Here is a 144,179-nt window from a genome sequence, read left to right as displayed (position 1 = left end):
GAGGTTGATTGGCACAGGATACTCTGCCATGGCTTTTGTTTTCTCTGAGTCCACCTCAACTCCCACAGCTGAAACCATATGCCCCATGAACTTGAGGGAGGTCTAGAAAAAATGACATTTAGTCATGTTCGTCGTGAGTTTTGCTTCTCTTAATTTATTCAGGACTGCCTGGATATCCCGGAAATGATCCTCCCATGATGAGGAATAGATGATGATGTCATCAAGATAGACAAAACAGATGTGTCCTCGTATTTCCCCCAGGGTCACTTCCATAAGCCGCTGAAAAGTGGCTGGTGCATTCTTAAGGCCGAAAGGCATGACCTTAAACTGGAAAACGCAGTTTTGTCCCTGCTTTCTGGGTCCATCTGACATTGCTAGTATCCGCTGTTCAGATCAATGCTTGAAAAAACCACTGATCCGGCAAGGGATTCCAGGATCTCCTGGACTGTGGGCAATGGGTAGGCATCGGTGTAGGTGATTGCATTCAGTTTTATGTAGTGGGAAACTGAGGAGTGTAAACACAGCAAAGCAAAGTGTACTGCTTGCTGTGTGATCTCCTTAAGAGTGCATCTGCCGAGCTGAGGATCCCTCTGAGCGGCAGGAAGCCTCCCTCAGCGTCGGTGCGACGATGACCAAGCTGGTTGCCAAGTGGCCCTGTGAATACTGTACATACGAGAACTGGCCGTCAGCCATCAAGTGCACCATGTGCCGCGCTCAGAGGCCCAGCGGGGGTGCTATCATCACTGAGGAGCCCTTCAAGAGCAGCCCCCCTCTGGATGCCAGACTGCACCAGTGGGACCCTGCAGGCCTCAGCAACAGCCTAACCCTCAAACTATTTTAGGAGAGTGCATTTACGTAGACACGTTGTGCCTCTCTTCCTCTGTTTCGTACTTCTCTCTTCCTACCCCTGTCTCTCAGACCTATCCTAAGGGAGCAGACACGTTCTGCCTCTCTATGTCCGAGGGTCAAAGATTCATATGGCCAGGGATTCCTTTGAGCGATATGTGCCGGCCCGTGCCTTAAGCCTTGGACTTCTACACAACTGCTCGGGTCTTGATAGATTGAGTGGAGAAGTTCAGGAGAACAACAAGGATTGGGCGGTGGTGGCGAAGTCCATAGGGACTTGGCTTGGCAACTTGGTCTTGGTCACCAGTTCAAGTCCCGGAAAGACCAAGTGCTACAGAGGTGTCCCTGAGCAAGGCACCGTTCCCTACACTGCTCCCCTGGCGCCGTACATAATGGCAGCCCACTGCTCCTAAAGCCCCTGACACACCAACCCGATTTTGGGAGTCAGAGGCCGTCAGAGGCAGTCGGGCATTCGCGGCGCCCTACTCAGGTTGGTGTGTCCCGCACCGTCGTCTCTTTACGGCACATTTTCACACCTCCCGCGGCCAAAGAAAGTCGGGACAAAGAAATCACTCTGATTGGCTGTTCAGCTTAGCGAGTCAGTGCATGAGAAGCAAAGCGGAAGTGAGGGACCAAAACAAACGATTAAGAAGGCACACACAGACGGTTAATCTTTTTCATTTTCATCTCACCCGGACGCAAGAGTTTCTTTTTTATGTTTACATGTTTTCGATCGACGAGAGAGAGTGAAAATGGAACCCAGACACTATTTGTTGTTTGTTTATATCACGCAGCCTGTTCTTCTTCTCTCGGTGTATAGTCTGTCTTCCGGTTGTTGCCTCTTTTGAATGACGAATACACACTACCGCTGCCTGCTGGTAAGGACAGTTATTGCCACTCGTCAACTGAAGTCTTTGCGGTGTGTTCGTAGGCGGGCGGCGTAGGCGGGCGGCGTAGGCGGGCGGCGTAGCCAACGCAGGCGACGTAGCAGACGTAAAAGTCGGGAAGCCTTCGGTACGCGTTCTTTGGTCTCAGGTTGGTGTGTAGCGGCCTTAACACTAGGATGGGTCAAATGCAGAGAAACCGTTTCGTTACATAGTACCTGTACTACGTAATGACAATAAATTGAATCTTAATCTTAATCCAGCCTATTTATTTGCCCAGACTCCAGTGCCCGCCCCCACGTTCGCATTGCTGATGTACCTGAGACCAGTAGCAAGTGGTCATGCCACATGTGCACCTACTTGAACATCCGCTGCACCCAGTGCCTGTGCCAGAGGCAACACGCTGAACACCAAAAGCATGGGCAACACACAGCCCATCAGGGACATATCACCCAGCACCCTCACATTGGGTGCCACTTTTTATGTAGCGGTTCGACTATATTTGCTGGGTGCCAGTCAGGTCAAGCCTGACAATTTAGAGTTAAGATTTCATTTCATTTCATTTCAAACCTTTATTTATCCAGGTGTATCCCATTGAGATCATTGATCTCTTTTTCAAGGGAGACCTGCTCAAGTAGGTTCCACATGAAACATTAAAACATAAACAGAACAACAAAAAGGACATCATACAGCATCATTACAGGGATTACAATTTACATAACTATCCACATGAACAGATCAAGTCAAACCCTACAAAGAGTACATGTTACAGACAGGAAAAACATACAGCACATGCCCCTCTTAACCAGTAAATATTTCTATATTTTCAGTATAGTAAATTAATACCTTTGAACAAAAACACACAACACATCTCTTTAACTGCAGACAAATAATATAATCAATAGTTCAAAAACAATGAGTCCCATGTGAGTGAAAAAAGTGTAATCAATATAGTTCATGAAAAATAGTCGGTTCAGATTTAGGTGAGAAGCAACACATTTCTAGAGGAGTTTGCATCTCTTACATTGTATTTGTTTCCCAGTAGATCTTGACATATGGCGGAAGACAGGCGACATACAGCAACGGCCAATAAGAGATCTACGTTTTGTAAATCTATATTGGTGACATTTAGCCTGAGTGGTAGAAGAAATAACGCCATGATCTTGAGCAGTCATATAAAGCCATCTGTTTCTTCATCATAATGAAGTGCTTTGAGCGGTTAGTCAAATCATTCATCACCTCCTCCCTCCCTGACTCTCTGGACCCCCTGCAGTTTGCCTACAGAGCAAACAGGTCCACAGACGACGCCATAGCCCTCACCCTCCACACTGCCCTCTCACACCTGGACCCGAAGAACAGGAACACATATGTGAGAATGCTGTTCATTGACTACAGTTCAGCTTTCAACACCAGAGAGTGGCGAAGTCCGGGGGACCTTCATGGAACCTTATTTCGGGAAAAATTATGTATTGAAGTCAATGGGGAGAGATCCTATTAATATCTAATAATAAAATTATAAAATGCAATAACGTGCTTTAACCAGTAGGTGTCCCTTTCTATCAGCTGTGCACCGTTATGGCGTAAATACAGCCTATCTACCAATTGGATCAAATATAAAAGTCAGCCGAATTAGTGTTGATACTGCAAGGAGACGTATTGTGTGAAAAGAAATGTAAGATGTTGTTTAATTGCTTATATATTTAAGATCCACGTCAAGTTTTCAGTTTTGGCGGCAGGTCCTGTTTGTCTAGAAGTCTTGTCATCAGGGCTCTATACATAGAGTTACTGTAACTACGGCAGATATGTAATATTTAATGCAGCCGAAACGTGTATTACAATGCCGTTATGTGATGACTTTCAAAGAGAAAAGCAAGCACACTCGGAATAATGTATTATTTAATTTTTTATACAGTCTATGGTTGCTACAGAGGATTGTGGGTAATATCCGTCAAACTTCCGGGTTCCTCCATGGGATCTTATTTCGGAAAAAGTATGCATTGAAGTCAATGGAGAGAGAAAGATTATCTTTCGATCCCGTTTGAATTGTGCCACGAATTACACATATGATGTTTGTCAATCTTAAATAATAATTTCCATGTCAAAAAAGTCACAGTTTGTCGTAAAACTGTTGAAATATAAGACTATGAAATGTGTGTGTATGTACAGCTCTCAACATGCCCAGACTTGTAGTGATTTTCACCTCTTTTAATACCACATTACGTCACACGTTTGATGCGCGCCCGTGATTGAACATCTCTTTATTTAAAAAATACGGGGAATACGGATCTCGGGGTCTCCCCTGGGTCTCCCTCCATGCTCCCTGTGCGACGCATGTTTGGCGTGCCTGGATTGAAAATGCTTTATTTAAAACAAAACAAGAACAATAACAAAGCAGTCTTCACAACGGCCGGACAAAATACTTTGAGCCGCCCTATAGCCAAAGACACTGTTTAAAGCATAATAAAGACAATATATAGAGAGCATAATGTTTTTAATGCAATGCAGCAACGTATGCTTCAGCAGAGAATGGCCCGCGGCGGGAAGCATTCGCTCGCGATCTCAAGAAGCCTATGGACATCCCGGAAAGTTGAAAATGTACGCTAAAGGCCGCCCCCCTTGCGTTGGAAAAAGACCACAGGGGACCTTGACATAACGTCAACATACGCCGACCTGGGAGTTAGAGATGGCAAATCCGGATCCTTTTACGGACTCAGGGTCTTCTGAGTCAGTCATTGAAGAGATCCGGATCATACGAGTCATTTGAGTCATATGAGTCAGTATCACCAAGACCGTAGAAATCCTATCGGTGAAACCGAAAAGTTGTTGCATTTCACGAGCATATTAAACTGACGTTATATTAACCTCCGCTACACAGTGTATTTTGCTTTAATAAAAAATGTTGATCACAAAAAAAAGGGTTATTTTGCGATTTGGCAAATCTGAGTCTGCTGTTGACTCGTGCATGAGGACGAGTCTGCTGGATCTCTGGATCTGCTGCTATATGGTTACGGCTCTGAGTCCGCACGAGTCTGCTGTGTGTTGCAGAACAGTGAGTCAGGATTTGCGAATCTGAGTCTGTGAAGTTCCGCTGACTAACTCGTAGGCTACTGGTCTCTCTCGATCATTGACCTGGATTCACGGATCCCGCGATTTTGATTAAGTCCATTATGTTTCTGGCTCTAAATGAAGTTTCAGTGTAGACTTCTAACAAAATGGTCATGTTGTGCAACAGTCTCCTGCGTGTAATAGCTGCATTTCCAATAAGGATCTTACTTGGCAAAACGTTTATTTTGAACATAGCACACAAAAAGAAACAAACAATGACAAATGATAGAAAATTGCAAAACAGTTAGAATATATAAAATGTCTTAATTATACAATTATTATTATTAAACATATAATTATATCTAATCATATGCCCCCCATATGTTCTCATGGACTGCGTAATCATTGCAATACTGGTGTTTGTATGTGTTAAATGTGTGTAAAGTGGTGTCTTTTGCTTTAATAAAACATATTGATCACAAAAAAAAGGTCATTTTGCGATTTAGCGAATCTGAGTCTGCTGTTGAATCGTGCATGATGACGAGTCTGCTGGATCTCTGGATCTGCTGCTATACGGTTACGGCTCTGAGTCCGCACGAGTCTGCTATGTGTTGCACAGTGAGTCAGGATTTGCGAATCTCTGAGTCTGCTGTTGACTCGTGCATAATATAGCCGCGGGAGCCGGGTGCTGGAGGAGGGGCTATGCTCGTGCACATGACGAGTATGGATGGCTGGATCTGCTATGCTATTACGGTTAGGAGCCGTCGGCTCCTCTGAGTCCCCACGAGTCTGCAGGAAGTTTCACTGATCCGCGTCCCCTCCCCTGAGCCAAACGATCACTTCTGGCAGCTATCCTACTTGCTAAAGGGTAGGTAGATGGACTTGGGGTACGTTGTAATGTGATTTTACATGTTATAAAGAGAGTAGCGAGTGACGCAATTTATAGTTTTAATTTGTACGTCACACCAAGTGTGGGACTCAAGGACTCGGGTTAATGGAGAGGGGAGACTCGTCACGACCAGCTCATTTCTAGGATCCGGGTTAATGATCCGGATGAATCAGGACTCGCTCATCTCTACTGGGAGTGAGGATGTGTTGGCCTGGTACGGCAGCTGCACCGACCTCGATCGTAAGGCTTTACAGAGGGTGGTGAAAACTGCACAGCACATCACCAGGACGGAGCTGCCATCCATGGAGGACCTTTACTCCCAGCGGCTCAGGAAGAAATCACTACGGATTATCAAAGACCCCATCACCCCAGCCACAAACTGTTCTTTCTGTTGCCGTCTGGCAGACGTTACCGCAGCATCCTGGCAAGGACAAGAAGATTCGGAGACAGTTTCTTCCCGCGGGCAGTGAGACTGTTAAACAATTGAACTGCTGAAACAATTTCAGAACATTCAACTGCTACTTAGTAATATATATCTACTATCTAATATATATCATTCCAATAACTTGTATATAGACTCGTACTGCACTATTCCTCTTTTTTTTCTCTCTCACTTTATTTTAGAACTATTTTTCTTTTTGTATTACTTTTACTATCTGTATTATTATGTTGCATTGTTGGAGAAGCCTGTGACATAAGATTTTCAACGACATAATTACTCTGTAGCTATGTTAGTTTGACAATAAAGAACCTTGAACCTTGAACCTTGATGTGACTGTATCGCTTGTGCAAATCCACGTTATCTTCCTACATAACTTTAGCTAATGTTACATTGTATGCACCCATTATCTGCGCTACAGCTGTATACATAACAACAATACAATGATGATAAAGTGTAGGTAAGAGCTGGTGGTTAGGGATGTCCCGATCACCTTTTTTTGCTCCCGATCCGATTCCGATCATTTGATTTTGACAATCTGCCGATACCGATTTTTCCCGATCCGATCTTTATGCAATGCATTAAGAGGAAAAAAAAGGTAACAGATAACGGCTGGTCATCCAACGCGATGAATTCAGCTATCTTGGCTGTTCTGGGGTAGTTTCTCTTTCCTTTTAAAATTCTCTGAAAGTGTCGGTTGTTTCAGTGCCGTTACCTGAGTGGCCGCTGTGTACTCGTCGTGTTGTTGTTGGTGGTGTTTGTATTAGATTGGTCATGTTGAACGTAGCTCTGTTCTTTCCACCACGCGGAACCTCCGCCTTGCAAACATTGCATCTGGCTGTTACACTGCCTTCGCTTTCAATTTTATAATACTTCCAAACTCCTGACATTTTCTCTGTCCCGACTCCCGAGTCACCAGCTGAACGTAGCCTCTTGTTAGCTTACTGCTACTATTAGACACTGCGCCCACTCTGTTGCCAGATTTGAGAGAAATAAGCAACCAGGTCTATGAAAACAAGCCCAAAAGAAGCAACACATACATGATGTTGTGTAATTTTAACCCAAAACTAAGGCCTCAGGATGACTTTAAGACGTGAACATGGTCATTTTTGTTTTGTAACATTAAATAAAATGTATAAAAATATTTTATAAAAAAAAGAAAAAAAAAAAAAAAAAATTCCGATCCCCGATTTTTTTCTCCCGATCCCCGATCACGTGAAAATCACGTGATCGGCTCCGATCCCCGATCACGTGATCGGATCGGGACATCCCTACTGGTGGTATTATCTTAAAGGTCTCCTATCATGCAAAATGCACTTTTTAATGTCCTTTATACATAAATATGTGTCCCCAGTGTGTCAGGGAACTCACAAAGTGTCAGAAAATAAAACCCTCTCTTTTCCTCCGTACCCAAATCTCTAAAAACCGTACAACGGAGCTGATCCAGATTTGCGTCCGATATGACGTAATATCGGAAATGTGGGCTGGCTTTACACCCACGGCCCTATCAGAAACAATGCACAACGTGTTTTGGACGTAATATGGTATTTGCTTACATTACACTGCAAAAAATGAATTTTAAGAAAGTTAAAAAAAACTTGTTTCTGGGAAACAATTCTTATTTTTCGTCTAAAAAGTCAAATTATCTTGTTAAGAATGTTTTGCTTGAGAAAAGTATTCTTACTTTGAAAAAACTATCTTATATTGAGTTAGAATTAACCAGTAACAAGTTACAGCATTGGTTCGCATAAATTCCCAGCATGGAACAGATTTATTTTTTCTTAATTTAAGAAATAAACCATCAAACAACTTCTCAATTTAAAAATCTGATTAAATGCCACCAATTTTACATTTCATATATATTTATTCATTGTCGAGAGCTGTCTATTCACTTTTCAAATTGCCATTGAAACAACTGTGGTGTGGTATACACAACACACACACACACACACACCAAAAATACAAGTAGAAGTATTGCACGGCACTCATTGATCAAAATTGAAAACAGTTTAAAATGACCACACAATGTTGTTAAATGTGTTCATGTTTGAATACAAAAAAGTCTAAATATAAGAATGTTTCTGATGTCTTAATTTAAGACAATTGCAATTATATAGAGGCGTGTGGCGCAGTGACCTAGTGCATTGGTGTTCAAACCCCACTGCAGTCAGCATGTCGTTGTGTCCCTGAGACACTTCACCCCAAATTGCTCCTGTGGGGATTGCCCACAGTACTGAGTATGTAAGTCGCTTTGGATAAAAGCGTCTAACAAGTAACAAGCAACAAGTAACATGTAATGTAATGTAATATATTATGCCAATTAAAGAATTTAATTCTTATTGTAAGCTTTATTTGCTGATTTTTAAACTTAATTTAAGAAATACATTCTTAGTCAACTCAACCAAAACACTCATTTTAAGTTATTCTTTCTTAAATAATTCAGGAATCATTGCTTGTAATAAGCAAAATGTGCTTACATTTTTGTTTAATTTCAAGGCCCATTACGGTCTTTTATTTCTAGTTTTAAGAATTCTAGCCAAGCAAATTTGGCTCACCCCAGAGGTGTGGACTCGAGTCACATGACTTGGACTCGATTCAGACTCGAGTCACCAATTTGATGACTTTGGACTCGACTTGACAAAATCACAAAACACTTGCGACTCGACTTGGACTTGAACACCAATGACTCGGGACTTGACTTGGACTTGAGCCTTCTGACTTGAGGTGACTTGATCATTTAATTCAGAGGTCTCCAACACGCCAATCGCGAGATGCCGCTAGAAGAGCAGACTCCCGTCGGGGAGAGCAGAATCTTCAGCCGCTGCAACTCTTGCTGAGAATCCATGCAGGCAGGGGCGGGACTTTATTTTGCTGAGCCACCATGCGGCCAATCATATGCGAGGACACACTAGGATCATACCATTATGTGAAAGAAGGGTGGGGTGCAGACGCTCCAAAGACAGCAGGTGTAATGGTACAGGCCAGCTACGCAGAGCCACGGGGAGACGGGGAGCCGGATTTAAATGCAAGCGCGTCGGAAAAAGTCAAGAAATTAGCGAAAACCGAAAAAAGAAGCAGCATCTGGCTGCATTTCAATGATATTGGAGAAAGCAGAGCTGAGTGCAGGATTTGTAAAATAAAAATAACCTTCAGAGCAGGGGTTTTTTTTGGTAACCACTCAGGATTTATTGTCAGAGGTGGGAGAAGTTCAGATTTTGTACTTGAGTAAAAGTACCAGAGTGTAGGAATACTCGGTTGCAATAAAAGATCCTGCAATCAAAATGTTACAAGTAAAAGTACAAAAGTATTAGCATCAAAATATACTTAAAGTACCACCTGCAGAGGGATCTAGATTCAGGTTTTCCGCATAAAGACCGCCTCGCTGCACATTATCCCTTGCATAAAGATAGATCGTGGGTCCCTTATAACATGTTGTACACAGTGGAAATAAACATTCTGGATACCCTAACATCAGGGATCTTATACATTAAACTCCTTCTGAATCAAACCGTTACGGTAGCCTTACCTTACTGATCCCTCTTACAATAGAAGAAAAACACGTTACTTTACCAGCAGAGAGAAAAAAGATTATTAAATGATTAATGTGACTAATAAAGAGCAGTTTGATTATTAAGTATTATTCTGTTGATCGATGTCATTACATTTGTTGAAAAGCACATAAGGACTTGTTTAAGACTCGTTTTGTCAAAGTTTAGGACTTGGACTTGACTTGAACTTTCCCATCCTGACTTGAGACTTGACTTGGACTTGAGCACAATGACTTGAGACTTGACTTGGACTTGAGCGCAAAGACTTGAGACTTGACTCGGACTTGAGCGCAAAGACTTGAGACTTGACTCGGACTTGAGCGCAAAGACTTGAGACTTGACTCGGACTTGCAAAACAACGACTTGGTCCCACCTCTGGCTCACCCCATTGGCAGATTATTTTGATTGATACAGGAAAATCTGACTTGATTCAAGAATATTTTTGCTTGTTTTTGGAAGGGCTGTTGCAGTGTAGCATGCATCGCTAACACTCAGAGCTAACCTGTACTGGAAAGAGTACATGTGTAAAAAAGCAGGAAATAAAAAAAGTACTCACCTTGAGGTAAATCCTCAAGAGAAAAAGCATTTGAGCTCCATACTGTTTCAGAAATAATCCTTGATGTGGTTTGGAACATTCAATTAAATTCAAAATCTTTATTTATCCAGGTGAAATCCCATTGAGATCATTGATCTCTTTTTCAAGGGAGACCTGCAGCAGGTTCCACACGAAGACATAAAAACATAAACAACAGAACAACCAAAGGACATCATACAGCAACAATTACAGGGATTACAATTTACATATCTATCCACATGTACAGGTACCAACAGCTTCTGATTGTGTAGCATCCAACCAAGCTTTAAAAACATGTAGTGGTACCAGATTGGTAATTCTCCATTATTTGTGCAGACTGTTCCAAGTTAGTGGAGCTGCACATCTAAAAGCTTTCTTCCCTAAGACAATCCTAGCACTTGGCACATTTAATAAAACCACAGCATGCGATCTCAGGCAATAACTACTTTCAATTCGCCGAGAGATCAGGGAGCAGATATAAGATGGTAGTTTATCCAACATGGCTTTGTAAATAAACATGTACCAGTGACTGAGCCTCCGTACAGTAAGTGATGGCAAAACCGCCTTGGTATACAGTGTACAGTGATGCGTAAGTGCTTTACAATTTGTCAGAAATCTCAGTGCACTGTGATACGCAGCATCTAACTTGCTCAGGTAATTAGCAGGTGCATTCATATATATCATATCACCATAGTCCAGCACAGGTAAAAAGGTCACAGAGCCTTTTCCTGGCCTCAAGCGAGAAACAGGACTTATTTCTGTAAAAGAAACCTAGCCTAACCCTTAGCTTTTTAAGCAGGTTATTTACATGAAATTTAAAAGTGAGACAGTCATCAAGCCAGATACCCAGGTATTTGTAACAGGCAACCACTTCAAGTTGTATTCCTTGCGTAGTTACAAAAGTATTTTTAGCTTTAGAAAAGAGCATTACCTTGGTTTTATCAACATTTAAAAGAAGCTTAAGTTCAGAGAGCTGAGCCTGAATAATGTTAAAAACAGCCTGTAATTCAACAACAGCCTCGTTAATCGAGGGACCTGCACAGTACATAACGGTATCGTCCGCATAAAAATGTAAGGTTGCTCCTTCGACATTTTCACCTAAACTATTAATATAGATAGAGAATAATAGCGGACCTAAAACAGAACCTTGAGGAACACCATTAGTGATGTTTAACCACTCAGAAGACAGCCCATCAAACTTAACACATTGGGACCTTTCAGAGAGGTAGTTCACAAACCAACCCACTGCATGGCTGGATAAGCCAATACTGAGTAGCCTCTGCTTTAAGATATGATGATCGACGGTATCAAACGCTTTGGAAAGATCAATAAATAGAGCTGCACAACTCTGCTTATTATCTAAAATACTCGTAATGTCATTCACCACTTTCATTGTCGCAGTGATGGTGCTATGTTGCTTTCTGACGCCTGACTGATGTTTAGACAGAATGTCATTTTTACATAAAAACTCCTTTACCTGCTCACTCACTAGGCGTTCAAGAACCTTAGCCAGAACTGACAATTTAGAGATTGGCCTATAGTTATTTAAAATAGTTGCCTCCCCTCCTTTTAGTAGAGGCAGGACATACGCTGACTTCCATACTTTTGGGATTTTGTTCGTGCTGAGGGAGAGGTTAAAAAGAGTAGTGAGAGGTGGAGCAATAAAACCTGCAGCTATCTTTAAAAAGAAAGGTTCTACGTTGTCCGGGCCGGCCGGTTTCTTAGGATCTAACTTGGTTAAAGCTTCATGAACAACATTAACAGTAAAAGGAGTAAAACTGAAAGGGTTTTCCAGACCACATTGTTCAGAGTCACAGACTGTGGTGTTCACAGAAGCAGAGTTAGTGACAGAATCAAACAGAGAGCCACAGGACACAAAATGCTCATTAAAGTAATTTAACATGGTAGCCCTGTCCGATATAGAGCCAGATGTTGTGGTAAGGCATGGAGGTAGCTCATTACGGATCTCACCGGTGGATATCGATTTTATGGCTTTCCAGAATTTTCTAGGGTTGTTCAGGTTGTTTGTGGTAACTGACAGATAATACTTCAAGGTTCAAGGTTCAAGGTTCAAGGTTCTTTATTGTCAATCTGACATAGCTACAGAGTAATTATGCAGTTGAAAATCTTATGTCACAGGCTTCTCCAACAATGCAACATAATAGCATAACATAATAACAATAAGAGCAAGAGCAATACAAAAATAATAATAGTTATAAAAATGAAATAAAGTTATGATGTGGAATAGTGCAATATGAGTCTATATACAAGTTATTGGAATGATATATATATATTAGGTATTAGATACATACTACTGAGTAGCAGTTGAATGTTTGAAGTTGTTTCAACAGTTCAATTTTTTAACAGTCTCACTGCCCGCGGGAAGAAACTGTCTCCGAATCTTCTTGTCCTTGCCAGGATGCTGCGGTAACGTCTGCCAGACGGCAACAGAAAGAACAGTTTGTGGCTGGGGTGATGGGGGTCTTTGATAATCCGTAGTGATTTCTTCCTGAGCCGCTGGGAGTAAAGGTCCTCCATGGATGGCAGCTCCGTCCTGGTGATGTGCTGTGCAGTTTTCACCACCCTCTGTAAAGCCTTACGATCGAGGTCGGTGCAGCTGCCGTACCAGGCCGTCATGCTGCCAGTGAGGATACTCTCTATCGTGCACCTGTAGAAGTTGCAGAGTATCCTGGAATCCATTTTGAACCTCCTCAACCTGCGGAGGAAGAAGAGCCGCTGTCGAGCTTTCTTAGTGATGGTGGTGGTGTGAAGAGACCATGTCAGGTCCTCAGTGATGTGGACCCCAAGGAACCTGAAGCTTTTGACTCTCTCCACCGTAGTCCCATTGATGGCGATGGGGGCGTGTCCCTCTCCCTGCTGCTTCCTGTAGTCCACAATCAGCTCCTTTGTTTTGCTGATGTTGAGATGGAGGTTGTTCTCCTGGCACCAAGATGTCAGGTTTTCGACCTCCTCTCTGTATGCCGTCTCGTCATCGTCTGTGATCTGGCCGATGACGGTCGTGTCATCAGCAAACTTCACGATGGTGTTGGAGCTGTGTGTGGCCACGCAGTCGTGGGTGAACAGGGAGTAGAGGAGAGGGCTGAGCACGCAGCCTTGAGGGGCACCGGTGTTGAGAATCAGGGTGGAGGATGTGATATTTCCCACCCGCACTGCCTGGGGTCTGCCCGTCAGGAAGTTCAGGATCCAGTCGCAGAGGGCGCTGTTGAGTCCGAGGTCTCTGAGCTTGATGGCCAGCTTGGAGGGCACAATGGTGTTGAATGCTGAACTGTAGTCAATGAACAGCATTCTCACATATGTGTTCCTCTTCTTCGGGTCCAGGTGTGAGAGGGCAGTGTGGAGGGTGAGGGCTATGGCGTCGTCTGTGGACCTGTTTGCTCTGTAGGCAAACTGCAGGGGGTCCAGAGATTCAGGGAGGGAGGAGGTGATGAATAATTTGACTAACCGCTCAAAGCACTTCATTATGATGGAGGTGAGTGCTACTGGGCGGTAGTCGTTGGGGCAGGTGATGATTGTCTTTTTGGGGACAGGAATGATGGTGGAGTGTTTAAGACATGTGGGGACTACAGACTGCAGCAGGGACCTGTTGAAGATGTCTGTGAACACCTCTGCCAGCTGAACTGCACACACCCTGAGAACACGGCCAGGGATGCCATCAGGTCCAGGAGCCTTGTGTGGGTTAACCCTTTTAAAGGATTTACACACATCTGCCCTATTTAAAACAAAAGGGCAGTGTAGCTCCTGGTCCCTCTGTACCTCCACAGCCTGGCTGCTCTCAAAGCGTGCAAAAAAACTGTTTAGCTCATCTGGGAGAGATGCGCACGCAGACACTCCCGCAGCACCCCCCGCTGCTCCTTTGTAGTCAGTCATTGTCCTTAGTCCCGCCCACATATTCCTAGTGTTACAGCCTTTGAAGTCAGATTCCACCTTCTCTTTGTACTGTCTCTTTGCATTTTTTATTGCTCTCCGGAGATCATACCTAGACTTCCTGTACTCCTCCAAATCTCCCGCTGTGTGCGCGAGAGTGCGCGCTTTCAGTTTGCCGCGCACCTCACCGTTTACCCAGGGCTTTTGATTTGGGAATGTCCGTACAGAAACCTTCGGTACCACGTCATCGATGCATTTCCCAATGTAGCAGATGACAGTGTCCGTGTGTGTGTTGATGTTATTGTCCTCAAACACACTCCAATCCGTGGATGCAAAGCAATCCTGCAGTGCTGAATCTGACTCCTCGCTCCATCGTTGTACTGTCCTTGTTATCGGTCTGTCCCTTTTAAGTTTCTGCTTGTAAGCAGGCAACAACAGTAGTGAGATATGGTCTGATTTGCCGAAGGGAGGGCGAGGGAGAGCCTTATATCCATTCCGGAAAGGGGAATAAACATGGTCCAGTATGTTTCCCCCGCGCGTCGGGAAGTTGATGTGTTGGTAATATTTTGGCAAAACCTTCTTCATGTTGGCGGTGTTGAAATCTCCGGCCACAACGAACGCCGCATCTGGCCGTGAAGTCTCGGTTTTATCAATAAACCCAAACAGCTGATCGAGTGCCGTGTTGTTGTCGGCGAGTGGCTGCGGCGGGATATACACTGCTGTTATCACAACAGATGTGAATTCCCTCGGCAGATGGAAGGCCCGACATGAGATCATGAGGTGCTCTAGCTGTGCGGAACAGTCCGATGAAATAATCTTCACATCTGAGCACCAGTTGTTGTTAGTCATTACACACACACCGCCTCCCTTACTTTTCCCCGAGTTTGCAGTCCGGTCCTGACGAAAAATAGAGAATCCGTCAGGGACAATAGCGGAGTCCGGGATAGCGGGGTTGAGCCAAGTCTCAGTGAGAATTAACACGTTACAGTTCTTAATGTCCCGTTGAAAAGCAATCCGGCTTCTGAGTTCATCTAGCTTATTTTCAATGGATTGAACATTAGCCAGAAGAATACTCGGAAGAGGGGGCCGATTCTCACGTTTCCTCAGTTTGACCAGCAACCCGGCCCGGCATCCCCGCTTTGTCTTCTTCTTGCGTCTCTCAGGTAGAACAGCAACAGGTAGCCATGGTGAATCTCCATTGTCTGTCGGAGGGTTAATATTGTCCACGAAGTTTCGCAATTGGAAAAGTTCCTCTCTGCTATATTGTATGGCAGAGTAGGTGCGGTCGGCTAGCATGTTGCGAACCATGTTAAAAGTAAAACGGCAAAAGTAAAAGAAATATGTACAAAATACGAAAATGGGCAAAGTTGGAGAGGAGCACGAAGACGATGCGGCCATCTTCACCGGCGCATCATTTGTAGTATCACCGGCGCATCATTTGCATCTTCGACTTAGCACTTTTGACCTGTGATGTGAAGCTATTTCTTAGCTGCCTAAAACGCAGCCATTCTACCTCTGAGCCTGATTTCCTAGCCTTTGCCCAGGCCTTGTTTCTCTCATGTAGGAGACTGGACAGTTCAGCAGAAAACCAAGGATTGTCTCGTCCCTTTACTCTAAATGTACGCAGGGGTGCATGTCTATCAATGATCTCCATAAAACCAAGATAAAAATAAGACCATGCAGTTTCTACATCAGCACACAGATCAATTCTTCCCCAATCAAACCCAAACAGATCATGAACAAAACCCTGCTCCACAAAATGTTTTATGTCTCTCTTAATGATAATACGAGGTTTAACCTTTTGGACCTTAGTGTCCCTAATTGTGGCTACAACACAGTAGTCACTCACATCATTAGCAAATACTCCCACAGATAGGTATTTATAGGGAACATTAGTTAGAATGAGATCAATTAAGGAGGATTTATTAGGGGACTTAATGTTAGGGCGAGTAGGACTGTCAACAATCTGAGTAACATTCAAAGAGATACAAAGGTTTTTAAAATCCTCTGATACTGCAGTTAACCAGTCCCAGTTAAAATCACCAAGCAGCACTATTTCCTTGTAGTCTAGTTGAGATAAAAGTTTTGCCAATGAAGATGAAGAGTCCTTGACAGCTGAGGGGGGTCTGTAACAGCCCACCACCATGACCTGTTGACCCTTTGCCACTTCCATATTTAAGGCTAAAAATTCTAGTTGTTTACTAATAGATTTGGAAACCATCTTGGTTACACAAAACTTATTTTTCACATAAATGGCAACGCCACCACCTTTTTTAGGACGGTCGGTACGATATACACTATAACCATTTAAGTAGATGTCAGAGGCCAAAATAGATTTATCTAGCCACGTTTCTGATAAGACAATGATATCAGCATCAGTCGAGCTCGTCCAAATGCGGACAAAATCTAACTTAGGTAACAGACTGCGCACATTTAAGTGAATGAATCCCAACCCAGATCTAGAATTAAAATCAGCAGGAGTAGCTATCTGACTACTACTGCTACTGGGCGGTCCAGGGTTTAGTTGTACATTCCCTGATAGTAATAATAGCAAAAAAAACAGGCACCTTTTCCTCTTAACCGACACACATACATTGTCATCTGCTATAAAATCACCAGCAAACTCAGTGAAAGTGAGATTAGAGCTCAAGAAGCAGTCCTGAAGAACCATCATAGCAGGCAAGTGAGAAAGACAAACATAATATGATATGATATGGCATTTAATCACGGCAGCATTTAGCTGCATCTCGTAGAATTCTGAGCAGGCATTAGCTCCCCTCCTTTTTTTTTTTTTCAAGATAAGGACCCAGAATCAGCCATTCTCTAACAGGGCTGAAATACAAGCCCCCAGGAAGTGCTCCGAGCTCTAAGGAAAATATTCGGAGTGTCCAAAGGGCGGTACTACAATTTCCGTATCAGTCCGTGACGTAACCGGGCCCAGAAAGACTTTTTCCCATTGACTAACATTAAAACGAAATAAACTACCCAGTATAAACTATTGTATAGCCCTTATTAGAATAATTAGGTCCTTAAAGTTGTAAAAGGCACTAAAAGCCGAATCCAGATTTATTTTCTCTCTCCATTCATTCTACTGAGCCGAGAGCGGGAGATCGGAGGCGGGGGTAAGGGGCAACTCAACTGCGCATGCTCTATGAGCGCACATACGGGTACTTCTGGTCTTACAGCAAGGCATGATGGGTAATCTGTGATGTTTTGCTCTCGTAAATGTCAGGCCATTTTGTCCTCATGCGCCAATGAGCAGCTCTCATAAGAATGAACGAGGCCCTGCCTCCAACGCTGTATCCAGTCTTTATACATCCATGCTGAAATAGAGGGATATGAGGGATGTCTAAAATGCATGATCTGTTTGGTATTGTGAGCAAAACACATCATAGTCATGTTTTTTAATATTATTTTATATATCTGAGACCCATAATATATGCCTAAAAATAGCATGATAGGAGATCTTTAATGCTAAGAAAATGTGCGTTAAACTTCCATTATTGTCTCCTTTAGCATAGGGTAAACTTGACCATCCGTCACCAAAGAAAATGAGACATTTAAGGAAACGCACCATTTGGCAGTCAACATCTGCTCCGGTTTAAGTGGTCACTTTAAGTGCACACGTACATTCAAAAACCTCTATTTGAGGATGGGTAATTCTGTTTCAAACAGGAATGCTTCGGTTGGGTTCTCTTCGCACCACTGTTGTTTTTTTCCTTTCCCTGTCTTGCTGTCCTTAGGAATTCTATTTCAATTAATGTTTTACAATTTATTGAGGAAAAGTGTTTAGGAAAAGACAAACAGGTAAGACATTGTTTTCTGGGCTAATGGACTGAGTCTGTGCTCAGAATTGTACACACAGACATTAAATCAACTTACTCAATCTCATCTCACTCTGAGAGAGAAAGGAAATAATTCCCAACATGTGGAACTACTGTCACATATAGTGCAAGTGTATGAATGATGCGTGTCAGTGTGCTGATGATTTGAAACGTGTATCAGGATACATGCATTCTGCAGACATGGTTGCAGGAGTGTCCCCGCTGAAAGGAACATTGTGAGCTGAGGGTTGTTTTGACTGCTGGAGCTGGCAGAGGCAGACATGTCCCTTTGGGTTTACACTGGAGCAGGTCTGAGAGGAAATACCTCTGGCACGGAGTGAGGGCAGGCATGCCTTACCTCTGACAGTCTGGATTAAACACTTCACCGTGCGGCGAACTGAGAGCGGAGCGAGGAGCAGGCGCTGGCCGACTGCATGATGCTGTGTGTCAATTTAAACTAACAGAGGATTTCTGAAAGACTCTTCGACCGTGTGGTGGCACATCACAATGACCTCCTGTCCACCCTGATCTCTGAGTGCACTCACACACTTGCAGACAAGAATGGCAAGCCTCTAGCTTCAAATGTGGCCCGTCTGGTAATAATTAAAGAGGGAAAGGAAGGTGGGTGAGGTGGTCAAACCAATTTTCCCAGAGTCAGTGAGACCCGCCCTAAGTGTGCTCTTAGTTATTTCCTCACAATCCCCCTTGTAACACCATTCCTCCTTTTTTTATTCCCTCCTCTGCACCACACCATCATTCCTACGTCCCACTAGATCCGTCAATGAATAGGTTGTGAATACTCTGTAATTGTCTGTAGCTATCCTTAGCTCCCGTCACTTACACAGTAGATACACATCAAGATCACCCCCAGTCAGACTTGGTGGATTGGTTTGAGTAGAGTCATCACTAGAATGCAGTGGTTTAAGTACCGATGTGAGATATTTGAGAATAGTTCAATCACACCTTGTCAGCAAACCGTATGTAAAAGGAATTTATTTTAAGCTTTTGCATGCCTGGAAGTCCCTTTTGTGTCTAAGTGTAAAGCCTCAACATTGACTGAATGGTTCCAGCAGTATAACAACAGCTGAGACAACTTCTTCACATCCTACTGGCAGAAGAAATAAACCAGAACTTCTTGGTAATTATTCTGAGGGTGTAGGGCAGACCTCTGCATCTTTTTAAGTGATAATGGGCAGCGAGGTGGATATTAATGCAAAAAGAACACCGACGCGGCGATCAGGATCGTGACGGAAGCACATCATCCCGCTTAATACTCACTATGTAAATCAACGACTTGACTCACAATATTGATTTGAAAATGATCTAGGTTTTCTGTAACTGTCCAAGGCTATTCACATTTTCTTTTCCATTAACCAGTCTTTAAACACTGCCAGAGCCCATACCGTGTTCCTGTTAGTGTTAACTTCCTGTCTGTCTTCTTCTGCTGTTCCCTATAGTGTTTACTTCCTGTCTGTCTTCTTCTGCTGTTCCCTTTAGTGTTTTATTCCTGTCAGTCTTCTTCTGCTGTTTCCTTTACGGCCCGTCCACACGGCGGCGTGCGTTGAAGCTTCAACGCTTCTGCCCATTCACTTTGAATGGAGTGACGTCACGTTTCGCCGAACTGCATTGTGGGAGCGAAGCGTAGCTTCAGAAGCGTTGCTCGCTGCAAAAATTGAGCAATGTTCAACTTTTGAAGCTTCGGCGGAAGCGTCAGCCAATCGAATCATATGCCAGTACAAGCTCTAGCCAATCAAACCGCGTGCTTGTGTGTCCGGGGCGGGAGATTCATGTGATTGGTTGTTGGTCGAGTTTCAGCCACCCCCCCGCCGGGCAAGCTTCAACGCACGCCGCCGTGTGCACGGGCCGTTAGTGTTAACTTCGGCTCAATTCCAATCTACCCCCTACACCCTACCCCTGCACCCTACCCCTCCGTTTGTGCGTTCGCGCGGAGGGTCCGCCACATTAAGTGCTGTTCCAAACCAACGATTGTGGAGGGGGAGTGGGTTATCAAGCCCTCAAACAGCGAGTCTGCATCGGTGCTGCCTTCACGTGCTGCCCTACCTGACCGGACTCAGCGCTGTGTGTGTCCGTCAGGAAACACGCTGTTTACAAGTAGTTCCTGCAAACATTCACTGATAAATTGCGATGTTAACAACCTCATGATAACCTCATATTTTTTTAACTTAGTGTGGGATTACTTAAAGAGGCATGAATTCCTGTATTTTTGGTTTCTTTGGTTTGTTTTGTTTATTTATGAGCTGGACAACGGGACGAAGGCCCTCGGACATGGATGAGCCTGTAATGGAAACCAAAGGCCATTGACAACAAATGTGACTCCATTGCTGTTTAACTGTATTGTATATTTATTTCTAACACTTGTTTCTCATTTTTGCAAAGTTGTTAACCAACCTACAAAAATGAGTGTTGATCAAGAGGTGGAGGAACTGTTGGCTCTGCGTGAAGAGGTACAGAGACTGCGTGTGGCTAATGAGCATCTACTCCAAGAAAGAGGTGCCAGTTCAGATGCAGCTACTACCAGTGCAAATGCAGGTGGTTTACCTCCGAGTGGTAATGTAGCCTCACCCAACTTTTCTACACCCCAAGTTGAGCGTTTTGTGTACATACAAAGAGAGAGAAAATGTCCCTACTTTCCAGGCTCTAACTCTAAGCTTGACATGTCCATATATGATTGGATAGAACAGTTACAGTCATGTTTGAGAGACAGGCACATGACTGCCAGAGAGAAGGCCCTCTTTCTTTATGATCATTTGGAGGGGGAAGCAAAAACTGAAATCAGATTTCGTACTTTGGTGGAGAGGGAAAATCCTGATACAATTTGAACCATTCTGAAAGAGCTGTATGGTTCCTCCTCCTCCTTTGTAAGCCTGCAAAAACAGTTTTTTGATCGAAAACAAAGAGAGGGAGAGTCTTTAAAGGAATTCTCCCATTCTTTGTGGCGTAGGCCTGGGCCCGGGTGGAAAGCTGCCTGCCTTCAGTGTAGGGACTGCATGGTGTGACACTTTATTTTCTGTTTGCTAAATATCTCACTGTTATTATTTTATAGAGATTGTGGTTTGAATATTGCATGCTTTCGTTGTTTTGGTGTGTGGCTTTTCTTGTTTTTGTCCCTCACGATTAGCAGGCACTGCAACCCAGCGGACCAGGCCTGCCCAACTGAGGAGGGTAACCTATATACATGTTGAATTATATTTGCCTTTTTAACACTTTACATGAATTGACATTTTAAACTGTTTCCAACACTTGTTAAATAAAGCTGCGTTATATTTTTGGAATTCATGCCTCTGTCATAATTGAACCTATTAAGGGAAGCTTTCAAATCGGTCCACGACATACACTTACATTTAGGGTCCACGGGTTCCTCCTGCCCCTTAGCAGGAGGTGGCGTTGTCAGTGACTAGCTTTACATGTGGTAACCTCAGTCCCGGTTAGGATCATACCTGTGTTTAGTCATACCTATGCATTTTATTATAAAGTTGTGTATATTTACAGACTGTTGCAAAAACTAAGAAGCTTATAAACATCAGGTTTAAAACTAAAAGAGCTTTACAAAAAAGTAACACAATTAAAGATGTTTGGAGTTTTATTTGAGTTATTCATTTTATTTTTTGTCTAAGAGATGCTGATTTGAAACCGTTGTTACATACAGTTACGGCATTTCCTGTTTCTGGCGGAGAGAGGGGAGGCCGTCCCAAAGCTTGCCGCTGTATTTACACCCTCCATCTGACAGGAGGGAGCCTTGTTGAGCTGCGAGTGTCAAGCCGTCACGGAGTGGGAGTGGGTAGGGTGTGATTTGGAATTGGGCCTTCCTGTCTGTATTCTTCTGCTGTTCCCTTTAGTGTTTACTTCCTGTCTGTCTTCTTCTGCTGTTCCCTTTAGTGTTTATCACTACCCGATCTGCCCCCCTGCCCGATCTGTACTGCGCATGTGCGAGATGGTCCGCCATATTGGACAACTCTGTACGGCAACCCAACTAGGACACTTGACACAGTGGCTTTTGGCAAAGCACACAAAGACAACTCAAAAAACCGAGAGAGATGAGTTATTGTTATTACAACGTGACTTCACTATTATTTAACAACTCTTTTTATTGGGTTCTTTTATTTGGGGTTAAATACATTGTCAGAATAAGTGAGACATGGATTTAACTTCTGTTTGTCAGGGTTGAGTGAAGCAGGCAGGACCCAAATGCAGATTTCCAAGAATATTCCTTTAATCCAAGGTACAAAGTAGACAATAGAACACTACCCTGTGACACACAGTCAAATACGAACAAGGAACCAACAATGACAGACAGAAAAACCAGAACTAAAATACACACAAGACCAATCACACAAACAAGACACAGGTGAGGAGGGAGGAGAAAACACAGGGGCACCAGGTGAACACAATCGGGCAATCAGGCAGGAGGGAACACAGAGACAGGAAGCAACAGGCAAGACGGGGGGGAACACTTTTCAAAACAAAACAGGAAACCAAAGACAGAAAAAGACAAGACAAAACACAACACAGACAGATCGTGACACTGTTAGACAGCTATCATACTGAATAAATATTTACTGTGAATGTATGCAAAAATGTATGGCATATAGCTGTCTAACAGAAGTTAAATCCATGTCTCACTTATTCTGACAATGTACTTAACCCCAAATAAAAGAACCCAATAAAAAGAGTTGTTAAATAATAGTGAAGTCACGTTGTAATAACAATAACTCATCTCTCTCGAGTTTTCTTTTTCTGCTTTGCCAAAAGCCATTGTGTCAAGTGTCCTAGTAGAGTTGCCATATGTAGTTGCCCAATATGGTGGACCATCTCGCACATGCGCAGTACAGATCGGACAGGTGGGCAGATCGGGTAGTGACAGTGTTAACTTCCTGTATGTCTTCTTCTACTGTTCCCATTAGTGTTTACTTCCTGTATGTCTTCTTCTACTGTTCCCTTTAGTGTTTACTTCCTGTATGTCTTCTTCTACTGTTCCCATTAGTGTTTACTTCCTGTCTGTCTTCTTCTGTTGATTTTCAGCAGACCATCACTCAGCGTTTTGACCTTTTTATTTTTTCTCTTGCTCTCTTTTCCTTTTCTTTACTTTCTTTACCGTTAACCATCATAAATCCAAAGTTTCATGCTCTCGAAAAAATATGAAAATGAATAATTTGTTTTTAAGTATTGCACGGTCTTTCCTGATATATTAAAAATGAATTTTTGTCCCTAGCTGACGTTAAATTGAGCGGACTTCTTTGGGCAGATTGATATGACTGCAGGCGCTTGATCCTCCTTATGGTCTGTTCTCCTTAGCAGCGGTGTGTTAGCGAGAATTAACAACTGATCAGAATGTAGTATTCAACTTAGCCGTGTAATAAACATCTTTAATCACTGAAAGGTAGAACTTTTCAACAATAATTCTCTTTAATGTTCTTACATTCTCCAGGCTGACCTTTTCAGTTTTACAATCTGGACAAAGTCACAGGAACATACCGAGCTGTACATTGTTGATTTTCTACAACATTGTGGCTGGGCCTGCTTCCAATGGCTAGGTCTTGTGAACACAAATCAACCAGGAACGCCCCCCCCCCCTCCCTGTTGTGAGAAGTGAAAAACATTACTTAATATACTATAGTAAAATGATAATATTATAATTATATTCAAAAATGTACTTCTCATTGTTTTTTTACCATATTTGTTGTTAGTTCATGTGTGAAAAAATATACAATTGAATCACATTATCAAGTTGTATACATAACAACAAACATTTGTTGTATCTTCAATATACAAGTGAAAACTAGTATTTGAAATGTGTGATTAATCCCAGATTATTATTGTGATCATCTGTCTGATTGTGATATGTACCTAATGTTGCTGTTGGTTAAGAGATGAAGATGATCTGGTAATGCTCCACTGTGCCACCATAGTCCACTTCATCTATTACACACTAGTTCACGACCCAATCAACACAGTTCCCTGTCATGGTCTTGTTTATGTTTTTTCTCATTCAAACATTCTCCTGATGTCATGTCTGGTTTTACTTCCTGTCTTTTAGTTTTTTGTGATTTGTGTGTTTACCTGCACTGCCAGATATATAGTTGAAAGTGTGTCTGGGCATTGATGTGTATGTGTCTGTCAGCCATGCAGTATCCTACTGTTTTCAGCTTTTTTTTGCTATATCAAAACTGACATGACGGACAAAATCTGGAAAATAAAATGTAAATAAAGTGCAGTTTACCTTTAAGAACCCCAGAGATTACATGTGGACACACAACTGATGACACCTCCAGACGTGTTTAAGACATTTATTATGCATACTGTCAAGAGTCATCGAAATCAATCTAAAAATGTGTTGTTTGAAGACGTGACTTTCATTGTTGAGATACTGTCATTATTTATGATCCATAGTGTACTTAGCAGAATATAATGCAGCACTTTGTAGTATTTACAGACATGGATTAGATTGATATTGGTCATCTGTTAGAGCTTTACAACATGTATATTACAGACGTCACCACCAGGAGTCATACAGGTCCCGTGTAATGCTACAGGGGATGCCAGGCACTCACACACTTTACATCATAAGAAACAAAGTTACACCCCTTAAAACAACACATGAATCCACTTTAACAAGTTGTGTGTTTCCTTTCTCCTTTCATTGACAATAAGATACTTTTTTTTTTTTTTTTTTTTAAATACAGTGAGAGCTAATGTTAGTGCAGTAAATAAGAAATGAATGATCGCTCCCCTTCATCACCTCAGTCCTTTATGTCAGTTTAAATAGGAGGTTTTTTCGTTATAACATTTTATAAAAACAGGCGTGATCAGTTCAGATGCTTTGGACCATCCATCTGCACAGACCTAATCCTCGGTGATGTTCTCAGCCTCTTCCTATTCTCATGATGCCGAGCAGGGACTTGCAAGTGGGAGGGGCAGAGTAAAACACAGAAGTGACACATCGGTTGTGCAGAATCAACTCACTTAGCAGCTTGCCAGATAATGATGGCAAGTATGACGAGCACTATGGAGCAAACCATGGCAATGATACACATCCTCTTCCGGGACTTTTGCTGTAGAATCAGAAGCAGAGACAGTGTTAGGGGCAGGGTCTCACCTCAGGGTCAGCACAGGGGGCAGCACACTCACCTGGTAGTAGGCGGCTCTCTGCAGCTGCTCTGTTCCTCGCTCCACATGAACTTCAGCATTCTCCACATTCGCCTCGATGCTATCTGCGAGCGGAACAAACAGCGAGGTCAGCTGGTAGGAAGTCAGAGGGCTCTTACGGTGAAAACTAACAGTTCAGGTCTTTACTTGAACCTTCCTTTCTTTTGGAATGTTTGTTATTCAACTTATATTCCTGCTATAATCATAATAATAATGCATTTGATTTATATAGCACACTTTAAAAACAACGTCATCTCAAGGTGCTTCACAAGGCTATAAGGAACAATAAGTAAAAAGTTATCTAAAGGAGCATATTGGATCAAATACGGCAATATAAAAATAAAAATAAAAGGTTAAGAGCATAGAAGGTTTAAAAATAAATAAAGTAAAGGACAGTCAGTAAAATGCGGTGTGGAACAGGTGGGTCTTGAGGCATTTCCTAAAAACTGAGAGTGATGCTGAGGTCCGTATGTTCTCTGGAAGCTGATTCCACAGACGTGGACCCAGGGAGGAGAAAGCACGGTCTCCCATGGTGACCAGTTTTGTCTGCGGGACAGCCAGGAGATTGGAGCTGTCTGACCTGAGTGTGTGTGAGGTATGTGAATGTTTTCTGGTTAGCAGTTCCTGTAGGTAGGTGGGGCCAGTGTGGTTGATGGCGTTGAAGACCATTCTGAGGACTTTGTAGTTGATCCGGTGAGTTACAGGGAGCCAGTGGAGTGAGTGAAGGATGGGGGTGATGTGCTCTGATTTGCGATAGTGCGCTTCCACATTGCCTTATTTTGTGATGGTACAAGTGCTATTACTTTGCATAACAACAACAGCTTAATCAACCTTTATTTACTTTTGAATAAACTGCTTTTAAGTTATAATACTTTCTCAGGTGAGGGAGTAACCACTTTACTATGTGCATATTGGGGAATTTACGCAGTTTGAAGCTGTAAGGAGCTGCTGGCTGTGTGAGAGCAGCCGGTTGACGTACAAAAAGCACATGGCGAAAATGTTTGAATAATTACTCTCATTGCCAGAATAATTAAAGAATCATTATAATTTAAATGATGAGACACCAATAAAACAACATGATTGGTCACCTTTGTTCCCATTATCCTGAGAAAGCATAACACATTTAGTTGAAGCGAATGATAAATGTCTGTCGAGAATAAATGCTGCAGTAGTTTTAGTTTCCTAAACTTAATCTAATGTTGCGGCCTACGAGAAACAACCTGACTTTAACCTCACTGGAGAAGCTTTTTTCTATTTCTCTAAACATTATTTCTGTGTATTCTGAAATTATTATGAATACACACAGCACACATTATTTTGAGTCTTGTGCTTTTTCTCCTATTTACTCAGTATCATGTCTACATCATTGTGAGAAATAGTGAGAAACACTTTGTCTGCTCTTTATATTCTGGTATAGTAAATACACACTTAATATCCTTCAAATTCTAGTGACAAAAATGGCCTGACATAATGATTCTTTATCCTGTAACCCTGTATTGCCACAGCAGCCAGTGTGGTAAAAGGTACTGTATATGCTCTCATATGCAATCATATGGTTTTACTTCAGTGGTGTGCGAGTTTAATAGAAAATAAGTGGAGCGGATGTGTTTATGTGCATGGTCCCCTGGTGGTGTGTTCAGTGCCGCTCACCAATCATCTCTCCCTGATCGTGGATCATCACTGCCAGGTCCTTAAAGATCTGGTTTACATCCAAAATGTCCGACTGAAACACACAAACACACAGACATGAGGCTGGAGTCAGCTGTGGCAGGCGTGAAGGTAGACTAAGCAGAGGCAGGCAGCCATGGGGGGGGCTCATGGGATGTGAGGCTGACCTCCAGCTGTCTGATGTTGGTTTCTCTATCCTTGATGAGCTCCAGGTCCTCTTCTGTAATAGGCGCCTCCTCTGTCTGGGTGGTCATCTGACCCCAGTCCTCCTGGCTTTACACAAACAGGAAGACACTTTTCAAAGAGAGTAAAAAGTTGGAATAATGAGCAGAAACTTCTCGTGTTCATGGACTAGAGCTGAGCTTCCTCGTGCAGTGATCATTGTACATCGCTGAGGCTCATTCTCTTGTTTTACACATCTATACATGAAAGAAATTCTACTCTAAGTACTTTATTATTAACACTTTCACACATTCTATCTGTACAATGGAGGATTAGGGCTGCATGTGCATTTTTGTTTCAGTTCTGAATAAAAGTTGACTTACTTTTTTGCTTGATAATTATGACTTTAATTATAAAACTAAAAACTGGTCAGATCTAAAAAAGGTTGTGCCATTAGGATCCCCTAACCCTCTTCCATAAATCTGAGTTCACTTATTACTGGCTTGATTTTTGTATGGAAGACAAAATGTGCATAAATAAAGTGAAATATAACATATTGCTTATTAGAGGGGCGATTTATACCTTTCCCCTAAGAACTATCGTTGACTGCAAACAAACACTTTTGTAACTTCTCTTTCATGGAAAATTGAAACTCAATAGTATGTTCATGACAGCACATCAATTTTTAAATAACCAATTTAAACGCGTGGAGTGACATTTATAGAAGATAAGATATACTTTATTATCCAAGAGGGGAGGGCCAGAGTGCTACACAACAGATAACAGCACATGATATGTTAATGGAATTATTTGTTTTGATTTGTGTCATGCAGGAAGACTGGGTCGGCTATGTGTTGTCCCACAGACACGGTATTATTTCCATATTTATTTATTCTTTATTATAGTTTATTTATTTATTTTTATATGTATTATTATTAATCAAAAATGATATGATGAAAAATTCATAATGGCCTAATTGTTTATACTTTTCTCGGGTTTTATTTTACAATTATTTAGAGAAATGATTGAAAGCATTTTATATTTATCTTCAAAATGAAACACAAACGGTTCCATGGGGGGGTGCAGAGGAGCTTTTTCTTTTTTCAGATGGAAAGACTTTGTCAATCAACCGTCCAATCACAGTTCTGTTTGGTGAATTTATATTTAGAAGGGTGGGGAATCTTTATGTCTTTTTCTCGTTACCTGCATCTGTTCTTACAGTTTGACTTTGTGATTGGTTTTAAAACTAAAATGACAATTTACTGGACTAATGTGATTTGTGAGGTAAATGTCACTACAATAGAACATATTAATGATACAGCGAGGTCATTTCCTGCTATCAAAAATAATTAGACTGACTAAAATTAGAAGCTCACGTATATATTTTGTCTGTATTTTTATCAATGATCATTTATGAAATAATGTTTCAAATTATTAATATTATAGATATTATTATCTTGAAGACTTTGGGTTTCAATACAAACCTAATGAATGACAGTCACTTACTTATCAAAGGAAACGAGCCTCTCATCCCGAGAAGTGTCTTCAGCCTGCGGGGGAGGAGAACATCCACTATTGCCAAAGTCATGTTAGCGAAACAAAGATTATCAAGTTTACACAGTTGACATGGATCTGACATTTCCTCCCTGGAGTCTTTATCTCCTGACTGTACTCACCGACAGGCGGGACCCGGCTCTGGCCCGAGCCACAGACTCCTTCTCCTTCTCCGCCGCGCTGCGCTGCACCGCCTGGAAGTTGTTGAGAGCCGCTGAGAAGTCGTTCATCAGCCGGTCCCTCTGGATCTTCTGCTGCCTCTGGACACCACAGAGGGAGACATGAGGAGATCAGTTAGAAAGAATGTCCTTGAAAAATGTTTAACTGAATGATCTGGCTTGGTAAAATGACAAGGAGGGGGGCCCGGGTGTGGCCTGCAAACGCACATTTTATAACTTGGCTTGCCTTCCTTATACTATCTGGGAATAGCTATAATCATAAATAGGGATATCACGAGGACTGATGCTCTCGTACCAAGTTGAAAATGTGAAACTAGTTTTTTCCTACGGTACAAATGTGTTGGGTCACACTGAACTCACATGACGCACCCTATGATTCCCTGATACAGTACTACATAGTGAACAGATCCCTTTTACAATCAGCAGGAGGAGAGCTAGTTAACGTTAGTTCCTTAAAGTTTATAGAATGGTTCTATTAGGTCAAAGATAAAAGATAAAAAATAGTGTTTGGTTAAATATATCATTATCATGATGTGTTCAAGGGAGTGTTCTAAAATGTAGTTGTGTCTGAAAATACTCCTTTAAAGACTGTATAAATACAGCTGTTAAAAGGAGATGTTTTCCTAGCTAAATCTAGTAGACCTAGAGAGGGCATAAGGACCTGTAAAGCCAGTAAACAGACTGTTAGAAAGGAGAGTATTTCCAGCAACATGGCTGTTGATCTTTGGCCAAAAGGACTTTCTATCTCGACTTGGAAAGCTTCACTAAATACTCCCTCGCACTAAGCCTTGTCACATGGCCAGTGGTGGACAGGGAATTAGTGAAAGTAACTATATAGCCATACTATTTAATAAAACATTTAGCAAGCTAACTATAGCTTAGATTTTCTCTCCATCCTTATGCAGGTAAAAGCCTACACTTTTTATATTTATTTTCATAGGCAACCTTTCATATCTCATCATAATCTTCTCTTGCATTATCATCCTCAATCAATAGTAAAGGTTTCCCTCAATGTCTTCAAACAAACCTGTTTTATTAGTTCATGTGCAAATAGAACACTGTTTCTTCCAACAAAACCGCTCTCTTTTGTGGAGCGTCATCGCGGAACTATCAAGTACCACCGAGGTGCCATTGAGCAAGGCGCCTATGATGATGTATTGTATCGTGAAACAACCAAATGCCACTGAGCAAGGCATCCTCCTCTACACTACTCCCAGGCACTGTGCGTTATAGCTGCACTATTGACTAGGATAGGTCGAATGCAGAATATGGGGACTTCTAGCCACTTGGCTTGGGAACTGAAGGGTTGCCGGTTCAAGTCCCGACAAGTAGCTGGAGAGGTGCCAGTTCACCTCGTTGAGCAAGACACCGAACCCCCAACTGCTGAAATCGGACAACCTGGCACCTCTCTAAACATATGCATTCCTATGCATGTGTGTATTTGTACTGTGTGTACTGTGTGTTTTCATCAAACGGAGTGAAGAACTGAATTTCCCCATCCTCTTCATCACCATCTTCAATGAACATAAATTGTGGAGAGGTGTCATCATCAGTGCAGAGGCAGGAGCTTCCACTCTGTCTCCAAAGCTGCTCATCCCAGTAGTGATGCGTAATATCCTGATGTATTGAATCAACACCTACCTGCTCTGAGGGAGAGATGGGCAGAGGGATGGACCCCAACTCTTTCAGGTGCTTGTTGGTTTCTTTGGCCAGCTGGTTGGTGTAATGCTGTATCTGCTGCCTGTGGAAACATGTCGTTAGTTCCTGTGGTTCATCCCTTTCAATGATCAGAAACATTTTACATATATTTAACTCATGCTACCTCATTAGATTTAAATGTAAATGTTAACTAAGAAACTTAGGTTTTCACAGTTTGTAATGTATATAGTCTATGCTTGTCTGTTTTTGTAGTAGATTTGTATATAAAACATGAGTATTCTAATTTACTCAGTATCTTTTGTATTCTTCAGATACTCTATTGATATATACAGCTCTGGAAAGAGACCACTCTTTTCTTGAATCTCAATCTCTACATGTACGGCAGCCACTCCAGTGTCTGTGGAATTCCAACACAGAGAAATGGAGTCAGTAGTTTATAGAATCAAATATTTATTTTTTCATTTTACTCAAACACATACCTATAAATAGTAAAACCATAGAAACTGATAATGCTCCAGTGGTCTCTTTATCTATTCCAGACCTGTATATATATAAGTATATATTTACTGTTGATGTTTATCTTTTATTCTATTTGTATTTTATACAACTATTATATATATATATATATATATATATATATATATATATATGTTGTATTATTAACTTTCTGCTCCTGTAAGAGAACAATTTCCCATTTGGGATAAATAAAGTCAATCTAATCTAAAAAAAAGTGGAGTTCAAGTCACATCTGATGTGTTTCCTGGGTGAAACTGTTGTTAAATGTGCATCCCTGATAACGTAATCATAGAGGCACGTGACCTTTTGGACAGTTTAAGATTATATTGGAGTATGACAGCTCTGAGGGCAGTTTCAACTGTCCATAGAAGATAACAGAGGTGTGTGTGTGTGTGTGTGTGTGTGTGTGTGTGTGTGTGTGTGTGTGTGTGTGTGTGTGTGTGTGTGTGTTGTGTGTGTGTGTGTGTGTGTGTGTGTGTGTGTGTGTGTGTGTGTGTGTGTGTGTGTGTGTGTGTGTGTGTGTGTGAGAGATACGTACAGTCGGTCCTGCAGCTGACTGGAGTCCTGACTCGTCCCCAGCTGGCTCACGATGCTCTTGATCTGAGCAGCTGTCAGGAGAACAACACGCACTCTTTTAACAGAGGAACATATCTGTGTATGGAAACCCTGCATCACACTACAGTGAAGGAGCAACACTGTCCTGTGGAACAGTGCATGTGACAATGGCTTAAAACATCTTGTTTTGTATTAACGCTCATTATATAGAAAGTCATTAGATATGAGAGCAGACCAGCAAAACATTCTGTCATCAAACATGCTTCTGTTTTGTGGAATACTATAATTCAAATAAAAACTTCATTAGTTTTGCTTAAACTAATGCAACATATTGTAATGACACACTGAACATGTTTCCTCTCCAACATGTTAAAGGTCCCATGTCATGGCCATTTCTACTGATCATAGTTCCATTGTTGAGGTCTACTAGAATAGATTTACATTGTGCAATGTTCCAAACTCACATTGGTTTCTCATACAGCATCTCTGTATAGTATGTGTATTCACTCTGTCCTACACGCCTTGTTGGAGCTCCTGACCCCCCCCCCCTCCCTGTGAGCCCAGTGGCCGTCTGCGAAACAGCGAGTCACAGCGAAACCCAGCCCGAACACACACACACACACCCGCAGCCTGGCTGGGAGTTTGTGTGTTCATACACACACCGACTCACAGCCTCGCCGCGTCCCGCCGTCTCAGGGAGGAGAAATGGGCAGAGCTGCAGCTGAGAAAAGATTGAGTGTGTGTGTGTGTGTGTGTGCAAGGGGACGGGTAATAACCGGAAAAGCATGACATGGGACCTTTAACATCTTCTCATTCTAAACTAAACACACTGAATGGCAGCTTGTATAACATATACTTTAGGTGAGGGCAGAACATATAATGGAGAGAGTTTTATCCTCTGGATCTAACTCACACATACACAAACAGATGAAAGTGTGTGACATGGTTCAGATTCACTTTTGTCATCATTATTTTACAGAATAGGTACACACATGCCTAAATGTACATTGAAAGAGTTACAAAGAGATCACTCCATAAAGTGATGCCAATGAGTGACAAAACCAATATTCCCTGTTCTATGATAAATGCATTCTTACGTTGAGCTGAAGTAAATAAAACATGTAAGCATCCTTATCAATTTCAGAAACTGTGTTTCCTTGGTGAATACGACAAAGCAGGAATTTGGTACCAAAACCATGTTTTGAAGATGCATCATTTGCTTTCAAAATGTTTTCCAATATATTTATTTAGAGCCAGCAAGATATGGGACCGGGATTGTTTCCACTCATCAATCAGCATGAGTTTTATCAAATTGATGCTGACTTGACTTCAGCAGTTAGATCACCTTTGCCTGTCTAACTCTGCACATTAAAACAAACTACTCCAAATGAAGCCAATTCGAAAGTGAACATTTTCATTAAGAATTTTCCTAATTAAAGGTTCAATTTTTAGACTAGAAAAAGTCATACAATTTGTGTTGTTTCTCAGAGAACATGATGACATCATTAAATGTGTTGTAAGTCCAACAGTCTGAAGCCCAACTTATTTAGATGTAATGTAGAATCATTTATATTCTATAATTGCAATCTATTTCGCTGCTCTATTTTATTGCCATTTAATTATATTTTATTACAGTGTCCTTAAAGATTTTTTGTTTTATATTAGATTTTTTGTTTTATATGGAGATTCTTTGTTTTATATTTTATGTATGCACCAGGACATCAAGTCAAATTCCTCGTATGTGTGAACCTACCTGGCAATAAACCCGTTTCTGATTCTGATAGAAAACAGAGAAAAGTAGCAAAACCTTACAGTGGAAGTATGAGCAACAACAGCATGTGGTTGGAATTGTGTCCTCCTGGAGGTTCAGATGTATTCCATATACTGTGATATCAGCCTTCACAGTTTGGTTCATATTCAGAATCCTAAGAATTCTGGGTAGACTTCCTTAAGAGCAGGGCCAGTAAGTCAGGCCGGGAATTATATACCCAGCCCGGCCACTACCAGTTTTTTGTGTGCCATTTTGCTGGATTTATTTGTGAATATTTACAGCGTTGCTGCCCATAGTGACAGCCCTATAGTTTCAATCTACCCAATAATAAACATATGGACAGGGGTTACTATTTTTAAAAATGTGCAAAAGTATTTGGGAACCTATCCATGGGAACATGTTTGAAATGGGGGTGGACCTCAAATCCTCTAGGGGGTTCCGGGGGCCTGCCCCCCCGGTAAGATTTTTTTTTAAATGTTGGAGTTAAAGGCATCATCTGGTGCATTTTGAGGGGAGAATAAAGAGACTAGATCTATGGAAACACCCTTATGAAACAGATCTATAAAAAAAAATTGAAAGTTGTTTATTTATTTTTGGTTCATTTATAGTTGTGAGTGTGTCTGAGCTCCTGAACCAGCCTCTCCTGTCTCCCTCCTCTCCCCCCTGCTCCTCTTTGAGGCAGAAGCAAAGACTCGTTTTAGCTCTCAACAAGTTTTACAAGTTTATCTTAACTTTTTTCACCTATTTAATTTTTTTTCTTTTTATTCATGCATTTTTTACTAATCACTCCCCCCTCAAATGGAAATATGTGTTTACATAAATGGTGACCAAACAGTTTGAGACCCACTGAGATAACTTAGATTAAGTTAACTATCTAAACCCTCGCGCTAGTGGAGCCTCGCAACCGTGGCCCGACGCAGTCTGCATGATCAGCCTGTAGGGAGGGACGGCCCTGTCGGCAGGCCACATCATGGAGACAGACAGTCACCCTGTGTGAGGCAGACCCACATTTGCGCAGCGTTGCGTTCACAATACATACAAAAAAAAGATAATCGCCAGGCCAGCAGGCCACTTAACAGGCCAGGCCATCGGGAAACCTCCCGGTCCTCCCGATGGCCAGTCCGGGCCTGCTTAAGAGTCTATTCCAATCTGAATCCAGAGTGGATTTAAACTTTAAGCCTCTTGCAGACTTAATGCATTTTGAAAAGCCCTTGGTGCTCAGTGACTTTCCAAAGGAATTCAGATTTCCATACTTAGATCAAATCTTGTATCTTTCCTGTTGGCCACAGCTTTTGCTCTCGTTGTAGCAGGAAGAGCCACTGACGCTGCGATGGAGCACTTACTGTTCTGTGTGATCTTCTGGATGTTGGAGCTGCATGTCTGGATGAGGGTGTTGAAGTCCCGGGGGACGGGGCGGTAGCTCTCTGCTTTGTCGTAAGACATGTCTGCCTCAGGTGTAGAGCTCTGTCTGAACACAAACAGGAAGGGTTTCACAAGTTAGATGTCATTCAAACAAGCTTCTTCACTGCCATGTTTACTATAAGATTTAAATAGGTCATCCGATTTGTTTGGGCCCAAGATTGGCCAATTTTAGAAAACAGCATCAACACAGCTGATTTAATCCTACGGAAAAAGGGGGGTTAAGTAAGTTTCCGTTATGTTTAAAGAAAAAAACATTACAAATAAATGTTTTACTTTATGGTACACCAGTTTACTCACTATTGATACGTGTTATATCGCCCGTTTACAGTTCAAGGAAAAGATGTCTGATTCAGACTTCATTGTTTTATTGCCTGAAGTGATTACGCTTGTGTAACTTGGTCTAAATAACAACTGTGTCTGTTAGCTTGCTAACAAGTTAGCAAGCTAATTGATGATGTCCAATCATACAAGACGATCGAAATAAAAGAATACAGAACGTTGCGTTGATGTGTTTAGTTACCATGGTTTGTGTACACATTTGTGATCGACATACTAAGGCAGTTTCATTGAACCTCTTTATCTACTGTTTACAATTGCCGCATGACACGGAGATGTAAATAACGGTACAACATTACGCTCAGCTGTTAGCTTGCTAGCTAACTTGACAGCTTTCAGTTGTTTAGTATTAACTGGCTATCATCAAAAGGCTAAGCGTGTTGTTGACAAATACAGACTTAGATAAAGCTATATATTGTCAACAAGAGCAAATCGTTTTTGATATTAAATTAACGTTAGTACTTGCTTATTTTGGTGTTTGCTTATATTCCTCGTCCAGCCGTCAACAACTGCTTTTCCTTTCCTGATCCCGAATCCTGGTTCTTCTTCTTCTCTTGGTTTATTGGCGGCTGGCAGCCTATCGTTTAGGCGCATTACCGCCACCTACTGAGCTGAAGTGAGGACCAGACCAATCTCACTTTCCCTCATCACTTTGAGAGAACTAGGACACCAATAATTAGTGCTGGAAAGTAACTAGGTACATCTACTCAAGGATTGTACCATTTTACTTGTGTATTTCCATTTCAACCCAGTTTATACTTGTTTATACATTTCAGAAGCAAATATTGTACTTTTTACTTCATTTATATTAACACTCACAGTTACATACAGTATATTAACACATGACATGTTCTTTTTACAACACTGCATAATAACTCTTAATTTCACTCCTTATGTTTTCCTCTGTGTGTTTCATATATCTGGCAGTGACAGATAACAGGTTCAACCCTTTCATCCTCCAATATTACATCTGAACATAATGCTACCTTTATAGCTGATTTTGCTCACTCAACTGCAGTTCATTTACAGTACAACAGCAAACAATTAAAATATATAGTTTACTGATAAGTGATCTGATGTGTTTTCTTAATGTTTGTAATCTGGCAGAAGAAAAGCAAACCCAGCACATCCATTTGGTCTCATTTGATTATTCTGTATGAATTCCTTTTTGGTGTGATGTTAGGATAAGATGGACCTTTATTTATTTCGTAGGGAAATTAAAATGTCAATGCAGCAACAGAATAAAACAGAAACACAGATAGTACACTTGGGATAATGAAAAAAGTAAGATAAAATAAGAATAAACAGTAATAGTATGAATCATAATAACAAAAATGACATGAGTTAAAGTTAAACTCTGAATTTTAACATGTGAATGTACATATATACAGATATGTATAAAGGTTAAATATATATACACAACAACAAAAAAAGATATATATATATATATATATATACATGTAAATGTGCAGGTAGCAGTGCGGCGAAAGTCTTGTTTACATACAATGCAAATATTATTCATATTAATTTTGTTGGCGTTTCCCCCACAGCATACCACAACAAAGTAGAGCCCACAGGCCACCACAGACTGGTAGAACATCTGCAGCAGCCTGGTGCACACGCTGAAGGACCTGAGCCTCCTCAGGAAGATCAGCTCTGAAGAGAGCCTCAGTGCTGTCCCTCCAGTCCAGTTTATTGTTCAAGTGCATTGAATTAGCTCCAACTTTACCAGCTGTGATCACAACATTGATGCATCAATAATAATAATCCTGTAATCTAATATGATTCTAAAATGGGACACTACGCACAATAGAAAAATATTTTTACTTTTGATGCCAATACTTTTGTAGGCCTACTTTTACTTACGAAAGACTTTCAATGCAGGACTTTTACTTGTAACAAAGTATTTTTACACTGTAGTATTTGTATGTTTCCTTCAGTAAAATATCTGAGTACTTCTGGGGACAGACATGGATAGGGATTTATTTTTGTATTTCATTTCTAAGTGGTTGACCAATCACAACAGAGCCGGCTAGCTAACCAATCAGAGCAGACTGGGCTCTGGTTTCAGACAGAGGGTGAAAAGAGGTGCTGCAGCACAGGCAGTATGAGAAAAATAAAGAGCTTTTGAACATTCAAGTATGGAGACATGTCACAGTAGAGACACTAAATACAAATATGAACCTGAAAATGAGCAGAATATGTCCTCTTTACGGGATTTAAAATGTAAATGTGATCAACACTCCGGTGCAGCAGGTGGCGCTAATGCACCAATTAACTGCATGCCAACCGCGGTAAACCAGGAATCAGAAGAATGAAACTGTGTTGATGACCCGGCATCACCCGGCATGTGCCTCACGTCGCTGGGCCGCATTACCTCTGTGGATGACAAGTTGACAACACTTACTGAATAGAAAAAGGACATCGTTTTAGCTGAGTTATTTTAAAGATTCATAGTTATAAAAATGCCTAAGAAAACGAAAGAAGGCGCAGAGTGGGTGGACGATGAAGTGGCCCCGGCAGCTGGTGAGAGCAAGCTAACGTTTAGTTAGGAGTTAGCTAGCAGGCTAAGTAGCTACAGCTAGTGTTAATCGTGCAGTGGTCCGCATAAACTGTCACTTATGCCAAACTCCATTAAATACCTTCTATAGTTGCTCTTGCATGATAATTGTCAAAAATATATATGTGATGTGTCACAACTTGAACTCTTTCATGAATCTTCAGAATGTTTTGTTCAATTCGGATGTAAGACATTTCCTCTACAGGCATGTCTTTGATTAAAATCCAGATGATACACCTGAAGAAGTAACGGTAAATAGCTACCTAACGTCATGATACACAGTGACAAGCCTCTATATTAATATCACTCAAATGTCAAGAGGGGAAACAACAGTTGATAAACATCTGGTTTAAAGAAATGTTGACTGTATGAATAGTTTAGCGTTTGCCATCAATAACAAATATAGTATTTTACCTTATTTTCAGTGATAGAAAAACCTAAATCATAAGTGAACGGCGTCATGTTTAACAGTGACTTGAACAAAGCACAGTTCAGCTAACGTTGCCCATTTAAAAAAGTGATGCAATGCTTTTGTCTGCTCTGACATGTGACAGTGTGGCAGTGTAGTCTCAGTTTGAAGGTAAAACACATGCATTTAGACCAGAGCTGGAGTCCTGCATTGCAAATGTTACTCAAGTAAAAGTAGAACAGTATTAGCATCAAAATATACTTAAATTAGTCATTTTGCAGATTGGTCCATTTCAGAATAATATATATGATATGTTTTATAATGATTGATCATGAAAGTGTTCTCAAAGCTGGTAAAGGTGCAGCTAGTTTGAATGACTTTGTATACTGCAGGGTAGCTTGTGAATTTACTCCAGGTGGAACTAAAGTCTGATTTAACACGTGATTATATTTCACATCATTCATCCACATCTGTAAAGTAACTAAAGGTATTAAATACATGTAGTGGAGTAAAAGTACACCATTTACCTCTGAGTTGTAGCAGGGTTAAAGTAAAACATAGTTCAAATTAAATATATTTACATTTTTAATTTTAACTTTATCGACAGTGATGAACACATGAACGCATGAACAAAAATAATTGAATCAATTCTTGAATATTATTTTAAAGTGGGACCTTACGCACAATAAGTAATTTTACTTTTGGTGCTTTAAGTATGTTTTGATGCTAATACTTTAGTACTTTTTACTTGTAACTAGTATTTTTATACTGTCACTTAAATAACAATTCTGAGTACTTCTTTCACCTCTGTATAAACAGATACAATGCAAAAGAAAGGAAACAATGACTCAGAGGATAAAAGTGCTGAGTCACAGGTTCATGGTGTTTGAGTGTAGAACTCTTAGCTCTGGATACAGATGATGTTGGCAGACGTATTTCTCCGTCTTGTTGACTGTTAAAAATTGTAATGGTTTTATTGAAGGTTAATTTAACTCGTCCAGTTACATTGTGTCTGTATTGAGTATACATTTTATAAAAGGGCCACAAGTTTATCTACGGATGTGAATGCTGGGATACGTATGAACCTCATAGCTTCCCACTGATTTTGTGAAATGTAAAGATTATTTTTTCTTACAGCTGAAAAAACTGTGAAAAAGGGCAAGAAAGATAAAAAGGGGAAGAAAAGTGTGAGTAATTCTTTGTATCGTTTTTTAAAAGTATTACTCAGTTGTTAAATGCTCCGCCTCACTGGATTTGTTGTGCTCATGTTTTTCTCCAGTTCTTTGAGGAGCTGGCCACAGATGTCAAACCTGAGAAGGAAGATGAGGTGGCTGTGAAAGAAACGCAAGGAAAACAGGTAATCCTCCCTCTGACAGGAGAGGAGAGGCAAACTGGCCTTGAGTCTCCAGCTATGATGTATGCAGCTCACTTTGATGGCAGTCCAAACAAAAGAGAAGAGGATCAGACGTATTTGAAAATCAATTTTTTAATTGTAAAGCAAAATATGTCATGTACAACAGCCCCAACAGCTGACTATAATTACCAAAGAAAGAACTAAAAGATTTAATAAAGAAGACTTATTTCTGACAAAGTGTGGTCAATGAACTGTGAAACCGCTCTACCTGGAGCTCAGCTCTGCATTTGTGCCCTTATATGTAAATGAGAAAAAAGGGGGTGGAGGCCAGTAGGCAGTATTGGCTTCTCAAAACTAATTTAATCCATTAACTTAAACCAAAGCACAAAAAGGCAATAACATGATTATATAATGGGGCAAAAAAGATACAATTCATATGCTGTAAACAAGACATTTAAAGTCAGACATTTCGCCACAAAATTCCAAATATGAGGAGCCAAAAATGTAAAGTTCATTCAAATCCAAAACAAGTAATTGGTGAAAATGTAATGGTGGGCAGCAGGAACCGGTGTGAGTACGTGTGTTTAGATGGATAATGATAGCATGTTAGCGCTCCACTTATGTGCTATTGATGGCAAGTTTGTTGGAATAAATACATAAATAAATAAACATTTACGTACATCAAAATGACTGTGTGGATGTATTAAACACACTGGTTCTCAGTAGATATGGAAACCCAACATCTTCTATATATATCTCAAATAAATGAAAAGATTTGAATAAATTATCTTTAATGCTCATGAAAGACTACAACTTGTGAAATAAATAAATAATCAAATACAACTTTATACATAAATAAAATTAAGAAAAATACTATGATTAAAAAGACAAAATACTTTTTAAAAGGCACTTTTTAACATTTCTGATAAAACATTTTTTTAAACACATTCAATGAGTTTAGTCATTTAACCTGTTAAACCCTGAGCCTGTTTTTCAGGTCTCAGGCTCGAAAATGACATTCCCAGAACAAATGACCATATCTTCCCTTCTAAAAGGGTTAAATTAATAATCTTTTTTCTCTAAGCAAGGTTACATCTGTGAGTTGGATGTAGAAGTGTCAGAATCAATATAGTAAATTCAGATTGAACATAGTAAAAAAATGTAAATTATAGTGTCTGTCCAAAAAAATAGAAATTACTTATAGTGAAAACCACCCTTGAATGATGGGATGGTAGACTAAAAGCTTTAGGAATCCAAACTATAACATATAATAAGTACCCTGTATCAAGATTGATGCAAAACAAGTGTAATTTGACCTTTTTAGAGAGATTTAGCAAAAAAAACCCACTTCTGGGGTCATTTGGGTGGATTTTCCATATCTCTGGCCCGATTTTAATGATTGACATCTCTTTTTAACCGCTAGAGCCAATGGAATCGAGGGGAACTCCCACATACACACACACGTTACCAAATAAGGATTGAGAGAGACGCGTAGCCAAAACCGGAAGCTGCGATAACTCTGGTGGCTACCATTAGCAGCTAATTTCTATTCTCCGATTTTTACATAAAAATGAAATTATGGATTATCAATAATTTTTTCAAAGTGACAGACACATTGGATTAACCTATGGATTAACCCTCAGCAGCGTTTTTATCGTTTTAATGCCATTGAACACGTCTTTTGATCAGAATAACAGCTAAGGTGAGACGATCTCCCGTGTCTGCTCCGTAATGCTACGTGTTATGATGTCTGTGTTTGCTTCCCCTGTCGCGAGTTCTGGTCACTCAGTGATGATACCAATACCTATATAATCTGTGGAATCTCAGTTTTAATCGGATATCTTGTATGTGCAGTTACGATAAGTAATAAGGGTATCTTTAACTTGAGTTCTGTGCCAAGTGCGTTAGCATTTTTTCGCTCAGGGGTCATTTAGACGCTTCTTATGAGACTTGTGTTTTGGTAAAAATGGTTCATATCGTCAGTTAGCTCAGTTTCTTCCCGTTAATCTGGTATGACACATTAATAGGTTTTTAAATATTAAGAAGCCCTGAGACACAGTTTCGTGAAACAAACCCTGCAGCCCCCTGTAGAGGGGGCTCTCGGGCTTAACAAGACATTTAAGATTTTTATTTTTATATTTTACATATATGTTTATATCATAATTGTTCTTATTTATTTAATATAAAAGTTTCTGTAGCTTTATTAATAAAATATTCTGTGTAACTCTTATTTCTGTCTTATTGACCCCGGTTGGCTAAATGTGATCAATCTACATGAAAGACAGTTTCTTTGTCAATGCCATTACAAACTTTGGTTACATTCATTTAGCCACTGGCTCCTTTCCTATTGTCACAGCATCTCTGATGCATTCTACTATCATATTTATCCATATTTCCCGGGCATGCATTGATACTCCCTCATGTCATTTTTTAATGACAAAATAGAAAACATTCACCAGCAACTAACTCCTAACACCACCTGCAGTATATCTGTCCCTGTTTTCACCGACCCTCTCTCTCATTCTCTTTCAAGTTTCACACTTCCCTCTGCTGTTGTAATATCTGACCTCATCAGTAAATCCAAGCCATCTACCTGTCAATTAGACCCTCTTCCTACCCCCCTGGTAAAAGCCTGTCTACCTTCATTGTCCTCCCTTATAACTGTCATCATACACTCCTCCCTCACCTCTGGTCTTGTTCCCTCACTTTTCAAATCAGCCGCCATCACGCCCATACTGAAGAAACCTGGTGCAGACCCCAACAATTTTAATAACTTTCGTCCCATATCTAACCTACCATTTCTCTCAAAAATCCTCGAAAAAACTGTTGCATCCCAGATCCATACCCACTTGTCTGACAATAACCTCTACGAACAATTTCAATCTGGTTTCCGCCCCCATCACAGCACAGAAACAGCACTGGTGAAAATCACTAACGACCTCCTCATGGCAGCTGACTCCGGACTATTAACTATCCTCATCCTCCTTGATCTTACTGCAGCTTTTGACACCATTTCCCACAGCATCCTCATTGACAGACTGACCTCCATCGGGATCACTGACACACCCCTCCTCTGGTTTAAATCATATCTCTCTGGCCGCACTCAGTTCATCCAACTCAAAACCTTCAAATCACAGCCACTTCCAGTCACGACCGGTGTTCCCCAGGGCTCTGTCCTGGGGCCTCTTCTTTTTATCATCTATCTACTTCCTCTTGGCAATATCTTTCGTAAACACAACATCCACTTTCATTGCTACGCGGATGACACCCAGCTCTACTTGTCCTCCAAACCAACCACCATCCTCCCTCCATCCTCCCTGTCGGACTGCTTACAGGACATCAAATCCTGGTTTTCCTCTAACTTTCTCAAACTTAACGATAATAAAACAGAGGTTCTCCTCATTGGCACAAAATCCACCCTAACCAAACCTGACAGTTTCTCCATTACAATAGACAACTCTTCAGTCTCCCCCTCCCCTCAGGTTAAGAGTCTGGGTGTCATCCTCGACGGCACACTTTCATTCAAATCTCACATCAGTAATATCACTCGGTCTGCCTATTTCCATCTACGCAACATCAACCGCCTCCGCCCGTCCCTTAACCTTAAGACCACCGCCATTCTTGTTCACACCCTGGTCACTTCCCGCATTGACTACTGCAACTCCCTTCTCTTTGGTCTCCCTCTCAAATCCATCCACAGACTTCAACTGGTCCAGAACTCTGCCGCTCGCATCATCACCAGAACCCCCTCCATTAACCACATCACTCCTGTTCTTCAGCAGCTTCACTGGCTCCCCGTCAAATCCCGTATAGTTTTTAAGATTTTGCTCCTCGCCTTTAAGGCCATCCATAACCTGACTCCTCTGTACCTCTCCGACCTCCTGCACATCAACACACCCATTCACACTCTCAGGTCTTCTGCTTCCCTCCACCTCACTGCACCCCCCTTCCGTTTAACCACCATGGGGTCTAGAGCCTTCAGCCGCTCTGCACCCCGCCTCTGGAACTCCCTCCCACCTGACATCCGCAACACTGACTCTCTCCCCATTTTCAAATCACGCCTCAAAACACATCTCTTCACACTCGCATATCCACCCTGATCATTATCCATCACACATCCTCTGTTTTTATTGATTTGGTTATTTGATTGATTTATATACTGCATTGTCATTGTCTTGTTTATGTTTCTTATGCTGGTGTTATCTATTGTGTATCTTGTTTTTTATGTGTTTGTACGGCGACCTTGAGAGCCTTGAAAGGCGCCTATATAAAATGAATGAATTATTATTATTATTATTATTATTATACTGTGTTTTTCTACTCAACATCGATGTCGTTTTTTAAAAAGATTTCTCCACCAACTCCAAGACTTGCATCACATTTGATCTACTTGTTATCTCAGAAAAAGAAGAAAGACCGGCGGAAAGGAAAAGGCGGGAATGCAGCTGACGATGATGACGAGGACGTCATGCTGAAGCTGAAGAAGCTCTCGGTGCAGGCCAGTGATGAGGAAGACGAGCCAGGTATGATGTTTGAACACTGACCCAGAATCAATGTTATTCTCACATGTGTACTCATTCAGTGGTTTTGTTTTCTTCCAGTCATCGCCCCCAGCAAAGGAAACAAGAAGACTAAGGTTCGTTCTTTACTTTCCATTCTGTCCTGACTCCTGACATGTTGCAGTGTAAAGCATCTGTTCCTCCTGCAGGGTGGAAACATCTTCGCTGCTCTCAGCCAGTCCCAGAGCGACGAGGAGGAGGACGCTGATTTGGACGAAGAAGATAAATCAGCAAGAAAGGTACAGTGCCTTTAGCTCATGGCCTCAAAACAACCACAGATGAATTGATGCTACCTTGATTCATAGCTTTAACTACATGAAAATGAATCAAACTAAGAAATAATGTGAACTGAAGCTCATGCAAAACATAATTTAAGCCGAGTTTCTTCTATACTTCCACAGTCCGAACCAGAGTAAACTAAGCCTGCAACACATTTTCCACAGCAGCGCATTACAGCATCACTCCTGCTGTTCTTACCCCTCATTCAAAGTGTGTTGGTGTGTGTGTGTGTGTGTGTGTGTGTGTGTGTGTGTGTGTGTGTGTGTGTGTGTGTGTGTGTGTGTGTGTGTGTGTGTGTGTGTGTGTGTGTGTGTGTGTGTGTGTGTGTGTGTGTGTGTGTGTGGTGTGTGTGTGTGTGTGTGTGTGTGTGTGTGTGTGTGTGTGTGTGTGTGTGTGTGTGTGTGTGTGTGTGTGTGTGTGTGTGTGGTGTGTGTGTGTGTGTGTGTGTGTGTGTGTGTGTGTGTGTGTGTGTGTGTGTGTGTGTGTGTGGTGTGTGTGTGTGTGTGGTGTGTGTGTGTGTGTGTGTGTGTGTGTGTGTGTGTGGGTGTGGGGTGGTCGGGACGTGTTCTTTGGTGCCAGTTTGGTGTATCAGGGCCTTTAGGTTCACGAATGGCACATTTCCACTGTAGCACGGTTTAAGCGTGCCGTGCCAAACCCAGCCCGTTCTTTTGTTGTGTTTCCACTAGGGGTAGTTCCGGCTAACGGGTGTTTTTTCACAGTTTTTCTGGCTCTCCAAAATCGTGGTTCTTTCCGGGCCAACAACCGGGCTGAATATGCTAAACTAGTGAGAGAATCGCTGGCAAGAAAAGCAAACCCAGCACATCCATTTGGTCTCATTTGATTCTTCTGTATGAATTGAAAATGAACATATTTGACCGTGATTTAATTGTAATACACGTTTAAAAAATCATGCCGAAGTAACAACATACTGATACCGGTTAGTAAAAACCATGAATTAATGCTTTGACAAGTCTGCAGACAGACGGCAGGCGAAACACCTTTTAAAATGCGTGTTTTCTGAATGGAGATTGGCTAAGCTTTGAAGATGACGTCACTGCTCCGCCTACACTGCGTTACTATAGTTACTGCCCCAGTTCCTAAACTATAATGGAAACGCAGCATAAAGTGAGCCTGGCCTACCAAGGCCTAACTATACCGTACTAAGCCGTGCGAGGCCCTGCAGTGGAAATGCGCCATAAGAGAAAACAGCTTATATTAGCGTTAGAAGAAGAAGAAGACATACTTTACAAATTCAACAAGGTGACACAATCGGTTTTCCCTCTGTTAGTATACACAATACAAACGTGCACAAACACACAGATTTATTTTCTTTGCAGGGAAGGGGCTCGCTTGGGGGCAGATGGAGGTTCGGTGTCTTACTATAGGACCTCTCCCTTTCCAAAACCAGTTCTTGATTATTGTAATGAAATTTGAACCTTGTGCTTAGATATACTCTATTAACTCAGCTGTTGGAAACAAATCTAATTGGCATTATTTTTTGCAACATTTCGAAAATTTAGTGTGGAATCTAGCCATTATGCAAAATGATGGGAGTCAGATATTCATATAATAATTATGACCTTGTTCTATGCTGACTATATATGGCTTTGACTAAAAGTGGAAGATGTACTTAAATCCTTTACTTAAGTAAAAGTTGGGCTGAAAATACTCCATTACAAGTGAAAGTCCTGAATTCAAAAGGTCACTTAACTAGAAGTATAAAAGTATTTTCAGCTAAATGTACTCAAAGTACCAATTGCAGATTGGCTCTTTTGACAGTATTATTATCATATCATATTATTCAGTTTTAATTGCTTACAAAGTACTTTGTCATTATTGAGCCAATTCGAGATGTTTATTTTAAAATACTGGATATATTGGTAGTACAGTACTGCATTATATCATATACACATGTTATGTGTTTTTATATTTAAACAGTACCTAGTAACTTTGTTACTGCCCTCTCCCCTCCCTGATGGACATGTACACCTCCCGCTGCCTCAGTAAAGCCAAAAACATTATGGACAGTTCAGACCCCGGCTTTCACCTGTTGGACCTGCTGCCCTCCGGCAGGTGCTACAGGTGGATACAATCCAAAACAAACAGACTCAAAGACAGTTCTTTCCCAGGAGCCATCATTGCTCTTAACTCCTGAAAGTCATACCTCTTAATCATCCTGCATGTGAAATAAATCTGACTCTGTATATACAGGGATGCAAACTTGTCACCTTTCGGCAAAATTTGCCGTTTTGAATCCAAAATAGGTCGTTTGTGTGATTCATGTAGATCTGCAATAAAAATATTTTTGGGGTATGGTGGGGGGTCTGGGACCCGGAGTAATCTGCGGCCGCGAGCTGTTATGTGCCATCATGACACGCATGGTGTTCTTTTTTTATATATTATAATGAAGCGCGAGCTGTGTGCTCGAGTCTTCCTGCCTGTCGGCTCTGCTCATGGATGTATAATAAGGCTCTGCTGCTCCGGGATGAGGGTCTAGCTTCAGCAGCTACATTATCTACGGTGCGTTCGTTAATATTAACTGTGCGGTCCGGAGTCACTGTGGCACAGACTGGACCGAACGGGCCGTTCAGATCAGAGCTCCCTGTCGGAGCGGCAGAGCGTGATGTGCACTGAAAAGTGTTCCTGTCGCAATATTATCGTTGAGCTAGCTAACTAGCATACATTGTCACTATCTGCTAACGGTAGCTTTAGCCTTTGTTTTCAAATTGTTTTTTTCATAGGCTATAAACGGAGGTGGTATAAGTATATATATCTTGTACTTGAGTAAAAGTAGAAGCACTCAGATATTGTACTAGAGTAAAAGTAGAAGTACTCAGGTCTTGTACTTGAGTAAAAGTAGAAGTACTCAGGTCTTGTACTTGAGTAAAAGTAGAAGTACTCAGGTCTTGTACTTGAGTAAAAGTAGAAGTACTCAGGTCTTGTACTTGAGTAAAAGTAGAAGTCCTGCATTCAAAATGTTCCTCAAGTAAAAGTAGAAAAGTGTTATCATCAAAATATAGTTAAAGTAGCGACAGTAAAAGTAGTCGTGCAGATTGTTCCATTTCAGAATAATATATATGATATGTTTTATAATGATTGATCATGAAAGTGTTCTCAAAGCTGGTAAAGGTGCAGCTAGTTTGAATGACTTTGTATACTGCAGGGTAGCTTGTGAATTCACTCCAGGTGGAACTAAAGTCTGATTTAACACTTGATTATATTTCACATCATTCATCCACATCTGTGAAGTAACTAAAGCTATTAAATACATGTAGTGGAGGAAAAGTACACCATTTACCTCTGAACTGTAGAGGAGAAGAAGAACAAAGTAGCAACACATTGAAATACTTAAATAAAGTACAAGTATCTCAAAATTGTACCCAAGTATAGTACTTGTTGAGTTTATGAACTTAGTTACTTTACACCACTGGCTATAAAGATAGAAAGACTAAGCCTTGCACAGAGGCATGAAAATACATTTTCAAAATGCTCAACAGTGCTGCCAAAATTATAAACTGACTGCTACACAATTAAAATAAATGCTTTTATATATTTCTATTAGATGTGACTCTTTGGCGTTTCTGTTATTATTAACTGCTGCTTTAGTTGTTCTGACTGCTAAAATCCTCTGTTATTCCTCATTTTAAAGCCGATATTCCGTGGGGTCGGGGGGCTCGGATCCTTGTCACCTTTTTCATACCTGATGAGTTTGCATCCCTGATATATATACATATATCATTATTATTATTATTATTATTATAAATACATACCTACTATTATTATTTATTACATTTGAGATTTTATTTGTTATACCCCTGGAAATAATGACTGCACTTTATTCCTTATTCCTACATAAGTATGTATGCTGCGTGTAGTTGTCTTATGTTGTGATGTTGTTTGTTTTGATGGCACCTTTTAAAAGGGAGAAGCATTTCGTTCTCTCATTGTACATGTATAATGACATTAAATGATTCTATTCTATTCTTGGGTGTTAAATAAATATGAGTAAAAAAGTCCAATAAATGCAGTTCCATAATGTGGTGGTATAGAGTAACACAAAATGGAAACAGTCCAATAAAGGCAAAATCTAGTAAATGTACTGAGTTACCTTCCACCTCTGGTTTGTAATGATGGGATCCAGATGCAGTGTGCTCCAGTCCTTTCTCATTGTATTGATGGAAACATCTTCTCTAATTCCATGCATCTGCACTTTGTCCTTCAGTCGCCAGATAACGATGAGGACAACAAGCCTAAGAAGGGGAAGAAAGAGCAACAGAAGGTAAGAAAGGACCACTGATGTTAGCTTAGCACTTCCATCTAGTTTTCAGCATCGTCCAGGTAACCATCATGTGATTCATCTGTGTCCCTGTAGAAAGGAAGACCTGCTAAAGCATCACGCAGCGAAGATGAAGAGGAAGAGGAGGAGGACAGTGACGAATGTGACACCATGAAGGTGTGTTTGTCCTCCATAATGTGTCTATTGTCCTCCTCTGCTCTGGATCAGTGCTAACGGTTGTGTCTCTCAGTGTGCCGAGGATGTGATCGCAGAGCAGGCCCAGCAGCAGGACCACGACCCGTCAGCTACCCTCAGCAAGAAGGAGAAGAAGAAGATAAAGAAACAGGTGATAACATGTGCTGATGATGCATTCATTATGTGTGACTTACTCATCATGTTCACATTGACTCTGAAACTCATTGAGCGCTATACACTGTTGGGAAGAGGAGATTCCTGGCTTTCTTATATTTCTATTGTTTCTCAAACTATTAAGCAATATACGTCACATGAATGTTGGTGAGACATGAGTTTCAGACAACGGAATTCAGAGTTTGCATACATTATTTTAGTGTTTATTCAGAATACTCTGAAGACTGAACCCTAAATCTAATTCATCTAGATTTGTTTGCACACATTCACATGCACGCTCATTCTCATTCACCAATCGTATAAAAACAAATTCAAAGTTGAACTTGTGCATTTCATGTCATGTTTGAGCACATGCTTACGTGCACACCCAGAGCCATGTGAGCGCCCGTACTCACAAGAAGTTACATCTATGTTTTTCATAAATGTAACCTCTCTTTTTACTCTCAAAGTGCACCATGGATGCATTTGAATGTAACATTTTCAAAACGTTCTTCCGGTGTGAGCAACACACAAACCCATATGTTCTTATCTTTCTGTGTCATTACTATGACAACTAGCCAGACGTCCTACCTGACCAATTTGAGCTGCGCAAGATCAGCATATGTAGCAAGGTGTTCAGAATAAGAGCACTTAAAGAAAGAATGTGCAAAAAATAGATCGACGTCTGCACTCACAGTGCCGCGGACTGTACGTAATGTTACTCTGATCCGGTTACTTATGTTGTGGCAGATATTTAAGTAAGCTTTCTTAACGCTAATATTATAATAGTCAGATTGCTCTGAAGATGGGAGGGGATATTCTATTCATTTTCACGTTCACACAGTCAGTTGATTTTTGCCGGCCGTCTTTCTGTATTTCCTCTATCCTGTAATATGACTTGATCGCTTTAAACTCCGCACACGGAGCTCTGATTGGTCAGCAGGCGGTGCTTTCACTGAGTTGATCTCTTAGCCTGCAACCTAACCTGCTCCGGAGCAGGTTAGCTGCTCAGCATAAGTTACCATGGAGATCTAGCCCGCTAAGAAGAGAACCAGCGTCGTAGGACCGGAAAGCCCGAGCTTTCCCTGAAGTTAGCCGGCTAAGCGAAGATCCGGCTTCGTAGTACAGGCCTCTGGATTAATAAATAAATAAATGAATAAAATAGAATTATGATAAAATATATATGATAAATATGACAGTGTATACATAGAGACAGACCATGATTATTGCACAGTGGGGATATGGGGAGTTCTTTTTGTGTGTTTAATGTCCTAATGGCCCATGGAAAGAAACTGTTTGTGAGTCTGGAGGTGCAGGCTTTCAGTGAACGGTAGCGCCGGGCCGAGGGCAGCAGGTCGAACAGATGACGGGCTGGGTGGAATGAGTCCTTCAGGATGGAACTGGTCCTCCTGAGGCAGCGAGAGCTGGTGATGTCTTCCAGGGAGGGCAGAGGGCAGCCAATAATCCTCTGGGCCGTGTTAATGACCCTCTGCAGAGCCTTCCTGTCGGCAGCCGAGCACCCTGCATACCAAGCAGAGATGCAGTATGTGAGGACGCTCTCAACTGTAGAGCGATAGGTCACCAGCAGCTTCTGGTTCAGATGGTTCTTTCTGAGCAGTCTCAGGAAGTACAGTCGCCGCTTATAAGGGTTTGGTGGTAATGGTGAAGTCCTATATTGATTCATATGGTTACCGAGTCAAACAATTGGACGACTAGTCTCTTAATACAGCCCTGTCAATCATAGGTGTTCCAAATGTCACTTTAAAAGTAACATTTAATATAGAAATAAACAAATGTTGCGTCTTAATGTCTCCCGGGGGAGGAGGGATCCGGCCCATGTGTTCTCATGTCTGTGTGTGTGTGTGTCCTGCAGCTGGAGTACGAGCGGCAGGTGGCCAGTATTCGCGCTCAGAATGCTTTGGAGGGAGATTTCTCCATCTCCCAGGCCGAGATTTCCTCCAGACAGGCCATGCTGGAGAATGCCTCTGATATCAAGGTTCATACTCACCATCCTCTTCTCTGTTCTCTTAAATTCTCTTCGCTTACTTTCCTCCATGCAATGCAGAGACAGTTGTACTCTCTGTTAATGACGATGTTTTGTTTTGTGCCTTCAGCTGGAGAAGTTCAGCATCTCTGCTCACGGAAAGGAGCTCTTTGTTAACGCTGACCTTCTGATCGTGGCAGGAAGGAGATATGGTTTAGTCGGACCAAATGGGTAAATATCTTTTAGTTATTTTCAAAGAGACTTCTATTCCTTTTCTTTTTTAAAACAATGTTTTTATTAACATGTTATACAATAAGACGCATTGTAAGTTGTTAACATTTGCCGGACCCAATATGTGACGCTTGGTCTGCTGGTCTTTTTCCAAAATAGTGCAATAGTTTTTTTTGCGTGCAAAAGACACATATCTATGATTATTTGTTCGCCCTTGGTATACTTGTGACCTTTTGGGTAAAGTCCTCAAATAAAAAAATCAGGATTCATCAAAAGTTATTTTGTGATAATCTTTTCTATAGGTTTTTTCTCTCCAAAAAGCTTCGACCTTACTGCATTGCCACGAACAATGAAATAGTCCCCCTTTCCTCCATATAATATTACTATTATATTTATGTAATTTGGCTGCTGTGATATATGTCCAAATAAACATATGGACATGGGTTACTATTTTAAAAAAATGGTAAATGTATTTAGGAACCTATCCATGTGATTTTAGGGAGTTAAATGCATCAATCTGGTGCACTTTGAGGGGCAAATAAAGAGACTAGATCTATGGGAACACCTATATGAAACAGAACTGTATACATTTCAATGATCATAATATCATGGCCATAACCAATAACATCCCATTTCCAATATGAAAAAACACTGAAACTTGTTCATTTATTTATTTTTGGTTCATTTATAGTTGTGAGTGTGTCTGTGCTCCTGAATCAGCCTCTCCTGTCTCCCTCCTCTCCCCCCTGCTCCTCTTTGAGGCAGCAGCAAAGACTCGTTTTTTATTATTATTACATGTTACTTGTTAGACGCTTTTATCCAAAGCGACTTACAAGTTTTAGCTCTCAACAAGTTGTAAAAGTTTATCTTACCTTTTTTCACCTACTTAACTTTTTATTTTTTATTCATGCATATTTGACTAATCACTCCCCCCTCAAATGGAAATCTGTGTTTACATAAATGGTGACCAAACCGTTTGAGACCCACTGAGAACTTAGACTAAGTTAACTATCTAAACACTCAGAGAGTCCTTTACCTCACCTGAGCTGAGGTTATCCCGAGCTTGAATGACACACAGAGACCAATCAGGGGCTTTGGTTTATGATCTGTATGACAGTGGCCATGTCGGCAGGCCACATCATGTAGACAGCCAGTCACCCTGTGTGAGGCAGGCCACATCATGTAGACAGCCAGTCACCCTGTGTGAGGCAGGCCACATCATGTAGACAGCCAGTCACCCTGTGTGAGGCAGACCACTTAACAGGCCATCGGGAAACCCCCCGGTCCTCCCGATGGCGATATCTTAGGAAGTATATTAATTTGTATTATATTTATTCTGCCAACCAAAGATAGAGGCAAGGTAATCCATCTATCAATTGTTTTTTTTTGTTATGCTATCAAAGGTTCATAGTTAATTTTAACAATCCAATCTAGTTTGGGTCCAATTTGTATTCCCAGATATGTGAATTGATCTACCTCTTTACATTTAGAAGCTTCTGTAGGAGAGTTTTCCTTGTCCGTCTCATTAAGGAAAAGCATGGAGGATTTAGTGTGATTGATTGTATACCCTGATATGGCGCAGAACAAGCTTATTCATTCCAACACTGCAGGAATTGTTCTATTCAGGTGCGAGATAATCAAAATGACGTCATCAGCGTATAAGGAAAGCTTATGTTCTGTCTGCCCGATTGTTATTCCCACAATTTCTGTATGCATCCTTACAGCTATTGCAAGTGGGTCGATTGCTAGAGTGAATACAAGTGGGGACAGGGGACATCCCTGACGGCATCCTCTTTTAATTAGAATCGGTTCTGATATGTTTTTGTTAGTTAATATTTCTGCTGTAGGATTTAAATACAATAATCGAACCCATTTAAAAAATATATTCCCATATCCAAATCTTTCCAAAGTATTAAATAAGTAGGGCCATTCCACCTTGTCAAAACCCTGCCACGCTAAAAGTTTGCCAGGTTTTTCCCCTTGCTCCTAGAATGTTTGGTTGAGCCTAAGCATACTGGATGCTGCCCTGTCCGCCGATAATTTATTATATTCGGCTCTTAAGAGCAATAGTTATTTTTCTACTTCAGGGTTTTTTCTCCTAAATACATGGTTTTGAAGAGTTTTTATTTTGGACTCTCGCTTCTGTCTTTTCTGGCGTAACTCTCTGGATTTGGATGAAGTATAACTAATTATATGTCCTCTCAAAAAAGCCTTGAAGGCATCCCACTTGATACATGCCGTTGTTTGTGTAGTATTATCCCTGAAATAATGATCTACCTCTGTCCCCACATACTTAATGAATTCTTCATTTTGTAGCCATTTCTGATTTAATTTCCATCTGGGTGGATCTCTAACGAGGTTCTCGTCTGTGTATACCATACAGCATATTCCATGGTCTGATATTAATATACTGCCATAGTAACAGTCCTGTATTTTTGAACATAACGTTGCAGAGAAAAGTACTTGAGTGGCATGAGTAAGCAATATCGTTAGGTTTCAGGTGTCTCCAGATGTCTAACAAATGTAACTCTTGAATGAAATGTTGAATAGTTGTTCTACTTCTAGTGTGAGTTTGATCAACGCCTGTAGATCTTTCCCTGGTTGGATCTAGTGTACAGTTCCAGTCCCCTGCAATTATATATTTTCCTGGGAGAGATGCAAGTGTAAGAAATAGATTTGTAAAAAAGCCAGGCTCATCTGTATGTTAACCAAATTCAAAGTAACTGAGAGCAGTGATCCCTGGATAACCAAATATCTACCCAATGTATCCTTAATAATATTAGAAACTTGAAAGGGCACCGATTTGTGGATAAGAGTCATGACTCCCCTTGCTTTTGATGTAAATGACGATGCATAAATGCTCCCCTGCCACCTCCTATCAATTTTTACATTGTCTTCTTTTAGAGTGTGTTTCTTGCAGGAAAACCATTTTTGAATCCGTGTCTTTCAGCTTATTCATCACTTGTTTGATTTTCTTAGCCTTTTGTAAACCTCTGCAATTCCAGGAGATGCATTTAAGTTCTACTTTTTGAGACATTCAAAATAGTATACCATGAAGTCCTCTTAACAAGACTGCCATGTATGAAAGGGTTGACACATTTACACACTAGAACATACTTTAAACATACTGAACCACAGTAACAAAATAACCCCATTCTCCCAACTGAATTGGAATCCCCCCCTATACTTTGCTTCCAGCTACTGTTGTGAACAGATCCTGGATCAGTCCAATCAGCCTTCTGAGACCGATGTGATACAAACCTAAATAAAAAAAATAAAAAACTTGTATCAATATTACTCCTGAAAAAAAAGGGATCATGCATAAATGCAAGCTAAGTAAATACTGAAATAATCAATAATTTTGACGCCAGCGTTTAAAGCAGAAATGACTAAGAAATAATAAATAAAGGTCAGTGTTTCAACAGTATTAAATTAAAAATAACATAGATTATAATTTCTGTTTGGCATCCTCATCATGAGTTACCAGTGTTCAAAGCATTGATATTATCATTGCCTTCCACCTTCACTAGCATATAAAGAAAACATTATGATAAAGAGAGGGTTTTTTGTCCTTATAGTTCAGAAATCTCATTATCAAAGTTCTCGGTGGAGTATAGCTGTCTCTCCTCAGCCCGACCCGATGCGCTCTTTCCATCACTATCGGGCATTTATTATAAATAATAAATGTTACATAAGATTTGTATAGGGCATTTCCCAATGCTCAAATATGCTTTATAAACAAATAAAGAATATAACTACAAAATAAAGAAATAAATTACCTCTTTAGAAAGTCACAGAAAAGGACATTTGATTTTGTATTTCTAAAACTCTCCCTATACCAGGGGTCTCCAACCTTTTTTTAGGGTGAGGGCTACTTTCAAAAAATAAAACAAGTCGTGAGCTACTTTTACTCCTTTTTTTGTTTTTTGCAGTGTATATATTTAGCACATTTTAACATGATATGCTGACCTTTAACCTTTGTGTCTGTTTGGGTCTGTGGGACGATGTGTTTTTTTTAAATGTTGAAGGGAAAAGCATCAATCTGGAGCACTTTGAGCACAACATGAATTGATGGAAACAGCTCTCAACACTCAGATGAAAGAGAGCTGTATACTTTTCAATAATCCAAACATCTTTAGAATATGATCACAACCAATAACAAATCATTTAAACTGGTTTATTCTTATCTTATGTTACCTAGTTAGCATTCTTTCTTTCTATTCATGCATATTTTACTAATCACTCCCCTTTCAAACTGTTTTTTCTTTTTTTTCTGTCCTGTAGTACACATTGGAATGATTTCTTACTTAATTGTTTACAACTATATTAAATAGATAAAGGTGTGCTCTCTCTCTCGCTCTCAGAGGCTGTGTGCTCCTCCGTGGCGATGACGGCTTGCGTTAAAAAATAATAATAAACATATCTGTAAAGTGGGGGAAACAGGATTTTGAAAAGTGGGGGGGGACATGTCCCCCCTCTCCCCAGTGCGTCAAGTGCAATAAATAAATATGCAAGTTGCAACAGTAAAAGTTAAAGCTCTGCCCCTCATGTGTTGTATAGGCTGCATGATAGGCTGTTCAATGGGGCTGATGTGTTGTGTAGATTCTGCCAGAAGGAAAATCAGCGGGGAGGTGCCACATTGCTTTTCTTCCAGACTGCAACGCTAGTCCCGCAAATCAAGCAAGAACGTGATTGGTCGATATTCATTGTGGGGGTGGGGGGGTGTTAGATAGATATAGAGTTGTAGTAAGTAGATAGAGTTCGCTATGATTTAGGTTTCGTTTATGCATAGGGTAGATTCTTTTAATTACATTTCCTTTATTTTGTTGTGTATTTTTACATTTTGGATTTGCTTGGCGAGCTACTTATTGAGGGATTGCGAGCTACCGGTAGCTCGCGATCGACGTGTTTGAGACCCCTGCCCTATACAGTAAATGGAAAAAGGAGGATTAGAATGATTTCCTCTTTAATTGTCACACACATGAACACAACAGAGAAATATATTCCGTGCCCTTAACCCATCCTAGTACAAGGAGTAGTGGGCAGCTCTTACACAGCAACCGAGGAGCAATATGGGGGATTGGTGCCTTGCTAAAGGGCATCTCAGCATTGCCCATTAGGCTCTCAAAGTACCAGTCCACTCTCTGTTCTTTTGTTTTTACAGAAAAATAAAATCGTAAGTGTAGAGAACCCACTGCAGGTTGTCTCGTGCTGTTGTTACCAAAGCCTGTAATATTTCTGATGTTCCCTGCACTGACTCTGTGTTCACCCGTCTCGTGTTTCAGCAAAGGAAAGACCACATTACTGAAACACATCGCCAACAGAGCCCTCAGTATTCCCCCCAACATCGACGTGCTGCTGTGTGAACAGGGTGAGTGACCTCCATCATTCCTCTCCCCTCTGTCCATGTTGTAGTCTCCCACTGACTCTGTGTGTGTAGAAGTGGTAGCTGACGACACGCCGGCGGTGCAGGCGGTGCTGAAGGCGGACACCAAGCGCCTGAAGCTCATGGAGGAGGAGAGGCAGCTGCAGGCTCTGCTGGAGAAGGGAGAGGACAGCGTGGCTGACAGGCTGGACAAGGTGAAAAAACTCACCTAGATCCTTCGCCTTGTGCGTTCTTATGGTGTTGTTTCATGCAGGCCTTATAAACGTGGAAAACAGTGGAAAGATGTATAACCCTCCTGTCCACTTGTAATGAATGAACATGAATCCCAATTAGTATGATTGTATGAAACTACTGTGCATTTCATCATTTAAACACGGTGTATAAAAAACTATAGCATATGAACCCAACTTATAAAACACATTTATTTAATCATTTTACAGTAATTAGCATAACGTTCATCTAACATATTATTGAACGTTTAAAACCTAAAAGTACTTTGGCTGATATTGCATTGGATGGAAAATGCTTAATAACCACCATAACTTACATTACTTTCATTTGCGTTTTACGGTCTCAGTCGGTCGTTTCCGTGAACGGTGCCTCACTTAAGATGTTGCGGTCGCAAAGATTTGTGCGACCTCATTATCTCCTCGGTGTATCCTAAGCTTAAGGAGATAAAGGAAGCATTTAAGCTCCTTTCCTATCATCTAGAGAACTGTTAGAAAAATATCACTCGTCACCGGCTTGGTCTTCAATATCAGGATACATGTATTTATTATTCTTGCAAGAATGGAAGTAGTCATCACATACAAAGCTGCGTGGGACAAATAGTTCCCAGAATAGTGTCCTTGACATGCTTCTATACAAGAGAGTGTTACAGTCACAAGATGCAGAATACCGGTTCAAAGCAGTATTCAATGTTTAGTTCAGATTAGCTAAGGCCTGCGTAAGCAATAAACATGACAGTCATATGTCTATCTCCATAGAGGCTGAATCATCATGTTAATTGTTGTCACATAGCCAGTGGCGTAACAAGGTTGTGATGGGCCCCGATGCAAATATTGTTTTGGGGCCCCCATCGCCCCAAACATAAGCGCACGCTGATGCGCTCACACACGCACGGACATACACAACCACTCAGAAGCGCCACATGTATAGGCTATCAACAACAGCCTATAGCGAACTAAGAAGAGGATTCCTTGATGTCTGTCTCTGGGGAATGGGCCGGTAGGCCTACATGGACCGGTTGCTATAATATAGCTTTTGATCTTGGCGTCGGGGGTCTCAATAGCGCCATAGAGTCCCCTATCGGTTGGGGCCCTTGGGGGAACTGTTGGACCACTGCCAGGCACAGCTAAATCTAGCCTCTCCTCCTGGCTGGATGGAGAAGAAGGTTGCACAGCCACGGCCACGGATACAGCTTCACTTGTGGAGCTAGATGGCAATGATGGTGGTGAGGCAGGTGAGCTATCGTTAGCCTCCGGCTGCCGCTGCACGTCAACATTGAGAACGTTAGCGCTCGATTTCAAGGACGATGTATGACAAAAAAAACTGTCTAACTTTGTCAGTTTAGCTGTTACGTCTCCTTGTTCTCTCTTGTCCTTTCTCTTTTGAGCGCCGCTCTTGTGCTTTGGTTTGCTGTACATTATAAATGCAAGCTATTACATTTTTTATAATGCTACCGAACTTGCTGCTGCTAGCTATAGCACAGTACAGGTTGATTAAACGGTTCGCTTGTCACGCAAGGTATCACATGACATGAAAGGGAACAAGGTCATTGGACAGACAAATTACAAATTAATTTAGGTTGCTTGGTTACTTTGAAGACTGTGTGAACCGGTCAATGCCATTGGGGCTGCACCGTCGATAGATACGCCACTGCACATAGCTATCATATACCTAAAACAGGGTGTCCTGACGCTCTTCTAGGTAATCATACATCCTGTTACGTACACAGCTACGTAGGGCCTTTGTTATCATATGCTACTCTAATATTAGAAGAGTACATTCAGTATTTTTCCAACAAGAACTCTAACCGCTCTAATCATGGCTGACACTGAGGTACTTCCCGCTCATACCCTCAGTTAGAAATCTTCCTGGGGACAAAAGACTCTTGCGACTGCAACCCTCTGGTTTCTCTGCTCTCCTCTGCAGGTCTATGAAGAGCTGAGGGCCATCGGAGCTGCAGCAGCGGAGCCCAAGGCCCGCAGAATCCTGGCCGGTCTGTCCTTCACCACCGAGATGCAGAACAGACCCACCAAGAGGTTCTCCGGAGGCTGGAGGATGAGAGTCTCCCTGGCCAGGTACAGCCTCACTAAAGTCATGGATGGAAGTGATCAGAAGTTCTGTTTCACTCACTGTTCACATGTGTTCCCACAGAGCCCTGTTCATGGAGCCCACCCTACTGATGCTGGACGAGCCCACCAACCACCTGGACCTGAACGCTGTCATCTGGCTCAACAAGTAAAGATTCACTTTTAATCTCCGTCAAACCTTAGTGGTTAATATTGGTTGTTTTAAATCGGAATGAATCATGTTGTTGGTCTGCAGCTAATCACATTGCTCTCTATGGCCTCCCAGTGTGGGCCAGCAGGGTGTCCGCGGGGTCTTAACCTGTTACGCACCGCCCCCCCGGTACCGGGCGGATAAACGCGTCATTTGCAGGAAACAACGTCTAAGGAATCTTAATATTTAATAAACTATGAATATTTTATATCCATGTAACGGGAAGAAACTCAGCTAACTGATCTTTTTAATTTTTTTTTCCAAAGAAACCCCCACAATGCTAACACTCAGCCTCTGAATTAGCCACGAGCGAAAAAATGTAACCTATCACTGCACCTAAACTCACTCATAACTCCCTTATTACTTATCCTAGATGCACAGCCAACCCATCGATTAGCATCGCCTGGAGACACAGAATCTGGGGGTGCCCACCTCAACACTCAGTGATGAACATTTGCGACGCTATAAACGAAAACGTACATCAAAACATGTGGCGCTAGGTAGCTACAAACGCTAACATGGCTTACCTTGGTCAAAACTGGTCTTCAATGGCATTAAAACGATAAAAAACGATGCTGCAGTTAATCCATAGGTTAATCCAATGTGTCTGTGTCCTCTTTGAAATTATTTCTGATAATCCATAAGCATTAAAAATTATTTTCCGTTTCCAGATGTCAGAGCGAGAGATCGCTTCACTCTGGTGCAAACCTGCATGCGCGAAGCCCCCACCGTTTGTTTTCACAACGAGTGTGTGTGGGGGCATCCCCCTTCGATTCTATTGGCTCTAACGGTCAGAAAGAGGTGTCAACCATAAAAATCGACCAAGGGGGGCCAGAGATATGAAAAAAAAAAACATTTCCACCCAAATCACCTCAGAGGTGGGGTGGTTTTGGCTAAATCTCTCTAAAAAGGTCAAATGTCACTTGTTTTGCATCAATCTTGATACAGGGTACTTATTATATGTTGTACTTTGGATTCCTAAAGCTTTTAGTATACTAACCCATCATCCAAGGGTAGTTTTCACTATAAGTAAAAAAGAATTTTTGGACGGACACTATAATTTACAGTTTTTTACTATGTAAAATCTGAATTTTCTTTAAAATAAAAAACATCTATATTGATTCTGACTTTTCTACATCCAACTCACAGGTTTATCATTACTTTGAGAAAAAAGATTATTAATTTAACCCTTTTAGAAGGGAAGATATGGTCATTTGTTCTGGGAATGTCATTTTCGAGCCTGAGACCTGAAAAACAGGCTCAGAGCTTAACTGGTTAAAAAGTATTAAAAGTTGATAAATCAATTTAGCGAAAATTAAGGCTATTAAAAAGTATTAAAGGGCATTTTCCAAGGTATTACATTTTGTAGCTTGTTTTCAATAAGTATGTAAATTGTCCAAAGAGGTTGTATTCTACAGTGTGCCTGAATGTAATCATTGCGTAGGTGTGTAGTGTGATTCTGTGTAGTTTATTTATGGCATCCCGTTGGATTTGACGTCATCTGAACAGCACATCGCACGCTCACTGCTTGATAGCGTGCGAAGGTCCGTTTACGCCGGTTGTTAACCTGTTATGCACCATCCCCCCGGTACCGGGCGGATAAACGCGTCATTTGCAGGAAACAACGTCTAAGGAATCTTAATATTTAATAAACTATGAATGTTTTATATCCATGTAACGGGAAGAAACTCAGCTAACTGATCTTTTTAATTTTTTTTCTCCAAAAAAACCCCACAATGCTAACACTCAGCCTCTGAATTAGCCACGAGCGAAAAAATGTAACCTAAAACGGCACTTAAACTCACAATAACTCCCTTATCACTTATCCTAGATGCACAGCCAACCCCTCGTTTTGCATCAGCTGGAGACACAGAATCTGGGGGTGCCCACCTCAACACTCAGTGATAAACATTTGCGACGCTATAAACGAAAGCGTACATCATAACATGTGGAGCTAGGTAGCTAGAAACGCTAACATGGCTTACCTTGGTCAAAACTGGTCTTCAATGGCATTAAAACGATAAAAAACCGATGCTGCAGTTAATCCATAGGTTAATCCAATGTGTCTGTGTCCTCTTTGAAATGATTTCTGATAATCCATAAGCAATAAAACTGCTTTTTCGTTTCCAAATGTCAGAGCTAGAGATAGGTCCACTCTGCTGCAAAATTACATGCACGCAGCCCCCACCTTTTCTCTTCACAACGTGTGTGTGTGGGGGCCTCCCCCTTCGATTCTATTGGCTCTAACGGTCAGAAAGAGGTGTCAACCATCCAAATCGACCAAGGGGGGCCAGAGATATGGAAAAAAAACATTTTCACCCAAATCACCTCAGAGGTGGGGTGGTTTTGGCTAAACTTCTCTAAAAAGGTCAAATGTCACTTGTTTTGCATCAATCTTGATACAGGGTACTTATTATATGTTGTACTTTGGATTCCTAAAGCTTTTAGTCTACTAACCCATCATCCAAGGGTAGTTTTCACTATAAGTACAAAATAATTTTTGGACGGACACTATAATTTACAGTTTTTTACTATGTAAAATCTGAATTTTCTTTAAAATAAAAAACATCTATATGGATTCTGACACTTCTACATCCAACTCACAGATGTAACCTTGCTTTGATAAAAGAAATTATTCATATAACCCTTTTTAGAAGTTAAGTTGTAGTCATTTGTTTTGGGCATGTAATTTTCAAGGCTGAAACATGAAAAACAGGCTTGGTGCTTAACAGGTTAAACAACATCGTTATGGGGAAATGCAAGTTTGCGTCCAAATGGTTGGAAGATAAGGAGGAAGGACAATCAATACTGTATATAGTCAATGTGAGGTAAAGTGTGTAACCGGTTAAAACTCCAAGTGGCGATGAGGTCTTAAAATGTATGGAAAGGGTCTTAAAAAAGGTCTTAAAAGGTATTACATTTGACTTCAGGATTCCTGCATATACCCTGGCCCAGTAGTGCCCACCCCTCACTGAGGATATTTAGTTATGTATATCTGGTTCTGAAAGGGGATATTATACAAGCATCGGGTGCTCCTTGGCTTCAGTCAGTGTAAAGATGCGTGTGTCAGAATCAGAATACTTTATTTATTATAATATAGACTTTTGGGTGACATACTTGAGAATTACAAAAATAAAATAATAAAAAAATATATTTATACAAACACTATAAAATGTAGTATGGATGGATAAATAAATACAATTATGAATAAATACAAGATATTTATGTTGACATAAGCATTCAATAATATAATAAAGGTCTAAAAGATTAAATAAATTAAAATCAAAATAGTTTAAGTAAAAATGTGCACATTGTACTACAATAATATCATTTATATACATTTTAATAAGATCCGTCTTGCTTGGAACTGTGTAGACTGCTGTTGTTGCTAACTAGCCTTCATGGCTCCTGCACTTTTGGTTGGTTTACTTCATAAAAAGAAAGGCTTGAGGCCCACCATGGTAACCTATCGCAACCAAACAAACAGCCTGACTACTGACTAATACGATAACTGGTAAACTAAGTTTTTGTTCCTACAGAATACATGCATGGATAAAATGACTGAATTGACCTTAAAGTGATAAGTAATACATATCTCCTGACAGGACAGTAAAGAGAGCTGTTCTACTCCTGTTCCATCACTGCAGCTCAGAATAACACAAGCCCCACCTTGGGCGATCATTTGAAATAAAAAGCTGTATACATGATGTGTGCATCATTGGATCATATGGCCCCTTCAACTTTTATACATTTATTAGAAATTCAAAATACTATATATTGTTTTTACTTCATTATATAAATGCTTTATTCAAATGATCGTCTCTCTTCCACAGCTACCTTCAAGGCTGGAAGAAGACCCTCCTCATAGTTTCCCACGACCAGAGTTTCCTTGACGAGGTGTGTACGGATATCATCCACTTAGACTACCAGAAGCTCTTCTACTACAGAGGGAACTACTGTAAGTATTATTTTTAGATCTATTTAGATGCAAAAAATGTCTTTATTGTTTTTCCTCACGATATTTCATTCAAAATATTAACAAAAATCTAACCTTTAATTGAGGCAACATAATTGAAAGAAACATTACATTCTTATCATGAAACAAATATTTTTATTTAGCTAGTGGAGCCTCGCAGATGGGGGTGCTGCAGCCCCCTCAGCACCTCCCCCCTTCCAGCGTCCATTCGCGATGTCTCTCTGTCTCGCAGACCCCACGCAGCAAGCAGGAAATGACACCAGTAACCCAGCTCACACTGTCCGCTCCTCACAGCAGCGAGCCGCACAACGTCCCTCCAACACGGCACCCAGACCCCACGCAGCATTCTCATCTGTTTGTCATTACTGGTGTCATTTTCTGGTTGCTAACAAACGCCATTGTAACACATAATCACTGATGTTCCGCTGTAACGGTGGTGGACTCATCAGAGCACAGTGGGCTCACAGGGAGGGGCGGGGCAGGAGCTCCAACAAGCCGTGTAGGACAGAGAGTGAATACACATACTATACAGAGATGCTGTATGAGAAACCAATGTGAGTTTGGAACAATGTAAATCTATTCTAGTAGACCTCAACAATGGAATTATGATCAGTAGAAATGGCCATGACATGGGACCTTTAAAATCTCCTGTTGCTTTAAACTTCTTAATTATTGCCCTGATAGCGTAAATGGGCATTTTCAACTGTTTCAAGATTTTCTTATATCCATTTCCTAATTTGTGCAGATCAACAACTTTTCGTCGCAGATCATCACTATGTTCTCGAGTCTTTCCCATAGTGATGAATGACAAAGGCTACTTCTCAGGTCGATTATTTTCATTTCCTCGCTCCTCGGTCCTCGGTATCACCGGAAGTTGATTTGTCTGCGCCATCTTGAGTAGCGTCCCATGGCTCTTATTTCTGCCGGAGGACCGAGGAGCGATAATGGAGGAGCGATAACCGAGGAACCACCAGACCATCCTCCGGTGAAATCCTCAGACGCTCGCCCCGCCCCCTTACTGTGTATCGCTCACTGATTGGACGATGCAGCGCATGCACTGATCTGATGCTTCTTGACATGAGAGCAGAGTTTCCCAGCGGAGTGGAGAAAACACATGAACCTCACGGGAGTCAATCCTCAGTTTATACTGTGTTTTGTTTCAATTAATGCATCATTCAGTTACAAATATGTGATATATCTGAACAACAAAGTGGTCAAAAATCATTTTATACATTTATTGGAAACATTTTCATGATCACTTTTTTCGTTTTACATTTTCATTTATTGTCATTTCCATTCAGTCAGTCATTAAGTGCTATTTAAAATGTTAATGTGCTACATATCCACACAAACAAAGTGTGCAATCCAATGAATGTTAATCTAACTGGGTTTTGATAGATAACATATCTCTTTTTCTTCTCTCAATTATTTTATTTCTATTGTGCACTCTAATCAATATTAATCCAACTATTGTTCGTTTATACATTTTAAGAATGGCGTTTATCTTTTTTGAGAATGAGTTCTTATTTGATTTGATTTATTTGGGTCTACAACAGATGATACAAATGTTTGTGTCAGTAAATGTGTACTAACAGAGGCGGGGGTGTTTGTGAAAATAACGGGGACAGAGCTGCTGTCAGACGATCAGCTGTGCGGCGTCATCACAAACGGACGTCGCTTCACGTGACGCTCCGGAGGAAAGGACGTCCCATTGCTCTTAAAACTCATTTCCCTGCTTCTCGTGGTTTCCTTGTGTCTCTCCATGCTTCCCTGGTGGGAGGGACTAGTCGAAGGGAAACGACGCAAGTGAGGGACGCAAGGAATCCATTTAATCGACCTGAGAAGGAGCCATAGGGTCCTTCTCAGGTCGATTAAATGGATGAAGCGACGTCCGTTTGTGATGACGCCGCACAGCTGATCGTCTGACAGCAGCTCTGTCCCCGTTATTTTCACAAACACCCCCGCCTCTGTTAGTACACATTTACTGACACAAACATTTGTATCATCTGTTGTAGACCCAAATAAATCAAATCAAATAAGAACTCATTCTCAAAAAAGATAAACGCCATTCTTAAAATGTATAAACGAACAATAGTTGGATTAATATTGATTAGAGTGCACAATAGAAATAAAATAATTGAGAGAAGAAAAAGAGATATGTTATCTATCAAAACCCAGTTAGATTAACATTCATTGGATTGCACACTTTGTTTGTTTGGATATGTAGCACATTAACATGTTAAATAGCACTTAATGACTGACTGAATGGAAATGACAATAAATGAAAATGTAAAACGAAAAAGCGATCATGAAAATGTTTCTAATAAATAAATAAAATAAATGTTCACCACTTTGTTGTTCAGATATATCACATATTTGTAACTGAATGATGCATTAATTGAAACAGAACACAGTATGAACTGAGGATTGACTCCCGTGAGTTTCATGTGTTTTCTCCACTCCGCTGGGAAACTGCTCTCATGTCAAGAAGCATCAGATCAGTGCATGCGCTGCATCGTCCAATCAGTGAGCGATACACAGTAAGGGGGCGGGGCGAGTGTCTGAGGATTTCACCGGAGGATGGTCTGGTGGTTCCTCGGTTATCGCTCCTCCATTATCGCTCCTCGGTCCTCCGGCAGAAATAAGAGCCATGGGACGCTACTCAAGGTGGCGCAGACAAATCAACTTCCGGTGATACCGACGACCGAGGAAATGAAAATAGTCGACCTGAGAAGGACCCATAGAGAATTTTGGCCTGTGTCACCTCATATTAATACCCCAGTGAAACAGGAAGTCATGGTTGACCAATTAAGAGTTCCTAATCAAACGGGTGAATCTAAAAATTTAAGATATGACTGGAAATATACTTCAGTTAGATTTTAATCACAGGATTTTCGAGGGGTGCCAATAATTGTGGCACACATGTTTTGGAGACAAATATTTATTTAAAGTCAACATTCAATTTTTTTACTTCAGTGAAAAGGTAAGATTTTTGTGAATATTTTGAGTGAAATATCATGAGGAAAAACAATAAAGAAATATTTTGCATCTTGTTTTGCTCATTTTTACTAAAGGGGTGCCAATAATTCTGGAGGGCACTGTATATTGTGTCTATATCACTCTTTACTTATGCAATTCCCCTTTTAAAACGTAAGGGGTTCTTCTAGCTACTATTATTTATTTAGCAACTACATTACATTACATTACATGTCATTTGTTAGACGCTTTTATCCAAAGCGACTTACATATATTCAGTACTGTGGACAATCCCCACAGGAACAATTTGGGGTGAAGTGTCTCAGGGACACAACGACATGCTGACTGCAACTATTTTATATTCCTTTTTCAGTGACCTTCAAGAAGATGTATGTGCAGAAGCAGAAAGAGATGCAGAAACAGTATGACAAGCAGGAGAAGAAGCTCAAAGACCTGAAGGCTGGGGGCAAGTCCACGAAACAAGCTGTGAGTATCACTGTTCCCCCAGAGTGCAGCTTTCTAAACATGGAAGCCAAACGGCATGATTTTACAGAGAAAAACAATCTTATGACGACTGGACAAAAGCTCTGTCCCTTCAACATTCCCCCACTCTAAATTGTCATATTAGTCTGTTTGCCAGCTCATAGAGTCCTAGTGTGAACCCAGAAATGTTGAGTACTCCAAAGTTTTATGTTAGAAATGTATAATAGGGTCCCCAGCACATAGAAACTGCCGGATGATAACTTCCATATGTTGGGCAATTTGGCTATTAGCACAAGTTGAGTAAATTAGCATTAATTACCATTATAGCATATGTGGACAATAGTTCAAAAATAAAGAGTAGTTATGAGGATACAGAGTCCATTTCTGACAGTTTCAGTTTAAAAAATGTCAGTTTTTACCAGAAAGTGGCCGCATCTTTACTCTGTGGGATGATTTTAATACATTTTGGGTCGATTTTGAAGATTATGGGACGATGGATGTTTTGAATTGGAATTATGCAAATTGCCGAACATATGCAGGTTAGCATCCGGCAATTTCTATGTGCTGGGGACCCTACTATACATTACAAACATAAAACTTTGGGGTACTCAACATTTCCGGGTTCACAGTGCTGGAAACTACACTATAAGCTTTACGACTTTGGCAAACGTACAGCATAAAACTCTGGAGTTATAGGATATGGCGTCACACTTTGCCATCCTCAGTTGGCCGCAATGATTAACCCTTCTGTTCTGTCTTGTGTCTCCTCTCAGGAGAAGCAAACGAAGGAGGCGTTGACCAGGAAGCAGCAGAAGGGCAAGAAGAAGGGCGCTCAGGAGGAGGAGAGCCAGGACGCCACGGAGCTGCTGAAGAGGCCCAAAGAGTACACCGTCAAGTTCACTTTCCCCAACCCCCCGCCCCTCTCTCCACCCATCCTGGGACTTCACTGTAAGAACTGGAACTCAATGCTCACAACCAGGCTTCTCAGTGACCCTATTGGAAGAATTAGAACTCTGAATAAGGGCGATCTGCTGTAGCTTTCAAATGATTCACAGTGTGACGATCTGAACTGCATGCTGCAGTATCCCGTGTTGCGAGGTTTTCTTGTGAACTTCTGATCACCTCCCTGGGAAACATGTTTTCCAACTCCAAATTGTATCTGATGCGGCGTTGCTTATTCAGTCTCCACAGTGTCAGCTAAGGTGTAGGTTGAGCCGTCAGAACAACATTAACACGGCCCCGAGAAATATGTCTGTCCACGGCAAAGACACAGAAACCAATTTAGTAAAATAGATTTTGTTTAAGCTGCACTGTTTTTAAAGGCCTTCCTCAAATCTTTGATTTGCTTTGTGTGTTGACATGAAAAGTGAGAGCACAGTCTCTGTTCATCTTTCTTCTCTATGCATGTATACATTTATCATCTCAAAGCTTGGCTGTATATTAACGATCATTTTGAAACTTCTTCAGCCTCTTCCTTTAGATTCAGAAAGTGGTTCAACATTCTGACTCCATGCTCTTTCCTCTTTACAGGTGTTGACTTCGGCTATGAAAATAAGCCTCTCTTCAAAAATGTGGACTTTGGAATCGACATGGAGTCCAGGAGTAAGTTTCCTGCTTTATTTAACGGTTAACCTTTAAATGCTTTCTGGATCCTTGGGGATACAGTGATTTGAGTGAAATGGGTGTAATAACAGTGTAATGATGGTGTAATAAGGGTGTAATGTTGGTGTTACTTGGGTGAAATATGGTTCTAATAACATGTAATATAGGTGAAATATGGTTCTAATAACATGTAATATAGGTGAAATATGGTTCTAATAACATGTAATATAGGTGAAATAACAGTTTAACATGGGTGTAATATAGTATAATAACAGTATATTATGGGTATAATATTGGCGTTACATGGGTGTAATATTGGTGTAATAATAGTGTCATAAGTGTGTAATGTAGCAAATAGTAATCAAGTAAATATTTAAATGTGATTGCCAATTTAAGGGTTAAGAACACCAAAACATGTGAAGGACGTCTACAATACAAATAAAAAAAGTTCAGTTTGCATTTTAACATAATTAAACATGGAAGTAGGTTAGTATTTTCTTAATGTGGAGATTATGGCAGAGAAGCTAAATCTTCACCATCATAGACGAGTTAATCTTCCAGTCTCCTCTTGCTGTGGTGCGTTCAGGGTGCTGATACTTCACTTCCCTTTCTTCTGCTCCCATCAGTCTGTATAGTGGGACCCAATGGTGTGGGGAAGAGTACCCTGCTGCTGCTGCTCACTGGGAAGCTGCAGCCTGTAAGTGTAGAGACGCTGACATTAGAATATTACTGAGATATCTGTGCTCCTGAGCTAACGGATGATCTGTGTTTCAGACCAAAGGAGAGATGAGGAAGAACCATCGCTTGGTGAGTAACTTCCTGTTGATCTCTGACTCTGTAAACTGTTGGCCATCTGCTCATCAGGGTTGGGAGGGTAACTTTAAATATGTTCCGTTAATATTAATAGACAATAAGCGTCCCTCTCGATGTGGCTTTTATATTGTGATAGATACATCTATGACAATATAAAAGTAATCCAACCGGATTCATTTACGGTGATTTAGGATTACCTCAATATCAAAATTCCACGCAAAGTAAGAGAAATCAAGGGTTTTACTTTAGTGTATGATGTAAAACAACAGAACTATGTGACCTTAGAAAAGAAGAAACCAAGATATTTAGGATCAGAAATGTGTCTTGCAAAATAGTTTAGTTTACAAATGCTGTTTTAGTTTAACACATGAATTCAAATCAAACACAATATTTTAGTTTTATAAAGCAGCTGTTCACCTATTGTTGGTAAAGAAAGAATGTTTAATAAAGAGAATGAAAGTAGCCTAAATGAAAACCAAAAAGAAAACTTAGGCAGTACATCTACTTATAATATTGACCTTTTTATTTTGATCTTAAAAGGTATTGTAACATTGTAATCCTGCTAGTAATCCCCATTTTTAACGATGTAACAGTGATCCGGTTACGCCTTTTTTTTAATGTAACTGTAAGTGTGGGGAAAACTTCTGTAGCAATGGGAGTCAGGACTCAGAGAGACACGATGGGAGCTGGAGCTTTGATGGCAAACACTGACGGTTTGTTTGGAGCTTCGGCCGGAGAATTCACACGACATGTCACAGGCCACGAGTTGACCACAGGTTAGAGATGCCACAATCAATTCTGAAGAGCCCTCCTGTAGCTCCGGGTTTGAACTAGTTCAGAGTTCATTCTTCAATAGATAGACTAAACAGCTGAGGACACTGAATCACATTTGTTGTCGCTTATGGCTCGGGGTCATCTACACCCCGAGAAGGATGTGTTCCAGGTGTCCCACAACAATAACTATCTCTGACCGAGAGTTGCCCGGTCACAAACTGGTAACAACAACAATATGCTAGGGCAGCCTCTCCTTAAGGGAGATAACGGCTGATCAGGGTTGGTCATCTGCGTCAGAGGGCGAAGGAGGACATGCAGGGCAAATGATTCCCCAACAGTAAGGAAATACAGTTAGAATGTATCCTTATTACATGATCCTTTACATGCAACCCATTACTCCCCAGCCTGATGCGTCCTCTGCTCTGACCCTCTCTCATTGTGCAGACTGACTACTCTGACAGAAAGTGAACAGAAATATTTACTGTTCTAGCATTGGTTTTCATAATGTTTTTATCATTGCATCGTAATTCTCTATCCATCCCTTGGGGAAATTGATCTCTCCATTTTTGAATGAAATAAATCAAATAAACATTAGCCGTCTTTAGCTTAGCGGTGGTGATGCGCAGCCATGCAACCGTAGTGGTTCTTTTATAGCCTCACGTTAGTCATTTACTGTTCATTTACGCTACAATTATAAAAGTGGTGTTATTAAGTGGAGATCACCCTGCTGAACAACATGTGGAAGTATAATGAACTTGCAAAAGATTACAATATTCCGAAAGGCAAACAAAGTCTCCCATATTTGCAGCCTGCTAACTGAAGCAGTAATGGATAACACAGGCTCTGTTCCCCATTGTATGTACACTTTGACATTTAAAAAAAATCAAGGATGCTTAATACTTGCCGTAAATTGAAGTGTTCAGTGACGAATCATAAAGAAATTAAACGTAACTCAAAATTAAACTGCCGCTGGGGCACCAGTAAGCAGATCCTACGCAGGAGAAATGAGAAGTCCAGGCAAAAATATTCTTTTAGCATTTATTTCCGATTGATCCAATATAATAATATATATAATGGCGTATTAACCTCGCCCTGCAGCCTTTCCTGTGGCTCTCCTCGTGCTAACCCTGGTATCTGTTCATTCTGGTGTGCCAATCCCACCACCGCCCAAAACCACCTTCAAAATAAAAGCATAAAGAATTATTTTAAAGGTCCCATGTCATGGCCATTTCTACTGATCATAATTCCATTGTTGAGGTCTACTAGAATAGATTTACATTGTGCAATGTTCCAAACTCACATTGGTTTCTCATACAGCATCTCTGTATAGTATGTGTATTCACTCTCTGTCCTACACGGCTTGTTGGAGCTCCTGCCCCCCCCGCGTTCTTGGGCAGCATAGACAGGTCTTCTCTGTGTTAGAGTTTTACTCTCTCCAGGGTGTACTTTGAGGGTTTGTGACTCTGCAGACCGTTTACATGCAGAAAAAGCTACATAACACACAAGGGGACGGGTAATAACCGGAAAAGCATGACATGGGCCCTTTAACTAAAATAATTACACTAATTAATACATTTACTATAAACAAAAACAGCAAGAAAATAAATGGTTGCCCATTAAATAATATAAATCAATTTATATATTTTACTCTCTTGAACCATTTCTTTATGTCAGACTACACAGCAATTTTAGAACAAGATATTTAAAATAAATAAAAACAACACTATGGAAAAACAGAATTAATTAAAAGTGTTTTTCTGGAACCTAGTTTATGTCCTATTGAACAGTTGATGAAGAGTTGTAACCGGGGTCTCTGGTCTCCTGCAGAAAGTGGGCTTCTTCAACCAGCAGTACGCTGATCAGTTGAACATGGAGGAGACGGCCACAGAGTACCTGATGAGAAACTTCAACCTCCCCTACCAGGACGGCAGGAAGTGCCTGGGACGCTTCGGCCTGGAGAGCCACGCCCACACCATCCAGATCTCCAAACTGTCCGGTATGAACATGGACCGTCAGACAACATGTCAGCGGACAGGATGTAAATATCTTCTAACATTGTGTCTGGGTGTGTCTCCGCAGGAGGTCAGAAGGCCAGAGTAGTGTTTGCTGAGCTGTCCTGTCGGCAGCCTGATGTCCTCATCCTGGTACGTGCCTGTCAGACTTATATCCACGCTGAACCGACAGAATACCTGGATGAATTCTACGACTGACTGACCTCATTTCTCTTCTAGGATGAACCTACCAACAACTTGGATATTGAGTCCATCGATGCCTTATCAGAGGCCATCAATGAATATAAAGGAGGTGAGAAGCATGTTCTGTAAGACGCGTGTGACCATACTGGTTATTAGTGGAGAAACCAGTTAAATGGTGTGGCATGTACAAGATGGAAATAGTAGTTCTCTGGATGTAGGTCCAGAGCCCTCTACCTTAAGGCCCAGCAGGCAGCAGTGGTCTGTACTGAGGAGGGTTTAAGGTGATTGAGGGAACTTCAGGTTAACGCAGGTTTTAGTCCTACGATGGCGGTTCACTTCTTTTCGGGAGATTACCATCCTAATTTATGCTGCACACATAACCTGCTCCAGTTATGTTCCAGATAACAGCTCTCATGTCCTGCTGACCAATCAATGCTCAGTGCACGGGTTGTCGAATAATATTACTCAAATAAGAAGTTTAAGGCAATTAAATCATATTCCAGGCTCAAAACAAACCATTTGATACTGCCAAATGCAGGATGGACAACTGGCAGTAAATTGCAGACTGTGAATTTTTTTAATAATTGGACTGACTGATCATCTAGAGATGGATCTGACTATTATTACATTTGAAAGTTATGATTTTAACTTTAATATCTTATAGTCCTAATCACCTTTTTCCCCCAGCTTCCCTTCCTCTGTTCTTTCTTGCTTTTATCCAGGATTATGTGTTTAGCTCATGGATATGTAACGTTTAACTTCTCCTAACTTGTCTAATATTAAAGTTTACTCTTTATTTGTGATGCTCTGCTGTCAGGGCTATGATTGGTCATATTCTGCAAACCCCGCCTCTTTCATGTGAACCACTCTCAGCAAGGCTGAGAAATCTTGGGTTAACTTACTGAGTTTATAACCAGCGTTGTAGCACCGTTTAATGTTTATTAAGCCAGGTAACACAATAACATCCTGGGTTTGTCATACTGGGCACTGGTTGGTTCCTGTTGAGTTCAAAGGGGAGCTGGTGTTTTACAGTGTGTGGTTGAATGTGCAACAGCAAGGCAATGTTTTGTTTGAAAAGTATAAATGACCAACAATAACCGAAAGTGAAAGTTGACTCCAAACCAAAGACATTCACTCAGCAGCTGCAGAGCTGAACTAAAGGAGACTTTGGGGAAGTTCTGATTGGAAGGATTTGGTTAACTTGACTTAGTATGTCCTCAATTGAAGTTGTTTAAAAGCTTGACAATGCGAACAGACTGAAATAAAATGCTCAAAAGATCTTTAAAACATCGTCTTTCCTTCAGTACTAACAGATTTCTCCCCCCCCTGCAGCTGTGATCATCGTGAGCCACGACGCCCGGCTCATCACAGAGACTCAGTGCACCATGTGGGTGGTGGAGGACCGCTCCGTCGTCCAGATCGATGGAGACTTTGACGACTACAAGAGGGAGGTGCTGGAGTCTCTGGGAGAGACCATGGTCAACAAGGTCAACCCATGAGACCCTCGTCACATCCTCAATACACTTCATGTGGAGCATGTCCTCAGAGCGGCACGCATAATAAAACCTATCTATCCCCTTTATACTGGACTGTCACATCTTTAAGGCATGGTGGTGGAGTGTACATTTCTATAAATATCAAGGGAGGTCAAGATCTACTAAAGGAAAACAATAAAATAAAAACATTTTTCATTGTGCAATTTTTATTTTGGTGTACATGGTCCAACAGACGAACATCCACTCAACAGTCACTTCAAATAAGCCTTGTAGGTCTTCTTCACTTTGGCCACTTCCTGCTCATCAGGTGTTATTTCACTGTACCATTTATACCAGGTGTCTCCAGAGGTTAGGGACGGGGGAGGTGGTGTGCACCCCACGGCATCATGGGAGTTGGAGTAGTCCTCTCCTGAAAACTCCACATATGGAATCTGAAAGGGCAGTAGGCCTGAAAGAGAGAGCAGTGTTGAGTGCCGGCTTCTGTTATTTACAAAAACATCTCAGTTTTGAAAACCCTTCAACACATAAAGCTGTATCTTAAGTCGCCTAACCAGCTGGAAGACGTTCATGAGTGAGTGCTCCAACAGGTTTCTCCTCTCTGAATGTGTGAGGACTAAGTGCTCCCGGGTTTCAGGAGACACCTTTAATTACAATATCTATATTGGCTTAAAAACAAACACTCTGAAAATCCTGCTAAATCTGAATTACAAAGCATACTTTCCATCTCAACATGGATGGCCCCAGGGCAGCAAAAGTCATTCAAATTGCAATATAGACTAGTCAAATATCAAGCCACAGTAAGCACGATATTGGTAATGGCAAAATATGTGAAATATCTAAATTAAGTATTGTGGAGCCGAGCATACAATCTTTTTTCAACAGACTTGATGAAAAATCCTTGTTTGGTAAAGATACTCTTTTAAAAAAACCACTCTTTTCCCCCTTTAACATCAGTCAATATAGTTGCAATTAGGTCTTTTTTCAAAATGATGCAGCCCTAGATGTGCAATTCAAAATATGAAAAGTTGATTTTTCACAATTCTTTGACAGTTATCAAGAAAATTGAACAAAATAATAACTATAACAATCGCTGGTTGCAGTATTGTTAATCATTCGTTTTTAAACACTGAAGAAACTTACAGAAGCACAAGATTGGACAAAAACCTTAAATTATTTACTATGTCACCTTTTAGAGGTTATTTGCACACAAACAAGTGTGGGAGAGAAACTCCTTCTGGAGGGAACTTTGAGATTTTAGCCTTTGCAGACCATTCACATGCACAGAAACCTTTAAAGACACAATACAATGAAGAGGAAAAAAAACAGAATAGGACGTATTTACAAAGGACCCTGGGGCTGAGGGGTCTTGTGGTACGTACCGTGATCTCTCGCCGTGCCGATTGCCTGATTTAGCTTCTTCTGCTGTTTCATACACACACCTGCAGACAGTCCACAAACACAACATGAGCAGTCTGGAAGAGTAGACAGGATTCAGCAGCAACACACACTCACTGTGGACTCACCAGTGCGAGTGGCATCGTACAGCATCCCCGTCTGGGGACTGATGAACTGCTGCAGCAGCTTCACATTCTGTAAGAGAGGACAGCTAAATAAAGCTAATTCATTGTAATATCAGTGTCCCTGGGATCTCAACACAAAGTATCTCCACCAAATGTACATTATATACGCTGCATTTAAATAAATAAAAATACATTTGTATTGATGTTTGACTGTCAGATAAATCAACATAAGACATGCTTTTGGATTTTTCAGAATTTTCTAAAATAGTCAAGAAAATATTGAGAAGGTTGTTCAATAACATTAACTATCACTGGTTGCAGTACTAGTTCATTTTTTTAAATACTGAACAAACTTTACAAAAGCACAAACCAAGATGTAAAATGTTTCACTTTCTTGCTTATTTCCTTTCTTCATTTTGAAGGGAAATGTGCCAGTTCATTTGAGAGAACAATGCAGCCAGAGGCATGAGATTAGAATAAACTCATAAGGTATAATAAGGTTGTTATACATAGTACATTTATTGATATGTATTTAGCACTTTGTGTTACCTTTTGTATCTAAAAAGTGCTCAATATTTCAACAATTACATTTCCATGCAAACAGATCAGGTAAACAGCATGTAGTTGTGTAGGCAGACTCTTAGGTGTGGTGAGGGATGTATAATAGAACCCAGTGTATCTTTGTTTATGGTGCTGTAAGGAGATGCTGACCCACCTGATGGTGGACCACGATGTTTGAATCCCGACACACTGGACACGGGTTTCCAGATACCTTGTCTCCTCTCTACACAAACAGAAGCAGTGTTAGGGTGATTTACACATGTGATGCTCAGACCTAATGAAAGACGGATTATCATATTACAATGCAGGTCTTGCGTGTCTTCTGTGGTGGGATTCCCCCTTTGTGGTTCCTCCTGTAGTCGGCCCACACTGGATTGGTTCCATACCTCTCAATGTACTCTGTCATGGGGAAAATAATATTGTAACAGCAAGCACAGGTATTAGTCTGTTTGCCAGCTCATAGAGTCCTGTTGTGAACCCGGAAATGTTGAGTACCCCAAAGTGTTATGTTAGAAATGTATAGTAGGGGTCCCCAGCACATAGAAACTGCCCAGACAATAGTTCAAAACATATCTCGGCCAATTCTGACAATTTTGGAGGGGTTTTGGGGGTTATCGAGAATGCTGAATCCATTTCATTTGCTTTGACATTAAACATGTCAGTTGTAACCGGAAAGTGTTCATATTTGGACTCTCACTGGGCTGATTTTGATACATTTTGGGACTCTGGATCATTTGGATTGGTCCTTTCAATATTTTATTTGGGTTTCCGGATGAATATAGTCCAGAGATAATAAATACAATTATTCTTCTGGGTAAAATACTTACTTAAAAAAAATGCAATTTAGGAGTGATCTGATTTTAAGGCGTTTGAAAAATAGAGTGCAAAGGCAATTTCTTTTGGGAAAAATGATTGCCACAAAAAATCAAAAGGTGGCAAAGCACAAGATGAAATGGAACACAATTTGGAATGTATTGAGCTGTAAACCTAGTTATATGAAGAACTGAAGCGATCCTATGGACTGGTTTCTTCTGGCTTTTCTTTATTCTATTTTTTTTTTTTTAAAAGCTAATTCCTTGTATGTGTAATAGGTTTACACATACAAGGAATTAGCTTTTCAACAAAAGACAAATACTATATTGAAAGTGGAGAGCTGTGATAGGTAATAATAAAAGAACAGTAATAACACTGATTCTGATTAATTTATTTGTGGTGAGATGGGAATGTCCTCTCCCCTTTACTGTTGTTGTGTCCTTGTTTGTGTCTCTGGACTGTACTAAATAAACACTAAAATAATAATAAACAATGAATAAAAAGGATGTGACAGACTGCTTTTAAGTACCTTCACTCTCCAGATAGTCCCAGGGTCTGTCCTTGTAGCGGTGCAGGGTCTCAACCTGAGCAGCAGCATCATTCTGGAGAGATGCTGCCTGGCAGTAAAAGTGACTGGGGGGTGCACATGGAGAGAGGGCTCCGTATGATCTGACAGGAAGCCTCTGCAGACAGGACTGAAAGCAAGAGAAAAGCAGCTGAGCATCGTCATCATCACAACAACCCTAAGAGCTTCATCTAAATGGTTATGGATGCATGAAGCCACTGACTGCCAATGTATTTAAATCAAGACAAACATAATCCATTTAGAGACCCTATCCAGAACTCACTGCTTCATAGTGTGTTCAGGTTCTTCCTCTCTATAAGCATGAACATTGTTCACATACTGTACTTGCATATTGCAGCCTACTTGCACTACCTCAGGATATATTTTAATTAAAATGTCAAGCTACTGTTCCCATTTTTTTTTTACGTATATAGAATCAGAATCAAAATACCTTTATTCGTTCAACAGATGCGAAATGTACATTTGTTACAGCAAGTAAAGAGCCAAAGATAGCTTAATATCAATCAAGAAGCCTGCATGAAAATAATGCATGATCAAAAACTAGAAATGACACAATTTACAAAATACACAGCGAATACACAGAATACAAAGTGCACTATGTTTATATGTTCTGTAGATTGATATATTAGAGAGTATTCTATTTTAATCTGTATATTGTTTAGATACTCCTCTGAATATTATTTTGTTACTGAGGATATGTTTATATTGTTTTTTACATTTTAAATTGTTCATATTAATCTTTATTTTATTGTATTTTTAATTAATGTTGTTAATTTTGTAGATTGACTGTCCATTTGCTGCTGTGACACAATCATTTCATAAATAAAGTATCTATCTATCTGATATATGTATCATATTGTCATACGTTTCTTAGTATCTTTTGTATATTTATATTTTGTGTAAATACTTTACTCATTTCTAAAATGTTATATAGTGTTTTTGTATTATTTTCTTTGTACAACAGTTATGTTTTTGACCTCCTCTTACAACTTATTTCCTTATGTTGTTTATGTTTGCACCAACAAACACCAAAGCAAATTCCTTGTAAACGTACCGGGCAATAAACTCGATTCTGATTCAAAAGGAAAGTGTTGGTGGCAGTGCATAAGAGTGCAAACCAAACATAAACACATGGTATAAAGAACTATTGGACAAATTCGGCTGTCCTTTCGAACACCCTAGCTAAATGCATATTAAATAACCTGTCAACGCGACCTACACATGGCTATCTTGCCTGACATTAAGCTGCTTTGACAGTAATACTCTTGTTTTCAATGCAATACATGCTATTTGGCAAGGTGCAACATGTCTTTGGTTTTACAGAGAGGGTATTGTTGAGGAAATCTTATCAAACTAAATAAACGCAATTGTCATTTACAGTAGCGCTACATTGGATTACATGGTACGTTAGCTCACTGTGCGACAAACCTTTAACATATGTAAACCTTATTACAAACAGCGTAGACATATGTACATGAATCGGATGATCTGTATATCATCTGTACAGTAGATTCAAATACCTGATACTGCCGTAATGGTTGTAAAATTGAAGGCGAAAGACGGCACAGAACCTTCGCGATGCTTGTTAAGGAGGCAGCCATTTTTTTTCTGTCACAGTTCTGGGTTGTAGGTGAAAGGTGAAAGGTCAGCTATTTTGTAGTATTTTAAAGTGTAACATTTCATATTAAAATGGTATGATTCCTACGTATATTATTAATAAGTATCTGGATGTGTGTACATCCACATTCTGTCATTTTTAATTGTACTCTCTGTTGGGAATTGACAATATTATTAACATTATGAGTGACGCATGTGAGTATCAAGCATCAACCCCCAACCCCGACAGCGACAGACAGACAGACAGACAGTCGCCATTTTGAAGAAATATAATGAACTAAATATATATACAATATGATAACCAAAATCCAGCTTAATCAACAAAATTCGTTAAGGGTCTTAAGTATCTACGAAATTATACAAATATGCAACACTTTGAAGGTGAATCTGTGGAGGTAATCACAACATTAGTATCCATCACGTGTGATACGCCATTGTGCCCATGGCAGGTCAGTGAAGGACGGTTATCCACCATTTTGTTTCAGCGCGATACAAAGGAAAACGTTGTTCGTGACGTAAAAAACGTCACTTGGTATAAAACCCAAGTCCCTCCCGCCCGGGCTCATTCCTGGATTTGTTCAGAGGTAAGTGAAGTCAGAAAGACAGCAAGACTTATTTATAACATTTTCTCCGTCTAAAATGCGATTTTTTTATTGAATGTTTTAAACAACCAACAGAGGACTTTGATAAAGACGGAGGACGATGAAATTTGTCGAAAGAGTCGACATTGAATGTGTGTTTCTTTGTGTGTTTTGCAGGTATGAATTTGCTTTGGCGAAGACTGATCCGTCGAGGACTTTGAACAACTCTACTCAAATTCATATTTTTTCTTCAAGTATTGGACATTTGATTACTATTTTTGCCTCAAGTTTGTTCCTGAAGGAAAGGCTAGCCTTTAACTATAACAGCCCCACCCATAAGAAGTATTTCAGTTGATATTAAAACCATGAAGGTTGACGATATAAACTTATGAAATAAGAGATATAAGTGCCTGAAAAGCACACTCTAATACACCCGAAACGCTGAGGATCTATAGTGTCAATAGTAAGTTGATTTTAAAGTTAAATTGAATCGAGATACATTTAGGTTAAAAAATCGACAAATTACTTAGCGGTAGCTGGTTAGCCGGTACCGTAAGTTAGCTTGTTTTTGGCAAACAATTTGAATATAGACAATGTTATAGTATGAGCTCACACAGGAAAGTGGATGGAGGCACCAGGCTCCGTTTCTTTGTGTGTGAGACGGAATGGACGGGTTGTACAAAAACTAAATTGTCAGTCTATTAATAAAATAACCATAAGCAATCTACTCATAAAGATTGCCGTAGGCATAGCCATTTAATTACTGCTTAATGAAGTCGGACTTTTTGCTTGCCAGGTTTGTTTAGTAGGGGCTGCTCCACGGAACGAATACCTACAACAATCTATACATAAAGATTGCGTTAGCTTGAGGATTGTGGACATATTCTATGAAGCACTGTGTGTTGACATGTCGATAACTAAAGCACAGGGACTCGGCAATCTGTGGATAAAGATTGCAGGATGACTAGCGAAGTGGTCTTTCGAAGCACAAACAGTCGGAATTGTCAAACATGGCGGATTGGTTGTAGTTTGCTTTTCTTCGGACAGCTCCGGGGGCTGGCGGTGTTCTTGGAGCAACATTTGGGAGTTATTTTTTAACAAAACCGAAATGCAGAGAAAGTACATGCAGCTTTTTGTCGCATTGGTTGGTTCAGTAAATATCTGGTCCTCGCCGACTTGTTTTCCTTCACACCAGCACGGGTTTTGCCAGACATAGGGAGAGCCATTGTTGCTTGTGTCGACATTGGGTTGTCGTCGAAGTGGTTAACGGAGGGAGGCTGTGATAGCCGCCCCTCCCCTTCTGACAGGAGCAGGCCTGTTTAAGCTATGACACATGACAGCCTAAGCGCGTGCCTTTTATAGGCTGCTTGAACTGCCCTTATATAACCAAGGGCGTCTAATATTGTTATTTGATTCATTCAGTGTCTATATCATGAGTGTTCCTTAGTCATAGTTTAGTCTGTTGTTGCTCAGCTATAACGAAAATACAGCAAATCTTTTTTTTCTATCTAGAAGAGTAGTTTGTTTACAATAATGTACCAGTGATATATCTAAACACCCCAGTAGGACACAAATAATGTTCTTTCCCCCACTGAACCAGGGCCATGCTTAAAACAGATGTTGTGTATATGTGTAACAACTGTGATATTTGCAGGAATTGGGTTATTTGCAGTTTTTTGGAGGTCTGAGACTATATAAAACTTCTACTACAGTTACACGGGTAAGACCTAACTGATTCCTCACATCATTTCCAATGAATTGAACTCCGTCAGAAATGCAGGTTCTTTATACGTGTTGTGGCAGGGTGACGGTTTCATCAGAAAACGCATAAAACATGCGGAAAATATGTGCATGCTTTATATGACAAGAGCAATTAACTCATGAAGCAGTTTGATTATATTTAATAAGACCCCTTTTGTTAGGATACTTGTTTAATCATTTTAATTGAAGATATACATAAAGACAAATTAACCCTTTGTTGGCTGTCTATTTGGGTCACTTTGGACTTTTTAAAGATAAAAAGTAGACTGATTGAATTAATTAACATCCAACACCTTTTCTTCATTAGTTTGTTATCCGTCAGATTACCGTGTGACTATTTGTCACTCTTGTCATGTGATATTGCACTTACCATTCTATTAATTTGTAATGCATTTCTCTATTGTGTAAGTCCACAGTCAGTTCAGTGTCAGTGTGATCATAAGGTGTCCTGTAGGGGGCCAATAGTGTCCTGCTGCCAGTGATGTCCTTAAACATATCTGAGGATATAAAAAACCCATTTGACAGTTTAAAAGCATTTCATTATTCATACAGTTACCTTTATCCCATTTTAAATGTTTTGGGTTGTATAATCTGAATTATTTTTTAATTGTTTTCGTCATTTCATCTGATTTCTCATGAGGGTTTTACACTGAAGACGTTTCTGTTCCCATTGTTTTTGTTTGACTTGCAGTTTTGCACAAATGTGAATGATTGTGATAGAAGTGTGGTATTAAAAATGTGATCAATCATTACCGGTAACATTTCTTTCACTAAGTCATATCTATTTTTATTCTAACCAAACTTTGACATTTCAACTTTTTTGTCTTTTTTGTGTCTGAAACATTGATTCAATATATGTAGTAGTAAATCATAGTTAAAGCTATTCATACATTGTATTAATTTACTTTATGATTAGGGAATCAATGTTCCATTTAGTGATAAGTTAAATAAAACAAGTGGATTTGCAGTGAATGTGTAACATTTTGTATGTCAGTAACATGCAGTTGTGTTCTGTGGTCGCTGCTGCCTCTTAAAGAGTCTGAACTGGAATAAACTGTGTTGCATCACTCTTAAATGAGATCAGTCTCCTCTACATGTCAGTCCGGCAAGTCCCAGAGAGGGGACTCTGCTCGTCTGGTGAACTGCTCCAAGCGGGTGGAGTCCGGGGCAGCAGCTGCTCTGTGGAGGTCCGGCTGCAGGAGCAACATGGAGCTGTAGCAGGAGGGAAACGCTGCTGCCTGTGAATAGTAATATGTATGTGGCCATGTCACCAAACTACCCATGCTTATTTCTTCTGGCCTGATGTTCAAATGATTCATCAGATAGTGGGTCAGATTGTCTGTCAGGGTGAGACATGTCGGCCTGCTCCAGTTGTTCTCTCCTGGTTTGAGTGTAGAGCATCAGTTCTTTGGACCATGTTGTTGGAGTGACTTTGATAAGCCCAGGTTGCTGGTGTTGGATTGAGCTGATTCAGTCTCAGTGGTGAGGGGAATCTGAGCCCTGTCAGATTGTTGTCTGTCTAGTGTGACAGTTCCTTGTTGGAAACTTTTTTGGAGCAAAGTCTCAAATCCTAACGATAGGCTGGGTGTGTTTTTGTGACGTGTAGCTCCCCTTTCCATTTGGCAGGCAACAAGTCCCTTCTAGAAACAGCCCGTCTATACCTTCCAAATATTTGCTGTTCATACTAGAACTATAATACACCCATGCCGTGTTGCCATGTGTATTAACAATTTGATATGTGTTTTTCAGATATGGCAGGGGGACCCGTGGACCCCAGGGAGATCCTGAAGGGAGTGGAGTCTCTGCTGGGGAAGGATGGAGAGCTCCGCAGCCTGGAGGGAGTCCCCAAGGTGTACAGGTGAGCAACAGGAAGTAGCTCTGACACATTGCTGTGACTTTACTGTGAAACATTCTCTTTTGAATCGTCTTCTACTCACGATATCCTAACACATGCTTCTTTTCATGCAGCCTGATGAAAGCTACTACTAAGATGGTCAGTAGGTGTATGTACCTGAGCATCCTGCTGCAGACCAAATCCCATGATATCCTCAACAGGTAGGCCTCGCTTCCACTCTGCATGCTGTATATATCAATGTATTGTTTGTAATGGGTGGATACAAGTTTGAAACGTTTCCATTCAATAAGCTCTTAAAAAATAAAAAAGTAAAGTCCGCGGGGTCTTAAAAAGTATTAAAAGTTGATAAATCAATTTAGCGAAAATGAAGGCTATTAAAAAGTATTAAAGGGCATTTTCCAAGGTATTACATGTTGTAGCTTGTTTTCAATAAGTATATAAATTGTCCAAAGAGGTTGTATTCTACAGTGTGCCTGAATGTAATCATTGCGTAGGTGTGTAGTGTGATTCTGTGTAGTTTATTTATGGCATCCCGTTGGGTTTGACGTCATCTGAACAGCACATCGCACGCTCACTGCTTGATAGCGCGCGAAGCTCCGTTTACGCCGGTTGTTAAACAACATCGTTACGGGGAAATGCAAGTCTGCGTCCAAATGGTTGGAAGATAAGGAGGAAGGACAATCAATACTGTATATAGTCAATGTGAGGTAAAGTGTGTCGCCAATGTAACCGGTTAAAACTCCAAGTGGCGATGAGGTCTTAAAATGTATGGAAAGGGTCTTAAAAAAGGTCTTGCAAGGTATTACATTTGACTTCAGGATTCCTGCATATACCCTGTAATAATATTTTTTCAGAGTTTTAAAGTGCTTGTGTAATATTTAGTTGTCTAAAAATGATTTGTTCTTAGGTAAACATTCATTCATTCTTACAAAAGAACAGCTGTTTTGCAGGCAATTCTCAAGAAACAGGAAGTTATAGAATTTACTACATTAGTGGTTTCTTGAGTCAGTTTTAAAAAAAAAATGTAATCACTTTTTTTTATATAGGTTATTTGTATGGCTTCCTCATGGGAATTATTCTTACACCTTCCACACTTCTCCCTACACCAAGTGTTACCCATCCTCCATTATTAATCATTTGTTCCCGCTTCCATCAGGTTTATCAGGGTCGGGGGCTACAGGATGCTCAACGCCTGGCTCACCTACTCCAAAACCACCAACAACTCCCCCGTGCTGCAGCTCATCTTGCTCACCCTGCAGAAGCTCCCTCTCAAAGTGGACCACCTCAAACAGGTGGGTGTTGGGCAGTAGTAATGTCTGCAGGACTCTGTTGAACTATAGTCTCTAACTTCCTGTTTGTGCCTTAATCTTCCCCCAGAACAACACCGCCAAGCTGGTGAAGCAGCTGAGTAAGACTGCAGATACAGAAGGTTAGTTTGCTTGCACATTAAACACGAAATGTATCCTGATATATCAGTAGTGTGTATTATGTATACTAATAAACCTGTCTGTCACCCTTAGAGCTGAGGAAGTTGGCGACCGTGCTCGTGGACGGCTGGATGGCTACCATCCGCTCCCAGAGTGTGTCCAGCGCTAACTCTCCTGCAGGTACACACCCATCATTTACCTGTCAAATGTCTGTCTGTGCTCACCATGGCTCCTATCTGCTATTACACTCATAATTTCCAGAGGTAGAAGAAGTACTCACATCCTGTACTTGAGTAGAAAAGCCAGAGTGTAGAAATACTTTGTTACAAGTAGAAGTCCTACATTCAAAATATTACTCAAGTAAAAGAAGAAAAGTATTGGCATCAACATATAGTTAAAGTAGCGACAGTAAAAGTGCTCATTGTGCAGATTGGTCCATTTCAGAATAACATATATGATATGTTTTATTTATGAAAGTGTTCTCAAAGCTGGTAAAGGTGCAGCTAGTTTGAATGACTTTGTATACTGCAGGGTAGCTTGTGAATTTACTCCAGGTGGAACTAACGTCTGATTTAACACTTGATTATATTTCACATCATTCATCCACATCTGTAAAGTAACTAAAGGTATTAAATACATGTAGTGGAGGACAAGTACACAACTTACCTTTTCAAAAAATTGAAATACTCAAGTGAAGTATAAGTACCTTAAGTACAGTACTTGACTAAATGTACTCGGTTACTTAACACCAGTGATAATTTCTCTTGCAGATAAGAAGAAGAAGAAAGAGGAGGCCAAGGTGGCAGTGAAGGAGGTGAAGGAGGTGAAGGAGGTGAAGGAAAAGATTGTGGTGGTGGAGGAGGAGAAGAAGAAGGAGAAACCCAAAGCTCATGCTCCCAGCCACACCAAGATCCGCTCCATAGGTAAACCTGACGCTGAGCACTGAGGAAGTGAATTCTGTTTTTATAAGTTCTGTATGAGAGATTAAATATGTTGTGTGTTGAGTAGGATTGGAAATAGACACCCCCAACCCAGCCCCTGCTAAGAAGACGCCCGTCGCCCCTCAGCTGGGGGACAAGTACAACATCAAGCCCCCTGTCCTCAAGAGGCCAAGGTACTGCTGCCCCCCTATATCTGCTTGTCTGTTGTGTATTCTTGCAGCTGTCTCGTCGCTGCCCTCCAGTGGCGGATCAGAGTACTGACATGTTTCTTTTATTTTTCAGCTCTGGTCCAACAGAAGCCCCGCCTCTGGAGAAGAAATACAAACCCTTAACCATCAACTTCGCCAAAGAGATCAAAATCAAGATCATTCCAGCTCAACGTACGTTCAGACACACATTTAAATGATATATAAAAGAGATGATAGTGATGTAGCTGTGCTCACCGCTCCTGTTTCTCCCTGCAGCCATGGAGTGCACCGGGTTCCTCGATGCTCTGAACTCTGCTCCAGTGCCCGGGGTCAAAATCAAGAAGAAGAAGTCTGCTCCGACCAGTCCAGCTGGGAACAAGGCTGTGTCCCCCACGTCTAACAAGGTACGCCCCTACCGTCAGTCTGTATTCTGGCTATTGTCAGTCCACGCACTCAGAACATTTTCCTTCCATTTCATTTGCAGTTATTATGGCCAATGTTAGTCCAAAATAGCCTCTGAACGTTTTTATTTTGTATCTTAATAATAACATTTTCTGTCCAAAACATACTAAGAATCATTGTCTATTATTTAATTTGTATTTATTATAGCCATTTCCTGTCCGAAGATGCCTCAGTATGTTTTTATTTTAATCTTTTATGGTCATTGTCAGTCCAAAACATCCTCAGAATTTGTATATATTTTATTTTGAATGTATTATTTTAGTTTTTTCCCCAGGTTCTCAGAAAATGTAACCAAACGTCCCTCTCTTCCTTCTTTGTTCTCAGGCAAACCCCTTTGACAGCAAACCCGCTGTGTACTCTTCATCTCCGACTAAACCTTCATCTCCTGAAGAAGCTGCCTCCATCACGCCTGCGGATGACAACCTGGAGCCAGATCGGCCGGGGACCCCCGTCCCCTCGGAGGAGCCCGAGGCCTCTGACACCGGTCAGTCCTCACACAGACTCACATGCTCTGTGATGTTTTTATATAGGTTTTTCTTTGGTTTCATTCAAAGGTCCAAAGGGTTCAAAGGGCTTTATTGTTATATGCACAGTGTAGACATGCAAGGAAACACTTAAAGTGGACCTATCATGCTATATTTGAATAATATAGTGTAGGACCATACCTATATAAGGCATATTTATACTTTTTTCTTTTCAAAATACCAAACAGATCATGCATTTTAGCCATGCCTCATTTTGCTCAATTTGACAATTCATAGCTCTGTTTTAGCAAGGGTTGATTCAGTGAGAACAGCACCACCTACTGGCCTGGCATATGTACTACATCGTCTCCAGCGCTTTCGAACGGCAATGGCCGTGGCTGTCTCCTCCTGATTGGTGGAGTTGGCCCAATAGCCGTAGCGCCACCGTCCTGACGTCAGGACAGTGTTCAAATCTGGATCAGTCTGTATCAGATCCGTTGCAGCCCCTTTTTTAGAGATTTGGGTATGGAGGAAAATAGAGAGGGTTGTGTTTTCTGACACTTGGTGAGTTCCCTGGAACACCGGGGACACATATTCATGTAGAAAAGACGTACAAAAGTGCATTTTGCATGATAGGTCCCCTTTAAGTCACCAGCTCCTCCAACAATGCAACATAAATATATATCAGACCTACAACTATTTTTTTTCTTTCATTTAATGGTTTATTTGACGAGGGACAGTGCACATTGATGAACATTTAAAACAAATAATGCTTTAAAAACGTAAACATGCCGGATTTGAGCTTTGAGCTAGTTTCCATCCGTAGTCAACATACAACATTTAAGAACACGACTAAATCAAAGGATCAATAGAAATAGTGCCAAAAATAAAGAGAGTAGAAATAAAATAGTGCAAGAGAATGGTGCAAGACTAATGCAGGGGAAGTAAAATAGGATAAGATGTCAATCGAATGTTAAATGAAATGCTGTACAGTGCAATCAAATGCTTATTGTACTGATAGATACATATGTGAGATGCAAACAGAGGAATTGTATGAAGTTGTGAAGACACAGAGCTCAATGTTATTGTGTCTTATTGTTTGTAGGTGAGACGCCTAACGCGCTGGCAGAACCTCGGGGGGAGGAGGAGAGTCTGACCAAGAAGGGCAAGAAGAAGAAGACGGTCCACTGGGCGGAGGAGGAGCAGCTCAAACACTACTTCTACTTTGACCTGGATGAGACAGAGAGAGGTACAGCGCATGCTTCCTATTGCACATTGTCGAGTGGTGATTGCTGTAAAACACAGTTATTACAATATGACAAAATGATTAACATCATTTTCATCTTACTCACAGTCAACGTCAACAAGATTAAGGACTTTGGTGAGGCCGCCAAACGGGAGCTGATGATGGACAGGCAGACGTTTGAGATGGCCCGCCGCCTCTCCCATGACACCATGGAGGAGAGGGTCCCCTGGTCCCCGCCGAGGCCCCTGACGCTGACGGGCTGCCTGGTCAGTGCCGGGGCCAACAGCACAGAGAAACTGACCCAGAGAGACCGCGAGATGGGCATCCTGCAGGAGATCTTCCTCACCAAAGACAGGTAGGGAACAGGATCAGATGCTTCTAGGCTCATTTGTTTAAAAAATATGTGCTAAAAAGTCAGGGGGTGAGTCGCAGTGTTAATCATTTCCATCTTTTTCTTATCACTAGTGTGCCGGACAGTCCACATGAACCAGACCCAGAGCCGTATGAACCCATGCCCCCCCGAATCATCCCACTGGATGAGGTCAGTACACCCAAAACATACACACAAACACATACACTGTATCTCATTAGACACATTGTGTAATGTGTGTGATACTGTGTCCCCTGCAGGACTCTTCCATGGGGGATGATGGCTACGCGGAGCCCATGGACACCCAGCCGGGCTCCATGGCCCCGGGCGAGAGCTCCAAGCTGCCTCCTGTCCTCGCCAACCTCATGGGCAACCTGAATAACAGCTCCCGCAGCCCGCAGACCAACCCCGTCAGCAGCCCTGTGGCCCCCACCGTCAACGTGCAGGAGCTGCTCACCTCCATCATGGTGAGAACCGTCAGGAGAAGCTTTCACATACTATTTTACAATCAGGATCATGGGTTCCTTTTTTAACGCGCTAATCAAAATACACATTCAATATGTAGACTAGGGGTCTCAAACTCATTTTAGATTAGTGGACACATTCAGCCACATTTGATCTCAAGTGTGCCGGACCAGTCAAATCCCAGCATAATAACCTATAAATGACCACAACTCCTACCGGTTCCCTTTGTTTAGGAGCAAGAGAGTACATTCTGAAGATGTTCACATTTAATGAACTATCTTCTTAAATATTATGATCAACCTGAAAGTAAAAATAAGTGCAATTTCAACAGTATTATGTCTCAGTTTATCATTTCCATATGTGCAATGTACAGATCACAGTGTGTCTACAAAAACATCTAGACACAGGTACCTGGAACTGATAATGAAGATATAGTAGGTTACTTTGTGATCCAAACAACTATTTTACATTCACTTCCACATCTGTGTAGTAATCCTCACACACCAGCATACAGACTAAAGTGGGGGCTATTCAGGAAGAAGGTGCCTTGTGAAGGAAATGTAAATCTAAAGTCACCCGTGGGTCGGATTGGACCCTCTGCCGGGTCGGTTTTGGCCTGCGGGCCGTATGTTTGACACCACTGATGTAGACCGTCAAATATGTGCACAGTTGTGTTTGTAGCTGTATTGTGTATCTAATGTGTGTTTGTGTGTATCTTTAGGGCGCCTCTGGTAACCAATCGACTGAAGACCTGATCAAGCAGCCCAACTTTTCCGACAAGATCAAACAGCTGCTGGGCTCCCTGCAGCAGACCCAGAACCAGAACCCCAACGGACCTCCACCAGGTAAACTTCCCATCTAATTCTCCCATCTTGTCTTGCTGTCCCAGCATGCTTTGCTTGTTCTGTGACTCATCATTATTGTCTCTCTCTAGTCAACCCGGGTCTGCTGGGTCACGGTCCGGGCATGAACAACATGAACAACATGAACATGCACATGCCAATGCCCATGAATGGCGGATACCCCCCCAACAACCCCCCCGGCGCTCCCCGCTTCAACCACCCTCCACCTCCGCACAACCACGGCCCCCCGTTCAACAGCGGCGGGGGCCCGCGCATGATGGGGCCGCCGCCGGGCCAGGGCCGAGGAGACAACGGGAACTACTGGGGAGACGACTCCATGAGAGGAGGGCCGCCCAGGGGGGGCCACTTCCACAGAGGAGGGCGGGGCCGTGGGGGGGGAGAGCCGGGCTTCAGGGGCCGAGGACGAGGGGGACCCAGAGGAGGACACAACAACATGAATGGTATGTGGGACAATGTTCTCACATGTTCTCAGCACAAAACAACAAAGGCCAATTGCAAAAAGTCAACACAAATATTGATAGTAATGATGACTCGGCAACTTGTGCAGTGAGAGATTCAAATGAATAATAATAATAATGCTTTATTTGTATAGCACTTTTCATACACCAGAAGCAGCTCATAGAACTTTAACAACATGACACAAGCTCAAACTGAGAACATGTCATTTACCATAGGTCAAAGGTCAAATCGTTTTTCACACATGCAGCATAAAAGTGTAATATAACAATTCCAAGGGACACGAGGAGGTAAATACTTAACAGCAAAATAAATAATGATCCTTTTCGGGAAAACCCTCCCAGTAAAATAAAGGAAGATTCAATACGAAATGAATAAATACAATATAATAAATAACTAAAACAATGATAATAATACACTTACGCTGTCATTTAAATATGTCCATTGAGTTGGCCTCTGATGTTTCCTGGTAGGGTGTTGCACAGTTTGGAAAAGTGTGAGTGTGTGATGTGATGCTAACGCTGTTCTGTCTCCTCTCGGCAGACATGTCCAAGAGGCCTGTGTGTCGTCACTTCATGATGAAGGGCAGCTGCCGGTACGAGAGCAACTGTGCTTTCTACCACCCTGGTGTCAACGGACCCCCACTGCCCCCAAACCACCCCGCCAACAACCAACACAACCAGCACCCGCAGCACGGACACTAGCCTGGGGGAAATGGTTGGCCCCCGGAGGAGCCGTTCATTGATCAAACTGCAGCTCTGTGAGAGCAGAGAGACTGATCCTGCAGGGACTGAGCTCTGCCTCACTGACGCACTGTGTTTTTACCGGCATCATTTTAACAGTGAGACTGAAACATGCCACCACTTGACCACTAGTGTGAGCTGCTTCATCAACATGGTCCACCAAAGGAGTGTCCTAAGCTCTTCATACGACTGAATGACCTTCTCATTGTGGCTGTTGTACTGTGTACCTGCACCTGATATTGCTTCATATTCCTTCATGGGTCGGTTTGTACAGAAGTCGGCAACTTTGACCTTCCTGTGTGATACAAACAAATCTGGAAGCACTTTATAAAGAAAAAGGCCAATAGAATTTAGACACAGCCATGATTCCTTAAAATGGGCCTAAGGAAGAACTGCACAGAATGGAAACTGCTTTCTTAACTTGAACTCTGCTGACCTGTGAGACTTCTTTCCAGCATTGAAGGTGATAAGATTAAGAAGAACGGCAGTGTGTTATCAAGCTTTCTTCTGTGCACTCGCTTCAGTCAGAGCGTCAGATGGACGTGTGTGTGGCGTGAAAATCATGAGCTTCTAACATGAACGCTTCAGAAGCAGCTGCTGCTGCGTGTACTCTGTGTTATCTGTGGGTCAGATATATGGAACGTTTTCTGTGAAAACTTTGACCTTTGTGTCTCTTGTGGGACGGTAAGAATGTAATGGTTCTTGTTGCTCCCTCCACCCTCTGTGTTTTTTATTTTATTTTGATGCAATCTTGAGACCTTTGGCCCTTTTTAGATGGGTTCATTATGAAATGATTGTATGAATACAGAATACACATTCATACACAGTCATATTTTCAGTTGAATTTTTTTGTACACAGTGTATTGAATAAACGTCCAAACATAAATATGCCTTGTTTAATTTGAAAGTGGGACTGCTGGAAACAAGAAGCAGTTGGGATGAGTGGAAACATTCTGCAAAGAATAATTCCATGGAAAACAACTTTACAACATGCAATACATTGAATGCAACACTCGCATGCAATGGGTACATTGAAAGTGATCTCAATCATTACCTCTGCCCATACTGACTCTACTGTAAAATAGTTTATATACATTTTTGTATCATTTATTGGGGAAAGATCAAATATGACATTACGTCTATAGAGCAAGCTCTTCAAGATAGATTCTTAATGAGTGCATGACTAACACGGTGTTTGTGTGCACCAACAGAGGGAGCCATGGAGCTGCTGGTCACAGCTTAACACTAGAATTAAATAAGTAAGCAAGGTCTCTAGTGGCTGAAATGTTCAATACTCCCCACTATATCAATATCAGAGTAGACGTCAGGAGTCTCTATGAATGAGTAATGGACCCCTCTCATGTGATGTGTGTGCTCCCCCTTTCAGCTGTACAGAAGAAGATGTGACATTGGGCAAACAAAGAATTTTCAGGTCATTTGAGTTGAGGTTTATTTAAAATTGGTTAATCATCTCTAGATCTCAGCACTAAAGGGATAGTGTAAGGAATTTGTCTGCATCTAGCGTTCAGATTGCTAAATGAATTCCCTCAGTTTAGCCCTGTGGTTAAAGGGGCCTATTGAAAAACCATGGTAGGCCTACAGTGTGGTTTCTTTCTTACTGAACCATCATCTCCCTGAGGCCATCCTCACCTCACCTCTACTCATTCAGGCAGAGGCTGGAGTTACTGCAGTTGGTTATTATGCCGGAGAAATAGGTTAGCCTTCAGGTAACATAGAAACATAAAAAAGGCTTCTTTGAGTGGTGCAAAACCGAGGCCTAAAACCTGATATTGAGTTAGGGATTTAAAATTAGATACCCCACTGGTAAATGACTAAAGCAGTTTTTATGTGTTTTTTCTTAAAAACAGTGGTTGCTAACAAGTGTCTAAATGAGACTTCTAATCTTTTTCACGCTGAACATTAGCTGCCTTTAGCTTAGCAGAGGTGATGTTGAGTCATCACAGTTTGTTTATAGCCTAATGTTAGCTTTTTACTTCTGGAGATTGCCTTTTTATGCTTCAGAAATGATAGAAGTGGTGTTAATACTTTGTTCTAAAACCAAATGCATGAAGAACTGATGACATTCCATCTGCTTTGGCAAGGTTTACTACTAATATCTAATGTTAGCTTGCTCACACACATGATGAACATGGTTACATGATACCTGATTAGCTTTAGAATGTTAGAGTTGTGAACCTGTTAGCATGGTGGTGTTAGCACTTAGCTAAAAGCTCCATACTACATAATGTAATCCTCACAGAGCTGCTAGCATGCTGCTCCCAGACAGGAAGTGGAAATATAAGAACATATAGGACTGTTTAGGAGGAAGTGAAAATGCTGCAAAAGTTGTGATGTACTAAATTGAACAGCCCTGAAATCTGTTTAACCTTTAAGAATGTTGTAAGTTGTGTCACCAATGTTTAAAGACATATTTGTTTAATACATTTTGCTTTGTATTAAATGAATATATTGTCACAGAAGCAAAAATGAAGTACTTACTGTCTCTCTGTGTGTGTGTGTGTGTGTGTGTGTGTGTGTGTGTGTGTGTGTGTGTGTGTGTGTGTGTGTGTGTGTGTGTGTGTGTGTGTGTGTGTGTGTGTGTGAAGGGGTAAGTGTTGGCATTTACATGATCTGAAAGCAATGGATATGTGTGTTTAGTTAACACTACGTGTGTGTGCCGGTATTTCTCAGCTTTATCTAAGGTGAGTGCATGAGCAGCTGCATTGTGCTTCAGTTAAAACCAGGAAGTTGCATCCTATTCAAGCAGCCAGCCAATAGCAGTGTGTGTGTGGAGGGACGGCGTCAGATCCGTGTTATCAGGGCGGAGTGCAGCTGCTCAGTGTGAGTGTGAATAGGAGCGGCCTTTCACCCTGCCCTCTAGTTCAAATATTGATCCTAGTGCTGGGACAACAGTGACTGGGAGACGCAGTGAAAGCCAACACAGACGGAGCGGGGGGTTAGGACACCTCAGCACTAACTGCTCCCACATCCTGGTTACAGCTTACACCACAACACTGTTATTTATTCAGGGCTCCGGGACATTGGGTTTGTCAAACAATGCAATGACAGAACTAAACTGAAATAAAATTGTTATCAAATATGATAAAACAATAAGACATGGAATATCTAGACCAGGGCCACATACAGAAAAATATACGAAGGGCTGGGCCGCTCACTAGAGGTGAGATATACTGCCTTATTAGTGAAGTTATAAGTTAGCAAAATCAATCAAATGTAGGTAAATGATGCTTGATACTTGAAAATGCTTTAAGAAACACAACAGCCTACATCACAGCTCTTCATAGGGTTTCATTTATTTTGTTAGCAGCTCATTCCTTAAAACAGAAGCCTCAGATTGCTGATAAGAAGAGGGAATATAAACGGTAAAATTCAAGCTTGTTATGTAATTAAGTTATTGGGCTCTTTTTATCAACTAAGATTTGTTTGAAAATGTTTCCAACTTTAATTGCCTCAATTTATTTGAAAAGTGGGCTTATTAACACATGAATACTGCGTAATATATTTTAACATATATATTTCAGAAGTAGGATATATGACAAGCACAAGTTTCATTTGTGTGCCATATTTCATTTTACTTTTTGAATTAGCTGGGGGCTGTTTCAAAATGGGCCACGGGCCGTGTTTTGCCCCTGGGCCGTAGTTTGGACACCCCTGATCTAGGCAATGACATAACACCATACATTGTACAAAAGCAGGACACAAAGCAAATGTACAGTCGGCAGCATTTACATTTGACTGAATGGTGTATCCATAAGCAATATTTCCTTATAGATTCATGAATATTGTTTCAGCCATATCTCGCAGTCAGTGGATGTAGTTTGAACATTTGTCATGCAGATGGTTCAGCTTGTCAACATGTTACCTAATTAGAGAACTTCAGTCATATGATAGGTGATTCTATATGGGGGGAGATGGTAACTTTACTTGGAAAATGTACCAATCGAACAAATAAAATATAAGTACGCTTCAAAACTTGACTATTGGAAAATCATCAGCAGTGCATCGCCTGTACTCAAGAGGAAGAACCGTCATTGTCATTGATATGTTTTTATATGTTAAAACATTTTAATGATGTCAGCAGCATTTTAATGTTTTACCTGGTAAGGGAAAACTGTTATACTGTATACTCTTGGGTACGGTAACAAGTCGTGTCTGTATGGTTGTTTCCGCAAAATAGCAGGCCTGTCCCTGCTATTATGTTACAGCTGATAGACTGGTGTAAGTGATGACGTATTTTTGTAGGACGACCCGGAAGTTAGCATGGCGAGACTTCCTCAACATAAAGCAATTGGATTTTTCCATTGTATTTCGGTATATTGCAGAAAATAAGCTCTGTGTCGAACACACGTTATGGTACATTACATGTTTGTTCAGTAGGATAATCTCCACAAAAATAACACAACTTTTAGATCAATCATCATATATAAAAAGCTAAACTAACTAACTCGAGGTCGCACGGCTGCACATCACCCCCGCTAAGCGAAAGGCGGATTTGTGGTGCTGTGATGATGTTTAGTAGTTTAGTTTAGCAACTGGCTTTTTTAAGCAGAGAAGCTTCAGACATTCACCAGTGGGGTATTTATTGATGTATTTACTGTCCTAGACAAAAAGAGAAAATCTTGTAAGCTTATGGTAACCACAGATCTTATTATGCTTCTAACCAAAAACATGTTCCAAAAACCATTGACTTCAAGAAAAGGGAACCGAAAGTGGTAAAATGCCTAGTCTTTTCTGGTTTAAGGAATCATTCCTGCACCACTCTATAGAATTGTTAATGAAAACCATCAATCCATCCATACATTCATCCATACATACATTTACATTATAGTTGTATATTTTATTATAGCTTATTACAGGGCTTAGTTGAATACTCGATTCTGATTGGTCAATCTGGACATTTCAGAGGTTGTTAATACTCCATAACACACCACTGCTAAGCAATATAATGACGGTTTCTAAGGAAGATCAACGGAGAGAAGGAAAGAGGTAAAAAGACAGAGCGTTGGACTTCAGAGAAATCAACAGAAGAACAGACAGGAAGTAAACACTAAAGGGAACAACAGAAGAAGACAGACAGGAAGTAAACACTAACAGGAACACGGCATTGGCCCTGGCAGTGTTTAAAGACTGGTTCATGGAATAGAAAATGTGAACAGATTTGGACAGTTACAGAAAACCTCGTTCAGTGTTGCCGTCATTTTAAATCACGTTGCTGTCGCCGCAGTTCAAGCCGGTGGAACAGAGTATTTTTCTTAGCGGATTAAATATGATCATTTTTAAGTCAATAAAATCATTTATAGACTTTTATACTAACTTGAAGCACATCCCTTACATAACCTCTTGGCCAAATGGCAACACATTTCTTTGAACAACAAAAACCCTTAAAGTAACTTCTTCTGTCTTTGTCTAGAGATGTTCTTTACCAAACTTTGTGCATATTTCTCAAAATTGATAAGATGAGTAACCAATTAAATAGATTTTGTGAAGTTTCTTGGGCCAACGATATTTGACAGTGCACGTCCCCGCTAATATGCTTGCTGAGTGTCAAGACAATCAGATGAACAAAGAGCAAAGAACCATTCTTGAGGTATGGGAAGAATATTCATACAATCAGACATATAATTAGTTGGATACTTAAACTATCAGCTCTGGCAAAACTCTTTTAATGAATTCAACTTTTTCACCAGCCAAAATGCTTAAAAATGCTTATTAATTGTTACACTCAATGAACGCATGTCAAAAAGTGTTGGTGAGCTTTACCAATATTACCAATATTAGTTCATCACTTTGTTATTTTTGTTGATGGTTGCCAAGGGTATGTAGTCCTTACCATTATTAATGATTAACAAAAATAAAGGTACGTTTCAAGCCTGCAGTTACGGTTTCATGTCATCTGTTTTTCTTTACTACCACCACAATGAACACACATATTAAACTCATTAACATCAATAACAGAGATAAATAAAGTTCATTTACCGTCATTATTATTGTTGATAAATCAATATTCAACATCCCATAAAATGTGCACTAGTAAATATGAATCAGTGCTTGAACCCTCCATTCAAGGGTTTTTCCTGATGGATTAATAAACAACTAAAAAGAAAAAGCAGGTGGATGATTTTCTCACAACTGGCAACCCTAGCGATTTTATATTAATGATTAATAAATAAAGGATTTAATAATAATTGTTAAAAGTCCAAAATAACATTATAAAAACAAAACAAAACATCTTAATTTCAACATAAACCCTTTTTACAGATGGCTTTACACAAGCAATACCATGTGTGAACACTTTAATCTTGAATATGTTAACAAGAACGCACACTTGATGTAACCAGAACAGGTCCATTAAAAAATAAGAAGCAGATTCTTAATTCAAAACACACAAATGAAAGCATGCGTAATCGGCATTAGATATAAATTTATCATCCTGATTCCACTTCCACTGTGAAGCACTGTCCCTTCGTTGTGATGCCCCAGTGAGCAGAGAGGTGATGAGCGTCAGCCGAGGAGAGGCTCCATGCTAACAGCAGCATGTGGAGCCCCCCCCCCCTGCTGCAGGATACAGGACACTGAGATAAAGCTCAGCCACAAAACACCTGACAAATTCCCTGAGAGCACAACTTTAGATGCTATAATCTTCTAATCGGCAAGTTTTCTAAACATGTCTTATATATTATGGTCCTTGTCTGGTTATTGTAATCATTAATCATATATGTTATGCAGGGGTTATGAAACTTGGATGTCAAACTTTTTCATCCTTATGACTGAACCACTGTGTTGACTTTGCATTCAGTTGCACCTTTGTGTCTGAGCCAATCCCATGCAGCCTAATCATCACTAATGTGCTGACTGGTCCATGGACCAAAGCCAAACATCCCTTCGCTCCAAAAGCTATCCCACAAAGATGAATTCAACTGATTATTAATTATCCAGCACAGTGTCCAAATTGCCTCAAAATGTATATAAAGATGTATAAACCCAGACTGAGCCGCTCATTCATGTTTGCAGAAAACAGACTATTTGTTTCTGACAATTCCATTTAGAAATCTGATAATTTAAGAGTGTGCTGCAGATGTGAAAACATACATTAATGGTAGAACAGACAAAATGCAGGTTATAACTTGCTATACTGTTCTGATACATTCAACAACTTCAGAAACATTTCAATCTTAGTTAAAAATGTGTTTATAACTTGCATTTGGAGGAAGACAGACAACATAAAATGCCTTAAAGCTAAAGCTTATATTATGTACAATATGCCCTCCCTGTAATTATGACATGCTGATTTCTTTATGTATTCTAACTTAAATATTTAATAGTGTGATCTTACACCAAGATGTAATGGCATGGAAACTTCAAATCACACATTTTCTCAATGGAGTTTGGTTGGCAAACAGAAATACAATTTCAATCAACGTAGTATTCCGGTTAGGGGATGGTAAGAGGGCGGGACCACAGGGGAGCAGGTGTTTAAATACCAGGCAGGTGAGAGTGGAGGAACAGCAGATCCTGGAGCTGCGGCTGGCACACACACACACAAACACACACACCTGAGCCGTCGGAAACAGGTAAGACCCCAGGCAAACTCACTCTGCATATTGTTTTCACTTTAAGTCATTTTAATGTGTGTATATATCCAAATCTGTGACTCTTACTCAAACCATTGGCTGTAATTACTTTGTGATAACTTTTAATAACTTTATTTGGATGAATAGGCAAAGTGCAGGTTGGCATACTGCATCAGTGAATGCAGATGGAAAATAGCTAATAGCAAATTCTGGCATAAATCATCTCTTCTCTTTTGATGTATTTTCATGCATGGTCCCAGGTCAATCAAAACTAGTTTTGGGACAACTTCCACGGTTAGAGTCTGATAGTCATACTTTTTTCGATGTTTCCTATCCGTTACATATTTCAAGAAAATCATCTTTTATAATAGTGATTTTTCTTTCTCACCACTTTTTATATCAAAGGGAAGGAAGATAACGTTTATGCCTTTCCTGACAAAATGTCACTTTATACTGTTTCTTAACACAGTTTGACCTTTTACTCTTTGCATTTTGTTCCAGTAAGTCTATTAAGATGATCAAAGCTTTGTTGTCAGCACTCTTGGTCCTGGTGGCCGTGTCCTCCGCCTTTGGGAAATACATCCCCAAAACTGGGAAGAGGATCCCTCAGACTCTCTCCAGAGGTGCGTAGCATCATCTGAGCAAGTGAGACTGAAAGAGAGTTTTATAAATGTTGAGTCGGTCACTTATCCATAATGTATCCATGTTGCCAGGTTGGGGTGATCAGCTGATCTGGGCGCAGACTTACGAAGAGGGTCTCTACTGGTCCAGGTCACGGTAAGAAAATAACAGTTATTAAAATGCTTTTCCTTTGACAGGGTTGATCTTTGAATCTGATGATTAATGGTATGACATGTTTCAGGAACAAGCCTCTGATGATCGTCTTTCACCTGGCGGACTGCCCACACAGCGCGGGTAAGTCTGACCCCGGATGTAGTTATTAATCTTATTAATCACAGAAAGAGAGCCCAACCTGTTTGAACAGCCAGCCGTCATGTGTTTGCTCAAGTGTGAAGTCACATCCTGGTTGTACTTCAGGGTTGTGGAGTTTTAACTGTAACATATTGTGTTTCTCCTGCAGCACTGAAGAAGGTCATCGCTGAAGACAACGACATCCAGAAAAGGCTGGATGAGGACTTCATCATCCTCAATCTCATGGTAGGTTACATCAGACATCACTGCTTTAAAGGCGCATTCCACTGAATGTGTATGCAAGTTTCCAAATCTTTTTCTAAAAACAATGTCAAACTCTGAGAACTTATAGGTTTTTATTCACTTTACTGTAAACTTGGTGTTTATCTAGTATATTTGATATGCATCACTAAACTAGCTACAATTAGCTTGAAACTTTAGTTTAGTTATTGTTTGTTCAATAATTATCCAAAGTGAACAACCAACCTTTCATCACTTTGAAATGTAAATGTGTCTACATTTGGATTGCTGCACATATATTAATGTGACATGAACTTTTTTAAACAGCCAGTGAGAATAACTCACCTCTGTTTGATGATGTGTTTCTTTTTCTCTCCGACAGTATGAAACCACAGACAAACATCTCTCTCCTGATGGACAGTATGTTCCCAGAATCCTGTTTGTCGGTAAGAGCTGTCTTCCTATTATCCCGTTAGCATGTTATCCCGTTAGCATGTTAAGGTTGTGGATGAGGTTACTCAGCTTTTTCTGGTATAACTAAATCATTAAAGTCTAGGCAGTAAGTCATTCGGTTCTGACACAAAGCTGCTTTTGACCAACTTTGTCAGTTTAGTTAACTGTAAGTAGGTTTTTAGTATGCTAATAATGTTTGATTTATTAAAGCTAAGATTGCTTTGTACAGTAATAGCATCCAGCAGCGAAATACATATTCCGATCCTTTACTCAAGAAAAGGTAGCAATGTATGACTTAAAGACTTAATTCAAATTAAAGTCCAATAATGTCTTTACAGACCCTTCAATGACGGTGAGGGCGGACATCAACGGACGCTACAGGAACCGCCTGTATGCCTACGAACCAGCTGACCTCACACTCCGTAAGTGCTAAGCTAACACACTGAGCTTCGTCTGTGTCCATGAATCAAAAATGTAATGTTTCCCGCCTCTCCCACAGTGAAGACCAACATGGATGCAGCTAAGAAGCTCCTGAAGTCTGAGCTGTGAGCCCGAGGAGTCACACGCGGTCCCTTCAGTTTACACGTGGAAAACTACGCACTGCAAAATTCCTTCTCTTCAACTTCACTTGTTTCCGCCTTAAATTCCCTTTCTGATCCTTCCCTTTATTAATATTATTGCTGTACATCCAGAATGTCTTTTAAATAAATATGGAACTGTTCATACGTACAATATGGGTCATGCTTTTTCATTTGCCAACACATTGCAGGGAATTATAACACTCAAGAGTAAATATGAATAATAAACTAAAGAATAATGCTAACTTAATGTGCTAATGCTGCTACTACTACTAGTTAACAGGATATAGATATATAATATAATATGAAATATAGTTATAGATATATAATTCATGCACTGTTGTGCTAATACATCAATGCAATGTAATACTACAGATACTTATGCAGCAACTAAAACACTACTACAGTAGTCAAAATCCTGGTTATGTTTATAACTTATTTGCCATATCATTGAATCCAGGCTATGATATAAGGGAAATATTCATTTAAAAGTCCCATCCTATATGGTGGTGCAGGGATAAGTCCTAAACTGGAAAATTAGTTTATTTCAGCACTTCCAAACTCCCTTGTTGCGAAATCAATGTTTTTTTAACGTGGTTCGGTTCGATGCCTGAGATTTTCACGTTTTGTTCTACAACATAAAAAACGACAGTAAACCCTAACTGATGAATTTCTGAAATGTATATGTGCCTGACACAGCGTTAGCTAACAAGTGGCTAAACTTGACACTTATAAACGTCATCACTTCAAACATTAGCCGCCTTTAGCTTAGCGGTGTTGTCGCCGGAGCTTATTTTCTGCAGTATTCCTAAATCAAATGAAAAAAATCCCATTGGCCTTGTCTTGGGATGCTAACTTCCAGATTGACCTACACCTAAAAAGTCATCACTGCACACTATGAAATATTTGTTAAGCCTCAAAGCTAGTTTGCAGTAAGTGGTGGAGAGTTTAAGGATCTATATTCCATCAGTTAGGCCTGCAGGGAACATTAGTGTCTCCAAGGTTACCTGAGGGCAGTGGACACCATATTTGACAGGAAGCAGTTTCCTGCTAAAGCATCCAGCAGATTCAGAGCATCCTTCATTTGGGGTCGAGTGGAGTGAGCTGCTGAACCCTCCACAATGTTTCCCAGTGAGTCTCTAACAGTGGGTGTTTAGACTATATACACCTGATTAATAAATCCATTGCTAATATACAGCTATAAACACATCGATTAGTACAGCTTTAAAGGCATCTTTAAATGTTCAGACTAAAAAAAAAACATAAGAAAAGTTCGATTTTTCATTGGCCCAGGAGTTCCCAAGCCCACCAATTTCTGCAGGACGTATTCAAGACATGGCTTGAGTAAAAGCAAAGCAATCTGGGAAGTATGCCAAATAATTAACAATACAGTTGTTGTTCATTTGTTAAACAGTATTATCAGTTTAGTGAACTCCAACAACAATCCACAGCTCATGGTTATCATTTTAACTTTGATATGACCAACATAGTATATATTTAAGTGAATTAAGCAGTGAAAATGCTTTGGCAAGGAATTTGTTCATAGCACATTGTGTTCAGTGTGTGTGTGTGTGTTCCACATCCTGGATGGGCGGGTTTACACTGTCAGCACTGAAGGCTTGTTCCTGTTGCTAGGTTACTGAGGCTCCACGCAGACTGTTATTCTGTGTCCTGAGCTGCTTAGAGCAGGAGAACGTGGCACGAGGTGGTTGGTCAGGACTTCAACTAAAATCCTCTGAACCTGAACCTAGGACAGAGATTCAGGAAAGGAAAACCAATGTCAAGTCAGCTTTTCTGTGTAGATATATCTGTAACATACTTATCCTTTCACGTTTTCACAGAGCTGATATTGTTTGAACGACAGTAAGTGAATGCATCACTATTCATGGCCCTACTCCTCATATTCAGTTTAAAGCCCCTTTATGACCGAGTTATTTGATTATGTTTCTGTGGTTTTGACTTCAAATGAACACTATATGTTAGATTTTGCTTGACATTCCACCCAAAAACTAGATGGCAATCCCAAAACTATGACGTGTAACAATTATTCAATCTAATGTAGCACTCAGTCTTCTTTTATGTATGTTAAGATACTGACTGTTAAGATACTGACTGTTAAGATACTGAATACTGACTTGGTATTTAAAACAATGAAAAATGAACTTATTGTGCTGAGCAACTTGTGCTTTGTATTTACAGAAAATCTGACCTTTAAGACTGAATAATACACAATAATGTTCCCTATTGTTTTGAATAGAAACAATTTTACAGAGTAGAAACAGAAGACAAGAAGCCAGAGAAATCAGTGTTTTATTCAGATTTACAGTAAAAAGGCTCAGACAGGTGCAGCTCTCATACAGGAGCTAATATCTGCAGAAGAATCATGCAGAAGGCCAAATGTGCCACCCACACACACACCCCCCCCCCCCCCACACACACACACACACACACACACACAGTCAAAATAATGTCATCATACCAATGTGAGGAGCAGCATTGCGTTCAGTGGGGCAGACAAACAATGAACACCAAAGGAGATGAACAGTGTTACATGAGGCAGGCTGCATAAATACTTTATAATACACAGCAGACTGCTGTACACAATAGTGTCAGTGAACTAACTGTAAATGTTTCTGATGCAGAGCTGTCACACTGGAGGCAACGTGTGTGCTGTTCCTTCACACACAAACACTTCAGAACACACTCCACTCCAAACATAATAACAGCATGTTGCAGCCCTCAGTGGAAACACAACGATCAGTGTTTTATTTACAAAGTCCATAAAAGGAGGGCAGAGGCGGAGGTGACGGAGCAGCCGGAGCTCACTCACAGGAAAGCACTGGGGTTAGCTCGAGGGTCTTTCTGGTTCCTGTAGTGGTACGTCAGCCACACTCCCAGAATCTGAAACAGGACGAAGAAACAGTGAGACTGAGAGCAAAACAATACCCTCTGTGAGTTAGAGAATAACACTCTGTTTTCTTTTGGTCATGAGGAGACCCACACCCACAGTGAATGTATCTGCTAAGTAAGCTTTTTACATGGATACACATTATATAAACCACCGACTCGACATTGATATAAATTAATTTTTTGGATTAGAGAAATTATCGTATTGCTTCTGTTAAGAAAACATTTTCCTTTCTGCAGCGTTTCCATTAACCAGTCTTCAAACACTGACAGAGCCTGTTAGTGTTTACTTCCTGTCTCTCTTCTTCTGCTGTACCCTTTAGTGTTTACTTCCTGTCTCTCTTCTTCTGCTGTACCCTTTAGTGTTTACTTCCTGTCTCTCTTCTTCTGCTGTACCCTTTAGTGTTTACTTCCTGTCTGTGGGTGCGTTTCACTTCGGTTAAATGGAATCCTTGCGTCCCTCACTTGCGTCGTTTCCCTTCGACTAGTCCCTCCCACCAGGGAAGCATGGAGAGACACAAGGAAACCACGAGAAGCAGGGAAATGAGTTTTAAGAGCAATGGGACGTCCTTTCCTCCGGAGCGTCACGTGAAGCGACGTCCGTTTGTGATGACGCCGCACAGCTGATCGTCTGACAGCAGCTCTGTCCCCGTTATTTTCACAAACACCCCCGCCTCTGTTAGTACACATTTACTGACACAAACATTTGTATCATCTGTTGTAGACCCAAATACATTAAATAAAATAAGAACTCATTCTCAAAAAAGATAAACGCCATTCTTAAAATGTATAAACGAAAAAAGTGATCATGAAAATGTTTCCAATAAATGAATAAAATGATTTTTGACCACTTTGTTGTTCAGATATATCACATATTTGTAACTGAATGATGCATTCATTGAAACAAAACACTGTATGAACTGAGGATTGACTCCCGTGAGTTTCATGTATTTTCTCCACTCCGCTGGGAAACTGCTCTCATGTCAAGAAGCATCAGATCAGTGCATGCGCTGCATCGTCCAATCAGTGAGCGATACACAGTAAGGGGGCGGAGCAAGTATCTGAGGATTTCACCGGAGGATGGTCTGGTGGTTCCTCGGTTATCGCTCCTCCATTATCGCTCCTCCATTATCGCTCCTCGATCCTCGGTCCTCCGGCAGAAATAAGAGCCATGGGACGCTACTCAAGATGGCGCAGACAAATCAACTTCCGGTGATACCGAGGACCGAGGAGCGAGGAAATGAGAAATAAGAGAAATGAAACGCACCCCCTCTTCTTCTGCTGTTCCCTTTAGTGTTTACTTCCTGTCTGTCTTCTTCTGCTGTTCCCTTTAGTGTTGACTTCCTGTCTGTCTTCTTCTGCTGTTCCCTTTAGTGTTGACTTCCTGTCTTCTTCTGTTGATTTCTCTAACGTCTTTTAACCTCTGTCCTTCTCTTGTTTATTTTGCTCTCCATTGAAGCATTTCGATAAATATAGATGGATAAATAAATAAAGCTACTTGGAAAAAGTAGTTCAAACTATTTTGAAAGTAGTTGTAATTACGGCATCAGGATACAAAAAAAACATCTTTTTGATATTTATTTTCTTGTGTATTTATTTGCATTTCATTTGATATTGAGGTCATCCAAAAGTAACAGAAAGTAATTAGGTTAAATTACTTTGATATTTGATACTCAGATCAGGTTTTTTGAACATGAGACTAGTAATTGTCACGGAAAACATTCTTAAAGTTACCCTCCCAACCCTGCCAGTGTGTGTGTGTGCTTTCCTCCCTACTCTAACTACTGCTTCTTCTGCCCCTTACATCTAACTTTTCTACCACGGTTCCAAATGCAATGCTCATTTAGTTTGACTGAGCACAGCGTGGAGTAACTCCTTAGTGTTGTAGTTGTGATGGCTCACCTCAGTAAAGCTGAAAAAGAGTCCGATGCCTCCCACGAAGCGGAGCACCTCTCCTGCATGCTCCTGGATCTTCTCTGCACAGGGCAGACACGAGTGGTTGGGAAAACACGCCTGCAGGACGACAACACACACAGCGAAGCAATGACTCAGGCTGCAGGGAGAGGGGATATTATGATCTTATATTAGTTTAAGCCTCTGAACAGGTCCAGGATCAGACTCACAGCGTCACAGGTGCGGTTGGGCTCCAGCTGTCTGAAGCCACAGCAGTTGAGGCTCTTCTCCACGTCCCTCTGAGTGCTGCGGGAGTTATTCCAGCCCACCTCCAGCAGCTGGTCCTGCAGCACACACACACACACACACACACGCGCGCGCACGTGCACGCACACACACACACACACACACACACACACACACACACACACACACACACAACACAGCACAGCACTCTTCATCTCACACCACTTTCATAAAGCACTGAATCCAGTGTTATGCAAAAGTGGATGAATACTCAGATATTAGTGAAAGTAGTATACTGTAAGTACTTAAAAAAACAAACATAAAGTACCAAAACTAAAAGTATACTTTATGGAGAATGGCCATTTTTGTAGTTTTCATATTATTACATAAGACTACATTTGTTCATTTATACTATGTTTTTATAATATAAGCCTTAAAATGAACTAGTAAGCAATGATGTAGCATAAAGTGGAAATGCTCCAGTATTGAAAAAAAAGTCTTAAGCAGAGTACTGAAGAAAATTAAAAGCAGTGTGTGTGTGTGTGTGTGTGTGTGTGTGTGTGTGTGTGTGTGTGTGTGTGTGTGTGTGTGTGTGTGTGTGTGTGTGTAATGCAAATTCATAGATTCTGGACTTTTCAAAAATGGCTGAAACGTGTAGATAATGTGAATTCCAGATTTTTTTTAAAGAGGCTTTTTTGGGGGGGAAAAATATGTCATACATGAATTAATAACCAAAGCAGAAGCTTTTTCATATGTCCCAAACATATCTGGATCAATACAAGATATGGGCTGTGAGTAGTTTTGAAAATGGCAGAATAAGTATGTGTGATCCTCTCACAGCAGTTGAGGTGTCTAATAGCTGCTGCACACAGACCTTTACATACGGATCAATTCTCCGTCTGATCTCATGGTTTAGATGTCAGCAGCATCAGAAAGGCTTTAAACAGTGACCACAAATCACTTCCACTTCATTACTGACACCACAAATACAAGGAGAGCCACTTCTTGTGAAGGGAAGATGATCTTCACCACTGCCAACAATGTGTGCTGATGGTAGTGATGGATGATATCCAGAGGTGTTCAACATGTTTCCCTGAAGCTGAGCGCTGCAGCTCTGTTCCTCTGAGACAGGAAGCCCGTATTAAAGAGCATCCGTGTTTAATCACTTCTGGAATGAACCCCCTTCCTGTCGATCTGCCTTGTCCTCTTCTACTTCTCTTAGTCATTTCCTACATGACACACAACGCCTTTCAACTACTACAGGAAAACAGTTCAATAATCATGCTGCTCACAATCACAAATGACTTGTAGGGCCTCCGCAGGCTTCGAGAGTAACAGATTACATGCAACTGGATTATGTAACCTAGATTTTCTTTCAAAAAGGTAACTGTATTCCCTTACACTAACATAACACATATGTAATCAGATTACCTTACAATTGGAGATTAGCAGGAAAACAATGTTAGAAAAACGAATTAGTTTTCTAATTACATATCCAACAGACAGGCTTGGGGAGTAACAGGTTTAATTGGGATTATGTAATCAGGATTGTTTTTAAGTAACTGTATTCCCTCACAGTTACATAACAAAAGATGCACTAAGATTACTGTTACATTTCTAAAAATAGTTGATAACTATCAGGATTACAGTGTTAGCAAAACCTAAAAAGATCATAGTGTTTGTTGTAAAGCAGGGCTATTCAATTGGCGGCCCGCGGGCCAAATCCGGCCCCGGGGTGATATTTACTGGCCCTTTGAGTATAATGTTAAAAAGTAATCCATTTTTTTTTTTTAAGATTTTTTTTTTTTTTTTTTTTTGTGCCATAGTGCCTTTATTCCAGAGAGGGTGTTACATTGAGAGATAGAGGGGTAGACAATGCCTGAGAACCCACCTACTATACTGTAGTGACAACTCCTGTCATTGATTGCATCTCTGCGTGAATGATTAGATCATTTCACCTAAATGAAATCAAATGAAACATGTAGGCCTACTGAGTTCTGAGCCATTTAGATCTATAAAGGCCTTGGGGCTATTTTGTTTGATTGAATTAAACACAATATATGCACTCCACTATGCTGTTGTAGTATTCACTGTATCTGAAGCTCTTCAATATGATTGCTCATATTTCAAGCCATCTTTTTCCCGGCCCCTTGCTTTGGATCATTTTCATCAACCGGCCCCCATTCCAAACTAATTGAATAGCCCTGTTGTAAAGGATCAGATGTTCTCTCTGCTCTTAGAGCTGTACTGTTCTGTAGGATAATACTTCAAGTGGGAATACTTCTACTGCCTGAATCTGCTTTATGGTTTTCACTTTCTTTGCTTCATTTCTTCTGTTTTTAATTCAGCAGGTGAACCTATATGTTCATAAAATAGTGTGTGTGAGCTTAACTGTGTGTATTAAACTAAGACGGAGCATTTTCTGTCAGCTCAGGTTTTATTTCTGCTTTTGTAAACTGTAGGATGGCTCATGTGTTTCATTGTTGGTGTATAGGCTGCTGTCTGAATCTGCTGAGTGAAAGGAAGGTCTTCCTATCAATAAGATCATTTCTGATCCTAAATATCATGGTTTCTTCTTTCCTAAGGTCACATTGTTCTGTTGTCTTACATAATACAAGAGTAAAGAAGTATCAATACAATGTTTAACTTAAGTTAAACATCGTATTGATACTTCTTTACTCTTGTAATTATTACACACTAAAATTAAGTGAATTGAACATTATTAGCCACTATTAGTATTGTCACTTGAGGTCATTGCACGTCATCATTCCCACACATTCATACAGAGCAGGGCTGCCATGCAAAGTAACATCAGCCCCAGTGGCTCTGTGGGACCACCATCCATACCATACTATCCATTTGGAAGAAATGGTATGATAAATACAACAGGACACGATGAACCATCCCTAACCCTGCAAAGTGGAACACTTAGCACATAGACCAATAAGGAACCATCATAATGAAATAGTCCAATTACTTTTAAAGAATGTTATGTACTTATTTTAAACCAGGGAAATAATTGTCAAAAAGATAAGAAGGAATCATTTACACAATAAAATCAATAAAAACATTAAAAACATTTAACAGTGATGTCAGAATCACTTTTTGTTCACTATAAAGATCATTTCAGGGGAAGCGCTGAACCAATGGAAGGAATGAAGAACACATTTGAGGTGACAGGGTTGAAAATGTTTCCTCCTTCCCGTGGCTTTATGAGTTGATGAATATATATGTTCAGTATAGACACACATGAAGCTGCTACAGGGGTACACGATTTGATTTCTAGTACAGTTGTCAGTGCACCCAGCTGAATGGGATTTCTCTACGTGAAGCTGCTGTGTATCGTACCTGTTGCTCTCTGTTGATGGCCAAGCAGGCGCTGGAAACAGAGAACTGCACGATGAACACCATGAACAGGACGATCATGTACTGAGCTTCACTGTCAAGGAGCAACACACACACATGTTCAGCAGAAACAACAACCCTGCTCACACACACTGTAACTCCACGCCTGATTTAAAGCTGAGCGTCAGTTAGAGCCTGGCTGAGCACGGTGTGTAACACGAGGCCGTCTGGGTCTTATTGCACTGCATACATGAATAGATTTTCCAAATCACTGAGGGGAAGAGAGGGCACTGTCCAACATTAAAAAACATTCACAGATCCATAACATACGTACAGTGCTCATATACATATCTACATATTTTGTAAGGGAAGTGGTAAGTCATGTTTGGTATAAAAACAGGAAACTGCTGGTCTGGCTCTGTCACCTAGCAACACCTGTGGCGCTCACCAATGATATACTGTATATATTACATAACATTACAATACTGTATTCTGTTTGATCCAAAAACACAAAGATCTGAAATAGTCATGTTAGATGGATGACGTGCATTTTGTGTACATATGTGATATTTAATATTTATATATACATATGACATTATAAGAGTAGCATTTTACTGTACACAATAAAAGATCTGATTCAGAGATAATTATGTTCACAGCTATTTTCTTCAACCGAAAATGGTTCCTGTGGGTATTGTCCACAGTACTGATGTATTACATGTCTAATATATGTCATATATTGTAATGTAAAGCGCTTTGAGCCCTTGGAAAAGTGCTGAAATCAATTGTCATTATTATTATTATTATTATCTCAAACTGTTATTCCACTGGTTTAATCTTTAGAGATCCATCGTGTTAAAGCAATGTTTAATCTTCATCTGAAGAGTAACTAAAGCTTTAAAATCAAATGTAGTAGAGTTACATACATTATATCCCTATTAAATGTAGTGGAGTAGAAGTATAAAGTAGCATTACATGGAAATATTAAATTAAAGTAACTTAAAATTGTACTTAAGTACAGTACTTTAGTAAGTGTAGGTAGTTACTGTCCACCACTGGTCTTTATGCTAAGTTGGCTAACCCTGTCCTGACTGCAGCTCTGTGATGAACTCTGTCAAAGATGACATTTTGAAAAGATAACTTGTAATTCATTTGACTGATATTGCAATTGCAATGTGATTTACGATATCGGAGGAGTTAATCATTGGTGCGTAATTTTCTAAAAAGGTACCAAACAAAGACATTTTGTTTACTCCGTAGAATATGACTCTCCAGAGGGAACGCTATGAAGCACAACAATCCCTCATTCAGAATAATATTCAAACATATTTTTCCGGTACAAATATTGCGTTTCTGATAAATTGTGTAGCCCTTGTAGTACTCAGTGTTGGAATCAGAGTATTATCGTCAAAATATACTTCAAGTAAAAAAGAAAGTAGTCATTGTGCAGATTGGTCCATCTCAGAGTAATATATATGATATGTTTTATAATGATTGATCATGAAAGTGTTATCAAAGCTGGTAAAGGTGCAGCTAGTTTGAATGACTTTGTATACTGCAGGGTAGCTTGTGAATTTACTCCAGGTGGAACTAAAGTCTGATTTAACACGTGATTATATTTCATCATTAATCCACATCTGTAAAGTAACTAAAGGTATTAAATACATGTAGTGGAGGAAAAAGTACACCATTTACTTCTGAACTGTAGTGGTAAAGTACAAAGTAGGACAACATTACTCCAGTAAAGTACAATTTCCTGTTAATTGTACTTAAGAACATTACTTGATTAAATGTACTTAGTTACTTGTTTACACCACTATCGGTGAGCAGTAGTCTGAGCGGTGAGAAGGATACGAAGAAGAGCAGGACCTGGTGATGCTTCATGGCTCCCATCAGGCCGGCCCCGGCCACGAAGAAGAGGAAGACCCCCACGGCGATGATGCCCCCCACCACCTGGAAACTGGAGACCAGGCCGAACCACTTCCCCCACGCCGCGATGCCGATCATCAGCAGGCTCACCATCTGCACATGATTGGTACAGTATTTTATCCCTACATTCATTTAAAGTGAATTTCAATATTAAATAAAAATATGAAGTGCATCTTCAATCAGAAGAGGAATAAAAACATCTGCATTATGTTCATGTAACCTTTGTCCCGGGTTATTCAAAACCAGAATCAGAAATCAAAAATAATATAGTAGTATACCAACATATTACACATCAATAGCAAAACAAAAAGTAAGCTAAGTACACATACTGTATAACATTGTGGAAGACATACCTGCTATCTGCTACCGTTGCAGTGCAGTAGGGAAATGTATTCAGATTCAGTTGACCTAATACAAGTACTATATTTAAAGGGACAATCACAATAACCAGTAAAGGTTGTGCATTTAACAGAACAGCAGGGACATATGCTGACATTTTAAAAGCAAACATGCTAATTGTTTATTATTTTCTACTGTCTACTTTTAAGATTTGATTAATATTACCTCTGCACTAGTTTATGAAAAAGCCAACTAATGTATAAATCAGTCCGCAAAGTAATTATGAGTGATAGCTTTCTGATAGATTCAGTGGAGTAATAGTATATAAGTATATTATATATCATAAATGTGCATGAGCAGTATGGATATAAACCCTTTTATAAATGTACAGGTTGAAATGTTCAGTGATTATGTCCAGCATACTACACATTAGGACCCACGGTGCACATTAGGACCCACGGTGCACATTAGGACCCACGGTGCCCTGTGAGCCAGAGAGCTGTGATGGTTGGAGAAGAGACAGTAATAATAACTAGAGAGGAAGAGGAGGATTTCAAGTGTCTCTCTCCAGCAGCTGGATGAGGTGTAGAGCAGTGATTTTCAACCACTGTGCCGTATCAATACAGTGGGTTGAGTCTTACTTATCCAAAAGGTTCCATTCTTGGACCATTACTGTTTTCTCTGTACATTAATGACTTGCCTAATGTATGTCCTGAGTTGAATGTGCAAATGTATGCCGATGATGCGGTCATCTTTGTACATGGGAAAAATACTGAAATAATCTCATCTTGTCTCTCAAATGCTTTGGACAAGGTCCAACACTGGCTGAACAACATTTGCTTACAGTTAAATGCAAAAACAGTATGCATGATGTTCAGTAAACGACCAGTCAAAATGGAAGGATCCAACGTGTTTTTAAACGGAGCAGAATTAGAACTAGTCCCCCACTTCAAGTATCTTGGAGTCATACTGGACTCAAACTTGACTTTTAAGAAACATATTAAGAAAGTATCCAATACTATTAAATTCAACTTGCAAAATGTTAAACAAATTAGACCTTTCTTAACTGTCAATGCTGCAAAGTCATACCTCCACTGTATGATTCTATCCCACATTGAATACTGTTTTACAAACTGGTCGTTTGCTTGTGCCACAAACCTGAAACCCATAGAACAGCTGTACAAGAGAGCTATCAAGGTGTTTGACAGAAAGCCTTATTCATACCACCACTGCACCATCCTTGAGAAACACCATTTCTTGAGTTTTGACCATTTTAAGTCTTTTAAAAGTATGTGCTTTATTTATAAATGTTTACATGGACTGCCCCCCCCCCCCCCCCCCAACCCTTAGGGGAATTCATCCACAGAAAACACACTGGACGCTGCACTAGGTCAGAAACCAGAGGAGACTGTGAAGTCCACCGCAGACGGACCACTTTTGGACAAAATGTCCTCTCCGTTAAAGGCAGCTCATTCTGGATAGCCTCCCAACTGAGATACGGGATTGTCCCACTCTCAATAGCGTCAAAGGTCAACTCAAAGAATGGTTGAGAAACAAACAGACGTGCAATCACCGCTAAATGCACTTTAACACAGGGGTATCTCCTCTTGCACTTCATGTAGCACTTGTATCTTCTCTTGCACTTTATATGTCGTAGCTGCTACATTGTACTGCCATGTGGTAAATACTTGTGTACATGCTGCTCTTGCTCTTTTGCACTTTTTGCATATCATGTATTTTGTTTTTGCTGTGTTTGTAAAATGTAATTTTCTTAAATGTTTAATGTAAGGGACTGCGGATGGAGATTAGCTCAAAGCTAAATCTGGCACTGTTACGCTTGATACATTTGACTGTTTTAAGTGTTCATTACTGTGCATTGTCCCTGCCAAATAAACGATTAAATGAAAAAAAATCACCCCAGTGTGCCGTCAGAGATGGGCAGGTGTCCGTAGGAAATTGAGCAAACTTAATCGGTCAAAAAATATTATTTAGTTGCTGCAAATAAGTTGCTGCAAATAAAGTCCAACAGTGCCAGGGTCAAAAGCAAGCTTAAACGCTAGGGATGTAACGATAGACTCAACTCACGATGATTCACCATTTTAAGTTCACAAAACTATTTTCTCACGATTTTTATTTTTTCTTAACAGAGTGAGCTGCGGACAAATTATGACTGAAAAATATTTCTGTATTTATATAAACTGTACAAAACAACGTACATGTTCTCATGTGAACTGAAACTGTAAACTGTGCAGCTGCATTTTATCTTAAATAACAAAAATATACATAATTGGATTTTGAAAACAAATCCCACATCAAAATGACTCCATCAAAAGAAAAAATCCCTTCAAATAAATTTTTAAAAACCCTCTGTTTTCTTTTCCACATTTGACTGCACTCAGTGCATATTATATTTTGTGTATTATTATTTTGAATAGCTTTTATAATTACACTATTTTCTATTTTTGGTTACGTATTCTCCTTTCTGTGTCTCTGTATGCACCAGAAAAGCAAATTCTCAGTATGTGTAAACCTACTTGGTAAATAAAACTAATTCTGATACCTCTATATTCATATTGAGTGAGTTGAATAACACATGTACAGGAGTTTACTATTAATTGAGAATTAAACTTCCAAGAAGATGGTACAGATATATCAATTCAGAATGGTCAATGATATCAGTTAATTTACTCTCAAATCCCCAATCTCACACCAACAGAAAACCACATAGCTGTTTCCTAATGTTTAAAATGGGTGGGGTGGCCCTTTAAAATGATTGAAAATCAGACCTTTTGGACCTTCAGGTGACACACACACGCACACACATACGCACACGCACGCACACACACACACACACACACACACACACACACACACACACACACACACACACACACACACACACACACACACACACACTGTGATAAGAGCTATCAGAGGTTGCAGGCAGAGACAGGGCGTCCTCCGTAATTCCATAACATGTGATGGCAGGATTCAAAGCCTTCAGAGCTGGGCTTATTAATAATGCATAAAAGAAAGCAGGCAGTAGGCTATTTTTTGAAGATGTATTTTCTCATGCACTGATCCCACAGTGAATCTCTGATTAAGTCTGCCCTCATCACTGGGATGATGGTGAATAATGGCAGCAGGCTGATGATCCATATCTCAGCCTTTTCATATACTCACAACATAGAGGATGTTGAGCGCACACAGGCAGTGTTTGGAACAGGTGAATCCCGAGCAGCCCATCTTGATCAAAAAATAAATAAATAAACAAATATAATTAATCCTCAAAGGGTTTCAAAAGGTATTCCGGCTCCAGGGGAAATGCAGAACAAAGGCCCGCAGGAATAAACGGTCGCTCGGCAGCAGGTCCAACCTGGAAAGAACGGGGCTTCATGCGTCAATCACAAACAACACACCCGGTGCAGACCGGAAGTTATGTAACACGCCTTCAAAATAAAAGCAAGTCATTTGTCGTTGAATTGCAATTCCTATGTTACCTTGAATTTAGGTAAGCTAACAATGCAGACAGTGCTGTGACTTATGCTGCCTTTACACGGGAACGTTTGCGTTTATGCACCGTATGCGTTTTCAAAAAAGTCTTCCGTTCACACGCATTCGATTCATTTAACGTGTCTGTTCACACGAGACCGCTCGACCCGCTGGAAACGCTGTAAGTGGTGCTGCTGCCGCCACAAAATACACCAAAAGCAGCGAAGAAGACCCCGGAGCTAGTGATGGGAATTCCGGCTCTTCTTGGTGAGCCGGATCATTTGGCTCGGCTCACCAAGAAGAGCCGGCTCTTTCGGCTCCCAAACGGCTCTTCAGTTTACCACATATTATACCTTTTATAATTCAATCAAATGTAGCCCTGTTTTGACTAATGATTTATATGTGTACACATCTATCACTTAAATTATTCAATACATCCTTTGTACTGAAGTATTCAAAAGTAAAAATGACATGTTTAATATCAATTATTTGCTGTGGCCAATTGTTTTCATTGCATTTACAGACCCTTGTATCTCTCTGATACCACCCAATGAATGCACAGACTTGCTTGTACCACGCTACACAAAGCAGATAGCAACACCTATAAAAACTTAAGCATAGACATTTAAAAAAAGGGGCTACTGTATCGACATTTTAAAATGATATTTAAAGGTCCCATGTCATGCTTTTCCGGTTATTACCCGTCCCCTTGTGTGTTATGAAGGTTTTTATGCATGTAAACGGTGTGCAGAGTCAAAACCCTCAAAGTACACCCTGTAGCGAGTAAAACTCTAACACAGAAAATACCTCCCCAAAACGCCTCGTTGGAGATACGTCATTGTCAATTTGATTCTTCCGGAACGGGGTGACGTAACCCCGTACCTGGAACGAAATGGACCAATCTGTGGAGCCGTTACGTTACGTCCGCGGAGCCGTTACGTTAAGCCCCCGCTGATTGGTCCAAATTGACCAATCCACGGACTTCCTCACACACAGGCAGCTCTGCTGATTTCTCCTCCCTGGCTGCAGGCTGATAACAGACAGTTGGGATCGCGGCCAAATTCTCTCTGCAGACCCATTCTCACAGCGTTTATCAACCTTTTTCTTACTCAATATCAAGCCACACTTATTGTTTTTACTTCGGCTGTGACTTTGTGTGTGCTCAGGATGAGTTTGGCTGTGTTTCGCTGTGTATGCTAAACAAGGAAACAACACCTCCACGGAGCTCAGCGCGATTCACAACGTCCCGACCAATCAGAGCACACTTTGCTCACAGGGAGGGTGGGGGCTGGAGCTATTGGAGCTACAACGAGCCGTTAAAGGCAGAGAGTGAAATTCAGTGAATACACGTAGTTTACAGAGATGCTGTATGAGAAACCAATGTGAGTTTGGAAAAATGCACAATATAAATCTATTCTAGTAGACCTCAACAATGGAATTATGATCAGTAGAAATGGCCATGACATGGGACCTTTAAAGAAAAGGACCTGACAAAACAGCAGGGCTCTATTTCAGTATTAACTATAGAAAAAAAGACAGCAACAGCTGACATCAAATCTTTGCTGAGCCCAAGGATAATCATAAATAAATAACATAGTGAAAATAAATATATTGCAATGCTCAGTACAGCAGCATCCAACCGTCTCTAATCATAAAAAAACATAATACAAATAAATGTATTGCAATGCTCAAAACAGCAGCATCCAACAGTCTCTAATCCTTGGATATTACATGTCACTGCATGCATGCACGGAGCAGCTATAGCGCGGAGATCATCATATCATTCTGTCTTGTATTACTTAACAAAAAACAAACCAAAAAAAACGTCTCGTTCGCAGGCGCGAGCCGGCTCCCGTCGTTCACTTAAAAGAGCCGGCTCTTTGAGCCGGCTCGTTCGTGACCAACACATCACTACCCGGAGCATGGTTGCCATGGTTGCCCTTCTGTTTATGCCCCGCGGTGGATTTAGCAACATGTAGTAGTTCATGTAATTCTCCATGTCCACTTGTTGCTGATGGTTGTGGTAGAGGAGCTGTAGATTTTGCACTAACATCTGTAGCATGGTCGAGCTGTAGATGTTGTACTAACATCTGTAGCATGGTCAGTAGCAGTAGCACTAGCAGTAGCTACTGACAGTAGCTACTGCTAGTGCTACTGCAGTGAGCAGCAGAGGCGGGGAGAGGTGGGGCTATGGCTTCATCTATCGGGAAATGATCGTATAGAGGCAATTACACGGAGCCGTTTGACCCCCCAGAGCGTTTCGTTTGCAAATCTATCCACCTTGGGACCCGTTATCATTTGCGGGGTCCGTTTCTATCGTTTTGTTACGGCCTCGTGTAAATGAAAGGGCTATACGCAAGAGAAACTATGCAAATACAACCCGTTTCGTTCCCGTGTAAATGCAACACTGAGCATACTTTGTCAATACCCTGGGCTTAAATCATTCAGCAGCCTGGCCGTACACATTAATACTCGATAACTCTAGATTTGAGTACTTTGTTGACAAAGATATGCCCAAATGAATTCATGAATGAATCAGTTTTGGTCTACAATAATTGTAATAATGGTGGCAAAGACGAGGTTTTCAAACAGCTGACCCTCAGTGTGGGGAAATAAAAAGCGGCTTATGCTTTATTTTGCCAGTTGTAAGATCATTTTTGGGTCCTTTTCCTGATAAGAACCGTTTCAGCTAGTGCTGATTGTTTAAATTCACACAGAGCTTGTCTGATTACAGTAAATCTCTTTATAAAAAACAAGAGGGTATGTTGTTGTGACAAGAAACCTTGATGTTGTAACCGCAGGTGAAGGACGAAGTTACAGCCTTCAGAACAGATGTTGTCGCCTGAAACCATCAGCTTATGTTTCATTTCCTGCTGAGAATGAGCCATGATGGCTGCAGGCCTACAGATACATGAATCCTCTCACCCTAGCATCATGCTATCACCTCAGCTAGGGTCAGCTGAAAATCTCATAATAATATTGTAAAGTATTGATAACAATTATTTACAACAGAGAGTTTATGACACATCATCACCTCAGTAGCGTCAAATATGATTCACCTCAGCTGAAATGCAGTTCTTTATCTTAAGTGAATCATACTGCGATACATCTGTGTGCGTGCGTGCGTGTGTGTGTGTGTGTGTGTGTGTGTGTGTGTGTGTGTGTGTGTGTGTATATATATCTGAGTTTATCTCTGCAACCCTTGGACTTACTTTCCTTAAGCCTGCCGTGTGTTACTGAGGACCAACCCAGTCTCACGGCATTTCGTGTTATAGTCACGACATTGAATCTATTGATTCGTGTTCACCAACACGATTTTCCCCTTTTTTTTGTGTCACACAGAACGATTTTAAAAGCAATGTATTTCTATTGGTAGTATGTTTCGTGCCTGCAACACGTCTTTTTGTCCGGTCGGGTCTTGGAAGACCGGAAGCTGTGGGGTTCATAAAAACATGTTCCTACTCAATATCAAGCCACGATTATTGTTTTTATTTTAAATCGTATAATGCCAGTCTCTACTGGGAACGTTTTCGTTTTTCCCACAATTAGAAGTTGCCAGTATTAAACACTGGCACACTGTTATCAAATTTAAAACATATAATTAATAAATGGGTGAAAATTGCTTGTGTCCATAATGGGCAGCATTAATATATACCCACATGCCAGCTCATTGTTACTTTGTAATTCTACTCCACTACAATTCAGAGGTTAACCTGGTATTTTTACTCCACTACATTTATTTTAGTTACTTTGCAGATTCTGATTAATGATGTGAAATATAAACAACCCTTAAATCAGACTTTAGTTACACCTGAGTCAAATTCAGGAAAGGTGATTGTCAAGTGCCAACAATCAGGAGAGATATTTGATAGCTGCTGCTTGAGAAGACTAAACATTTATCTGCAGATCCCTATAAAGTATATTCATTACTCGTTATTCTCTACTAATAGTTCATTAAAGACTGTATATAATGGCTATTTTTCACATCCCTTTCAAGATTTCAAGATTTTCAAAGGTTTATTGACATATCATATACACAACTATGTTGAAGTTATGCAATGAATGAAAGACTTGGGTCGCAGGTTCCTCAACAGCATTACAAGACATCTATCGTATCACCCCATCTAGTCACTCAGAATAAATCAGGACATTCTGATGTAGAGTTTCAAAATAAAAGACCTTTGAAGTCTCATATATGAGCTATCATCCCTTTTATTTTTAAACTCTAGAGAGTTTTTGTTTTATTCTTATCTAAAAACAGAGGGATGATAGCTCATACAATAGAGATTTCAAATGTCTTTTATTTTGAAACTCTACATCAGAATGTCCTGATTTTTTTCTGAGTGACTAGATGGGATGTCCTGCTATCACCCTGGAGTGAAATGAGTCTTTGATACTGGAGAGTTTTTGTTTTATTCTTATCTAAAAACAGAGGCATGATAGCTCATATATGAGACTTCATAGGTCTTTTATTTTGAAACTCTACATCAGATTGTCCTTATTTTCTCTGAGTGACTAGATGGGGTGTCCTGCTATCACCCTGGAGTGAAATAAGTCTTTGATACTGGAGAGTTTTTGTTTTATTCTTATCTAAAAACAGAGGGATGATAGCTCATACAATAGAGACTTCAAATGTCTTTTATTTTGAAACTCTACATCAGAATGTCCTGATTTTTTTCGGAGTGACTAGTTGGGATGTCCTGCTATCACCCTGGAGTGAAATGAGTCTTTGATACTGGAGAGTCTTTGTTTTATTCTTATCTAAAAACAGAGGGATGATAGCTCATATATGAGACTTCAAAGGTCTTTTATTTTGAAACTCCTTACATTTTACATTCACTCATTTATAATGTGGTACTTATACGTAGTTTGTTTTAAATAATTATTGATCACTTTATATAGTACATATTTCTTAATTTAAAGGTGGGGTAGGTAAGTTTGAGAAACCGGCTCGAGATACACTTTTTGTTATATTCCATGGAATATATATATAGGAATATCTTAAGTGCTTTAACAAAAAATCCATACAAAAATGTCATCTGTGGAAGCCGTAATACTGTAAAAAGGACGACCAATTATTTTAACCGGCCCGGCTAAAATAACTGGATGGCCTACCTGCCTGTCAGCCTTCCATCTGTGCACGAACTTATCTCGTGCCCTCATTGGTCATGTGCGCGTTCGTGTGTGTTGGAGGAAGGGCTCTATAAGGAAGTGGCAGATTTTCTCCGGTTGTGTATTTTCAAATGTTAGCGATCTCGAGCTGGTTTCTCAAACTTACCTACCCCACCTTTAATATGTTTTGTATGTTTTTTAGGTGTATTTGTTATTGACCGAGTAAGCGCTTTTATTTTGAACGCAGTTTTTCCAGGACTCTACCGTAATGCATAGGATATTCGCGCACCGCAATATCACGTGCGGGCTGGCTTGACTGCGTTTTCCCAAGTGGAGGCTGGCTTTCTGCTTTTCATCTTGTCCATTAAAGTGCCATATTGTTCAAGTTCAATTAAGAAACTATTAAAAGTAGGGTTTTGAGTCCGACCATTTTGATTTGTGAATAAAATATTTGTCAATAATAATTAGAAGATGAGTAATCGGCTGCAGAGCAAGCTGCTGACGTATGTGCTCAGTGGGCGTAGTTACAGAGATAAACATAACTTTTTTCTTATTTCTTAACATGATTGAGACTTATAGAACGTACACCCCTCAGGATTAAAATAGTTCTACATGATTGATTGATGTTTCGATGAGAAACATGAATACATTCTGTCTCATATATTAACTGCATATTTGCAAATTGAACAACCCCACTTTCCCCTTTTTTTGAGTGCACTTTGCTTGACAAACCCCGTGATTAGTCCTCAAGCTCTGTGATTGGTACCCACATGATAGCTAAGGTCAGAAGAGCTTTATTTAATAGCTGGTCTTATGTCTGTGACCCCTCCTGTTGTTAATTGATAAGCCTTGAAACATGCACTTGTCAAGGTTCAGAGGCACATTTTGCAAATATGGCAGTAGCCATCGATCATCTTAAGATAAGATATACTTTATTGATCCCAAGTTGGATTTTTTTTCGTTACAGCAGCATGTATAACAGTTGTAAATATGCAGTGGTGTTTCTTTGTAAATCATTTAGTATAATCACACAAATTCTGTGTTTTATATTTAATAATTCTGTGTTCTTCATTTATTGAATGTTCAATACCTGACAAGGTCGGAGATGAAAAACTTTAATTTCTTTCTCTTTAATGTTTAAATAAAGCCTAATTAGTTTGTCTGTTTTGCACATCCTCCTATTAATATCTTTGGACATCCGGCACTAAACTGTTTTAGAGATCAATTACAGTATCTTCTTGATATGTTCTATTCTATATTTCTATCATTTAGTTGGAATGCTGTTAACAGCATTCCAACTATCTGTTATTCTACGCACGAAATTCTTTATTATTCCGCCGGAATTTTGCACCTCTTCTCCTCCCGCATTGAACATCGCAGAAACTCTGTTCAAACATCAAAACGTTCAGCTCGGTCGGGAATCGATGGCTATTACTTTTTTTATTCATAACTTTCATAATTCCAGAGATACATCCCATAATTCATCACATTTTTTACATTTTAACTTTAACATTGCGCAGCTCGTTAAGGCAGAGTGCGTGATGTCAGAGTTAGAGTGGAGGACAGTTTGAAATTTGCCTTCATATTTTTTTTTTAAACTGCCATAATTCCCAAACCCTACATTCCTGAGACATAATTTTTCATGACAAACGTAGGAAAACATCTCGTAGCTTGAAAAATGACAAATAATTAAGCAAAAAATAATTAAACAAAAAGCCTCTTGAGGGCATGAAGTGACAAAAACGTTCAACATGCCTCCATTAAACCCCATTGTAATTTCAGGCTGATATTTCCTCACAGCAGCAGCCGCACACCTTTAGTTAAACTGCCAAAAAGGCCACATTATTAACCCGAAAGTACACAAAGATTACACTTCAGATACTCAACTTCCTTGACATGCTTCACGTTTTGAAATTTCACAGATATCTGTTACGGTTCTTCCACAAAACGTTCACAAGTAAGAGGTTTCAGAACAATGGAAACCTTTGATCTCTGCACACCTCGTTAGCTCAAATATAAACACCTGTGTAATGGAACACGATGATGTCATAACACACAGGTGTTCGTTTTTGAGCTAACGACGTGGTCACTGGAGTTTAACAGACTGTCTGAGCCTATTCTTTTCCGTCTGATGGAGACTTCATACTGACTTCAACATGTTCCACCTATTTTATACATTATTGGTGACACACAGCTGTCGTCGTTAGCTCAAATATAAACAGTGGCGACTGGTCATTAGGGGCAGGTACAGCCGAAAGGTGTCAGCAGAAAGTATTACAAATAATGATTACAAAGAAATAAATAAAAAAATATATAAATTAAGATCATGTTTAATCATCTGATTCGTCTGTACATTGCTGTCTGTGTTCTTCTAATTAGTGTCTACAGTGTGTGCCTATTGAGCCGTTTTGAGCCATGTGGGACAAAACCTGATCATGCCCCTCCCTCTCACTGTCTAAGTGAACGGTGACTGTAAAAACTACACTGCGCATGCTCAGAGTATTTTCCTATTTAATGTGTGTGGCAAAAAAATAATGACCATAGGGGCACTGAGCTGCCATCCCCACCATACGTCATCTCACATAATTCAGAGCTGATTGGCTGTAAGCACGTGTGCCGCGAAAAGTGTGGTGTATGAAGAGGAGACGAGAGAGCTGCAGTGACGCGTCCTAAAACCAGGAAGTAAGCTGCGCATGGCTTCCCTCGACAAAAAAGCAATGAGATTTCTCCATAGGATTTTAGAAAATAGCTCGAAATAAGATCTGTGGGAAACGTACCTGTTAGATAAATGCACGTTTGTTCAGCCGGATAATATCCACATGTCTACCCTACTTTTATAATTTTTTAATCATAAATCTATCGATTAGATTTATGATAGACTTTTGAAACTACAAGAAGATAAGGAGGACTTTTACAAAAAAGTAATAGAAATTTTTGTCCAGAAGGATAGGCAAATGGACTTCATCTTCAAGTCAAGGTAAGACCACAATTTGATTGAAAATGGGATCTTACTAAGAGAGAACAATTCAATATTTAAATGATAAAATTACATTTTTTGGGTATTGATTTAGGTCAAAATATAATATTTGTAAACCTGAAGAGTCAGGGCCAGTGACTCACCAGCCATGAACCTCACTGCACATCACTGCAGAAGCTTATATATAGACATCTAAGTTTTTTGTGCCCCACCACTTTTGTACATATAAAAACGCCACTGAATATAAACACCTGTGTCATGGAACACGATGATGTCACATTGACAGGTTTGGTAACGATGCAGCCATCAACGCATCTAACCGTATTATGGGGTGTCATCAAATGCCGTTGCCATGGCGACAGACCACTCGCCATGAAACACGATGTCGCTGTAAGTCCAATGGACACGGTCCGATCGTCCCCCAAACTTTGCTTGTATATCACCGGTCCAGCCCTCAACAGCTCTACGTCAATTATGGGGTTTCATCATATGCCGTTTCCATGGAAACACGGTTTTCTCAAAACTTCAGTGAAAATGCTCCAAACGGCCCAAAACTTCACAGGTTTGGTAACGATGCAGCCATCAACGCATCTAAGCGTATTATGGGATGTCATCAAATGCTGTTGGCATGGCGACAGATAATTCGCCATCAAGTTAGTTCAAAAGTTTGCAGTTCAAATATTCTGCTGCTTTTCCAAGCCTTTTTACTTTCTTTTCTTCTCTCATCACACATTCAAGCCCCCAGTGTTCATGTATTCTTCACTTTCTTCTTACACATTACATTTCAGCATAGCAGTTTAGCGTCAGATTTTCAGCATAAAGCATTCCCACTAGCAATTTCTTCAGGAATTGCATTCTCTAGTTGACCTTCTACTTTCCCCCTATTTTGTATGTACTCTTAATATTTTTATGTTTTTATCAAATATAACATATTCAACCAAAACATTCAATAACGTGCTTTAACCACTAGGTGGTGCGTGTTAAAAAACTGTCAAGTGTACAGCGTTAACACAATACAATATACTGCTGTTTCCAGTTTAGTTTATGATGGATGTATTTTCTTATCCACACATATATTGTTTTGATATTTGTAACACCAAATCGACAGAAAAGATGGTCTTAACATGACCCAGTGGTCTAGTTAATAAAAAATATATTATCAAACATAATAAAAACAAACTCTTATTTTGAAAATACAGCTTCCTGTGTTCGAATGAGCTGCTCCGACCCTCGGTTCTGACGGACTCCAAAAGTCCGACATTATACAATCAAACAAATAAATAAACACAAGGATAATTGTGTCTTATTGTTGAGTAAATAACAGTGTGTAGTTTAGAAAATAATACAAAATTAGAAGGAAAAAACGATGAAACAATACAGATTTCAGTATTCTGAGCCCCTAATCTCCCCCTAACAGACGGCAACAAAAGTCTGACATTATACAATTAAAATAAAGAAGTAAAAACAATAAGTGTGGCTTGATATTGAGTAAGAAAAAGGTTGATAAACGCTGTGAGAATGGGTCTGCGGAGAGCATTTCTCCGCGATCCCAACTCGTCTATTACCAACGTTCAGGGAGGTCTATGCAAGTCAATGGGACTCCCTGATAGTTGAAACTTGACGCTAAAGGCCCCCCACTGCCTTTGATAGTGACGCCAAGGGATCCTGACATAACGTCTCTATAGTACGAATTGGGAGTGAGAATGTGTTGGTGACATTGAGTCCTAAACACAGTTTAACCTCTGTCTGAGGCTTTAACCACTACTTTAACGAGTGGTTAAAGTATACCATGCGCACTGCATGGTATATTTTAACCACTCGTCCTAACAAAGAAGAAACCTTGAAACCATCACACAGAGATTATGCTTTTGGGGGGTTTCCCTCTACTGTAGTGTCTTATATAGGTTTTAATGCATGTAAATGGTCTGCAAAGGCTAAAAACCCTGTGTTCCCTCCAGAGGGAGTTTCTCTCCCGCACTCTCCCCCGCCTGAAACACCTCCAATGAACTCCTTTGTTTGCCGCAATAACAAAATGACATCACTATGTAACACTCGCTCTTCTATTGGCTAGTGCTCCAACACATTCTAATGGCTCGTTTCCACTACAGCGCGGAGCACGGTTTAAGAGGGCTGTGATGTTAGCGGCCCATTTTTGGTTGCGTTTCCACTTGGCCTAGTACCGGCCGGCGGGTCCTAATTCACAGTTTTTCTGGCCTCATAAAATCGTGGTTCTAGGGCCAGAGACAACCGGGCTGAGTGTGTGACGTCAACACTCTCGGCTGCTGATTGGTCGGAGAGAATCGCCACAATCGGCGCGCGAGATAATCCCTAGCGTCGCATATATATAGCGATGCTTGCAGCATTTTTACAAACAGCATTTTTGTTAACAGAGGAGCTACAACAATGGCAAAGAAAAGCACACCATGGTCGGTCGAGGAAGTGACGACGTTCCTCCATTATATTGCAGATGATAAGATCCAGCGAGAGCTCAACGGGACAACTCGCAATATCAAAGTCTTTCAGGAGGTCTCTCCACAGACACTGGACTCTGCAACGGCATTACTGGAGTCTCTGCATGGTAAGTTTTTGCTAACGCTCTGTTATTTGCTTGAAACCTTTGTGTCCCTATCTGTTCTAAAGCTCACTTCTAACAAATAAGTCTATTTTATCCTTACATTTATGTTCGACAACCCATGCTTTTATGGAGCCCCGAAGGCTAGCTAGCTAGCTAAGGCAGATAGCATTAGCTAGAGCTATTGTTGCTAACACCATATGTGCCATTGTTTACGTTCAGTTTGTCTTTTCTATAGTTGTTGTTGCTATTTATAGTATTGTGCTGCAGTAGTTTGTGGAATTTACAAGTCATGTTTCTGTTCTAGATGATTACATTGGGACTAGCGAGGAGGAACAGTTCCGAACAACGTCCTCTGCATCGACATCCTCCACATCAACAGCACAAACTGGTGCAATGCCATGCCTTTTTTATGCTGCTGCAAGAAAACACTTCTAAAATTGTGTTAAATAAAGTACTTCTTTGACTTATCTTATTGCTTGTTGATAAATAATTGCACCCACCAGCGATCACACAGAAAGATGGCATCATCTAGGCGTCCCTCTGCAGTCAGAAATATCATAAACACCATCATCGTCCACAAAGCACTGTACAGGGGTTTATGGATTTAAGAGAATACTTATCACAGTGAAACCTTTATCATCTGTTGCAATTAAAGCAAATAAGAGAATAAATACTTGGTTAAATAATACATTTTAACTCTTTAGCAGGACAACTCTGCATACTGTTTGAAATTGAGTTTGCTAGCTTGAGGTCCTCTAAAACATAACATTACATATTTTGTAATGGTATTAAGAATACATGATAAATACATGTAGTAAAAATTACTCAATTGTAATACCCTCGTTGTGCTAGACTCAAACACATTGCTTATATATTTCAAAGAGAAGAGAACAAAAGAAAACACCTATACAAAGAGAGCGGTGCACAGCGCTTAATATTTACTTGCACTATATTTCTGTTGATCTGGGTTATTGTGTTGTCACTGTTGTGACCTAAGATTTTCATTGTCATAACTACACTGTAGCTATGTTCGTATGACAAAATAAAAAACCTTGAACCTTAAGGCTGTGTCTTTCAGACAAACCATCATAATCATATTATTTTATGCTGTGGATACTTTAGCCTCCATCCATGTTAACAATTGTTTACACTTGCATTTATGAATATAGTTCTGCTGTGTTTTACACTTTTGTATTTATGTTTATAGTTTGCTTTGATATTTGCTTAATTTATTAGATTATTATTATTATGGGGCAGTAAGTACTGGTGCTTGAAATTCAAATATTTACTAAATAGTCAATTCTGATAAAAAAATGTTGGTTTAAATAATTTGACAAACACATTTATGTGAAAAAAAAAAGATTTATTTATGTTCAATACAATACAATGAATATTTAGGTATTACATTATATATTCTAGGTATTCAGGTAGCGCATCAGACCCTCTCGTATGTCCCTGCCCTCCTCTGCACCTTGTGCCACTGCTACCCCTGGTAGACGTAGGTTTCCTCAGGCATCCTGAAGTTCTTCACCCACTGAGTGTGTGTGAAAGATGGAACAATCACATTCCACCACTCGGTAGCTCGGTCGAGCATCCAAACACATGGTCTAAGGCGGCGACGTAACTTCTGAAATACACGCAACTTCTGAAATACACAAACAAAAGCATACATATTTTAATACGTAAAAGTGGTAGCTACAATTAATTAAATACTTGAAATACTTTGGTCGTATAGGGAGCGTGAGCCTAAACACATTGCTAGTTAGCTAATGTTAGCTTACCAAGTAGCATTGTAGTTAGTAGTAGTGATTCGAGTCGTCCTGTAGTCTCTGCGGCGTAGGACTGCCCGAACTCTCGCGTCAGCTTCTTCTATACCTCGTCTTGCTATAAGTCGCCTCTTTCGAAACAACTCTTGCCTATTTCTTGTGATAATAAACCACACAGCAAGAAACAAGCAAACGATCGCTTCCACATCTCCACATCCTCCATTGTTGTGTGTTGTGTCGCATTGAAGATGACGTCACGGCAGTTTTAAGCAGCGTCGCTCTGCCTACACTGCGTTATTATAGATACTACCCCAGTTCCTAAACTGTAATGGAAACGCGCAATAAAGTGAGCTGGTCCTAACGAGGCCAAGCGCGGCCGAGCGCGGCCGAGCGAGGCCGAGCGAGGCCGTGTAGTGGAAACGAGCCATTAGTGATAAGGTTTGGGACATCTCTAAAATCCGCGAACCAATCAGAGCAGACTGGGCTCTGGTTTCAGACAGAGGATGAAGGTAGGTTCACACGTACGCGGAATTTGACTTGATGTCATGGTGCATACATCAAATATAAAACAAAATGTTTAAAAAGTACACAGATAGCGAACTATATGAAGAACACTGTAACAGGGCCGTTTCTATAGGCGGACTATGCGGGGTAATTTTTTTTTTATTCATCCAAAAAACAAAAAAAGTATAATTCACACACACAAAGATGAACAAAATGAGTAGAAGCGGGAGGGCTGAAGCATAGCTTGTGGAAAGTAGCCCTCCCGTGCATCATCCTAATACAGCGGCATTATTGCGTCAAAAACGTATAGAAATGAAGGAGTACAAAGAAATAAAGAAAACAGGCAGGAAAACAATAAATGCATATATATATATATATATATATATATACGAAAACTAGATATAGGGTCATTTTCTGCACATGTCAATAGCAGTTTCTTTCACTATCTTTTTTTGGAAATGAAAATACTATATATAAATATATACATATGTACACATGTACTTGGCAAATGAATAATAATAATAATATATGCATAATTGCATATAAACATTGTGAACACTTATTTTCAAGTGACTTTTTTTACATTCATATGTTCACGCTGTGGTTTGGAACTGCTTTTGAATGTTATTAGGCATTTTGTTATGGAAAATGTTGTGCATAATCAGTACTGTTTTAAGCTGCACTATGTCAACACATTTTAATAGATTGAGTTTTTTTAAATATGGAAGTTGTGTGTTCATATTTACCAACACCACAGACTATTCGTAATACTTTTTTTTGGGATGTTATTATTTTTTGTAGATTTGTTGAGTACTCCCATATTTCGGAGTAGTAGTAAAGGTAAGGGAGAAATAGACTGTTATAAAGAGTATCTTTTCTTCAAGAATGTTCTTAGTATGATACAAAATACATATTGTTTTTGACAGTTTAGTCTGTACATAATTTATATGGTGCTTCCAATTGAGTTTTTCGTCAACAAGCAGTCCTACAAATGTACATGCACCAACTTTTTCTATCTCTGTATTGCAAATCCGTATAATGCAGTCATTTCTACTCTCAGACTTTGTATTGAATAACATGTCATTTGTTTTGGCCACATTAAGGGATAATTTATTAACTGCAAACCAGTTACATAGTATTTCTAATTCTGCATTCACAATTTTAACAAGATCGCCAAGATTATGATGGGAGCAGAGAATTCAAAGTTCAGGTTCAGCCTCAATATATTTGGGGAGAATTAAAATGAGCCGTCTTTATTTGTAGACAGCCAAGCCCCCTCCTGTGTTCGGTGAAGCATTATATGCATACAAACTAAACTGCAATGATAGCAAAGCTGTGGCTTGTGTTTTTGGGGTAATAAAGTGACAGCCCAACGATCACTCATTGGCTGACAGCCAATGAGTGACGTCTGAGGAAGATGAAAAATGTAAATTAAACATTGTTGAGAAAATGCTGCATCTCTTGCATTTATTGACATAGAGGAGCCTTGTTGTTTACCTTTTTAATATCATTTTTTGTAATTTTCAATTGCTTGGTTTTCGTGAAATTAGCCTGTTTTCCTATTAAAGTGTAACATATTGATGCATCTCCACAGATCATCTTAAAGGCTTCGGAATCCCCCCCATTGTAGTTAAAAAACTGTCAAAACTAGGGCCCCCAAACAGCATCTTGCATAGGGCCCCCAAAAAGCTAGAAACGGCCCTGCACTGTAATAAAAGTATAGTAAGATAGCAATAAAATAAAGCAGTAATTTACAACCAAATAGAATGCAGTGAATTATAGAATATAAAATATGAAATATACAATATGTGCAGTAAGCAATATTTAAACATTGTGTACATTAATGTAATGCGTATAGAGTCTACGTTGTGGCAGAGGTAAAGTGTCAGTGGGGGGCCGGGCCTTGTTTAAGAGGCCGGTAGCGGAGGGGAAGAAACTGTTCAGGTGCCGAGAGGTTCTGGTCCCGATGGAGCGCAGCCTCCTGCCAGAGGGGAGGGGGGTGAACAGTTTGTGTCCAGGGTGGGAGGGGTCGGCCACTATCTTCCCTGCCCGCCTCAGGGTCCTGGAGGCGTGCAGGTCGTGGAGGGATGCAGGTCATGGAGGGATGGCAGATTGCAGCCGATCACCCTCTCTGCAGAGCGGATGACACGCTGCAGCCTGCCCTTATCCTTGGCTTTGGCTGCAGCGTACCAGATGGTGATGGAGGAGGTGAGGATGGACTCCATGATGGAGGTGTAGAAGTTCACCATCATCGTCTTTGGCAGGTTGAATTTCTTCAGCTGCCTCAGGAAGAACATCCTCTGCTGGGCTTTTTTGATGAGAGAGCTGCTGTTCTGCTCCCATTTGAGGTCCTGGGCGATGATGGTGCCCAGGAAGCGGAAAGACTCCACAGCAGTGACTGGGGAGTCACACAGAGTGACTGGGGAGTCACACAGAGTGATGGGGAGTCACACAGAGTGATGGGGGAGTCACACAGAGTGATGGGGGAGTCACACAGAGTGATGGGGAGTCACACAGAGTGATGGGGAGTCACACAGAGTGATGGGGAGTCACACAGAGTGATGGGGAGTCACACAGAGTGATGGGGAGTCACACAGAGTGATGGGGGAGTCACACAGAGTGATGGGGGAGTCACACAGAGTGATGGGGAGTCACACAGAGTGATGGGGAGTCACACAGCGTGATGGGGAGTCACACAGAGTGATGGGGAGTCACACAGAGTGATGGGGAGTCACACAGAGTGATGGGGAGTCACACAGAGTGATGGGGAGTCACACAGAGTGATGGGGAGTCACACAGCGTGATGGGGGCTGGCGGGGCTGCGTTCTTCCTAAAGTCCACAACCATCTCCACTGTCTTGAGAGCGTTGAGCTCCAGGTGGTTGTCCCTGCACCAGATCACCAGATGGTGCAGAGATGAGTCCGATGAGGGTGGTGTCGTCTCTGAACTTCAGGAGCTTGACAGACTGGTGACTGGAGGTGCAGCTGTTGGTGTACAGGGAGAAGAGCAGAGGGGAAAGAACGCAGCCTTGAGGGGAACCAGTGCTGATGGTCCGGGGGTCAGAGACGTGTTTCCCCAGCCTCACGTGCTGCTTCCTGTCAGACAGGAAGTCTGTGATCCACCTGCAGGTGGAGTCGGGCACGTAGGGGCTATAGGGGGTACATATTAGCGGCAATTACTAGCGTGAAAGCTTAAAGGTCCAAACGCTTTAGGGCTTTCAAAGCAGGCGTGTTAAAATACTTCCACATATTAATGTGAACACCGAACTACACATTTTGATGCAATCTGTGTTCCACATCAGGGGGTCATTAAATATAGCCACAACTATTTTGTTCCTTCTTAGTTGTTCTATATAAATAAAACATTATTTAAACTACAGTCAGACCTGGACAGCAAAACCTTTATCTTTTAAGTTATAAATTATCTAAATTGAATCATCAGAAACTTACAATATCTTTACTACTATGCATTTTGTATCCAGCAGACCACAGTGGTCTCCCCCTTTGCTTGGTACAGTGGTATGTTCCAGGGATGTCGGTTGAGTCCATGCAGTGACTCAGTGTACATGCAGACTGTGACTGTCAGCAGGACAGAGACACAGATCACTGAGAGATCACAGCTGATCACAGAGGATGGCGGCCCAGCACAAAGGAGATCTATCATCAGCAGAGAGGAAGATCCTGCAGGTCATCGCTGCAGGTGAGTACTGGTTCCTTTTATTACACTTTAAGTTTCATTCACTGTGTTTCACACAAACTTATATAACTTGCAATTTATTTTGTTAGGACCAAGTTGTTCATGACAAACCCACTCACTTAAAGTAATTTTGTAGCAAGAAATTGTCCAAACTTTTATGTCATTTTTTAATATTTAAAAAAGGTTTTCTGGATACAGTTTGTTTAATTATTATACCACCAGCTAACGTATTACAATATGACTTATAAAGTGCAGTTCAGTGTACATATGAAGAATCGAATCTATAATAATAAATAAAAAAAGAATTAATATTCAATTTACCTATTTTTATAGAAATATATTGATTTCCGTGTATTGGTACCGGATTATATATATATATTTCCAGGAAACATAAAAGGGTTATTACTCAGAAATGTCAAAGCCATAAAATAAACGCATAACCAAAATCCTTTATAACAACATTATATATGTGGTGTAGGAATTGTGTTGACGGCGCTGGTCTCCTTGCAGTTCTGAGTTTTCTCACTTAATGTCCACAGGTTCATGTTTACTAGAAACTTCTGTTGTGCAGGTGACGTACAGGAAGCTGCCCAGCTGCTGGCCGGTGAAGAAGTACGAGTCAACTGTTTGGATGAGGTATGAAAGCACTTTTTATACGTTTTTAGTTGAAGTATTTTACAAACAGTATTTATTTTGTTGCCAAATGTTCTTAAGCTTTCAAAGCTAAGAAAATAGCAAGTGCTTAACATCAAACAACCCGGTCAAAGTCAAAAATAACTTTCAGGCTCCACTAAATAATATATTGAAGTAAATAAAGTATATACCTAGAAATGTTTCCATATTGAAAGGACCAGTCCACCGAAAGCATCAAAAGTGCAGATTTTTCATAACCTTTCCTGTGACTTTAGACACTAAAAAGTCCTTCCTGCTAGCACGTGTTGTCTTGTACAACTGTGATATGTATTTTGATGAAGTACATTTTTTCAATCAATTGACCCAAACCCAAGGTTGAGAAACTCTTCCACAACCTTTAAAAAAACAAAACAATATATACTTAATATATATATCCTTCCTCCACCCACAATGCAACAGTTATGTCACTGTAACATATGTTATCCATTGTGATCGGGACATATGGAGGCGACTATTGAGAGGCAGACCCTTGAAGGTGTTTGATAAAGCTTCACTACAAGTAGCTCACAGACCCTTCGTACTGCATGTCAGAAGCAGGTGTTCACACACTCCCCTCACACACACTCCCCTCACACACAAACACAGGCACCAAAGTGTTTCTGGGTGAGATGTAAGGCATATGTTTTTTATTAAATCTTAAAATGTGCACTTCTGCCTGCAGGATTATCTTAGAGAACCTGTTGCATATCAGGCTCCTGCAGTCTGACAAGTCAAATTAAATAATTAAATTCAACATTTTGTGGTTGTAAAATAAAAATAAACATTATTTGTATCTTAAATAATTGACAATTGAATATGTTGGGGTTTTGCAAGGCCTGGTATTTCATTCATAGTTATTTGTAACCTTGTTATACTATCCATTTTTTATTTCAAATATTTCCATCATTGGTATGTTTAACAAACTTAAGATAAATAAAGTAGATGCTTAAAGTGTCTGGAATAAAACATGTGTGAGTGATAGTTATTGTACACTTAAACTTAGTGTATTAAGTCTATTATAATACTCTATAATATTAGGGTTTTCTTAAATCTGGCTACGTCCATTACTTTATACTGGGGGATTCTGCAAAGAGGGGGTCACCAGCTGCATTATACTGAATCAGATAATAATGACTAAATTACAATAATTACATTTTTCAATAAATTAAATTCAAACATGACCATCTGCCTAGCTAACAATAAAATACTCCTTACATGTTAATGTATCCGTTATCAGTTAATTAATAATAATAATAATAATAATAATGATGTTAATAGAATTCTTATAATTTTGTATTAACTAACTGATAACTGAATTTAGCAGCCATATCTTTCAGACGGTGGAGACCAAAGCTAAAAGACAAAGATATTTATCATGTGGACACAAACACAAAGACTCCAAATGAATTATGTTGTTCTGTGAAGGCTGAATGTGTAAGTCAACAAATGCTTCCGAACATGTTAGCCATATGAACTTTATATAATAATCAGTGGCGTAACAAGGTTGTGATTGGCCCCGGTGCAAATATTGTTTTGGGGGCCCCCCCCCACATCGCCCAAAACATAAGCGCACACTGATGCGCTCACACACGCATGGACATCAGTGGCGGAGCCAAAGATTTTCTTTTGGGGGTGCTGTGGGGTAGCTTGACGTTTCACAGAGGGTGCTCAAACATTTAGGGTTTTCCATTAAGGTACCGGGCGCTACAGTGGAATGTTCTACTGCAACACTCCCCACACACACATACACAGTATACACTTGTTACAATGAAGGCTCGATAATCAGCTCATAGCTGTAAGCATAGGTAAAGTGCTATTTTTATAAGTGGGGGGTGGACCTAAGTCTAGGGGGCTCCCCGGGAAGATTTTTTTTTTTATATTGAAGTTAAAAGCATCAACCTGGTGCACTTTGAGAGCAACATGAAGAGATCTATGGATACCTCTCTCAGCACCCATATGAAACAGAACTGTAAACAGATTTACTTTTTCTTTATGGGTATTTTACAAATCACTCCCCTTTTTAAACTCTATTCTTGTTTTACAGCCATGTAGTATTTCATAACTGTTTTTCATGTATTCTCTTATTGTTTTATAACTATAATGATCATATGAAGGTGTGCGTCGAAATAATTGTTTACATAAATTGTGACCAAACCGTTTGAGACCCACTGAGATAACTTAGACTAAAGTTAACTATCTAAACACTCAGAGAGTCCTTTAGCTCACCTGAGTCTCTCAGTCTGACAGGAGAGGACTCTCCTCCAGCTTGTTGTAGAAACAGCTCCTTATATCCGTTAGTGCAGCTAGCTAACCAGATGCTAACAACATGGTCCCTGGCACCGGTGCGCTCTCTCTCTCTCGCTCGCTTAATCACACTAAATGCGCGCCTGCCACACACACACACAGAGCCGAGCTTGAATGAAACACAGAGACCCAGAAGTACTTGTTCTGTACTGTGGCATATTATTTTCGAATTAATCATTTTTCAAATTATGAATTTCAAACGTAAAAAAAAAAAAAAATACATACATTTTTTGGGGGTGCTTGGGGGATGCTATGGCTATATAGGGGGAGCTTCAGCACCCCCTAGCGCCCCCCTGGCGCCGCCTATGACGGACATACACAACCACTCAGAAGTGCCACATGTAGGCTATCAACATCAGCCTGCCCTGGCCTCAGACCACCACAGCCTGCCCTGGCCTCAGACCACCACAGCCTGACAACGGCACAGCGAACTAAGAAGAGGATTAAACCTGTTTCCTTGATGTCTGTCTCTGGGGAATGGGCCGGTAGGCCTACATAGACCGGTTGCTATAATATAGCTTTTGATCTTGGCGTCGGGGGTCTCAATAGCGCCATAGAGTCCCCTATCGGTTGGGGCCCTTGGGGGAACTGTTGGACCACCGCCGGGCACAGCCAAATCCAAATTTGGAAGAAAGGAAGGTGGAAGGGGAGGAAGAGGGCTGCGTTGAGTCAGCTGAAATGACAACTGTGAGGAAGGGAATAGAGGCGAAGTGATAGGTTTAGCTGTTGATCACTGATTGAGAGGAGAGAGAGTAGTACGCTGGGAATATGTGAATGAATGAGTAAAGATGGTCTTCCTGGTTGAACTTGCGCTAAGCTTCATATGTTGTTTTTTCAGCTTGTGGCCATCAAATCAATTCATGCTGCTTTATGTTGAGACCTGACATGTTTCTTTTTCCATTATATATAAAAACATCTCCTCATGTAATGTTGTGTCTCTGCTTGGTTTCCTAAGTATGGCATGACTCCCCTGATGCATGCAGCCTATAAGGGCAAGGCGGACATGTGTCGTCTGCTGCTGCAGCATGGGGCCAACGTCAACTGCAACCAGCACGAATACGGATACACTGCTCTTATGTTTGCTGGCCTGTCAGGTAAAACTGTGAAGTCAGGTTTTCAGCTTACATTGGAGGTTTTTTTCTATTATTACATCTGATTTAACTAGGAAAGCATAGGCAACCCGCGGCCCTTGAGCTACATGTGGCCCTTCATCCGCTCTGCCTTGGCTCAATGTGGCTTTCACAAAGTATTATATAGCAATAAATAAAAGAGCTTGAGGTGATACTGTGACACTGAAATAAAAATAATAAAAAAGATTATGCCACAATTTCTTTGTTGGAGCAACCTCCTTGATCCAAAACATCAGAACATTTTTCGTAGTGGCAAAAGTCAACAAGTTAAATAGCCTCTAGCCTCTAGTTATTTCCAGTAAATAGATGCGTACATCTATTTACTGGCCTTGGAAATCTAACCATGGATTCATCAAAAAACAATAGTAGAACAGAGAGGTAAATTCTGCGTGTAAATATTCATTTGTTGTTGTTTTTAGAAATGAGCAAACCACACAAATAATATTCTAAAGATAATTCAGAACAAGCACACAGCATTTGCTGCTTCCTATGTTATAAGGGAAAAAGCAGTAGACTTCCACTTCCTTTTGCTTTATTGTCAAATTGTTTATTTGTTCACAAATGCAACAATCAAAATGTTTCACACACAAAAGTGTTTTTATTTATTTATAATCAAATATGTATTGCAGCTCCAGACAAACTTTACTTGATGGCAGGGGAAAATGGCTCTTTTGATTGTCATTAACATTTCAGGGAGGACAGATATCACCTCCATGATGCTGGATGCAGGCGCAGAGACAAACCAAGTGAACTCTGTGGGTCGCACTGCGGCTCAGATGGCAGCGTTTGTTGGTGAGACAAGCTGAGATTGGCTGTCAGGTGACTGTGGGGGGGTTCATGTTAACCTGTGCTCTCTCCTCACAGGCCAGCACGACTGTGTCACAGTGATCAATAACTTCTTCTCGCTCGCAAAGCTGGAGTTCTACACCAGGCCACATGGGCTGGAGACGGAGCCCAGGCTGCCCCCCACGCTGGCGGGGCCCCTGCACAGGATCATCATGACCACCAACCTCAACCCGGTCAAGGTGAGGCTTCCTCACAGGTCTACTGATGATGGCAGCACTAATGGGGAAGTGAAGTGCAAAGTCATTAGGGTTCAAGCTCTGGGAATGCTGAACATCCATCCCACATGAAATGGCTATCCATCCAAACGATGGGAGCAGCACTACATCACTGCACCTCAAAAGACGGCCCCGCCCACTTTTGGGTGAAATCAAAGAATTGGCGCGAAGCGTTAAAATGTAGTTTCATAATGTCTTTACAACAAAAATGATCCAGAACGTTGGTTTTTGGGAAACACTTCCTCACAACTACATAATGATGCTAATGATGCTAATGAGGCTAACGTCAAACACCAAAGTTAACAGTGGTGTTTAAAGTCAAGGTAATGAACCACTGACAATCAAAGGAAAATGCCAGATTAAGAGTTATCCACTGTTAGATAGAAATTAAAAACATCAATCCACTATAGCTTTCATTTCATCATAGTATATTGATTGCCTGATTGACCATCATATTTGGGCTTCGTGTAGATACAACATTTATGGTTTTCTTAATTTTTTTATTTGATTGGCAAAGACCTTCAAATCTATATTTAGAGCCGGTCAAAAGACACCAGATATTTTTCACCCAAAAAGATGTGAGGCCATGACAAAGAGGGAAAGTATCCAGATGGGTTGCTCTCATACCTTGGCTGTACCTGCCAAGAAATTAAGAAAATAGATTATTATTGAGTATAAAGAGTTATTTTTTTAACGCTTATTACATTTTTCCAAAATACTTAAAGCTGCTCTGCACTCAGCTTCAATGTAACATAACATAATTCATAATTATGGTGTTCAGTTACATTTCTATCCTATTGAATAACTCACATATTATTGGTGCCCAAAGGATGAACCATATCTTTAGTGATCTGCTGACCTACTACACTTTCCCCTCCGCCTGTCCCAGATAGTGCTGCTGGTGAAGGAGAACCCTGTGCTGGTGAACGTGGCAGCTCTGGAGAAGTGTCACCAGGTGATGGACTTGCTGTGTGAGCAGTGTGTGAAGCAGCAGGACATGAACGAGGTCCTGGCGATGAAGATGCACTACATCAGCTGTGTGCTCCAGAAATGCCTGGCCTTCCTGAAGAAACGAGATGACAAGCTGGACGCACTTGTCAAGAGGTGAGGCTTCTGAGTGGAATGAGTCTATAGACACAGCAGCACTCCCATTATTTCCCCAACCCTTTGCATTAGGATCATTTGTTAACAACGTTCTAAAATGTTGTGCACAAAGAATTGTACACTTTGAGAAAGCTTTATTTGCACAAGCAAGAGAACATTTAGAATATGGAGGACTGTTCTCACTTGTTGGGTGTATTTCTGGTAACACAAGTGGTGTAGTTTGGACCTGCGACACGTCTAATATTATATATAATTGAATGGAGAATAGAAAAGCAATTGTTGCTCCTGCTTTGCTGCAGTGTAGCTTACTGCACTAGTTGTCAAAAAAAGTATTGTAAGCATATGTATTTATGTATATATGTATGTATTGTTTGCGAGGGGTGTTTAATGCAGTAATGGGTTTTTCTATCTGAAAAAAGGATCCCCACCACTTTTTCTAACGAAGTGACGCCCATGGTTAGATCAATATATAATCCTTCTCTTCTGCACCATTTAAAATGCTGCTTTATAAAATGTTTGTGTTTTTTTTGCTTAACATTAGAAGATATGCATACTGACCAAATTGCTAGCTGTGTTATACATGAACCATATTTGGTTCAATCATTTGGCCCCATGCTGTGTCAAGGGGATCGGTAAACTGCTAAGAGATGAGTTGGAAATGTCCCGCCCCTTAGCCTATCAAGCACAATGTGTTGGAGCGCCACTCAAAAGAACTGTGAGTCTTTGCAGACCATTTACATGCACTTAAACCTATAGGACATACAGAAGAGGGAAAACCACAAAAAGCAGAATAGGGCCTCTTTGAATAATCTTCAAACTAATCTACAAGGTTGTACCTACATCTGATGTGTACAATGGTCAATTAAACCATATGAAGAGTCAAATTGGGATAAATATAATTGTCCATTTCTCTTTTTCATTGTCCTTCACCTGCCTGAATGCTGCTCGGCCCCAGCTTGTTGAAGGGGAGAGACAGCGATGGCTTCCCTCAGTACCAGGAGAAGTTCATTCGGGACTGTATCAGGAAGTTTCCTTATTGTGAGGCCACACTGCTTCAGGAGCTGGTGAGGAGCATAGCACCGGTAGAAATTGTAAGTGAAGAACATATCAGAGAATTGAAGTGTAATATGCAGTATATCATTTTTAGCAAAATACCATGGTAAGCATAAATGAGGGAGAATGATGTTAGAACAGTTGTTAAAAGAGTGGTGCAGGAATGAGTCCTCAAACCCAACATTGAGTTAGCATTTTATTACATCTGGTTTCCTTGTTTTGTTTTGTTGTTGACTGAAATAAGGTATGTGGTTAACAAAGGCTTCATAGATTTGAACATATTCATTAAAGACATACAATGAATCAGTAAAGACCCCCTCATAGATGAAGCTTCGATGTGTCTGAAGCTTCGATGTGTCTGAAGCTTCGATGTGTCTGAAGCTTCGATGTGTCTGAAGCTTCGATGTGTCTGAAGCTTCGATGTGTCTGAAGCTTCGATGTGTCTGAAGCTTCGATGTGTCTTAGAAACAACAGTAGCTACTGTAACACGTAACTAAATGAGACTCTCAAACGTCATCCCGCCAAACATTAGCCATCTTTAGCTTAGCGGTGGTGATGTGCAGCCATGCCACTGTGTAGTTCAGGTATAGCCTAACTTCAGCTTTTGACTTCTGGGGATCATATTTGACGCTTTAGAAAGAGGTGGTGTTAATACGACAAGATGATCCTTCTTAACAAAACTTGGGAATACCATGAACCTGTGTTTGCCACAGATCTTATTTACTCCAATATTCCAAATTCCTTTTAGTCGGGGCAGCCCTTACAATGCTAACTTCAAGGTCGGACTACAAATTCGACATCACTGCATCACTCTATAGAAGTTGATGATAAAAGGTTACTAAGTAATCATTTTTCTTTTGTATTGGTTTGTCTAATAACTTGACCTAACTAATAACCCCATCATCTTATTTCCAGGGAAACGACCCCACAGCGTTCTCGGTGTTGAACCAGGCCATCACGGGTCAGATGGCGTTTGTAGATGCTAACTACTGTGCTACGTGTGGGGAGAAGGGAGCAGACAAGAGATGCTCCCTTTGTAAAGCAGTGAGTTAATGCCCCCATGGTGTCAACTCTCAGGAAGGAACTACCCCCGGGTCACGTTTGATTTCATTTGTCTTTAAGGTGACTTACTGTAGCTTATCGTGCCAAAAGCTCCACTGGTTCGCCCATAAAAAGATGTGCAGGTGTCTACAGGAGCAGGATGCTGACCTGGAGAAGGATTCTCCAAAGCTCAAAGAACTGAAAGGTGTGTAGAAGAATCTTCTTTTAAGAAAAAATCACTCTGATTCCATATGAAGAGAATAATCTTCTAGAACGATGATTATGATGAGCTCGAGGCTGTGTAGCAGAGAGAGAATTCACAGCACTCACTAAATCTCATCTGCAGTTCAACATTTAGAGCCAACTAGGGCAGATTGAATCAACAGGTTGAGGGCGGGGCCTAATCAAAGGGTCTGAGTGACAGCAAAAGGTGAAAATAACTCAGAAATCCCAAACATGCAACATGTTTGAAAGTTAGCTCCTTGTGCCTTATTTTGTGAGCAGATGATGCGCTGTTCAGCTAGCAAAAGTGGAGTTGGACAAGCCTTGAATTACTTGCATTATGTGCTTTGAACCATGCGCTTTTGGTCATTCAATAATGACCCTTAATGTGGGCCCTGGTGTGATATATGTTTGTAGTATAGATACATTTTTGCTTAAAATGTTGTGTTTTGAATTTTAGCTATTTAGTTGGAATGCACGACACATTTTCAGATATATATATATAAACAAGTCAAATCAAATCAAGTAAAAAAATGAAAAAATTGAGGGAAAAAGGTATATTGTTGGAGATGGATTGAAGTTTTGATCCACTTTAGATTTACTATAATTTATGGTTAAACCCAATATCCTGTTTTATAAATGTAATTTATAGCAGCAACACACTGAAGTCTTAAACTAGTGCTGCACATCAGGCTGCTGTGTTATTGACAGTCTAGTGTGCCCTCTTGTGGTAAATATACCACAGTCATAATTAAAGGTACAGGCAGTGATGCACAGGCCCTCACACATCCATACCATCAGGGTTAGTACCAGACTCCTGTGACTGCAGCAGTGAATTGGCGTGAGCGTTGCAGACGTAATGAACATAACTTACTGAATGGAGTGTGATGCTCTAGAAATGACATTGTGAATCTTGCAGCACCTCTGGTGTCCACTATGTGGCGCTAAGGAATATGTGCTAATTCCATTAGAAGGCTGCATGTCATTTCCATGTCAATTGACTGATGTTTGTCACATAAACCTGACTAAACATTCCCGTGCCACTAGGTGGTGCTATACATATGACCCAATGTTGACCTGTAAAAGTCTTTGGGTCGCCTGCATAATCTGCCTGGAGGAGGACGTTAAAGGGTCAAACGCTATGTGGCGCTATGTCAATGAGTGTATATTGGCATGAAAATATCTTCAGGCCTGGTCTCTAGTGATGTGTCGGTCGCGAACGAGCCGGCTCAAAGAGCCGGCTCTTTTAAGTGAACGACGGGAGCCGGCTCGCGCCCGCGAACGAGCCGGTTTTTTGTTTTTGTTATTTTTTGTTAAGTAATACAAGACAGAATGATATGATGATCTCCGCGCTACAGCTGCTCCGTGCATGCATGCAGTGACATGTAATATCCAAGGATTAGAGACTGTTGGATGCTGCTGTTTTGAGCATTGCAATACATTTATTTGTATTATGTTTTTTTATGATTAGAGACGGTTGGATGCTGCTGTACTGAGCATTGCAATATATTTATTTTCACTATGTTATTTATGATTATCCTTGGGCTCAGCAAAGATTTGATGTCAGCTGTTGCTGTCTTTTTTTCTATAGTTAATACTGAAATAGAGCCCTGCTGTTTTGTCAGGGCCTTTTCTTTAAATATAATTTTAAAATGTCGATACAGTAGCCCCTTTTTTTAAATGTCTATGCTTAAGTTTTTATAGGTGTTGCTATCTGCTTTGTGTAGCGTGGTTCTACATGCAAGTCTGTGCATTCATTGGGTGGTATCAGAGAGATACAAGGGTCTGTAAATGCAATGAAAACAATTGGCCACAGCAAATAATTGATATTAAACATGTAATTTTTACTTTTGAATACTTCAGTACAAAGGATGTATTGAATAATTTAAGTGATATGTGTACACATATAAATCATTAGTCAAAACAGGGCTACATTTGATTGAATTATAAAAGGTATAATATGTGGTAAACTGAAGAGCCGTTTGGGAGCCGAAAGAGCTGGCTCTTCTTGGTGAGCCGAGCCAAATGATCCGGCTCACCAAGAAGAGCCGGAATTCCCATCACTACTGGTCTCTGATCATCCATAAGAAATCTGAAGCATATTTGAGAATAAATGCTTGAGTTACAGCAACTTCCTTTTTTACAGCCAATGGTGCTTTTTCCACGCCACGTCGTGGCGAGGCTGTTTAATGTAAAGCTTTTAATAACGTTTTAACCTCGTGGTCTTAAGACTTACTGACTTAATTTGAAGCTGTTTGGATGAAAACCGTTGGAGAAGTTGGTGAAAAAAAAAGCCTCCAAGAAGCTTTTTTGTGCGTCTCACCAAGCTACATATACCTACCAAATGTCTAAGTGAACCTGAGCGGGGGGGCTGCCTTTTGGCAACTTTGTAGGGAGCGTATAGAGCTTTTTACAGAGCTTTTTACCGACACTCCGAGAACGAGTCCCCTAAATTATTAACATTTTCACCAGTCCTGATTATCCTGTTACATGTTGGGTAAACTTTTAGGCCCTCAAAAATGTGATTCATTTTTGCTACAAAGAGAATCAATCTTGAGGGATTTCAAAAGGTCCTCTGCTCTGACTCGCTGCTCGGGCCCTTATCACTCGGTGTGTTTCTGCTTTAGATGATGAGAGCGACCTGGTGATGGAGACAGCCAACTTCCTGCAGGAGCTGTGTCTGCGGGCGGAGGAGCAGGTGGCTGCTGCTGGAGGCTGCCCTGCAGAGCTCCGTGACTTCCCCCCCCCCTCTGCTGAGGGACCTTCCTTCACCCAAGACTGAGGCAACAGCCCAACAGGGGCCCTGAAGGAGGCCTGTGAATTTTCACAAAAGTTATAAATGGAGAGGCATGGCTGAACATAAACCATCTTAGCAATAACATGAACGCTGCTCCTGTGGCAGCTGCAATAAGTAGAGGTATTTTCAAAATGTATAATAAGAAATATAATAAATTCATGCTAAATCTGATCAGGGAATATGAGAAGCATAAAGTATAATGTTGCTATTTCAAGCATTTTCTGGGTGGAACAGTTCAGTACTGTAAGGAGTCCATTTGGATTCATATTAACCTGACCTCAACAATTTTATCAAAAAATCTTTAAAATGGTGACTTCTTTCTCCTGTTTTTCGTTCTGTAATGTTATGATATTATCATTTTCTTAGCAAGAAGCCTCAGAACAGATTAAATGTGCATGTAGACCGAAAGGTCCGTCATATCAATAAAGACATCAGAAGAATAATGTCCTCCATTTTTGTCCCAATTAAGGTGTTGGACAGCTGGCTTTTTCGGTTTTATGATAAGGTAGAGTTGTTCAAATAAAAACTATAACCTGGTCCTCATGTTCCCTCCAACCTTTAACAGCAGGGGGAACCGCTCAGTTTGTGTTGGGCCGAGGACCTTTGTTCCACATTTGTCTCTCTCTCTTCACTTCCTGTATCTCTTTACTGTCACTACCTAATAATGGCCTAACATGGCAATACATAAGGAACTCTTCAGAACCTAACATTATTTGACCATTAGCTTGCCTTGGTGGTAGAGCATTCTCTATACTGGTAAGAATGAATGATGACAGACCTTTAACCATGGTAACCATGATTACCATGTGATTGAGTGAGCCCAGGGCATTAGAGACCATCGAGATATTAATGTGCATAATTTGCAATCCAACACATAATAATGTGTCAGTTAATAACATAAAAGGTTCAAAATGCCATAGAGTGTACTACGTGCAAAATGTAAATAATAAATCAGGTTGTGAACCGCACAGTGGTGTAATGTGACAAAGTACATTTACTTGAGTACTGTACTGAAGTATTATTTTGAAATGATAATTTCCTTTTATTTGACTTTTTACCTCTACTCCACTACATTTCAGAGTAAAGGTTGTACTTGTGTCCACTACATTTAATTATTATTATAGTTACCAGTTATATTTTACATAGAGAAACATGCTTTCATGATACAATGCAGTACTATATTACTTATCTATCTTTTAATATACAAAATCAAACAAATTGGCTCAATATTGACAAACTAGAAGATGAAAAAGCTTGTACAGCTCATTCGGCTGACAATACTCCTGTACTTGTATTTTTAACTTTAACTTAAGTAAAATGTTGAATTCAGGATTTCCCTTGTAATGGAGTATTTTGAATAAAGGACAGGATCTGATGACTTTATCCTCTGAAACTGCAGTGCACACAGTTATAAGATATAAGCCCTTGCATATATCATAAAGTATGGTAAAGTAGGAAAACACGTTGTTTATTTCTGTGTTTAGGATACGACACAGCTTTGTAAAATAGTCCTCCAGTCACAGCTACACTGTGTTCTTTGTGTCATCTTGGAAATGCTGGTATTTTTGAAGTAATGTGCATTATATCTTTTGTGGTTTATGTTTGTTGTTGTTAAAGTATCCACGATCAGTGTAGAATGTAATATAGCTTTTCTAATGATGACGTTTGCCTTCACCCCAAGGACTGTTCCTGCTCAGTGTCAGCTTAGAGAACACACATCTTATCAATGTAATCATCCAATACACAAAGTGACTAAATGATGCTGATCTTATTCTGTATCTGTTGGGATGGTTACTTCAAAATGTATTCCGTTCAAATGAGAAGTTAGCTGTAAGAAAAATATAAATATAAAGGTAATGTAACCTGATACCTTTCTGTTCTTTTTGGATTACCTCCATATTAATGCAATGAAAATAAATAAAAGAGAAAATAAATATCAATAAGATGTTTTTTACTTAAGTGAATTATGTAATGTTACTTAGAAAAGAACAAACCAAGATATTTAGGATGAAAATGTATTTTATATATAGATAAAAGCTGCCTTTCACTCAGCATATTCAGGCAGTAGCCTATACACCAACACTGAGACACATGAAGATAGATAGAATTGGGAGGGATGAACCCCTCTTTAATGGTCACACATGCAGAGCACACACAGTGACATGTGTTCTCTGCTTCTAACCCATCCTAGCAC

The 144,179-nt window shown here is 40.4% G+C and overlaps 7 protein-coding genes across 10 annotated transcripts; 4 read left to right on the top strand and 3 right to left on the bottom strand.

The window, feature by feature from the left end:
• Positions 1-24,224: 24,224 nt before the first annotated feature.
• On the bottom strand, positions 24,225-35,471 carry stx12 (syntaxin 12). Of its 2 annotated transcripts, none has more exons than XM_034126242.1 (10): positions 35,387-35,471; positions 34,506-34,630; positions 31,375-31,444; positions 30,303-30,402; positions 28,605-28,742; positions 28,435-28,478; positions 26,934-27,039; positions 26,749-26,821; positions 25,081-25,163; positions 24,225-25,004 (listed from the first exon to the last, which is right to left on the bottom strand). In XM_034126242.1, exons 2-10 carry the CDS (start codon positions 34,603-34,605, stop codon positions 24,912-24,914), a joined length of 807 nt encoding a protein of 268 aa, XP_033982133.1. In that variant the 5' UTR covers positions 34,606-34,630; positions 35,387-35,471; the 3' UTR covers positions 24,225-24,911. The 2 variants fall into 2 exon arrangements, with proteins under 2 accessions (XP_033982133.1, XP_033982134.1); XM_034126243.1 differs by having other exon boundaries at positions 35,383-35,461.
• Positions 35,472-37,240: 1,769 nt separating this feature from the next.
• abcf1 (ATP-binding cassette, sub-family F (GCN20), member 1) lies at positions 37,241-73,319 on the top strand. The gene is made up of 25 exons (XM_034126201.1): positions 37,241-37,446; positions 39,027-39,076; positions 39,169-39,246; positions 43,646-43,766; positions 43,845-43,879; positions 43,952-44,041; positions 48,304-48,360; positions 48,454-48,534; positions 48,608-48,703; positions 50,579-50,701; positions 50,820-50,920; positions 56,206-56,291; positions 56,361-56,500; positions 58,461-58,609; positions 58,686-58,769; positions 62,645-62,769; positions 66,137-66,249; positions 67,020-67,194; positions 67,777-67,848; positions 68,475-68,545; positions 68,623-68,655; positions 71,263-71,431; positions 71,515-71,579; positions 71,667-71,739; positions 72,963-73,319. Exons 1-25 carry the CDS (start codon positions 37,386-37,388, stop codon positions 73,127-73,129), a joined length of 2,415 nt encoding a protein of 804 aa, XP_033982092.1. The 5' UTR covers positions 37,241-37,385; the 3' UTR covers positions 73,130-73,319.
• On the bottom strand, positions 73,311-78,242 carry mrps18b (mitochondrial ribosomal protein S18B). Its single transcript, XM_034126202.1, has 7 exons — positions 78,127-78,242; positions 76,550-76,715; positions 75,509-75,606; positions 75,362-75,430; positions 74,650-74,716; positions 74,506-74,565; positions 73,311-73,574 (listed from the first exon to the last, which is right to left on the bottom strand). The coding sequence occupies exons 1-7, from the start codon at positions 78,205-78,207 to the stop codon at positions 73,378-73,380; spliced, it is 738 nt and encodes a 245-aa protein (XP_033982093.1). The 5' UTR covers positions 78,208-78,242; the 3' UTR covers positions 73,311-73,377.
• A 520-nt stretch (positions 78,243-78,762) lies between these two features.
• On the top strand, positions 78,763-90,931 carry ppp1r10 (protein phosphatase 1, regulatory subunit 10). Its single transcript, XM_034126200.1, has 19 exons — positions 78,763-78,807; positions 78,982-79,267; positions 82,315-82,423; positions 82,534-82,620; positions 83,577-83,712; positions 83,798-83,849; positions 83,941-84,027; positions 84,618-84,770; positions 84,856-84,961; positions 85,071-85,168; positions 85,253-85,380; positions 85,763-85,922; positions 87,008-87,151; positions 87,257-87,503; positions 87,614-87,689; positions 87,779-87,985; positions 88,705-88,828; positions 88,918-89,286; positions 89,846-90,931. Exons 3-19 carry the CDS (start codon positions 82,317-82,319, stop codon positions 90,004-90,006), a joined length of 2,442 nt encoding a protein of 813 aa, XP_033982091.1. The 5' UTR covers positions 78,763-78,807; positions 78,982-79,267; positions 82,315-82,316; the 3' UTR covers positions 90,007-90,931.
• A 6,624-nt stretch (positions 90,932-97,555) lies between these two features.
• Positions 97,556-99,974, top strand: agr2 (anterior gradient 2). The gene is made up of 8 exons (XM_034126257.1): positions 97,556-97,637; positions 98,139-98,260; positions 98,351-98,414; positions 98,500-98,552; positions 98,719-98,795; positions 99,172-99,235; positions 99,581-99,664; positions 99,742-99,974. The coding sequence occupies exons 2-8, from the start codon at positions 98,152-98,154 to the stop codon at positions 99,789-99,791; spliced, it is 501 nt and encodes a 166-aa protein (XP_033982148.1). The 5' UTR covers positions 97,556-97,637; positions 98,139-98,151; the 3' UTR covers positions 99,792-99,974.
• Positions 99,975-102,112: 2,138 nt separating this feature from the next.
• Positions 102,113-113,863, bottom strand: tspan13b (tetraspanin 13b). 2 transcript variants are annotated; one of them, XM_034126254.1, is made up of 6 exons: positions 113,663-113,863; positions 110,066-110,233; positions 108,215-108,295; positions 104,851-104,964; positions 104,630-104,740; positions 102,113-102,721 (listed from the first exon to the last, which is right to left on the bottom strand). In XM_034126254.1, exons 1-6 carry the CDS (start codon positions 113,723-113,725, stop codon positions 102,647-102,649), a joined length of 612 nt encoding a protein of 203 aa, XP_033982145.1. In that variant the 5' UTR covers positions 113,726-113,863; the 3' UTR covers positions 102,113-102,646. The 2 variants fall into 2 exon arrangements, with proteins under 2 accessions (XP_033982145.1, XP_033982146.1); XM_034126255.1 differs by lacking the exons at positions 102,113-102,721; positions 104,630-104,740; positions 104,851-104,964 and adding an exon at positions 105,003-106,095.
• Positions 113,864-130,479: 16,616 nt separating this feature from the next.
• LOC117479226 (ankyrin repeat and MYND domain-containing protein 2-like) lies at positions 130,480-142,417 on the top strand. Of its 2 annotated transcripts, none has more exons than XM_034126251.1 (10): positions 130,480-130,604; positions 131,173-131,237; positions 134,533-134,671; positions 135,401-135,499; positions 135,572-135,732; positions 136,658-136,872; positions 137,828-137,936; positions 138,841-138,969; positions 139,048-139,171; positions 141,816-142,417. In XM_034126251.1, the coding sequence occupies exons 1-10, from the start codon at positions 130,538-130,540 to the stop codon at positions 141,968-141,970; spliced, it is 1,263 nt and encodes a 420-aa protein (XP_033982142.1). In that variant the 5' UTR covers positions 130,480-130,537; the 3' UTR covers positions 141,971-142,417. The 2 variants fall into 2 exon arrangements, with proteins under 2 accessions (XP_033982142.1, XP_033982141.1); XM_034126250.1 differs by having other exon boundaries at positions 137,828-137,963.
• Positions 142,418-144,179: the final 1,762 nt, after the last annotated feature.

Source organism: Trematomus bernacchii, unplaced genomic scaffold (genome assembly GCF_902827165.1).
Source record: "Trematomus bernacchii unplaced genomic scaffold, fTreBer1.1, whole genome shotgun sequence".
NCBI classification, from domain to species: Eukaryota; Metazoa; Chordata; class Actinopteri; order Perciformes; family Nototheniidae; genus Trematomus; species Trematomus bernacchii.
The sequence above is the reverse complement of the archived record's forward strand: the minus strand, read 5'-3'. Positions and strand labels throughout refer to the sequence as shown.

Coding starts and splice junctions, on each gene's coding strand:
- stx12 (XM_034126242.1), bottom strand. CDS start 34,605: ATGTCTTACGACAAAGCAGAGAGCTACCGCCCCGTCCCCCGGGACTTC. Junction 26,822..26,933: donor CCAACATCAGACAGCTGGAG/GTCAGCCTCACA, acceptor TGTGTGTTTCAG/TCGGACATTTTGGATGTAAA. Junction 25,164..26,748: donor CGATCAGGGAGAGATGATTG/GTGAGCGGCACT, acceptor TTCCGCTCGCAG/ATAGCATCGAGGCGAATGTG.
- abcf1 (XM_034126201.1), top strand. CDS start 37,386: ATGCCTAAGAAAACGAAAGAAGGCGCAGAGTGGGTGGACGATGAAGTG. Junction 39,247..43,645: donor AAGAAACGCAAGGAAAACAG/GTAATCCTCCCT, acceptor TTGTTATCTCAG/AAAAAGAAGAAAGACCGGCG. Junction 56,501..58,460: donor TGGCTGACAGGCTGGACAAG/GTGAAAAAACTC, acceptor TCTCCTCTGCAG/GTCTATGAAGAGCTGAGGGC.
- mrps18b (XM_034126202.1), bottom strand. CDS start 78,207: ATGGCTGCCTCCTTAACAAGCATCGCGAAGGTTCTGTGCCGTCTTTCG. Junction 75,431..75,508: donor AGACACGCAAGACCTGCATT/GTAATATGATAA, acceptor CTGTTTGTGTAG/AGAGGAGACAAGGTATCTGG. Junction 74,717..75,361: donor ACATCGTGGTCCACCATCAG/GTGGGTCAGCAT, acceptor CCTCTCTTACAG/AATGTGAAGCTGCTGCAGCA.
- ppp1r10 (XM_034126200.1), top strand. CDS start 82,317: ATGGCAGGGGGACCCGTGGACCCCAGGGAGATCCTGAAGGGAGTGGAG. Junction 82,621..83,576: donor TCCCATGATATCCTCAACAG/GTAGGCCTCGCT, acceptor CGCTTCCATCAG/GTTTATCAGGGTCGGGGGCT. Junction 89,287..89,845: donor AGGACACAACAACATGAATG/GTATGTGGGACA, acceptor TCCTCTCGGCAG/ACATGTCCAAGAGGCCTGTG.
- agr2 (XM_034126257.1), top strand. CDS start 98,152: ATGATCAAAGCTTTGTTGTCAGCACTCTTGGTCCTGGTGGCCGTGTCC. Junction 98,261..98,350: donor CCCTCAGACTCTCTCCAGAG/GTGCGTAGCATC, acceptor CCATGTTGCCAG/GTTGGGGTGATCAGCTGATC. Junction 98,415..98,499: donor CTCTACTGGTCCAGGTCACG/GTAAGAAAATAA, acceptor GACATGTTTCAG/GAACAAGCCTCTGATGATCG.
- tspan13b (XM_034126254.1), bottom strand. CDS start 113,725: ATGGGCTGCTCGGGATTCACCTGTTCCAAACACTGCCTGTGTGCGCTC. Junction 104,965..108,214: donor CCATCAACAGAGAGCAACAG/GTACGATACACA, acceptor TGTGTGCTGCAG/GACCAGCTGCTGGAGGTGGG. Junction 102,722..104,629: donor TCTTTTTCAGCTTTACTGAG/GTGAGCCATCAC, acceptor GTCCTGTTTCAG/ATTCTGGGAGTGTGGCTGAC.
- LOC117479226 (XM_034126250.1), top strand. CDS start 130,538: ATGGCGGCCCAGCACAAAGGAGATCTATCATCAGCAGAGAGGAAGATC. Junction 131,238..134,532: donor GAGTCAACTGTTTGGATGAG/GTATGAAAGCAC, acceptor TGGTTTCCTAAG/TATGGCATGACTCCCCTGAT. Junction 134,672..135,400: donor TATGTTTGCTGGCCTGTCAG/GTAAAACTGTGA, acceptor TTAACATTTCAG/GGAGGACAGATATCACCTCC.